Consider the following 121,896-nt stretch of genomic DNA (forward strand, 5'->3'; position numbering starts at 1 on the left):
ATAGAGGAGGGGCAAAAAACTATCATAAATGTGTGAAATTTATGTAAATTAGCCACGGATGGCATTTGTTTTTGTTTTTTCACGTGTACTAATTGGCTGGGATTGTCGTGGATAGTTTGTGTAGGGGTAACTACACTTTAACTCCATTCGCTGTGAAACCCCTCAAGAAGTCAAATGTAATGAGAGCTACCAAAACCTCAAGACAAAGGGGACACATCCCCCAAATCAAGACCCCATCCTGGGAACTGTGACGGGGGTCACAGATGAGCGGGGGCAGGGCGTGTGAGGTAAACACATTCCTGCCGGAGGTTCATCAGCAACCCCCACTCCCCTCGTACGCCTTCTACGACTCCTTTTTTACCCCTTCATCTCACACTGCACCTTCGTCACGACAATACACAAACAGCCCTTCCACCGCCACCTCCTCGTTTTTTTTTATACTTCCAACAGCTTTTCCCATCCCCCACATACACCCTGGGGGGAAAGGGGGCCAACCTCCTGCCAGCAAGCTGCCTTATTGTTCAAAGCCAGTCACGTTTATGACAAGGATAAAACACATAGGGTATATAATCTCTTTACACCTAGCACTGCCCAGAACGCTTTGTCTGAACGTGATACCTTAAAGTCTCCTTAGTGTGGACACACCTTCGGAAGAGATTAAACGTCAAATTTCACAAGAGTCAGGAACGGAAAAAAACAAGAAATGGTCATTTTTAGATACGTATATATATATATTTTATTACAGTGCTTCCATTGGGAATCGAACCCATCATTTGGAACACGCTCTACCAATTGAGCTACAATAAGGATTCTAGTAGAGATGTTCCGATACCCTTTTTCTCTTCCCGATACCGATTCCGATACCTGGGCTCAGGGTATCGGCCGATACCGAGTACTGATCCGATACCTGGGTGTATATCTGTATATACAGCTGTATATACTACTAGCCCTGTGTAAATTGCTAGAATTTTTTTATGGTGTGCTTCAGACAGATCCCTCAATAAAACATGAACAAATACATGGTGAACTACTGTATTTATTACAGTATTTTTATTATCTAACATGAATTTGACAGTATTATTTATTTTCTTATGCAAAAAAGAACTTCAAATGCAGCCAAAAATCTAACACCGCAAACTAAAAAAGGTATTTAAGTTTTACAATATAACTGTATAAAAAAACTGCAACAAAAAAGATCTATTAATCAGATAATCTCTTTACAACAAAACAAGTAAAAAACAAGCAACCATCTAGGCATAATTATTATTATTATAGAGACGTATTATTATTACTGTAGGCTACAACAGTAGCTTTATATATTGTCAATTTACTCATGTAAACCAAACATTTATTTTAATGGGCTGCCATGAAGATCTTTGAGTGTCTGTGTTTATGATATGACAGTATTCTCAAATGAAACGGTAAATTCTCATGAAGTGACGGTTTATGCGTTCGTGTCCTCATGACACACAGCAGAGACTACAAAACAGCGAGCTCTCGCGCATCTGTGCCAGTCACCCACAGAGATGTAGATTTTGCGGGAGTAATATTTAAATAGTATTTTGCAGTTTAATATTCACAGACACTAGTATATATTCGGCTACTGTCTGGAGCCCTGCGCTTTGACTTACACGGAAGCGACTGAACGCAGCTGCCGGTACTGAATATACTCGAGAGTCTGTAACTACCGGTACTACAGAGACATACTGCTAACCACTGATCTATAATATAGTAGCGGCTTCACTGTCTTTTGGCAGTTTAGAATGTGATGAGTGATCCAGTCATATATAGATAAGGGCTGCTAACGCGTTTTCATTTCTTCTTCGCTGCTCTAAACAGGGGTTGCTTGTGGCAACACAGCACAACTTCCTGTGTTTTCAATGCATTTTGAGCAGCGAAGAAGAACCGTGCAGCGGTTAGGCAAAGCTTGCGGTCATAACTAGGTCTTTTTTAAGAAAATGGTATCGGATCGGTATATGGGTTCATGTACTCGCCGATGCCGATGCCAGAATTTGTTGTGGTATCGGAGATATTTCCGATACTAGTATCGGAATCGGAACAACTCTAGATTCTAGTCCTGATGTAATGGATCAAAAATGGATCTGCTTTCAGGAAACAGCCAATGAAGTCGTAAATGTTGTGTGCCAAAGAAAAAAAATGCATGGATGATGACAACAGCTCGCTTTGATTTTGCACCTCTTATGGTAATGATACCTAACGTGATCTGAATTAGCATCTCTGCCGGGTAGAAGACATGTCCCTCATTATAAGTGTCCAAAAACCACTCAAAACAGCATCACTTCAAATCAATCTCTCTCCAGACAGCAGTCCCTTAATCTTGCCATGACCAGGAGCCCAAGGACCCCCCGGAGGTCAGGGTTCAACACCTGAGATGCGGACGCTCAGACATACATTTGCCAACACACGTGATTTCATCACACCTCCAGCCGAAACATAATCAGAGGCTGTCTGGGAGCAGATATGCTAATACGGCAGATCATCTATGAACATAAAAGCAATGTGACAGACACATCCGCCTCCTCCATGCAGAGCCAGTCAACCTTGTGTTTTAAAATAGACTCGATTCAGCACGCAAGTCCGCTCCAAGAAAATGCACCAGGATTTGAAGTGATAAAAAAAGAATGCTGGCTGGTGATTCAGAGCTTAATGTAGAAAGGTGAAAGATGCACACGCTTCTGAGGTAATTCTCCTTGGACAGCAGCGCCCCCTCTGCATCAGATTTAGCGTGGGCTGTGTATTTATAGAGCTGAGAAACAGCAGACCGAGCCTCCCACTGAGCTGATGGATGAATCACTCTCTCAACCTGCAGAGATAAGAGCCAGAGAGAGCGATAGAGCACATCTGTAGCCACGACACACACTCATCTCGCTTATGATCTCATCCCTCGCTAGTTTCCTCCTACACCTAACCCCCAGCACATAATTATGATCCATAATGATCCACAATACCTGGAATGGGAAGCATGCACAGTATGACATGTTTAAAATAAACAGATTTAAGATTTCTCCTGACGCAAAGAAAAATTGACATTTAACATTATTAAAACTGTTGTTTTTTATAGATATGGAACTATTTTGGACTTGTACCATCGCAATACTTTTGAATGGTTTTAATGGACATGGCATTATACATTACAAAAGTTTGTACTATGGTGGCACAGTGATAGTATCAGATGGGAATATTATAGTACTTTTAAATATATGATGGTACTGAAATTTGTGTACAATGGCTTATTTATGGTACTTCCAAGTATACCATGGTGGCTTCAGCAGCCACTCTTTGGTGTAAAAACTTCTGGAGATACAAAGGAACACTGTTTAGAGTACTGGGAATAGAAATTATATAACTGATATTCCTTAATGTTTTCCTGTGTTATGCAAAAATCAAGCAAGGTTCTATTGAAATCTGTTAATAATTAGATGTAGTGTATGTCTAATAGGAAGATCCATAGACTTACTTTGGCTATAAACCTACATTTGAGTTGCACAAGGCAAATATGTCAGGAGGGGAGGGGTGGCGTGACCTGGTTTAAGAGGAAAGAATGTATTCCTTGTGAAAATAGTTTCCCGTAAAGCTCCTCTCTTCGGTGAAGCCGTATTCCACGACCTTATAGGGACTGAAGATGGGACGCAAATGAAGGAGTAGCTTAGTGCATAACTCTATCTAGTGGACATTTTAGGTACCTGCAAGACACAAGACAAAAATATGCACAGTAAATGATTGAACACAGATTATATGAAAGATACACTGTTTTAAAAGCTTTTTCTTTTTTCTTCTAACAAAATATGTGTGTGTGTGTATATATATATCTATATATCTATATATATATATATATATATATATATAGATATATATACACACACACACACACACACACACATATTTATTTATATATATATATATATATATATATATATATATATATATATATATATATATATATATATATATATATATATATATATATATATATATATATAAATTACTCCTATCAACTTGTGACTGACTAATTGTATTGACTAATTGTTAAAGGCTTTAATGGTTATAATCCCATATACAATTTTATTTTTTTGGCTAGTGGACATTGTTTTGAATAACAATAAATATATATATATATATACATATAAAACATTAGGTCTTTATTGTCAAGAACAGCATACAATGCCTTTTGTACACAACTGAGATAAATACACCACTGCTAAAATATTAGGGGTAGCCTACATTAAGCAATATTAGGAATATAAGCCCTATTTTATTAAATAAATGAATAAATGTAATACAACTACATATAAAGCAGATGAAGTCTGATCTGTAGAAAATAAAATATATAATATAAAATTACTGTAACTTTCTTAATCTTTCCCTTACAATTATCTTTTTTCCCTGTTTATTTTTGTAACTTTTTTTTCTGAGCTACCACTGAACATGCTAATGAGTGTAATATGTCATACACTGTCTAACCATTAGAGGGCGATGCTGTATTGAGGAAATTTGCGCATACACGCTCTGACGATTCATGATACTGCCAAAACCAAATCCCGCCATTAGAAGTCCATCCATCCATCCATCATCTTCCGCTTATCCGGGGCCGGGTCGCGGGGGCAACAGTCTAAGCAGAGACGCCCAGACTTCCCTCTCCCTAGCCACTTCTTCCAGCTCTTCCGGGGGGACCCCGAGGCGTTCCCAGGCCAGCCGGGAGACATAGTCCCTCCAGCGTGTCCTAGGTCTTCCCCGGGGCCTCCTCCCGGTGAGACGTGCCTGGAACACCTCCCTGGGAAGGCGTCCAGGAGGCATCCGAAATAGATGCCCGAGCCACCTCATTAGAAGTCGTAATCACTATTACAAATGCTCCCCTCTTTTTCTCTAATCCCTCAGATTCTTCTAATCTCTTCTAAATTTGGTCTATTTTTTAATGACTATGAACAGGTTCTTTCTAGTGAATAAAAACATATAGGTTGACCAGTGGTAGTCCGATTCCTGAACGAATAACTTTTATGAGTCGGTTCATTACAGTGAATCAAAACATACAGCGCGACTAGTCTAAAATCCTGAACGAATGACTCTAATGAGTCGGTTCTTTACAGTGAATCAAAGCCAAATAGACCAACCAGTAGTACAATAGACTGTACCCAACAAATGACTCATTTGAGACTGTTCTTTTTAACCGAATCAAAAACACACAGAGAAACCAGTTCGATTCCTAAATGAACTCGACTTTTATGAGTCGGACTTTCTTTTTAACGAATCAAAAGCACTTTAGAGAGCTTGGTGAATTTATCAGAATCACTTAGCCTACCGAACACCAAGTTTTTATTTTGCCATAGTATAGCCTAGCGATTTTGACGCAGTGGCATTTTAGAAAAACAACTAAATACAACAAATATCGTGGTTTTAGGTACTTGAGATATAATAAAAGCTACTCGTTCACGACTATTAGCGCATTCTGACTAACTCTGTAACCTTTCTTTACTCAAAAATTGTTTGCAAACTGTTATGAGATGGAAACCACTGTTAGTTTTGACTTCTTCTGGTCAGCGAGGCTTGCAGGAAGCTGGTCGTGACATCAGAAACAAGAGTTCGTCCTCGAGCTCTGAGAATCGTGACAAGGTCATCCGATCACGATCTCAACAACAACCTTTTTCCTGTTCATGGGGAAGAGAGGTGGCTTTCCGAACATTTAGTCGTTTAAAAGTTTGAAGAACTCATGGAGAACTTACCTTGAGTGTGAAGGGTCGATTTGAGTCCACCATGAGAAGGAGAGAGTTAGTCTGCATCTTGAATGGTTAAATGTCATGTCCTTGGCCTGGGTGTTTATTATTACCACCTGGAAATAATGCGAGTAGATTTAGAGCAGATTTATATTGGATGGAGCAAACAGGCTTGTCATGGGAGGAAGCTGTCTTGGTGGTAGTGTCTGCCAGACAGCTCTGGTACACCCAGTGGCTCTCGTCCCTGTCTGACGGATGAACCCGGGGTCGCTGGCTCACTGATACCGTCTTATCACACTCCGCAAGGTGCTCCTTCGAGCTTTACACCAAATTCTGGCGAGTCTCGCGGGGGCATCCATCCCAAATCACTCCAGATCCGTGGCAATGAACTAACAAAGGCCCGAGATCAAAGGCTGTCAGATGATGGAGCTGATTTCCCACACATTATTATTCTGCGTCTATTTCATTCATTCATTCATGACGATATATCATCAGCTGTCTGCATTCTCCTCTATACCTGACACCCCTTTCCAGTGTTGACAATTAAGTTTATCTGTGCTAATGTTGACAACGATGAAGACGAACTAATGGGCTTTATATCTCCATCATCATCGAAACATCTTCAGTACACGCAAACATTTGCACATAACTCCAGAGAAAAACATTTGAGTGACTAAATTATGATGCAATTCTACCATAGTTACTTTTGAAATGGCTTCTGAATATAAGTGCAACATTAGGCTACAAATATAGTAGATAGGCTGAGTGACGTTTTTATAGTCTATTATTATATTAACTGTAACTATAATTTATTAGTTATATATTAAATAAATTATATCGAATATCAAGGATGCACCTGATATTTTAGCTCATTCATAACTATTGTTTTGTTAAAGCCAGTATTATACATTAAATGTTTTAATTGTATGTAAAAAAAAACCACTCAATTATATCACTATTATATATATATATATATATATATATATATATATATATATATATATATATATATATATATATATATATATATATATACATTTTACATACATAGTCCTACATTTTAAAAAGTATTCGATTTTTTTACATACATGTGCACTAATGTATCAAAACATTATAAACAAATTATACAATTATATATATATATACAATTATATATAATTCGCAATACTCCGCTTTTGCAGTTTGTGTATCCTGTCGAAGATGTTTTTCTGAGTGAGGGTTATGTACATAATTTCCAGCTGAACGCCCGAAAACGCTAAAATGTGTAAAACAAACAGCCGCTAATGCTACTTTTCAACCCTACATCCCCAGCTGATATCACTGAAAATGTGTTACTTCTGGCCGCATAATTAATTTCTGATTGAGCCCCGAAGCAGTTCAACAATATTACGCGTTCGTTTTTTCCCCCTCAATCTGCTGAGTTATTTATTTTTTTATGCATATCCAGTCACAATATAAGTCTATATTTTTCTCTTCGCATTTGCCCTCGATAAAAAGCAAAATAATAATGAATCATTTCATAAATAATGGGTTTAGGGGCTTATCGACCGCGCGGTGGCCGTCACTGCGCTCTTATCTCGCCTGGCCACATTGCGCCCGTGTTCCGCTCCCCATACAGAGAGGCGCGCGCTGGACGTGATGTGGAATTATATAGACCTCACTTCCAGTTCCACACAGCACTTCAGTGCATCTAAAACCTCAGACATGGATGACCCACCACAAAATGGCTCCATGCACACACTAACATCCACCGCCCGACGACGGTAAGAGGCAAATATTGGTGTTTCTGCGCTCCTTTGATACTAATGCAGCTCATAATTAGGCTTTCTATCGAAGCCAGATGATTAATATGAGGTCAGGTATGATTTATATATTTTATTTTTGTTGTTTACGGTGTTGGAGCAAATAGGCCCTGGAGCCTGCACAAGGCAGATGTCGATTTGGCATTTATTTTATTAATAACGCGCGTTTTAGACATAATCGTTTAATCCAAAATTACGTAATTCGATTCCTTTCGACTCAGTTTTCCATATAAAATACAATTTCGTTATTTTCTCCATTTTCTCCAGAACTCCATTAATAAATGGACGAGACACAGCGATATTTCATTCCTAAACTAAAATTCACTTTTAGCCTATTTTATTTATATCCTAATCAACATGGATTATTTATTTTTCAAGCTTGTTGACATTCACGAGACGAATTATTAGTCTATCTGAGACCGTGCAAATATCCTGTTTATTATCTGAGCAAATATAAGCACTTGCATATATTAGAAATACATTATTAAATAGTGTATAGTACATTATTAAATGTTAAAGTGTGTCTAAATTGGGTATGATGTAGCCTATTAATAATGATCATGTAGCATATTTACACACAAAAGTAAACATTATTAAAAGTAGATGACACTGGTTTCTCTGTGAAGGTAAATATAACAATTACTAATCGGCCTATTATCGTGCTTCAATCTTAGAATTATTTTTTTTTTTTTTTTGCGACGACGAAATTACATTATAAACAATCAGTCAACTACGAAAAAGTTAAAAGCTCTTTTAGTAGGCCTATCTATTATATTGAAAACGAGACAAAAATGCGCAAAATTGACGCAAATCCTTCATAAAAAAAAGAAAAGACATAAACAAACAACGCGTATAAATAAATTGAGACACCATATTGAGAGTAACATCACCTACAAAATAGGCTAATGTAAATTTATATTGAAATATACGAAATTATATTAGATTACAGTGACGAATCATGTTAAAATAATAATAATAATACTAATAAAGCTGGTCATTTAAATGTAAGAATGTGATTTAATATGCAAAATGTGTTGAATATGTCCTGTAATAATTATGCAGATCATATTCTGTTGAAATGTAGAACAATGTTAGCCGAAGATAAGCTCTTTCCCGACCAAGACACCGGTATGACACGCTTATCTCCAGATACCATGAGCAGAATGATGATATGACAGACCAAGGTCATCTCGAGACGAGAGAGACAGAGAAAAAAACACTAAACACACACACACCGTAAAACAGATCTGACCAAAAACTTGAAATGCATCATGTGTCTCATTTGAGTTTGTAGGCTACATTTAAGCAACTTGCTTGCTTGATCCGGCCTTTGCCTGTCTCCAGCAGCTGAGTGAGACACACATGACACGTGCTGTCACAGAGCTGCATTACTGTACACTGTCAGTGTTTCCAGTCAAGCGCGCGCTCAGGACAGAAAGGATGCGCGTAATATTCCACTTAATCATAGGTGTGTTCTTTCACAGGTGACCCCCTATGAGAAGCTAAACCGCCGCTGGATTGGTTGGGAATTACAATTTCCCTTGGATAAGACTACTATATATCAAAGCTTTTGGGAAAACCCGCTTGTTTGCATTTTGACTGAAGGATGATGGAAAAACTGAAATCCGAGCAATTTCCGCTCAGCCCGAGCACGGAGGGCTGCGGATCTCCCCCGCGCGACACCGCGCCCGAGAAGGGAGATGCATGCGGGAAACAGGAAGGCACGAGGACGGAGACGGGAGAGCATCACCTCCCCGAGGAGCGCTGCATCCTTAATGGAGTCGCCAAGGAAACGGCTCACCACGCCACCGAGCTAAAAAAGGAAGTGAGAGTGATCGAGCTGTCCAGGAGAGGAGGGAGCGCGGATATAAAAGGCAGAGAGCTCAAGGCAGACATCAGCCATAAGGTGCAGACCACCGAGCTGTGCAGACCACCGATCCCACTGCCGCTGCCCCCCAGAGACCCGCTGAGCGACACTCGAATGGTGCAGTTGAGTCCGCCCGCTTTCCCTCTCCCGGCGCGAGCGATGCTCTACAGCAACATGACCCCACCGCTCACCACTATTAACAGGTAACGAACACTTTCACACAGCATGCACAATAAATACGGACATTTAAATATCTGTTGCTAAACCAGATGCATTTACGAAATACATATAGCCTAGTGAATTTGCATGATAACATTAGTAACAATCTTAAAATCTTAAATTTCTCGTTTTTTTATTTTCTTACACTATAGCCTGAGATAACCTGTAAATATTCTTTATTTTACTTTACCTGAAATAAACGGTAGACTACACTATAATATTATGGAAGCCTACAGTTAGTTGCAATTTAGCCTATTAAATTTATATTAAATGATCCTGAAACTTCATAGTTATATAAACAATGCAGAAAAAGATAAAAGGGTCTTTTTTATTCTTTTTTTTATTATTATTTATTTTATCAGTTTTCATCTTCTACTTATCTAATAAAAGAATGAGTAAAATGGAGTTTTAGTTAATGCACTAAAATGTATAGATATTTCTATTTTTCGTTCTTACTTCTATTCTATTGACTATATTAAATGTAAACACTTAATTTTCTCCATCAGCAATGTCATGTTAAAGATAAATCTAATGCATTAAAATTTATTTCAATACACTTTTTTTAAGTGTTTAATTTCTCATTTTCAAAGACATTTGATCTTAGACTATGTAATATAATGCATTCAAATGTATTTTTTCTATGCATTTCCTTCAAGCATTTTCCATTGCAATCTAACACTTTAGCATTTAAGTGGTTTCTCATTTTAAAGACATTTTTATCTTGGAATAAGTCAAAGATAAATAAAATGCATTAAAATGTATTTTTAATATGCACGTTTTTCTAAGGCTATTCTATTCTATTTATGTGTTTAAGTGCTTTCTTATTTTTAAAGGTATTTTATGTGAGAATCAAATAAAAATATAATGGATTAAAATGTATTTTTATTATGCAGATTTTTTCTTAGCTTATTCTTTTGATTCATTTATTATTTTAGTGCTTTCTTATTTTTAAATGCATTTTATGTTGCAATATGTCAAAGATAAAAATAATACATTAAAATGTATTTTTATATACACTTTTTATTTTCTGAGCTATTTCTATTCTGTTCTGTTTTGTTCAATGACATTTGAAGCATCTTTCATCTTTCCAGTTGCTTAAATCTCATGTTTCATGTTTGTCCTCAGTGGTTTTGCTGGAGAAGCGGATCAGTATGGGATGTATCCCAGCAGTCGAGTGAAACGCAGACCTGCACCTTATGAGGTTGAAATCAGCGATGGTAGGAGCATTTTAGATCTTTCTATGTATGGTAAGCCACTCTTTGGCTGTGCTTTTCTCTTTCATTTCATGATTTCCAATGCATCATCTCAGTCTTCTTCTCTCCGTCTAAAACAACAAATACCATGCGCCAAACAAGCTTGCTTTAGTATGAGAAAACATTTTGTAATAAAGAATAGAGCATACAAAATTAATACATGATGTCTTTATCTGGTACAATTACTTTGTGTCACTTAAAATCTTTTTTAAAATGAATCCTTCATTTTTTTTAACTAACTTCTAATTTTGAAATTTTTATTGCACTTTAATCTAACATATTTTTGTGATAGAAAGAATGTCACAATTGCATTTGAAAATGAAATAAATATTATTTATCTAAAGTGACAATTTCCATAATGTCAGTATCTTTGCATCCCTAAAAATCATACAATAACGTTGTGAAACAAATACGATTTAAGACACAAATCAGGCCTTTAAGAGAGAGATGCACTGGAGAGATAGAGAATAGTTTCCTATAAAAATGCAAATATGAGTCAGTGTTTGGCTGCGTGTAAATGCTGGATTCTAATGAGCCGAAAATGGCAAATGGCAACACAATATGTTCTTATATGATATAGAAGAGCATGAAAGGTAACACTACCCTAACCGCCATTTCAAAAACGCTTTAAATTATTCCTTAACTCAAGAGGTTGGGAATCCATTTAACTAAGTGTAATTATATGAAGTCAGTGGTGCATCAGGCAAAGTGAAGCATTGATAGGCCCGTTCCAACAGAGCTGTCGAGGATGAGAAATGGCCCTGAATAATTGAATGTAAAATGCCATAGATAATAGAAAGGTTAATTAATTCTTGGCTAAATAGGGGGAGATAAAAAGCTAATCTATCAGTGAGAAGTGAGTGAACACCTTAGGTGTGTTCACAAGGAAACCACTGTTAAAGCACTCAACCGCGTCGCTGATTTGTTTCGAACAAGAACTCACCCTCTTAAGTAAAAAATAATAATAATGCAGATTGTGACACCACAAACCACTGGGGAAGAGTATAACCTGACTATAGGCGACTTCCTTTGCTTTGCAGGTTCTCAGCCCAAAATCGTGCGACGGATTTTCACCAACAGCCGCGAACGTTGGCGGCAGCAGAACGTGAACGGTGCCTTCGCCGAGCTGCGAAAGCTCATCCCCACCCATCCTCCTGACAAGAAGCTCAGCAAAAACGAGATCCTCCGCCTGGCTATGAAGTACATCAACTTCCTGGCCAAGCTCCTTAACGACCAGGACGATATGGTGGGCGGCGAAGCCCCCGCCCGTGCCACCCGAGATGCCACCCTGGCTCGGGATGACCTCCTTCAGGAGATGCTGAGCCCCAACTCCAGCTGTGGGAGCCTGCTGGACGGGGACGCTAGTCCGGAGAGCTTTACCGAAGATCAGGACTCATCGGTGGAGTCCAGGTCTTCGGCAAGGGGACTGCACCATTCCAGCCTCCCGCTAGACGGAAACGCTCAGCGATGACTGATTTGGCATTGGCGGACTGATTTCTAGAGCCCTGGGTTTGACAGGGCGCAGTGCTTCATGGACCACAAACTAGCGTATGTTCATGTTGTGTGCAAGCATATTCCTACGTTTGACTTTCTGTTAAGCTCTTCTCTTCGCACTTCGACGCTAAGTTGCCCTCTGTGGTGAGACGCTGATACGGGGGAAAACGTCAGGCCGTTTTTTAGTCCAAAATCAGTTGCCTAGGCAGGAATTGTCGATCGCCACCTGGAAACAAAAAGAACACAGATTGAATGGTACCCACATCTCATCAGGTACACCACTAGGAAGGAAGGTATTGGAAACAGCTGGACTTTTACAACAAAACAAAAAAAGAGCATTTGAAGCAAGAAAGGGAATAGTTCACTGCCAAAAAAGACAATTTTGGCATCATTTACTCAACCTCATATCATTCCAAACGTGAGTTCTTATTTTCGACGGATCCCAGAAAAAGAAAATTTGAAGACCTTACAATGAAAGTCAATGGGGTCCAACGTCTTTTCGGTTTTTGGTCCCAACTGACTTCCATTGTTCTTCAAAATATCTTTACAAAATAGAAACTCCTACATGTTTGGAGGGTGAGTAAATGATCGTCATTATTACAAAAACATGATAATGGACGCCCCGGCTTTGGCTTTGTGCAACAAACACTGGGAAATTGAATTGGTTATGACCTTTATTTAAATCTTACCAATGTCAGTGGCAATAGCAACAAAGTGCTATTTGGAAAAAAACACCATTTTATAAATGGTTTTTCGGTATTATTTTCAAACCCACACACATACATGAAAAAAGGTGGAGGAGGTACAAGAGCGTGTACATAGAGCGGGATAATGTTGTGTGACCCTTGTTCCTTTAGACTGTTCTTTTGCATTGTGATCATGGTACACCATTTATTCACATCCCACATCATTCATTCGTTCATTTCTTTGGCTCAAACACCCCTCCAACCCGACCATCTCGCAATCATGCATTCATGGAGTAATGTTCTGTCACTTTATTTGACTTGTATGAACTTGATCTGCTTTTTAGCAGAGGATTGAGTAACCAGTCTTGGTACCTTTAAGTCTTTTATTGGGTATTAAACGAGCAAACAAACAAACAAAAAAATTATTATTTTAATGTGATATTTAGTAGAAAGGCCTTTGTTGTAAGGTGAAAATCTATCTATGAACATATGCAATGTTATATCACACAAAGTTTCTATAAAAACCCACAAAAATAAAAAAACAAACCTGAAAATGTGTGCTATTCTTCTGAAAAAAAAAAGCTGAATATAGTGTGAGTGTCCAAACATGTTTGCTGGACATTATGTCCATATTGTCAAACGTCTGAATTATAATATTTTCTGTTGCCATGACAACTGTAAAGGTGGAGAATGAAAAATATCCAGTGGAGCGTTTTACGAAGTGTCAAAATAAATAAAAAAAAAACAGCAGGGGGATTAAACTGAAATAAATAAAGGGACTGAGAAATATGAAAATACTGTCAAATCACTCACGCGAGTCGTGGAAAATACAATGTATTTCCATGTAAGGAACAAAATTTTAAATCCCTGACATGAAAAATGAATACAGTGGGATGTGATAACAAGAAATACCTTTAACACGATTTAGATTCAGCCATCTAAAACATATACTGCAGGCGCTCAATACTATAAAAACACGGATATGCCCTGTTCAGAAAAAGCCTGTTATTTTAAGATTCTGAGGGTGTGAGGACAGTCAGGGTCATAACAGGGCGTACATGGGTGTCTGAACCCTGGGAATATGACTCTGAAGGGCTGATAAGAATCAAAGCCAATGAAAAAGTCATTGGTCGGTCTACTGGTCCCAAGGGGCCCTACAGGGACTGTGAAAACTGATCCAAGGGCAGTTCCCAGACCAATCACTGATCCACACCCACACTCATGAACAACCTTCCCAAACGCTCTCCATTCTATCAGCTGGAGGACATGAGAGACATTTCAAACTAAAGAGATAAAGCTACATGTCAAATGTCTGTACAGTATCTGCTCTTACATGTCAAGAGGAGAGTGAAATCACAAATACACAGTTTGTATGAGGATGGATATTTGGCTCTAAGAGAGAGAAATATGAATGGTACTACATACAACTTTTACAATATTTTACATTGATAAATGAGATAAACAAACTGGTTATCATTTACTCATGTTGTTCCAAACCCAAATGTTTTTTGTTTTTTTTTCACCTGGTTTGATGTCAGTGATGATTGAGCATTAGATCAAAGAAAGTTTGAGGCAACTGACATCAAAGCTGGTGCAAGCCATCTTGACGCATCATACTGTTTGAATTTATGCAAACAAGATTTAAAAGCTCTGATGAATTTTGAGCATATTCGAATGTTGTGGTTTTAAAAGACATGGAATATGTTTACAGTATGGATACTTATGGAAACTGAGCTCCAAAAATGACAAGTAAATCACCTTAAAAAACAAACTTAGATTTATTTATTTGCAGTGATATTTAATGATAAATAAATAAATAATATAATTTAGATTATTATATAATTTTGATATTATGTAATATAGAAATCACCATAAATGCTATTTTTAAAATTTGTCTATTGTGCTTTTTGACCAAAAAACTGCATAATATTTAACACACAGACACACACACACACACACACACACACACACACACACATATATATATATATATTATATATATATATATATATATATATATATATATATATATATATATATATATATATAAATAAAAATGTATAAATATAAAATATAATAACATATTATATTTTAAATATAAAATTTGGAAAAAAAATATTTCCATAAATAAAGTGTATTTATTTATGGTGCTTTGAGAAAAATGTGGACCAAAAAGCATTAAATAAAAAATAAATCACCATAAATAAATAATAAATAAAACAGTAAATGATAATGATTTTTGTCATTTTTGGAGCTCAAGGTTTATATAAATACTGTCTGGAAAAGCGCAACCAATACAATCTGGAAAATAACTGCTTGTTTGGAGGTTTGGAACAACATAACAGTGAGTAAAATTTAATAAAATTGTCATTTTATTAAGTCTTAAGCTACATTACAGTTGTGAATTTAAATGCATTGTTATATATAACTATTAACACAAACATGTCTCATTTATCTTATCAAGTAAACTTCACTCCATTCCATTAAAGATTAGTCAGATCTTCGATGGTATCCGCTTCCCATGAATACTATGTGAGAAACAGGCCCATGTTTATCCCACCAGAGACTCAACATGCATCAAAACACTCTAATTCTATTAAGCCTCTTCATTCATCTCAAATGCCAAACGCTCTTGCTCATGAAATGGTGGGCTGGTGGTACAACAGAGGGAGTCAATCAGGGATTTTTGAAGGCGTCATTTCCCTTTTTAATTACCTGCAGCATAGTCGCTTTCCGCCTTTTTCCCACAAGTGACCCCAAACTGGAGGATACAGAGCTTCAACCTGTATGGATCTCAAAGGAGCCCAATCATAACGAAAAGACATGCTCACCGACTGATAAAAACCACCATTATCCTGAGATAACTATTCAATTAAGACGCCCCTCCTTCTGGGACAAGGACGTCCCAGTGAACCTCCCAAAGGTCTGTTTCTCAGAGGCAGGACAGGCCAGTGGAAAGAGTCTCCTCTGCAGTCTCTCATGGCCACACCATCAGCAAGAGTGGCTCCCTTGGGGAGCAGGTCGGTATTTTACGCGAGGTGTTAATGAGTGGGAAGAGCGCTTTTCTAGTTATAAAGAGGTGCTAATTTTCTCTGGGCTGTGAGACACTGTCTGAGTCTCTTGAGTCCAGAGGGGCGGATCGTGGTCTTTGTCCAACTCCGCCTCTTTTTCACTGTTTTGGTCTGTTAATCATTTGTTCTGTCACTCTTCAAGAGCGCTCTCTCATGTGCACTCATCTCTTGTGGTTTAATAAGAGGACAAATACGGACAGCAATGCCCTTAAGTTCAAACAAACTTGTCATTCATCAACTTTAAGTTGTTGTAGGTTAGTTAAGCGTGCTGTTAATAGAGTGGTTTACCCAAAAATGTACATTTGCTGAAAATGTACCAACCGTCAAGCCATCCAATCTGTTCTTAGCATTACATCACTTGGTCAGCAGTGGATCCTCAGTGAATGGGTGCCGTCAGAACGAGAGTCCAAGCAGCTGATAAAACCATTACAACAATCCACACCACTCCAGTCTATCAATTAATGTCTTGTGAATTGAAATGCTGCACGTTTGTAAAAACCAAATCCACAAATAAGACATTTTAACTCTAGTGAAGAAGCAGTTTCATCTGAACCTGGTGAGAAAGATACATAGATCAAGCGCCGTTTACAAGCAAAAACTTGTCTAAACAAATACGTTGGTGGATTTTGATGTGAGAGGACAACAGGGGATGGACTTTTTCACTAGAGGAAGCATTTTTATGGACTATAGACTGTTATTTTGGCCATAAGCAACAGTTGTGTTTATGGAAATGTATTAATGCATTGATGGAGTTATACCTTAAACACGCAACTTTTTACTTCACTATTAATGGATGGACTGGATTGGTGTGGATTACATGTGGATTATTGTGATGTTTTTATCAGCTGTTTGGACTGATTCTGACGGCACCCATTCACTGAGGATCCACTGGTGACCAAGTGACGCAAAGCTAAATATTTCCAAATCTGTTCCACTGAAGTATCTACATCTTGGATGTGCCGAGGGTGAGTCAATGTTCACCAAATGTTAATTTTTGCGTGAACTAGCCTATCCCTTGAAAGAGTCGCTTTACTAACCTACAACAGTTTCAAGTTGATGAATGATGGGTTTGTTTGAACTTGAACTCAAACACTAATCGGGGTCAATTATAGACCGTTCGCTTGTTTTGCTCTAGCTAAACTGTAACTTCCACAGCAGCAAGTGTTACTGGTGGGTTTAATGTGTCAAACAGCCCTTCAGTGATCTATTCCTAAATTTAAACCATGCAATACTAACCAGACAAATTCCTCATCGAGGAAATCTTCTTAAATCTGTATGGAGATAGGACCTCCTCCACTAGATTAACAACTCCACCGTCGTTTTAATAGCAAAATAGCATTATGAAAGCAATGAATATTTATAGCTGATATTTATCACTGGGATAACAGCTGAATCAGATCACATCTCTGTTATGTCCTTTGCGATAGCTGAATATCATGGGGCGGGTAAATGATTGACTCCAGTTGTACAGACCACTGGGTGTTGTCTTTTTCTTCCATGGAAATCCAGATACCTGTTTCCTGGTAAGAGGCAGGATACAGGTTTTATTTGAGCAGTTTATAGTGCACATTTAAAACAAATTATCGCGCACCTGGAGAGGAATAAAAATGGGGAAATCATTCACCGTGCTTCACTGGCTTGTCCTCACTCTGGGGCTAGTTGCGGGGCAAGCAGGTAAAGCCTTCACAGATGTTTTGTTTTTGGAGGGAAATCTAGAAATGTGGAAAATAGCACCGCTAAGCATATCATAGTGAGATCAAGCGTTCGAATGCAACAGTTTTAGGTATTTTAACTACCGTTTTTGTATTTATGGCACGAGAAATTCCAGAGAAAGCTGAGCAAGCTCTGCCAAACTGGCTGACGGGAATCATCGCCGTCGCGGTTTTCCTCTTTCTCGTCTTCATCGCCTTCCTTGTAAACAAAGCCTGGTGTAAAACTCCAAGGTAACTGTATGCTTCAATTTCAACACCACACTAAAACCAGTAGCAATTTTAACACGGAAAAGACTAAATTCAACTAAAAATGTAAATGTTAACACTTGGAATTCTCACCATCTTTTGTCGTTCCAAACCAGTATGACTTCACTTCTTTCACAAAATGGTTTAGAACTTAGCCTGAAGTCCAAAATATCTTTTGTGTGTGTCTCTAAAGAAAGTCAGTCATGAATGTGAGTAGGCCTATAGCTAATATAGCCTCCCAGAATTTACATTTTTCTGTGTTAGTGAAATGCTGGTAGGCTAATGCACATTAATTAATTTTCTCATCAGTAATAGCTACATGTCTAAATGAAGGTTAAGTCTCACAAGTCATGTTTATCTGTCTTTATAGTTCATGTAATACACTTATTTTAATTAGCAGCTAGTTTCTGAAATTTGGTCTGTAAAAAAAACATGAATCCGTCTTTGTTGACTAAAGCGAAGCAGAAGCAGTGCCCACTGAATACGCCATGACTAATGGATCAACCCATGAAACCAGTCTTGATGCAGTCAGGTAATAATACCTCAATAATACAGCTGTTACAAAGCTTAAAGTGGTGCAAGGCTGTAAAAATATACACCATCATTACTGACACTGCATGAGAAACAGTGACATGGCCTGAAATTATGTTCAGGTAAAATAAAACGCCTCATCTGATGCTTTGTGCTAAAATGATGTTCTTGAAATGAATCCTAGAATAAAAGGTTCAAATTTAAATGGCAATGATTAAAATGAATGGGAAAGAGTGACTATTCTCTTTAAAAGTTATGTATTCATCTCTGGAATTGTGACAATTGTTTTTCAGGAGCAGTGAAGACCCTAAAGCATATGAGAACGTGATCGTTCACCAAACAGATGAAAAAGTGACCAAGATGTAATCTCAAGGAAACGTCCATAATCAGCCCAGTCAGCACGCCATGTTAACCTTACTTATTGTTGGAAATAAGTTATCATTTTAATAGCTGACACAGCTCATCTTGTACCAAAGGTCAGCAGGGTTATTTTTTGCAGGTTTGTGTAATTAACATTAACTGTAGTTAATTCTGAAGAATATTTATTGAGCATGTTACTGCAGTATCATGCATTCAGTATCTCACTGATCTTTGTTTTGCAAACCTCTTTAAATAATACTTAATAATAATATTCATAAAATAAAATCCTCTACCATTCAAAAGTCTTTGATCGTAGGATTTGTAATGGTTTGGGGTCTTTTATGCTCACAACGGGTGCATTTATCTGATCAAATATAATGAAAGCCCTAATATTGTGAAATAATTATTAGAACTTAAAATAGCTCTATTTTAATATATATTTTAAATGTATTTTTTCTTCCCGTGATTCAAAGCTAAATATTAGCAGCCATTACTCGCTGTCTATTTTTTGTGGAACTATTTCTGATGAATAAAGTTAAAAAGAACAGCATTTATTTTAAATAGGACTCTTGTGACAAACGTTAGATTAAATGTAATGCATCCTTGCTGAACAAAATTATTTTCTTTAAAAATATCTTCGTGTCACTAATTATTTAAATGGACGTGCATGTAAAAAGTGCAGAAATAAGTGTTGTGAATGTTTCTTGTGCATTAAAATAAAGCTTAAAATACAAGTCAAAAGACACTTAAAATGAAAATAACTTTATTTTTTGTCACTTTCGATAAATTCTACTTGTCCAAAATAAAGTCAAAGACCATAATGAGCACTTGTTTGTTTTGCAAATGTTAAGAAATCAGCTTTATTTCAGGCTTAGATCTGTATCTTGTGTATGAATTTAACTAAATGGTTTCTTTTGACTTTAAAAACAATACACCGACAGAAAAATGGCTGATCAAAAGGTGTTACTACTCGAGTCATCTGAGGGCGAGTTGAAGTTTTAACATGATTCAAGCCATTTTCTGTGGTTCACAGCCCAAATGTAAAGATCTAGCTGATGGTAGCAGATTGGAGCGTTGCATTTTATTATTCTTTTAAGGAGAAAGGGGAAGACAGGCATAGGAGATACAGGACATCTTTTTAAAGGGACATAGTGCTGGACAGCTCACAACACACCGTCCACGTGGCACAAAAATTCAAGAGGCATCATATGAGGATGTGCTTGGTGGAAGAGACGGACTGGACAAGGTTTCCACGCGCTGTCTACAGCCTGGAGAGCCCTGATAGTCTCTGAAGAGCCTGCTACACTTCCTCTAGGAGAGAGGCTGACACAGGATATCCTCATATTGTGACACACAGACACACACAGTCTCAAACAAGATGTGTCAGACCTTTTCTAAAAGACAAAAGCGATGCAAAAACATCCTAAAAAAGGAAATAAATTACATATTCACAATGAAATGATAGACGTGTGCAAATTAATTACAAATGGAATTACACAAATGTAAAAAAAAAAAAAACTATGTTATGCATTTCTGTGAATTCCAATACACCATAGAAACATAATAGAGTGGAATAGTTCTCCCCAAAATTAAAATTGTCATCATTTATGTAATTCCAAACCTATATGACTTATTTTGGAATCTAAAAGGAGATATTTAGCTAAGAACAGAATTTTAAGGTTGCTCTTTTGCATACAAAGAAAGTGAATAAAACTCCTGAAGGAAAATAATCGCTCTGTGTAAAGAATTTTACGAATTTTGGAGAAAGATTTTAAGTGAGAACGACTTAAAATAATAGCTTTGTATGAAAATTTGCCTGAAATGTTTATTTCAGCGAAGAGTTTAAGTGATAATCATTCCTCATGCAAAACTACAATTCTTATATTGTTATAATGTCATTTCTAAATTTCTAAAATATCTGTCTCATTTTTATTTTCTGGAAAAGAGTAGTGTGAATATTCAGCAAAACATCCACTACTATGTTCCACATAAAATCTGTCATGACAAATGACTAACATTAATACCTTTGTGTGAAGAATTGTCTGAAATTTTACTCACAGGGAAGACTGCAAGTGAAAATCGACTTCAATTTCAATTCATCCGTCACATCAAACTTGTCATATGAACAATTTGGTCATATTTTATGGTTATTTTTGGCATTTCTGAATAAAAAAAAAAACTCCAGTCCCCATCCACTTTCATTGTATGGAAGAGAGCAGCGTGAACATTTCACAAAATATCTAATTTTAAGCTCCACAGAAAAAAAAGAGTAATACAGGTTCGGAGCAACATCAGAGATGTTTTTTTTTTTTCATCTTTTGATGAACTATTTCTTGAAATATTCACAAAGCTACCCTGCAATGTAAAGAACCTGATTGAAATGATGCTATATCTAATACTAACTAAAACCATCCCATCACGATCTGATCTGCCCAAGGCACATCTGTCATCCCTTATTAACGCTCATCCATAAATTCATCTACTACAAACAATTCCTCAGATTTTTTGTAAATAGGGTTTGTCAGTAGGTCATGAACATATTGTTTTAAATCAAAAGATCAAGACACCAACATTAGAAGTTATTGTATGTGGACTGAAAAGATCATTACAAACAAATTGCGTGTGTTAGTGTGTGTTGTACTTAAATTTTTCCTCCTGGTCTTGAGTTACCAGCACTCATTTCATCTAAATAAGCTTCTCTAATATTGCCCCATAATTCACCTGCTCACCGGTGGAGAGGCTACACGTCTGTGTCTAAGACAAAGACGATACAGTAATTTCCCTTTATAAGTATTTATCGGATTGATTTGGAGACCAGGTGGACATACAGTAACAGGGCGGAGTTTAAACGATCGAGTGCAAACCATCTCCATATCAGGAAGTAAGGCGGCCAAATAATGGACGTGTGAATGCAGTGTGTGTGTTTTGCAGTGGATGTAGACTTTAGTGTGTTTGTTAGGAGAGGACGGACAGCGTGACGCTTCCCCGCTGCTTCTTCAGTATGGCCACGGCCTGCTCGTGTGTGACGCCCTCCAGACTCTCTCCATTGACCGACAGCAGCTGGTCACCACGTTTCAGACGCCCGTCCACCGCCGCTGCCCCCTGTAGGTAAGGAGAGGACAACATTATTTATTAATTCACAGAATTAAAAGTGACCGATAGACTATAATGCAGATCACTAAATCTAACAAATTTGAGAAAAATCCTTAAATAGTATTTCAATGATATAGATAATATTAAATATTCAGAATTATTACATATAAATGTGGTTATATATTTCAATGATATATTCATTTATATTTTCAAATATTTTCTTTGAACAATATTTATTGGAATTCTTGGATTGCCAGTGGGGCTGGAAGAGTCATCAGAAGAAACCTATCACATAAATACAAATCATGTGTTGTTTCTTGCTGAATATGAAGTGCTTGACCAGAGTCTTATTGCTGGTTGTGTTCCTGTGAAACAGAGCTCTATGCTGCCACCTGGGGGCCAGGGCACGAACAGAGCCGTACAGTCTGCGCGCAGCAACATGCTAGAAATATACATTACTGTTTTACACATCCACCTTTTCATATTATACAGGTGTTATATTCAGGGTTCTGAACATGTAAGCAAATAATAAATAAGTGGCTGAAATGTTTTGATTTTAACAGCCTGTTATAAAAAAAGTTACATTAATTTAAGAGTAACTACATATCAGTGTTATGCTTGTGCTATTTACTGTTATTTTATGTAATATTTTAAAACAGCCTTCATATATGTGTGTTGTGTTTGTCCAGATATCAGATATGTATCTGATTTAAAACCACATTTGGAAGTGGCTCAGTTTATAGGCCGTAAAACCCCAATCTTGTGTGGATTTTTTTTGTTTACACGTGCGCAACAAATTCCGATCGGTGTCAAATATGAGCAAAAATCGGATTTTGTTGTGCCAGTGTAAATGCAGCCAAAGTGTGATTAGTTTAATTGAATCTGCAAATGTGATCCTACAGGAATTACCTTGCTGAACACGGTTTTGACGTAGATAGGAAGATCTCCATGTGGACTCCCAAAGCCACCCACGATGCTGAAGCCCAGCCCGTCTGAGCCCTTCTCCAGAGTGATGGTCTTTGGCTTGGGCGTCCTGTCAATATCACACACACACACACACACACACAGAACAAAATCACATATGATCTCCTGAGAATACTGTAGCGGAATGTTTAAGGTCAAACAGGACACTCAAACAGTTTTGTTGCCACAGTGATGTCACTCACTCTGGTTCCACCGGCCGGACCTCTGGATTGGTGCTTGGGGCGGAGCTACTGGACAGACTCTCCACCTGATTGGCTATAGCACTGATGTTGGTGTCAGCAACCACCTGTCAATCACAGACGGACACCGTCAAACATTAAACTTGAAAGATTAAGTCTTGAAAGAGTGTTATTTTCCTATTTAGATGTATGTTGTAAAAAAAAGAACTGTATGCCTGTAGATAACAGTAAACTGCTGTGTTTTGTGTGTGTGTGTGTTTGGCACTGAAATGCATCCTAACAATCCTTTAATGTTCTTCTTGGTGACCAATCGCTCAGCCGCTGTTCATCAAACCTCACCAGAATCAAAAATGCCTTTGTCTGTCATGTTTCATTTAAACTTTCCTCTTCCACTAAACTCTGGGCTGGCTATGAGGGCAGTGGCATATTAATTTGCATATTTAATTAACAGCAAGGCAATTAAAAGTGAATTACACAATAAACAAAAGCTAATTAATGAATGAGTCAACAACAACAGTGAAACACTTCCAAGTCATAACACTCACTATCTTTACCTACACCTACTGAAAGACGGAAAGAAAGAGACTGATAAAAGAGAAAAAAAGAGCAAAAAAAAAAGAAAGTGAGAATAGAATATAAATAGAGGAACACTGATAAAAAGAAAAAGTAATATATAAATAAATAAATAAATAGAAATAAAGACTGATAAAAAGAAGATTTAAAAAAGAATGAGAAAAAAGAAAGTAGTTAAGAAAAACAGACCAATAAAAATGTAAAAAGAAGAGTAACTGTTTTTAGTAATTAAAAACAAAACAAAAAATAACAATAGTTAGCTAAACTTAAAAAAATAAAAGCACATCATCACAGGCAGAATGAAAAAACAATATCAAATTATCTGATTTCTGTGACATGAGTAAGAGCATATGGCATTACATATGTACAATTAAACACATAGCAGCCAGAAAGTGAGAGAGAGACAGAGAAAGAAAGTAAGCTCTCTCTCAAACGAGTGAAGAGGGATTGAATAAGGGAAAGAGAGAGAGAGAGAGAGAGAGAGAGAGAGAGAGCTAAACAATAATTGCTCTCTGAGCTGCTGTAATCAGGGCTTTGCAGGCTGGGCTCCCCTGTTTAAAAGCCCTGTGCATTCCTCCTGGAACAGCGCAGATAACGGCACATTTGCATAAAGGACTGGGATTATCTGGCAACCCGTGTGCAACTGCCGCACAGCTGCACACAGCTGATAACAGCCCAGTGACACAGCACCAACCACTCACACACACACACCACCATGAGTCCAAACAAACACGCGCTCACACATATACACAGCACACTGTCCTTCGATACACCGTCTCCGCTAACACACACTGATAACCGTACAAAACATATACACACATGCCGGCTCTGCATAGCAATAACAGCACACAATACAAGCGTGTATACACACATCATTGAAACCGCAGCTACATGCAAAAACACCACTTACAAAAATGTACCATAGTATACTTAATATGGTAACCTTCGTTTCTGATATCTACCAATAAATGCTAACATATAAAAACTCCACATTCAAACTTAGGGTGCAATATCAAACTAGCAGTGGGTTACGTGAAATTTCTTGCGATTAAGAAGAAACCCACCAAACGATTCCTAAAAAAAAAAAAAAACTTTCGGAGTAACCATGGGGGGTTTCGTGCACCACACCGAAACCCCCCTGGTGATCTGGTGTGGTCCTGTTAACAAGCACACTGTCTTCAAATCGCATTACCTGTGAGTTTCCTCAATAGCTAGCCAGCGAGTGAGAACGCTGTAGCTAATTTGTATTGTAGGTTGCATTCTTCGCAGCCTTGCTACTTCGTTAAACTAGTTCATCCAAAACTGTTTAGCAGAAGAAGAAGAAGCAAAGTACTCTACGCCAGCACGTAAACGCAGACACGTCTAGCTTATAAAGCTAGGTTTCACATTACTATGTTGCGAAGAATTTAAAACATAACACAAGGGGGCACTGTAGCTACAGTAAGCTTTCTCTATGAGGACAATTGCTGTCACGTCAAAACAATAATTTGAAGAAAATCTTGCCGAGCAAGTAAATTAAAATAAGTTACACAATAATATTGCAAGAATGCACTTTATGTACAAACAACGGACCATGCTTTTGTCAGAACAGCCATGTTTTTATTTGTGTACTTGCGAAAGTATGTTTTGGCCCAAAGATTCTTAAGGCACGTTTAACATCAAGAACGACAACTATAAAGATAACTTTAATGGTAACTTAAATAATTACAACAATATTGTTTCTTTGAACCGCTATTGATATAGTTTATCTTAGAAATATTTATCATTACAGTAACCGTCCTTGGTGTTAAAAGGCCTTTATCCAGAAATTGGTTGCTACATCATGAACTATGCTGCTGCAAATAGTAAACATCCGAAAACAGGTGAATTTAATGAACAAAGAGCGTTATTGAGTTAAACGTGTACCTGGAGGACGATGGTGCCATAAGAATTCTTCAGCATATTTACGACATCCCCATGAGTCAAGCCATCCAGAGACTGAGAGTTGATGCTCACAATCCTGTCACCTACCTAAGAGAGGTACATTAAAAGAAAAATTGCTTGAAATTCATTCAAACTGATACAAACCCAATCCCCAGCAATGCCCTTCACACCCAAACCACTGTATGATGCTTAATCAATAACTCTCTGCTTGATTTACACAGGCCAGAAGAGGAAAATTAGCAAAAGGAAGGAACTGTAAAGCCAAGGATGCTGTACTTTGAGGCGATGTGTCCTGGCAGCCACACCGTTGGCCTGGATCATGGCGATGAAAATGGGGATGTCGCCCAGCGGACTGCCCTTACCACCCGCTATACTCACACCCAAAGCATCGGTGGGACCCTAAAAGAGTGAGACAAGGGTGCAATAAAACTGTAACTACTCAGCATGATCGTCAAACCACTGAGGTGTTTCGGAGGCAAATGGTCTTACCCGTATGATCTCCACTGTGCGAACGCCTGGCTCTGTCCCTGAAGGGATAAAAAGTCAGTCACCAGCATTTCGTTTGACGAACTAAGCTTTTATGGGTTTGGAACGACATGAGGGTAAGTGATCAATAACAACATTTTTATTTTGGGGTGGAGTTTCCCTTCAAGGACAGCTAACAAGGTTGCTGATGGTCAACATGGCAAATTCGCGTTTCGCCAATTCTGCTTTGGGAAATATTTCACCCTGAACACGGAATTCCCAATAGTGTGAATTCCTAATGAAACGTCTAGATTTCGGGCGAGAAAATTTGACGAACAACAGCAAATGTGACCGCAACTTTATTCAAACTTAAATAAACAATTTGCATTCAAAACAACAATCATAAGCACACTGTTTGCGCTTTCTAAACATTGCCGCTAGCTGTCGACAGATAAGAAATGTGTTGTTTTAAGTCTGTTTTATGGCCGTTTCCTGCTACATAAGTGCTGATCTGGTGCGAGAAGTACCTGTGCTTATGCTGTTGGGCTCGGTGATGTTTTGGCTGTTATTGTTGAGGGTTTGAGAAGGGGGCGGGGCCACAGCAGGGGCCGTGGGGGTTGGGGTGCTGCTGTTGCCGCTCAAGTGGCTCATCTAAAGTAGAAAGAGTTAGCTGAAGGTGCTATCCTACACATATATACAACATACCCATGCCATCACACATGCATACGTCTCAGTTAGTGACAAATGAGTACATACGGACAAGTAAACACACACACTCCCTTTGTTTTCTCTTGCAATATGGATGAGTAGCACACACAGATGCCCACAGCAGTACGCCGCTGGTTTGCCCGTCCCCTAACATGCACTATTGATTGGGTTAGAGCTCAGCATGCTGGACTTCGAGTTTTAAAGACGTGGCAGGGAAGCCCAATGAGGTGCGGGGCACAGGCTACACACCTGACTTCCCTGGGAGGTGCGTCTGGAAGAGATCCAGGAGGCAGCCTTCAGTCGGCCCAGCTCCAACAGCACCTTGCCCCTGGCGCACTGCAGGATCACAGCACACGTTGACGCACACACAGGTTTGGCACTGTGGACTGTGTCTTCTTACTCACTTCCTCTCAAATACACTTTCACATACTTTCGAGAAGCTTTACACTCATGCAAAGACCTGATGCTATAACACATCCTCGCTCTCGTCCAGAGAGCCAACCCCATTGAGCTGAACTCCACAGGGAGGGTACAGCCAAACAATACGGGCTCAATGCAACCTCATTCAATTCATTTCCCACAATTCCACCAACTGGCACAACACTGAAGCCTCTTTTCGCGCTGTTCAGAACATTATCATTAAGACCTTTTTCACATGACCCCCAAAAAGCTGCAGAGAGCGCCATGAATTGACAATTTTCAATTCATTTGCACTATATAATGTGTATTGTAATATGTATAATATATAATAGTATATTACATTTATATGCATATATAAACACATATATACATATGATATCACAGGGGACTGATATTTTTGGCCACGACTGTATAACGTATAAATATATGAGCTTTTTGTAATAACATCTGTAACACAATGTTATTACTCAATTCAATAAGTTATTAATTTAAGGAGAAAAATAATCATGGAGGTAATGCTGTAACAGCAAGTGTCTGGAAAAGCTAATGTGAAACATGTCAAAGGGCCTTGTCAAAGTGTTGGATGCTACTTGAATTTTAACGTCTTAAAACTTACAGAAGGGTTGGGCTGGATATTGTTTATTATCAATTTTGTGCACACTTATGATAATTGCTGATATGCAGATATCTATGCTTAGCAAACATTCAATAAACTGATCTGATGGCATTGTTTAAATGATAAATTACAACCTTCATGCTGACATATTTCTATCAATAATAGCCCTTTTTTAATTTGCATAATATTTAATATATATTGGTCAGGGTAGACCATGAAATTCAGTGTTTTTGTCACTTGAAATAAAATATGCGGTCCTACGTAACACCTCTATTCGCTATTTTTCATAGGAATAAACTTTGTGGAATATTTCTGATAAAATCTTTTTGAATTCATGACTGTGATTGTAGACAAAACAACACATTTAAACAAGAAATACGAAATTTTATGTTTATAAATACCAAAGCCACTAAATACTCAATCAAACAGCGACACCTAGTGGCAGCATCCCGCAACTGTCACTGCAAATCAATCCGCTCTTGTATCCCAGTTTTGGGACGTGTTGTAAACTGGGCTTGAGTTTTAGGATTCAGGTGGAGCTCACCTTGAGAATGGCGGCGACGGTCTCCTGTGAGGCCTGTCTCATGTCCTCTCCATCCACAGACAGGATCTGGTCGCCCTGCATCAGTCTGCCATCCAGATCTGCCGCTCCGCCCTTCACCACATCGGAGATAAACACACCTTTACCATTCCTGAAGAGAGAGGAAATGTAGGAAACACACGTCATTTTTGTGTACAACCAAAACAACTATTTTATTGTGTAGTTCATTTTTATGTATTTTTTTATTCTTCAATAATGCATGTTTTTTTTTTTAAATGATTATTATATTGTGAATTTTATTTTATGGTTTTATTTAAAAATTATGATAGTATTGAGCAGAATTTATTATTATTTAATTTCAAAATTAGTATAATATTATTTTAGTTTTTATTGTTTTTTGTGTGTTTTTTTAATGATTGCTATTGTATTGTACATTTGATCTTTTTTTAAATGAGTGTTTGGTGCATTTCGTTCTATCATTTTATTTCAAAATGATTATTGTACTGTGCATTTTATTGATAAGTCCCTTTGGATATCTAACTGTACTGTGCACTTTTAAAACTTAAGTTGCTTTGAATAAAAGTGTCTGCTAAATACATTTAAATGTAAGAATAAATACATTATTTAAAAATATTATACTGTGAATTTTATAGTATTTTAAAACAATTATAGTTTTATGCATTGTTTTATTTATTTAAAAAATACTATATTGCACATTTAATTATTATTGTACTGTGCAGTTCATTAAATTTTTTCTAAATTACTATACTGCATTTTATTAATATTTACTGTAATGTGCATTTTATTAAGATACTATTTTAAAATGATCTTGTATTGTGCTTTTTAAAAAATATTCTTTAAATGCTTATTATTGTATTGTGCATATTTTAAAAATATTATTGTATTTTTTAAAAAAATTTTTTGCTCTCTTCTCCTCCTAAGAAAGACAAATTTTCACTGACCTCTTCCCAACAATGCTCAGACCCAGCCCGCGTCCGGTTCTCTTCTGAAGTTCAATGCGGAACATGTCGAGGTTCTCCTCGTCCCTGTATTGCGCCTCATCACGCAAAACTGTCAACCGTACTTTGGCCGGTGTTTGCCGTAGAGCAGCTATTGCGTCTTCGTGAGCCACACTGCGCAGATCCACACCATTCACCTGCAGGGGGCGCCAGAGGACCCAGTTACCAGACACATTAACAGACAAAACCATTATGCTAAATTAAACCTATACAGAATTACTATTAAAAAAATAACCACAAATAGAATAATATGATAATAATAATTATAAATGACACAAAATACTAAAAAAGAAAATCTAAAAATAAAACGAATTCATAATATGAATACAGCTAATGCTCACGCTACTCTATGTCCAGAAGATGGAGCTATCATCTAAATCAAAAACAGAGAAGCACTGCTTAGATCTAATGATTGTAAACGCTCAGAGTCAGAATTTCTCTATTCCTATTATTTACAATAATTGTGAGCCTCAAACCAACATCAAATTTCCATTTTGCTTAAGGCATCCCGCTCTATAACCTTGCAACACACACTCTCTCTCTCTCTCTCTCACACACACACAAATCAAACAAACCTCAAGAATCTGATCTCCGGCCCAGAGTCGACCGTCCCGCGCCGCCGCCCCCTCCTCGTACACTTCATGAATCACTATAGCATCCTGAAAAGATGAGAAATGGGTGTGAACAGGAGGAACATGGCAAAAAATAAATGAACTACAAATTGCGATCACATCTTTCTTAAAGCATAGCTCACCTAAAAATGTTCATTTTGTCACCATTTACTCACCATAGGTCGTTTCAAATTCATGTGAAACAGAAAAGAAGACAATGAAACTTGAAATAAAAGATTCAAAGCTTTATAAATGAGACAAAAGTAACACAAAAGTGACTCTTTAGCCAGATTTTAAAAGTCCTACCAAAGAAAAAAAAAGTTAAAAGTTATAGTAAATTAAGTAGAATTATTTACATACTATAATAGTACTTTTGAATTATTAATAATAATTGAAAAATATTTAATATTTTAGTCAATTTTGTCAGTGCTTGTCATTGTTTTTTATACATTTCTGTTTTCTAATTTTAACAATATTTATTTTTAAATTTTATTTTTAGTCATTTTAACACTTCAGTAATTTTTTGTGCTTTATTACTTTGACTTATATTTTATACAGTTTCAAAGGCAACATTCTCTAAAAAGTTTTTTATGTAGTATTTATATTTTATTTTATGTCAGCTCTATTTTAATTACTGAAAACTTTTTAAAAGGTTCAATTTTAGTTAATATCAACATTGCTCATTATGCACTAAAAATCTTGCCATTTTCTATTTTTTGAATCAATCATTCTTTTGAGTCAGATCTTTTTAATAAATCTCCCAGTTCACAAAAACTGAATGATGTGTTTATGAAATGAACTGATCAGGTTCTCGATTCGGTTAAGAGCTCACTGGAGTATAAGATTATCACTGAATAATAACTTTGATGATAAAAATGGTCAGTCTGTTTCTCGCAAAAAGCTGATGTATAGCAAGATTAATATAGTGCATGTGTCATACAGATCACTTTTTTGATACTTTATTTGCATACTTTATTGAAGCCTGAAAGCTTTAGCCACTATTTTTTGTAACAGAATGGAAAAGAACAATCAAATATCTATTTTTGTGTTCAACAGAAGAAAGTAAGTTGTAGTGATTTGGAGCAACATGAGGGTGTGCAATATCTGCTCCCTGTCACCTTTAAGATCCTTTTATATAAAAACACACAGACACTTTTTTCTTCTGAAAACCTGTGGAGCCCAAGGGTTGGTTTTGTTGACTCATGGAAGCCTTTAACAGCTAAACTAGCCCATAGAGCCGTGGTGTTGCAGAATTATGATGGCAAGGTGGCAGTACACTGATAAAAACCTGAGGCGATGTTTGTCTCTGCAGCCCAGCAGAGAAAGTCAGGGCAGACAAAAAGCTCCCGCTGTGACCTGCCTGTTCTGATTCAGCCCTGCGGCCCACTGGAAAGAATGAACCCTGTCCTTTTATCTAGCTTTTTTTGAACATAAGAAAGCATCCTGGGTGTGTACGCTACCAAATCTCGTGAAAAATAATCAATCAACAACAATAAATGTGTTATTGACCAAAACTCAAATTAAAACGATCTTTTGATGCATGCGTTTCAATCAAAGGTGCTGTACGTGATTTCAGCCTGTTTGCTAACAAACTGAAAACAGAGGTCATTTATTTATTAATGATTTGTTTTCAGTGGTTAAGTCTTGGCAAACAAATCTAAAAGACAAAACTAAACACAAAAACAGAAGAAAAAAGAAAACGAAAAAACTAAAACTAAACAAAAACAAAAGAAAAAACAAAAAGAAAAAACTAAAACTAAACACAAAAACAAAAGAAAAAAAAACAAAAACAAAAAAACAAAAACAAAAAACTAAAACTAAACAGAAAAAACTGCAAATACACAGGACAAAACGAACAGACAAAAAACAAATAAAGCAGAAAAATAGCAAAAAACGGAAAACAAATGAAAAGACAAAAAAAAAGCAAAAAATAATGAATAAAATAGAGAAAATACAACTCCCCCCAAAATATAGCAATATTAAAACAAATACAAAAGATAAAACCCAAAACAGAAAAAACAAAACAAAAAGACAAATAAATAAAAAAACAATACAGAAAAATAATATGAAAAACAAACAACAAAAAAATATAACAAAAAAGCGCGTATACACACACACACACACACACACATTTACATCTTGTATCATACCAGCTGGGTATCTTTGCCACCAACTATACTGAGACCCAGTCCAGACCGGCCTTTAGAAATCTCAATAACCGTCTCTTGTCCTGGAACTATGGGACATGTAGCAGGGTCTGAAACACACACAGAGAGAGATAAAGTCCTTCATGTTCGGTGTTTTTATAAACTAAAACTGTCAGTGTTCAAAGAGGCAGAGGCAAATCCACACGCCAGGCCTGTGTTGTTTTCATTTCAGTCTCGTTTAAACATGCATTTAGGTGAAACAGATTGTAGAGCAAAAAAAAACCAAACAAAACAAACCTACAGATTGCAGCGAGAAAAAAAAGTCCATAAACACGACGATTAGAGTAACAATGTAAAGTGCTTTCAACACAATTCACGGCACTGAGTGTGTTGCACCTTTGCTGCAGTACTCGAAGTCAGGGCTGGTGCCGGACTCTGGCACGGATGATCCGGGGGACGTGACCTCCACAGAACCTGCTGAGGGTGTGGTGGAATTCCTCTGGATTTTGGGAAGACTGGTGATCTGGGGATAATCCAGGAGAAGGACGAGTCCGCAGGAACACAGACAGACACAGAGGTGAGACTGTTTACTAATGACTGCCATGTTTTGTCTAGGCAGAGCATCCGTGTTTTGGCAGCTATTTAGATCTCATCCAAATATCTCATCCAATTTGCATGCAACTCAAGTCAAGAGGAACTCAAAAATGAATGCATTAATGATGACTAAGGAAGTTAAATGTGTTGCAAACTGAGTTTTGTTTTACACTTTAATGAACAAACACACCTGCTCCACAAGAGGCTTGGGTGACTGTTCACTTGGAGACTCCAATATTTTCTCTGAAGGTTTCAGCTTCTGAGATGATTAATAGACTTTAATTAGTTCTGTCGCTCAGAATATGAGGCTACACAACCAAAAATTAATGACGTAATCATAAAACTGACTAATATTCAGGACACTTTTTGATTCATGAGTAAAGAGGCAAATATGGAAATACATTACTAGCGATAGAATAAATCACTTGTGCACCTCACCTTTAAGGTTGACTCTGCATCTCTGAAGGTCTTGTGCACCTGATCTGTCTGCGTGGAGCTCACAATCGGCACCAAGCTGGGTTGATCCTGTATGAGGAGTCAGACAAACAGGTAAAATAAAGCACAAGGCCTAGATACTCCCAGCTGAGCCTCAACTAGGTCAAAACTGCATTCGCTGCCTCCATCTAGGACAGAGTTAAGCTAGAGGCAGCCGATGACAATGCGCTGCTGTTTAGAGTCAAGCGCCCCCGAGGCGTTTTCAACTGTTTGTTTACCGAAACAAATCCACATTTAGGGCAGAAACAGCTGGTCTGAGCTCAGGCTGACAAAGAGGGGATGAAAGCGAGGGGAGATGGGACGGACTCGTAAAACGTTGAGTCAAGAGTCATTATTGTTTTCATCACAATGGCATTGGTTGCTGCATTCTTGCATCATATCTGTCGAAAAGTCAGGCTTACAAGCATGGCAGACTAAAATAAATCTTACTAAATAAATGCTTTGGACTCTACATGAAATTTACATATAATTATAAGTATTTGTATAATTAGTTCTATACAAAATGTAAGTTAAAAAAATCAACCAAAGTTAATACAAATTAGCAATTCATGGCGGCTGACCCGTCATACAAGCTAAAGGGTGTTGATTTGGCGAGGACTCACCTTGATTAGTGGCGGCTCGGGTGAGCTTCTGCTCAGAGGGAGGCTCTGGGGCGGCTGTGGCTTCTCTGCCGGAGCCAGAGCCAGAGCCGGAGCCGGAGCCGGAGCCGGAGCCGGAGCCGGAGCCGGAGCCGGAGCTGCTGCCGTATTCTGAAGCATCAGAAACAACAGTTCAACTCTTCCAATTCTACATTTCAGCAGTGCATGAAGAGGCGTAATCTCTAATCTCTACTAACAAGCAATTTACGCAATCAATTATTTCAATGATTAAGTAAACAAATAAATAAATGAAGGATAAATACATGATATATTATCATATAAATATTACTATAATATAATAATTATTACATTTAATATAATTTATTTTAAAATATAACATTTAGGGCCCTATTTTAACGATCTAAACGCAAAGTGTAAAGCGCACGGTTCAGATGCACTCAGGGCATGTCCAAATCCACTTTTGCTATTTTAGCAACGGGAAAACGGTTTGCACACTGGGGCGCATGTTCTAAACGTGTTGACCCTATTCTATTAATGAGTAATGGGTGTTTTTTGGGCGAAACATGCAATAAACCAATCAGAGTCTCATATTCCAATCCCTTTAAGAGCCAGTTGCGCTCGTGCCATGACGACTGCCGTGCACAAACAAAAATAAAACACAAAATAAAACCCAGGCCTGGTCCTCTCTTGTCCTTCACTGTCGTTGCTCCGTTTTTGTATCCTTCTGATCTCCTCCGCGGGACTCGAGACCGGGCTCTCGGCCGTGCCCCACTCAGTACATACATATATAATTAATAAACAAAGAAAAAACCTTGCGCAAGACTTTAGACCAGGTTTGAGTTGGTCTATGGCGCAGTCTATTTTCAGTTCCTTAAAATAGCAATGCGCCAGCAATGCGCCTCAACACACCTCTTTTTTAGACCAGCACGCCCATGGGCGCAAAAATGAACGCAAATGCATTTGCTAATTAAACGACTTGGCACTGGTCGAGAAAATGTGAACGGCGCCGGACTGAAACTAGCCAACACACTTGCGCTGCGCCTTGCGTCACATTGTGCTGGGTGTATTATAGGGCCCTTAATGTTTTTAAATAACAATTTATACATTTGTTAATTGAATTAAAATAGATTTTTAAATATTTTTACACTATTGTGTCCTAAAAGTGAAAATTCTGCACGTATTTAATGTGTGTGTTATGTGGAGCATGATTTTGGTGGTCACTTGAGTTTTTAGGACAAAACAGGCAATTTATTCAATAAAAAAATAAATAAATAATTGCAGATTAATCTAATATATGCAATAATATAATTACTCAACAATTTAACATTAATATATTAAATATATTATCTCTGTTTTTCAATATTCAGTTAAATTAAATTTTTTATTTTCTTTTTTAATTATTAACCCCCCCCCCCCCCCCCCCCAAAAAAATGCATAATATATGTAACATTCATGTTAAGTAAAGTATGTATTGGACCCAATCAGTTTTCATGGTGTTCATAATTGTACTCGTTGGCTGGTAGTTAGGACAAAAACACTGAAACCAACACAAAATCAAATGTGGCTATTCATAATGTACCCTACCTCACTGGAGTAGAATGAGGAAGCCTGGGAAGGAAAAGGAGCGACAGCCATTTGATTGATAGCATCTTCATTCCTATCAACAGACAAAAAGATCTAATGTTAAGGTCTGTTTACAGGAAATTCGATGCAATAGCACAAATGTATAAAGCATGTCAATTTTCCACAAAACAAACAAAAACATTCACACAGAATCATGATGGTGTTTTTTTTTTCACCAGCAAAACATCTTAAAGGTACAGTTCACCCAAAAAATAAAATTCAGTCATCTATTAATCAACCTCTCTTCGTTCAAACCTCTTTCTGTTGGCCACAAAAAAGGTATTTTAAAGAATGAGGGTAAGTTGACGACAGCCGTTGATTTCCACAGTAGGTTTTAATACTTTATAAATCAATGGCAATGTTCGCACAAGGCTTAACTGAGAAAAATGAATCGCATCCTTTCAACGACGCCAAAATTGGTGCCACTCTCTCTCTACTTCTCATGTTCCCACACGGCTCTTGGCAGTTTTCTCCGCTCAGATCGATAAGGAATGATGGGCCAGATAAATTGAGATGTTGCGCCATGAATCCTCAGAGCCTCTTTTTCAAGATCTTAGGGTTTACCAGTAATATCGCTCCTTACAGGTTATGTGTTTTTTATTTTTCAAGGTAAGGTCGACGCAGAAACGGTCAATCCACAGCTTGTTTCCAAATAACCCCTTCTGAATGAAGATCAAAAACACCAAATCAGAACTAACTAGTATTGATTTTGTCCAGCTATGAAATCCCCTCGCTAGACAACTTGGAAACTGGCCACTATTTTGCCATTCGTGGCACAGGTGTTACGTTTATAAACTCTGTTTCCTTATTTGGGCTTCCTGTTCTTGTTTTGTTAATTGATTGATTCCCACCTGTCTCCAGTTCCCTCATTACCTCCTGTGTGCTCAAATACCCGTTCTGTTCAGTTCTTCCTCTTCCGTGATTGTATTTGTATAATGCTGTATTTGTTAATGCTGTTATTTGAATGTTAACCTGATGTAGTATTGTGAAGTTATGACGTTAATGTGTTGTGTATATCGTCTGTAATCTCCTTCGTTATCCAGTAAACTCCTCATTTTGATCACCATCCTCCTCAAGCTCTTTATCCTTACGTTAGCACACATCTTAGTTGTAACAACAGGTGGACACGGTTCTGTTCCCATTCAGTAGCATGTTAATGTGTTTTGATAGACGTAATCTGAGCTGCCTGTCATATTTCTTGGACTTTTGATAATTATCTGCAGACAGCAAGGAGATACTGGTGTCTTTACACAGCCGTTATCAGTGAAACCAGACAAAACAACCAGTCAAATAAAGATCAAGCTAACAAATAGACTAATAAAACACAAGATATGAACAGAAACAGATAAATCTATGATTACACGTACAATGACAGAGTAAGTGTTCGTTTATGACTAACTTATTGGCTGTGCTGTTTTATAACCATGTATTGCACTGCAACAATCCTCTAATTCTTTCAAAAAATGTTTTATAGGTGACAACAGTTCCAGTTTATTACACACATATCACACACTATATCTTGATGGAAGGAAATGTTAACTCCAAAACAGTTTTTCCCCCACTATCATTAATATTTCTTTGTTATATGACCAGAAAAAAAACTATTTTTTGCATCACTAACCCAAGAAGGTATAATGGGGTCGAAATGACCCATATTCATTTCCTATGGAATTCTGAGTAAACAGTATTTTTGAATACTTTTTTGTCTGATATGCAGAGATAGTACACTGCTACTCATGTGATACTGCTCATGAAAACTGAAAGATTCAAATTAATTTATATATATATATATATATATATATATATATATATATATATATATATATATATATATATATATATAAAATTACATATTTGTTAACAACCAGTATACAGACATAACTGCATTTACATTTGGACCCAGAGAAATGGTTTTCTCTTAAAGCATGTTCACTTCAGATGGAAATGTTTAACGAAAGTGCTAGCACTGACTCAGATTGCTTATAATCCTACACAGACTGCCACTGCCTCCTTAAAAAGCCTGCTTTATGATCCTAATTAGCCACGGTGCCTTGGGTTTTCAGCTTGATCAAGGAGTTTGGACTGGAGAAAAAAAATGCAATTCATTTGTATCTGGGCAAGTGAGATTGCTTGGCTTGCGTAATCGCAAAGAGGAAAGAACGGCAGTTTCTGCGAACATGCTGATTCAAGCTGAAGACAGTGACAATAATTCACAACATTTCGAGCTTGTTATAAATATTAGAGCTGTAAATGAATCAATAATTAATAACGATATTATTTTTGAATTTGGTGCAATTAATCACACATTTCAAAACTCTGGAGGAATACACTAACACATTATAATAAATGTATGATCTCATTATTTTTAATAAGCTAAAGAATTCTTGATAAAGCTGAAATGAGAGTCATTTCTTAGTAATGAGCAGATGACAGCAGGCTGAGGGTTGTCTCTGAGGGTCTCTTACCTGACCAGGACAAGTTTGACCTTTGAAGTGGCGCTTTTTATTATGGCCGATGCATTCTGGTGGCTCCTGCCGTACAGCACCTGGTTGTTTATCTGATGGAAGCACAGAAAATTCTGTCAGCACAAGACAAAAAACAAGACTTGTCAAAGAAAACTGTCAAGTGATAAACACTGTAGTATTAGAACATTTTATGATCAATTTAAATGGCCAAAAAAAAGGTTACAACTTAGAAACTTGGCAAAAATGACAACAAAAAAACTAATTAAATGTGTGGAAATTTAAAAGGTGAAACTGAGAAAGTTGGGGGAAAATGGTAACAAAAATACAAACAAAGAAAGTGAAAATTTTAGAAGGTAAAATTTAAAAACTTGGATGAATTGGCAACAAACAAAAAAAAAACAAAATATAAAAAAAAGATAAAAAAGATTTTTTTGTCAAATAAACAAAAAATAAAAAATAAACCGTGTGATTTCAAAAGGCGAAACTGAGAAACAAAAACAAAAAACAAAACTTACAGTAGTAAAATGAGAAACTTGGGGGAAATGGCAACAAAACAAAAAAAGAAAAACAAGGGAATACGAAAGGTAAAATGGCAAAACAACAACAACAAAAACTAAACTAAACCAAACCTCAAAACAAAAAAGATAAAATCAATAAACGTGGTGGATATGGACATAAAAACAAATAAATAAAATAAATAAAAAAAAAAAAAAAAAAAAAAAAAGATAATTTAAAAAGGTAAAACTGAGAAACTTGAGAAACCTAAAATGTTAATTTTCCCACATATATTCATATAAATTTCATCCAAAATCATAAGTTTGGAAAACTCTGTGTGTCTGATCTGACAAATAACATGGACAACAACATTTGAACACAGAGAACCACATCCAAAACCTGTGATAATTTCATGGCACTTTTTTTTGGTTAGAGATTGCTCTGCTGAACCTTTTACGAATAGCCAGATCTGAGTTTGCGAACAGGTATTTGAGACAGTTTGACTTTAGTCTCCAATCACCTGAGACAGAATCATTAAGCAGGAGCACTAGTGGATGGTGACTAATGCTGCAGTGTGTTCACGCCTAATGGAGATGGATATTAGACAGAGGTCAGTGAGCACGGCTTCACTGGCCCCAAACTCCACACAGAAATACGGCATTCGTACGTGTCGACCAAATTACTAAATCGATAGGCAATTCTGAGGAGGAAATGAACGTGGAAACCAATGTGCCACTTAGAAGGGAAAAGATCAGGGAATTTATTGTGGGATGAGGCAATATGGAGGACCAGCTGAGTTTTTTTTTTTTTTATAAGTATTTTTATTTTTTTTCATTAAGCATGAATTACCCATAAACATAATATATATACACACTGTGTTATTTCCAGAAATATTAGACTATATTATTAATTACCTGTACAAAATTGTATTTAAATGAATTTGTCATAAATAAACATTAATAGTAATATAATTAATAATAAAAATAATTACTAATTATATTTAAATTATCTTTTTTATTCTATGGTTCAAATACATCCACCAAAATGTTTAAAAATTATATAATCAACTGATTAAATATTAATTTGTGGATTAGCTTTTTTAATATATATATATATATATATATATATATATATATATATATATATATATATACACATATATATATACACATATATATATACACATATACATATATACATATATATATATTTTTTTTTTATATTATATTTTTTAAATATTCACATTTTGTCACAAAGTTCTATATTTATACGGAAATTCAGTTAAAATTAAAAATCCAAACTCAACTTCCTGTGGGGCTTGGCCAATTCAATTCAAAGTCATTAATAAAAACATTAAAATAGTCCATGTATAAAAACATGAACGTGACCTGGCGTTATCAGTGTTTCACCTCGCAATGAATTATGTCTTATGGTGAGCCTGTGGGGTTGAAAGAGTTAGAGAAACACTTGGAGAGATAAAGCGAGTAGAAGAGGAAGGCAGGGAAAGCGATAAAACACAGACAGAGATAGTGAAACTGAGGGCAGGTGGCTTCATTTGAAATTCATCCGGCCATCTGAGGCAAAACCCTACTCTCTCGTTTGCACATTTATAGCTCAGGAACAGATACAAACAGATAAAGACAGAGATGGAGGAACCCGCTGATCCACATCCTAAACAGACAGCCTGACCACCACGTCCCTCGAGACTCAAAGAGATGTTGCCTGTATGAGACTGACCCAGACGACCCTTGAGCACCATGCTTCATTCAGCATTAGACTAGAATGAGAATGAATTTGATGGAAACAACCATTTCTTCCTTTGGATTACAAGGGGCTCAAGAGGAAAAGGCTATTACCTAGAGAAAGACAAAATTAAAGCGAGAGAACTAAATCCTAAATCCTGAGAACTGACCCACAATTCCTCACTGGGAGCTATGTAAGAGTCACTTTGTAAAAAAGGCCAGGAACACTGTTTTAATACATATTTTGTACTATTATTAATAATTTATATTAATTGAGCAATATAAGTCACTGACTAATATTAATTATATATGATATTAAATATATATAATTAAATAAATAATGAGCAGCCTATATTTTATATATACACAAGTAACTTCTTTCCAGTGTAAAAACATATAGATAGATATATGATAGACTGATCAAATAAATGACAATTAAAAGTAAGAATATGTAAGTCACATCATTAATAAAAAATAATATCATAAAACCGTAATTAATAATTATTATACTTTAAAATATAACATTAATAATTACATTAATATTATTATTGGCTACTGATTAATTAACCAATGCGTATCAATTATAATTTCGCTAATAAACAAATAATTTAATGTGATTTTTTTATTTTTTATTTAAATAAATACTGTTCTAAAAGTTGAAGATGTTCACCTTCTCCAAGCCCCACCTCAACAAATCGACCCCCACCACTCAATCACTTGACAGTGTGTTTGCGCGTTTCACCTCCAACAGTTCGTCGCCCACTTTGATGCGCCCGTCTCGGCTGGCCGGTCCTCCGACGGTGATCCCCACCACGAAGATGCTCATGCAGGAGCGATCCCTGTTCCCGGCCAGACTGAGGCCCAAGCCATTCCGATCTTTCTCCAGTTCCACGATCAACAGCTCTCCTGGCAGATCCGCATACCTCTGCCTGATCACCTCTAAACACAAACCAGAAGAAAGGACATGTCTGACAGGGAATATGACTGGAAACAAAAGCAATTACTTTCCTAGAGGACAAAGATAAAGGTATTGTTTGCACGAATGTCTATACGTCAGTAAACCGTATTGACACACAATCTGAAAAGCCCCAAGGCTCAGTGAGCAAAGCTTCTCTAATTTTGAGAACGTCCTTGGTATGTCATTCGGGAACTAAGCCTAGCATGGCTTGAAATTACACATTAAGTGACCCTATCTAGCTCTTTCTAACTTAAGACCAATCCAAATCTAACTTAATGCATGCAGTGGCCGCCAAATGTGGCGCCCAACGTAGGGTCATTTTGAATGCCATAAAATAACTCGCCATGTCTATGGCCAGGTACACAATGCAACTAAATTCACGAAAAGGTCAATTTACCTTTTAGAACTTAATTCAATTCTGTACATACATATAGTGTTCCTGTAGCTCAACTGGTAGAGCATTGCGTTAGCAAGCAAGCAAGCACAAGGTTGTGAGTTCGATTCCCCGGGAACACATGGTAGGTGAAAAATGATAGCTTGAAAGCATCTGCTATATGCATAATTTTAATTTTAATTTAATTTTCATACACAGTTCAGTAATTTAAGCAAGTGACAACTGCATTCTACAAACGAATTGACTCTCTAAAAACGCAGGTAGTGACAACCGAATGTAAATGAATTCTACACTGTGTGTATGGAACCGAACTGAAAAACGAGATGTTTAGTTGTCTTTTCTGTATGTGTGGTGAAATGAATCAAAGGGGTGTGTTTTCGACTCATAACTGTTGCAAGATCATAATAGAAAGAAAAAAAAATCTAATAAATCAAGCCCATAATAAACTAAAATCCAACTGTGCTATCTTGGAAATAAACCACATACTAAAACAGAGTGACCTACTTCATTAACTACATAAACTGGATCAGTTTATGAGCCGAGCCCAATTATCAATCCCAAAGATGCTTAATAAGTGTTGGTTATAATGAGTGGACATGGCAACCCTTCAAAAGTGCGCTCTGAGAAAGCAGCCTTCCAAACATAAACAAAACATGACATTTTTGTCGAAGGTGCTTTAGGAAAAATAGCTGAACATAACGAGTCTTTGGTCATTGTAATATTAAATTGAGTATACCAAACATGCAAGATACCATGGTGTGAATCATCATAGTTTCGAGAGTGAGTTCTGCTCCATTCACATACAAAATGATTCCCTCCCGTATTTAAATGCGGTTAACACTCCTGAAACTTTACCACGTGACCTATATTACTTAGAAATAACTAACAAGTCAAAAATGTCCACAAGCTTTACATAGACAGGAATTTCTAGAGCCCTTTTGATTGCCGAGGTTTGAGTAGACTAATTAAATTTTTTCTCTGACAAGAATGAAAAACCGATGCATTTGGGGTGTTAGAGATTTTCCAGGTTGAGTGGAGAAAGGAATTGAATCTTTTACAGCTCACGGCTCATGTGATATTACATCGAGACTAACAGAGCTCACGTAATCGATTCATGGCCACCCGCCGATAAACGGCTGAGAGAAAGACAGAGCAGAGCCTGCAGCCTTTAATCGCCATAAACGTTTTAAACCGTGGCATATTAATCTCAACAAATCAGCCCTTAGTTGACCTAACAAGCTCAAATCAAAACTAGGCATGGTTCATCCTGAGGCGCTTCCTGCAAAGGGGACAAAAGTGAAAGTCTCGCATCTCTCAGAAGTCTGTATTATATGGCTGTGATTGAAATGGGGGCTGAGCCGGGACTGACTGGACTCTCAAGCATCGGGAACATTTGATAATCTTAATCAGATGGTCGGTGAAGATGTTATATACTTTTAACAACTTTTTCCTACCCTTTTAAATGTTTTCCAAACTTCAATAATCCCATGTGACACTTACCGTGGCTCTTTAAAGTGCAAGTTTCAGTAGTCATTTTGATTAAAACCACAGCTGTCGCATGTCTGTGACCTTTTGAATCATGAAAGCTCATCCCCGTTTGTAGGGGTGTAACGGTTCACAAAATTCACGGTTCGGTTCGATACGATACACTGATGTCACGGTTCGGTTCGGTTCGGTTCGATACGTTTTAGATACAGCAAAATGTAAAAACATCTCAACTTTTCAGAATGCCGCAAGCGCACCGCGGGTCATGTGACAAGAACCAACCAATCAGCTTCATCCTTTCCCGTAACAACGTTGAGAGCTCAGCCAAGATGAAGGAACAGCTGATCATAGTTGTATATGGATTGCAATTTTGAAATAAATTTAGTAGCAGAGCTACTGCAAGCGATTTTTAGAGCTGCAAATCCATTTATCCTTCGCTGAAATTTCCGCGTCTCATGGAGAGAGCACGTCATTGTTGCTTAGCAAAGACAGACGCCTCATGAGCGCTTCTGCCCGAGCGCTTTGGAAAGGAGGAGAAAGACGTGCTTAGCGTTTTCCACGCGTTTTTAGGAGCGATATGTGAACGGCCCCTAAGGCGCTCGCTCACTCAGCACGCGCTGAAGGCTTGTTGCAAAATGTCTAATGCATTTAACAGACCAGAAATATAAGATCCTAAAATAACCAACAGGTCTGGTGTGGGTGCACTTTGGATTCCCTGTAAGCTATAATACCGGTGTCTAAATGCTGCAGGGATAGTTTGCTGCGTGCATGTTTCTCCTTTTTTTCGTCTTTTCCCAGATAGTACTGACGCATATATCCCAGATATTCCCGCTGGTGTTTTTTTTTTTTTTTTTTTTTTTTTGTAATCCCGCTGGTGTACCCTGTCATGTTGCAGATGCGACATACCGTTGTTTTTTTATCCACCACTCTCTTGCCATCACCATTATAGCTTAAAGGGAATCCAAAGTGCACCCAAACACCAGACCTGTTGGTTATTGGAGGATCTTCTCATTTCTAGTCTGTTAAACGCATTGACTATTTTGCAACGAGCCTTCAGCGCGTACTGAGTGAGCGAGCGCCTGCTGAGTAGCCTAACATAAACATATAAGATGGTGTTTTTTTCTTCTTCGGGAGTGTCAGGGGCGTTGCCTGTTACGTTGTTTGGGTTATTGGGCTACCTTGTTGAACGCATATCATTATATTTCTATCTCTCTCTCTTTTTTTTTTTTTTTTCAAATATAATTAATTACTCCAACGAACCGTTCGGTATACATAATGCGTACCGCGTACCGAACCGAAAGCGTCGTACCGAACGGTTCAATACGAATACGCGTATCGTTACACCCCTACCCGTTTGCTTTTTCCTGCGTAGTAGCTCATTGGGGGCTCATTGAGAGAGCGCTACTACCATGCGAGAGGCCGAATTAAAAGCTTTAGGACTGTAGGAGTAGCATTAAACTTTGGCAGATGGATGAAGTGAGAGTGTTGTACCTCCTGTCAGAACAAAGAGAACAGGCAGGACAGCATATTGTAGCAACTTGGACTAAGGAATATGATTGGACAAACATTTTATGGTTGTCCAATATATATCGTCCGCTATGGAAACCTGTTTCCGCCACTAAATAAAAATAATAATAATAATTGCGACTTTTTCTCATAATTCAGACTTTTTTTTTTCAGAATTGTGATTATAAACTCGCAATTCAGAGTTCATACTGTATCTCGCATTCCTGACTTTATAACTTGCAATTCTGAGAAAAAAAGTCAGAATTGTGAAATATGCACTCACAACTGGGAGAAAAAATAAAGTCAGAATTGCAGGCCAAAACTCGCAAATCAGTGAAAAAAAAGACTGTTCATATCTCGAAATTCTGACTTTATATCTCACAACTGCGAGTTTATAACTCTCAGTTTTGACTTTATTTGCAATTGCATGTTATAAAGTCAGAATTGTGAGATAAAAAGTCGCAATTACCTCGTTTTAGTTTTTATTCAGTGGCGGAAACGGGCTTCCATAGTCTACAGATAAAACAAATACATAGAAATACATTTACATCACTTAACTTAGCGACTTTCAACAAACATATAATTTATTTTTTAACCAATTCACCTACACTGCCTTTAAGAATAAATTCACACTAGAATTTTCCTTTTGGTGCATTACTAATAATATAATCTTTTACTTTTGTGATGAACACATATTCAAGGGTTCAAATTGAACTTGAGACATTTAATATTTAATGACTTATTTCCTACATCTCACACCAGGAGTTTTTGGAGGTCAGTGGTTCAATTACCACTCGATCATCACCAATAGTTTACATTTCTGTTCTGAGTATGAAAGATTTTAGGTTCAAATCCACTGTGATACATGCACATGCACATAGAAATCCTAATTATGGTTTATACTACAGCACTTTTAAAACTGACTGAGCTTAGCATCTATGCTGACATACAGTCAGAGGTTCGACTATCATCTGAAACCTTGATAGCATGATAATTAAGAGGCTTCATTATGCATTCAGATAAACCTGCCATTTTATTGATCCAGTATGTTGCTCCATAACACTCAGATTAAAGTGAAAGCAAACCTAACATATTGCCTAACATTTGAATGACCTTGAGGCCGTTGCACCATCTACTGAAGGAGAAACAAGGGAAATGTCTCCTTGAGGGCTGTGAAGGTCATCTCCAAGATTTTATTCAGATTGAGAGGTGTTTGAGGACAATCTTGATTAGATTATGAATCACGTAGCAGCTCACGCATGCAGCACTGGCTAGTTATTATCAGCAAGCAGAATCGACTGGCAGAGACCAAAGGGTTGAGGTTTCCCTGATTTTACGATCTAGTTTCTGCTGGTGGATGTTGTAAACTTCTTAACTTGTATATAAATTACACACACACAGATACAAACACATTATAGACCGATCCAGGAAATGAGTAGGTATGAACTCTGACTGACCAGGTGCTCAAACTGGCATCTGGTGACCCATCAGGGCATCATTCAGAGAAAACGAGGGAAAAATAGAGAGCGCTTTGCTAATGCTGGCCATTCATCATTGTCCAGACCCTCATCACGGGTCGCCCTCCATCTTCACAGAGGGGGAATACGTGGCAGAGAGATACTGGCGGAAGCTCAAGGACTTTGCATGCCAGACGGTTTGCATAAACTACAGTAATGAGAAGGGAACGTGGCCTTATTCAACCACAAATGCAGCACAGAAACTCAATAGCACAGTGTCTCCCTATAGTCTTATTTGTTCAAGAAATACTCTTCTGTATGGCATGGACCCCAAAAGGTTATTAAAATGTGATTTTACTGTGGTTCCAGTACTGTGTGTGCTCATTCTCTACATCAGCAGTTGCCTACCTTAATTTATTCATCAACATTTTTCATTTAGCAGATACTTTTATCCAAAGGGACTTAAAACAAAGAGGCAATACAAAGCTTTTTCCATTTTGTTCATGGAAATTACAGGCTAGACAAAACATGTGAAAGTGAGGCATACACTAGTGCACTGAATTACGGAATAATAAAGTGAATAATAAGTGTATTAACAATTATGACAACACAAAAAGGTTTATGATCAAGAAATGTTAACTTTCTAAAAAACAAAATCAACAACAACAACAATTTTTTTTTTAAAATAAAATCAATGATTTTTTAATGCTAGAATTTAGGCATCACGAAATTTCATTTTAAGATTTGCTAAAGATTACATTTAAATTTAATTAAAATTAAATTAAATTTATGCATTTAGCAGACGCTTTTATCCAAAGCGACTTACAGTGCATTCAGGCTATCAATTTTTACCTATCATTAAACAGTAGTACTAAATCATACACAAAAAAAGAGGAAATATGCATTAGCAATTAAATAATAAAAAATATGACTTAAAAAAATGAAAATATATTTTTTTAAGTCTGTAAAACCACCTGCAACCAATATGATTCGTAATGTTTGAACATTTCTCATTATAAATTTCCTTATTTGTCATGTATCTTCAGACAATGTTTTGATAAATATGCAACTCGCGCACCAAAATTATCATTACAAAGATATAATCAAATAATAATATAAAATAACATCAACCTGCAGACTGAAAAGTTTAGGAACCACTGCTTGCATGTAGTCATGTAGTTTTCTCCCAGTAACATAACTGCAATCTTGTAAAGCGGTGTAATACAAACTGCTTATTTAGAATCCAAGGTTTCATAAGGAGTCTTATTCTAAATGAAGAACATCTCTGTCTGCAGTGGTGTGATTCCAGAACAGCAGTCTTTTATCAAAGCCTCAGGAGATCACATCACTCCTTACCACCTTCTTTCACGGCTGATGCCTTCAAATCGATCTGCTGGCTCAAATCAAGGCTATATATTGCATTGCTGCATCTGTACAGATCATAACAGTTGTTAACTCTCATCTCTCTCTCAAAGGGCTGCTGAGGAGCTACAAAGCTCTGAGCATCGTTTACTCACTTACAAACTGTGTGGGTGGAAGAAACCCTTCAAGGACATTCACAGATATGTATTTTGACTGGTAAGTGCCAACCTCCAAGCTCGCCTCGACTGGCACGTTATTGTTAGGATAGCTAAAGACGTGTGAAGCGAATCCAGAGGCAGGCCAGCTGTTGCTGTTTTAATTAGAAAGCACTGAGGAGCTGTACTGTGGGAAGAGGAAAACATGAATGAGGGGCTGGGATATATTTGATTTCCATCTTCAACCAAACAGTAGGGAAGGAAGATGTAGCCTAACGCAGGAATTTCAAAACTTTGACACCAGCTTTTTGACCCCCTTCCTAAAATATAAATATTTTAGAAAACCTAAATAAAACCACCAAAAATATGGTGAGAAATATAGAAAGATAAAATGGTATTTCGAAAATTAAATACTAGATACTATATATTTATGTTATAATTGATACTATTTAAATGTTATATTATATATAATTTAAAGTGATTATATAATTGAAAAATATATATATTTTTTCATATTTTAACTGCTATGAATTCAGTTTATTTTAAACTTCTATTTATATTTATTTTTTATACATTATAATATTATACAGTATATAATTTTATATTGTAAGAATTATTCGTATATAAAAAAATAAAAACTAACTAAATACATATTGTAAATATTTTCACATATTTTACAATTTATAGAACAAATCTGAATAGAGTATAAATAAAATAATTATATATATATATATATATATATATATATATATATATATAGAGAGAGAGAGAGAGAAAGAGAGAGAGAGAGAGAGAGAGAGAGAGAGAGAGACAACTCTAAATAAATAAATAAATAAATAAATAAATAAATAAAACATACATGCATGCATACAAATTCAGTTCCTCATTCAGAAACCTTGAGATCAATTTTCATGCTCAAGGACACATTGGTCTCCGAAGAGGTTCGATCCTGCAATCTACAATCAGCTGAGATCTTAAACACTGCACCATACCACTACTACCACAACAACAAAGAGATGTCATTACAAAAACAAACAAAATATCTATTACATGAAGAACAATGCAATATCACACACACTACTGGACTGTCTGATGATAGTCTCTGACAGGTCCCCTTGCTCAGAGCGCTCAATCCCCTTCTGTGTCTCTTTCCATTGTACAAACATACACCTATTTATAGTCTTATTTTTAGATGCACTAAAACTGCCTTCAAAAAAGTGGCTCTGTAATTTCCCCTGCCAAACACGCTGAGGAACAACATCTGCGCACACTAGCCATGGGCAGTACGAGTCATTTTATGTTACAGTAATGGCAGATACATTGTTTACATAGGGCTTGTGCTTGAAAGCTTATGATCTTGTAGGAAGTCAATTATATATTTTTTTACTAATGTAGTAACATAAAACAATAATATAATTAAATACTAAAAGTAATTTTTTTTAAATAAAGCATTTAAAGAAAATGTAAAACATACTAAAATACTACAATAAATAAAAATATTCAATATTTTAAAACTTAACTTTACGCTGCAACACAAAAAGGTAAAAATTTACATCCATTTTAATTGTATCATAAACAATAAATTTGACACCCTCTTTCTTTTCTCTCAATGCCATTGCCGGTGCACAAGTGTGTAAATTATAGCCTGTGCTTTAAACGCTCAAACAACCTCTTACCAACAATAACTCTAAACAACATCGTTAGAAGTTAAACTTGCTTGTTGCATATTTCGCACAAATACATCTAGGTCTATGGGAAGGGTTTAACCTCAAGGGATTTTCATTCGGCTTTATCTAGGCTGTGTTGAATGGACAGAAATCAGTGACAAGGCCACACGGAGGTAATTAGCGTAACACAATTGGAGGGCGTTGCCTTTGAAGTCTAATACTACAAACATCTTAGGCAGAAAAATAATTATAATCTGCATTTATTATTCAAACCGAGAGCCAAATGGGTCTGGTAAACAGGTGAGATCGGTCTTTGATGTTGATAAGGCAGCGGTGTGTGCAGGGAGGGTTATAATCAAGAGGGACGTGCAGGTGCAGCTTGGGATAATTCAATATTTGCCCACAGATTGAATTCTGCTGGGGGGAGGTGGGATAATCTGATGGGCCACGCCTGAGTGGAGGGACATGACGCAGATGTGTGTGAGGTGCGCACAAGCTTACAAACACGCCTATAAAACATTTAACATGTTGTTTTGTCAGCATAAGAAAAACTGTGATTGGTTGTGTAAATTTGTAAATTTTCTCTATAATAAAATACGTTTTAATGCCGAAACAACTAAGTAAACTGTGCGTAAGTTGATTCACCTGCAAATTCAAACACTGTGGCTCTGTTTACCAAAACATTATGTTTATTTGAGAATTCTGACCTGCCTTGCGTAGCAAACCGGGCTGAGCCAATAGTGTGATTTTGGGGCGCAGTCTGTCAGACCAATGAACAGACAGAGACTTGTTTGAAAACAGTCATTATGGTTGAAATTCCAGTTGATGAGGCTTGTGAAATTTGTGTTATTTACATAGAGTAAGAAAGCTTGCGATTGGTCAAAAAGCGAACATTTATTTTATGATTAAACAACTGACATGCAGAAATCACTCTAAGTAAACCATGTACCGTATTTTCCGGACTATAAGTCACACTTTGTTTTCATAGTTTGGCTGGTCCTGCGACTTATAGTCAGGTGTGACTTATCAAAATTAATTTGACATGAACCAAGAGAAATGAACTAAGAGACATGAACCAAGAGAAAACATTACCGTCTACAGCCGCGAGAGGGCGCTCTATGCTGCTCAGTGCTGCTGTAGTCTACACTGAAGACATAGAGCGCCCTCTCGTGGCTGTAGATGGTAATGTTTTCTCTTGGTTCTTGGTTCTAAATAAATGCGACTTATGTATAGTCCAGTGTGATTTATATATGTTTTTTTTCCTCATCATGACGTATTTTTGGACTGATGCTACTTATACTCAGGTGCAACTTATAGTCCGAAAAATACGGTATAGGTTGATACACTTGAAAGTGACTGCTTGTCAAAATATTGATCTTTTTGTTTTGAAAATTCTGACCAGCCTGGCATAGCAACAGCACCTCAACCAATGGTGTGAGTTTGGGGCATGGCTATCTGTCTTTAAGACCAATAAGAGATAGAAACCTGTTTGAAAACTACACACTGTACCTGTAAGTAATTGATATAGAGTAAGAAAGCATTTAAATAGTTAAAATGTGTAAATGTTCTGTATGTTAAAATAATTAATATGCAGAGACTGATTACCACGTAAACACTGATCTGTTTGTTTGAGAATTCCAACCAGCCTGGCATAGCAAAAGCCTCAACATATCCGTCTATCAGACCAGTAAGAGACTGAAACCTGTTTGAAAACAGTCATTATGTTTGGAATTGCATTTGGTTAGTCTAGCGTTACAATTAACTGAAATAGGTGTGAGAAATCCTGTGACTAGTTAAACTACCTGATGGTAGAGCAAGGAAATATTGGTTCATCTAAAACATGTTGCTGAAACAATACAAGCAAAAACAAAGGAAAGAAGAACTGTGCAAAGCAGATGAAAAAAGCAAAAGCGAAAGTATAGTTCCCCAGGTGGCTGGCTGTGGTTATAGTCTATTCTGTCTATACAGAAATTCTTGATGTGTGTGAAATCTCTGCATTTTGCCTGCAGCACCAAACACTCTTATACAGCACTTCCATAAACGGAGCATTTTTGTCTTGCAGTGCTCACATCGTGAGTGTGTGCCCTAGCACTGCAGTGTCTGTCTTTCTTTCTGCAGCCTCATTTGTTCACGTACACATTGTACTGGTCACTGTCTATCTGTAACTTGGTGAGATGCACCATTACTGCAGTGCATTCATACCAGCAGTCTAATCAGTGCACACACACTCCTAACCACTCACCCCTACTAAACAATCAACCAGCCAGCACTTTACCCAAGTGAAGGCAAAAATAAAAACATCTCAAATTCCCACGGTGTCATGTTCGTAGTCCATGTCTACTAGTTTTGAGCTCATCTAGGTGCTAATGCACTTCTAGAAGTGGACTAAAGTTACTTTTAGCAGTTACACATTTCAAATCTACAGAGAAAACGGACCAAAATAACTGATGACATCCTGCACTACACAGATTTTTGTCCAATCATATGCTCTCTAGAACAAAATGACACATTTAGTCAAACATTATTTCACTCTATCATCATTAGGCAGCTAAGGCCCTCTGTGCTGTGCCGGATGTGATAAATACTCCAGAATCAAGTAACGACTGGGTTTCAAGGGGGGCTGAGGGGTCTCAAAAGGGAACAGCAAATGACCTTTTTGTGCGAAACCTGTCTGCAACATGGAAGAATTGCGCGGTTTCAAAACCTAGTGAGCTGCCTATTGAGGCAGCATCTCAAAGGCAAGAGGGCCTTTTTCAAAACATAACATTGTTTTAAACAACAACTAAAGACAGAACTGCATTTATCAGGTGACCTTACCATTGTGGTGGACAAAACCGATCATAAATACTTACATTTATTGATAGGTATTGATTGTTAATTATTATTTGATCACTATTTCATCACTTAGCACTGCATGTTTATGCTTCGAGTATCACCCCATGATATAGCAACATGCTGACATCAAATCAATTGAGAGTCTCCCATGTGGAGTTGCTGCCTATGTAGAGCATTTCAAATCAGGCAGTTATGAGGTTCTATGATAGTCAATATGCTGCTGCTTACATAAGTAAACACCAAGGCAGCTCTCTAGGTTTAGGAACAGAGATGTGGGGAGAGACAGTGTGTGTGGCTACTATAAGATCGCAAAGGGATGCAGCGCTCAGACACAACTGATCTTTAAAATGTCACACACTGCAGGATTATATTATATGGTCTGAATGATCAACCATATAAACCTAAGGATACATGCCTACTCTTAATGTGCATTGTGGGTTTGATTTACATCCAGCCCTTGCACATGTACACACATTTGTTTTTCCTATTATGGAAATATTGGGGATATTTCTTTTACTCACCCTACTTCAAATGTGCACACAGACCTTTCTGCGCTTACACATTTTCATTAACATTTAGTACTGTATGTTAATTAAGCCTTTAGCTTGCGTTGTCCTTATGGTGACCATTGGCTGGTCCTCACATTGTATGTGCTTTCAGGTTTTACAATCCGTTTGCATGTTGCTTTAATGAGCTCATTCCTGCAATTTAAAGTCTTTTATGTGATACACATACAAACTGTGCAATGAACGTTTACAACTGACTGACACTCTAATATCACAAGACAAGCACTTCAACAATGATTACAAAGGGAGAGAGCAAGAGCAAGAGAGGGGTCAATATCTCAATCATTGCACACTCATATTTCAAAATGACACTTTCATGAGTATGCAGTGAGACACAATAGCCAACAGCGTAACAGTGTATGAATTATAGTACTCTGAGGTACAGAAAGAAAAGGTTGAGCGAAAATGAGCAGGAAAGAGAGAGAGACCTTTGCTCAGGGTGTTAACTTTGAAAAAATGCTATGTATACATTTCTGAAATGCATGTTTTACACAGTGCTTCCCTATGCAACAGAGAGAGAGAGACAATGTACAATGCTTTGGCAATATGTACCTTTGTATGTCATGCCAATAAAGCAATATGAATTGAATTGAATTGAAAATTGAGAGAGAGAGAGAGAGAGAGACAGGCAGAGGTGGAGAGATGCAGGCAGAAGGAAAGAAAAAGAGGCAGACAGAGAAAGATAAATAGAGAGAGAGAGAGAGACGTGCAGAGGGAAGAACAAGACTTAGAAAAAGAAGAGCAGGTAGGGGAAGAGGGAGGCACAAAAGAAGATACAGAAAAATGGAAAGACAGGCAAACAGATCCACAGTAAGACAGAGAGACAAACAGGTGGAGCAACAGACAGGTTCAGACAGAAGCAGGAAGAGAAAGAGACAGGAAAACAGACAGGCAGAAAGAAAGAGAGAGACAAGCAGAGAAAGTCACCTTATCTGAATATTTTTGCTTTGTAAAAGTGCAGAGGTACTGTTCACAAAACCCAACACACAGCACAAAGTGTATGTGCGGCAAAACCTGCTAGAGTCCGAACCATCCCGTTTGTGCACTGTTCCCTTCTGACTTCAACCCTGCTGTGCTTTAGGAAGCATGAAAACACATACACACACAGGTGCATGCACAACACAAAGGTTAAACACTGCCACACACACTGTCCCTTCTGTCGTGCAACAGCGAATGACGAATCGGACACTGACCTGGCACCATGATCCATCCTTTAGAATACCTCCACAACAGAGTTGAGGGTATCCATATGTCCTTGTGTCTGTCAGCGGCGTGCCGCCGTTAGCCAGGCTGACCAGAGGTGAGAAGTCATGGTGTTGTGTGAACCGGCATGGGTGCTCGTTCTGAACACACTGAGCGGTGAGGAGAGCAGCGCTGCACTGTGTGTGTGTGCACGCTCAGTCTCACACACACACACACACACACTTACACGCTTCAGTGTGTCTAACCCTCCCTTTCCCGTGTAATTTTCTCCCTAAAACCTCTGTATATACAAATCAAGGGAAGCTAAACCTGATTTAGTTTAAATAATTAATCTAAATTGTCTGTCCCCCGTCTTGATTTGTCTAACCTTTCCTAACATTGTGCATAAATTATGCAAAATGCCCGTGTAGTCATTAGGAGATGAGAGAAATGTTATGCAAATGCTCCTGTGCGAGGAAAGTGGTGACTAATTGTAAATTCCTGTACGACAACATTTACTCGCATGTACAATTGATAAGGGAGGGAGTCAGGGGTCGATCCTCAGCCCTCTTGCATTTTCTGCACATAATAGCATATTGATCAAATTATCACTTGCCAATCCTTGCCGTTTTCCTAATGCTCCTGCCATCACACACACACTAGCACTCCAGTTAATGCCGCTGCTAGAGAGTTATTATTCTTTCCCACATGTGAACAGCCGGAGGCTTGAGTCAGCGGAGGACAATTTGTCGCAAAATAAGACTTGCCAATTGCCAATTCAACTTCAGAGTGGAAAGTAGCTTCGCTCTCTTCTAGCGTGCCTAATATGCGTCACTCTCAGGGGCAAATCGAACTGGCAGACGACGACAAAACCGTTTGTCTGCATCCCAGTGACAAATTTCAAATAGCAAAAACACTTCCATACATTAAAGGTTTGTCAGTGTTTTCTTTACTGCATCAAGCTGCTTACTCATTTTAGGAAAGTTCTTTCTCAGTGAGACTTGATTTGAACCGCTTTTAGTGCTTGTTCCTCTTGGCACTAAATTAGCTGGGCATTCAAGAGGAATAACCAATCACAATGAAATGGCTTGGTTTTCAAGTCCATTACACCTTCACTGAAGCGCAGTTTAAAATACTGAGAGCCCTGCAAGTATATGAGCTATTTACTTCCTACATCAGGCAGGTTTAAGTCAATAAATAAAGCTTGTTGGCCTTTGATGTTCTAAGAAACTCTATATTGTAGCTAGCCTCCAGTGTGAAACTGCTATGATACATTTCAAACAAACTGAATATCTTACCAAAACTAAAAGGACAAATGTGACGAAGGACAAGTAGGACGAATTGCTCAATCCAGGAGGATTGCAAAACCCTCCAATCGGTTTGCACCAGAAGACGACATGTACGCCAGTGGCAATCAGTTTCATAAATAATTTAGAGCAAACCTGCAGCTGCAACAACATGTATTGGCATATTGTTCACCATTACAAATTGCTCACACACCACAGGTTTCTTTTTCTTTGATGAATGGCTACATAGAGGCCACGGTTCAACCTCATTGGGACCATTACAACGTTTTCAATACCACTGACCTGAAGATCACATTAGTCAAAGAGTCAAGACGTCCCTGCTGACGCCAAACGGTGACCATGGAAAGAGATCCAGGCTCTGTCTTCCATGACGCAAACAATGAAAGCAGAGCGAGATGGGAGGGGTAAACAAGTGAATTACGCGGACACATCAGGTTTGAGCGGTAGAGGATGGGGAGTCGAAAGTGAGAGAGTGGGTGTTTAACTGAATGAGTGTGGTTAATTCATTATCACAGAGACCGAGACAGCTCACTCAAGTCTGCCTGAAGCTCCTGAATACACAGCAGGCAAGATCAGACTATAACACACACACACAAATGGATAGCTGGTCTCAAAACAATTCTGTCATCACCCTTGTGTTGTTTCAAACCAGAATGACTTTCCTTTTCTCCTCTGAACGCAAAATGAATGTTTTTTGTCGATACATTGAGAGATAATGAAGTTCAAATCACCACTGTACCCCACTGGCTTTCACTGTATGGAAGAAAAATTAAATTTTTGATTGAACTATCCCTTTAAAAGATTCATTTGATCAAAGCTATAAAGTATGACTGATTACCCAAGGCGATTGATGCCGTCTACGTCTCACTATCGGTGGGGATGCTGGAAGACAAATCGAGAAACAGAACGATGCTTGAGAAAAAGTTTTCCTCCTGTCTTTGATTACTTTTCTTTCAGGCAGATGGGGAATTTCATAGTGCAACAAGGAAGAACTGTGAAGTTCTGGCCCTTAATTGGTGTTTTAAGGAATACAGAAGCTTTGTTCTTTAAACAAGGACACTGGGGGGAGAAAAAAAAATCACCTGGAGCTGTTTTATGTTGTATACACAATTTATGCCAGCAAACAGAACACAGCGGTAGTCTTGAGTGTGCACGCGTTTTCAGGCACCCAAACAAAACCATTACAGATAAAGAGAGTACTGATTGCACACTGTCCTGATACACACAATTGACTATCAATGGCAATGACAATTTATTTATATAGCACAATTAATTTCAACTTCTGTTGACCAATGTGCTTTCCATTAAGTCATTAAAAACAGAAAACCACACAAACAAACAATACAAATTATAAATCATACAAATATCCCATCAGCCATATGCTTCAGAAAATAAAAATGTCTTTAGTCTGGACTTATCAACAGAAGGAGCTTGTCTAATGTAGAGTGGTAAGGCGTTCCAAAGCCTGGGGGCAGCAGTACAGAAAGCACGATCATCCCTGCACTTCAGCCTTGATTTAGGAATAACCAATAGATCCTGGTTGGAAGACCGAAGGGGTCTATTGGGTTGATAATCAGTCAGTAACTCACATAGAAATGTAGGGGCCAAATCATTTCAAGGTTTATAAACAAGGAGCCAATTTTTTTAAATCTACTGTAAAATGAACAGGCAACCAGTGTAGTGAGCGTAAAATAGGAGTAATATGCTCCCTCGTTTTAACCCCACTCAAGAGTCGAGCCGCAGCATTTTGAACAGTCTGTAGATGGGATAAAGATGTCTGGCTAATCACAAAATAAAGTGAGTTACAATAATCCAGCCTAGATAAAATAAAGGCGTGAATAACTTGTACAAAATTTTTAAAATAAAGAAAAGGCTTTTTCTTTAGAAAGCAAACACAGCTGAAAAAGCAAGTCTTGACAACTGAATTAATTTGACGGTCAAACTTTAGGCCATCGTCAAAAATGAAACCAAGCTAAAAACAATAATTTCAGTTTCCTTTTAATTAAAAATGTTAAACTTTTATGAAATCCAAGTCTTCCCATCCACCAAACAAGCCATAAGAGATTCACAACCCACAGAATTTCATTTAACAGGCAGATAAACCTGAGTGTAACCCGCATAACAGTGAAACAGTCCATGTTTTCTAAAAATTTGAACCAAGAGGGAGCATATATAGAGAAAAAAGCAAAGGAGCCAAAATAGAACCCTGAGGAACCTCACAGGGTAAAAAAGCATTACTTGAGTAACGTTCACCCATCTTGAATGAAAAACTATTTGCAAAATCTTAACACCTCTTAAACCAACACAATGTTCTAATCGATCAATGAGAACAGCATGGTCAAATGTAGGAATGGCTTTGCAAATTGAATTATCAGCTAAATTACTTTGTAACTGGGAAATCACACTTTTTTCCAAAATCTTGGAGATAAAAGGCAGATTAGAAATGGACCTAAAATTTGTTAACACTGATGAGTCTGTTTTTTGAGCAATGGGTAAACTACTGCATGTTTTAAACAGTAGTTACTATTTTCGACTATAGTGCATTTTTGAGCCAATAATTATATAGTAAATACGATGCCAAGGCAACAATAATTGGTTGATGGCATCAAAAGAACGTGCACAGTCCCAAACCCTTCACTAGAGACAAGTGGAAGTCATGATAACCATTCTAACCTTTAAAACCTCATCCAAATGGTTGATCTGGCGAGTCACTGTGCACTAAAACGAAGCCACGCAAAACTTGTGTGATAGTTGCCAAAATCAAATCTCCCATTGAGAGAAAGTGAAAGTTACGTAAATACAATAATGCAAAAGTGACTACTTATTTAACAAATTTAATACAAGTCAATGCAAAAATCATACCAGTGCAGATAAGACCAACCATAGTGTCTTAGTTGACAGGTAGAGAGAGAGAAGCGATTGCTTGGGTAGAAGACCCAAATCTTTGCTCAGGTAAGTGTGTGTTGGGAATGAGACGAGGGCTGAGGAAACTGGGACAGCGCCAGAGACTGCTTCAATAAACAGTGTTGGGGATTCACTCCAAAACACTGGAATAACTGACCTTGACCCGCTTGCTTGAAGGAAACTGTCCTAAATACACAACTACACAGACAGCGCTGGCTGCAAAAACCACAGAACTAGAGGAAGAAACTATATTTGGTTTCTCCAGGCTGGAAAAACAAAACAATAATATAATATACGCAACCAAAAAATGAGAACTTCAATAAGACAGACGTTAAGTACAGGAAATCATATCAAGAGAGAACTGGATTTGAACTCTAGATTCCACAAAAAAAAACACAACAGCTCAATGTATCAGCAGTATCTGCACTAGACAAAGAATCAAGTAACTGGGAGACTTCCAGGGCTATCAGGGCTAGTATTAACATTGCTGGCAGCACACTGAAGGTTGTGCATAAGTGTGTGTGTCTGCGATATTATTGGCTGACTGGAGCAACCTCATAACTGTAGCATTACCCAATGGTAATTACGACTCCATCTCTGGTCCCAGATCAGAATGTCCCACTCCAGATAAACGAGGGCTGGCTCTGAACCAGTGCTGATGGATCGAGGAGCATTTTCTTCTGCTCCGAGAGCAACGGGAAAGGCACTGTATCACAAAAGGCGTTCTTGACATCTCTTTCTGTGCCACTGCTTCTAAGGAGGCACTTGATCTACAAGACAAAGCCTGCACGGCCACAATAATCTTGTTTCACTTCCGGCAGAATCATTGGCTCCCAGTTCCATCAAGCTCTTCAACAACAGCATTTGTTGTCGATTACCACAGAAAACCATTTTGACTCAAAACTAGATTACTTTAATGCATTTTATTCAGTTTAAACCTAAAAGCGATACTTAATAAATACAATTATGAAATTACATAACACATAAAATATTATTTGAGATTAAAAGTTGTCTAAATCTTAATTTTTTTGTTACTGTTAAGTCTAATTTTAAAAATAATAATTTAAGCATTTCAATGACTATTATACGTTGTTGTAAACGTTTTATTGATATAATAATTTCATAATTATAAATTTAAATTTTTAAGTGCTTTTTTGATTTTTAGTTTTTGATTACCACAGAACACACACACACACACACACACACACACACACACACACACACACACACACACACACACAGAAATACATATATATGACTACCATTCTTGGTAGACATTATGAATTCTATTAAGGGAGTGAATGTTTTGACTGCCTGATGGTGGATACCAAAGACTTTCTTAAAATGAAACCGTTTTCTTTTGTATTTCTAAACGGAGCAGTATTGTATAAATGATGGATGGGCTATGCTGATTGACGGGGCCTTTGTATGTGAGAGTCCCCTGTGTAAACTCAATTTCGCCTCTCGTGTGGGACACTTTAGAGCATCCTGCCAGTCCTCTTTCTTACTTCCCCTATCTCAATCCTGTGACATAGCATCCCACTAAAACAAAAATCATACTGGGAAGAGGCCTGTTGCGCAGATGTCACCTAGAAGGGAACGGGAGAGTGGTGTGGTTGGCATACTCAAGTAGGTCTTTGGAAAGGGAAACGGCAAACGCTTGTTATTGACCAGAACGGGATGCTGGCTGGATTCAAACCAGCCTCTTCACATGAGAACAACAGCTGAATGTGTCTGGAACACAAGAAGGTAGACTTTGAAAGGAAAAAATGTCTACAGTGATCAATCGTGAAGAACTTTTAAACACCGGCACAAGTTGAGGTGAGGTAAAATGGTTTATTCAAATCAGTGCTTTGCAAACAAAAGCAAATAGGAGTTCTTTATAATGTGAAAATTACTTCAATTATTACATTTTATTCCATTGTTTTTAAATATAAGAACAAAATTTTATTATAAAAAATGAATAAATAGATATGTTTCCCAATTGCACAGAGGTTATGACAATCCAAATCTATATCAATATTTCCCCTGATTCCCAAAATGGTTAGTTGGACATACTGTATGCAGATATTCAATAAATGCAACAAAAAATAAATATATAAATAAGGCTACTTCAAAATGAAGAAGTTAAATGGAGAACAGAGAAAACAAAAGGAAGTTTGTCCAAGTAATTCATGGAAACATATAAAAATATTAGTGATTATTTTTTGCTATTTTTTATTTTGTATTAAGGATAGATTTCCCTGTTGAACCGACCAGCACTGGTGTTCTTTTAGCTTTACTAAATTTAATATAAAACATATATAAAATGGTTAACAAAAATAAATACATTTTAATTTAATTTATTTAGGTCCATCCTGAGCTCCTTAACTATCTTAACCAGCAGAAACACACTGGTCCAAGCTGATCTTCTCAGCAGGGCATGAACAAGTGTATGGAAAATAGTCATCTATAAAGAACAACTGCAACGCTCTGAACAAAAACAGACCACCCAGAGCCAAATGCAAAAGACAAGACGCCACCGAAAACCCAAGAAGCCACAGCAGGAAACGCTCTTTGGAAAATGAGTAACGCACTATAACCCTGGTACAACCAACCTTGATCACCAAGCAAAAAGACGTACAACCACTTTGAGACCGCACTACATCCCACAACCTCTCGCCCATGAAAGACACATCAACTCTCACCAGCCCCCACAGAACAAAAGCAATGAGGAAATGATAGAAAAGAGGAATCCATGACACTTTTTATTCCTCAGCTCTCGTGATGAGAATACAGATTACTATTGGGGACTCCCTGGCCATACAACAGTCAGCTTCTCTATCCTGCAAAAGAAAAACACACATATTATTTTCACCTTCTTCGATGTCTAACTGCTTATGATAGCTGCATTGAGGTTAGCAGATCCTAATAGTGTACAATCAGTTTCACACGGGTGTATTTTCTACACACTAGTATTGAACTATTATGGATTTTTTCACTGTCCACTGCGACTATCTACTGAGCTAGGTGGCAGAATGCAGCTATAATGCCAATACACACACACACCTAAATATAATTTATTGACGATTAAATGAAGTCAAACAAATTTGAAACTAAAATCACAAAAGGTCAATCATATTTCATTTTATCAGGTTATCAGATCATTCAAACGGTCAGAAAAGTCATAAAATAATGAAAACTCTCTGCATGGGGTCTCTCGTCCCTCTGGCATGGGTTCAATCGCGATCTAATTATGATATTGTGTTGCATTGTGTTCATATCATGAAACAGCTGACAAAAAAAAAACCTTCACACAGTCACTGCTAGACAATCTAATGCTGTCCTGGTCTATTCTGCCTTAAGTATATGTAGAAAAGCTGTCAAGTACTCAGCAGCTGTCTATTACATAACAATATTCAGTGCATTAAACTAAATCCTCCACTACTGAACACATGAAGAGCCACTCACATTCTGGCACCAAGAAACCCAGAGAAGGCAAGAAGAAAGAGACGACAAAGAGCTGGGAAAAGAAATAGCCACTGATATTTCAGAACGAGAAGACAAAGCTAAACACTTCAGCTGTAACGCAAGGTTTCCTTGATCACTCAGCGCTCGCTCCATATATGAAGAGATAACACTGGAGAGCAGCACTGCAGAGAATACTTCTCATTAGCTCTGCTCCATTATGGCTCTTAATTAAGGCCGGGCTGAAGAAGACAGGGGCGGCTCGCCAATTTACCAGAATGATGAATCACGTTCCTTCGCTAAAACCAGAAGAGAGATCATGAAGCTGAAAAGGATTCGCTGTTAAGACACAAGAAGAAATTACCTGAAATCATCTGGAAAATGTATAGTAGGATATGAATGAAATATATACAAAAAAGGAATATTCAATCTTTTTCGTTAAAGAGAATTGGACTTCAAAACATTTACAATACATTCAAAATGACTACTAGATATTACTATTATTATTATTAATTAAATTATCATAATTTTGTGCGCCAACTTTCAAGGGTTTTTGAGCATGTTAAGGGCCCTAAAAGCAACCAAAACTTTGAAGAAAAATAATAACGAAAAAAAGAATAATCCTAAGGAAAAAAATAGGGCTCTTCACCCTCTTGGGCCCTAATAAACTATAAATGCTTATTAAGCATCTCAAGGATCGAGATTGGGACCGATCAAGCATTTTTAAAACTGATCGGTATCAGCTCTCCCAAACCCAGTTTAGACTACAGGATTTTAGGACAGTCACTGTGTCTGATTTCTAAAATGCGCTGTGGACAAGAAACATGTCAGACTACACGTTGGTACCCGACCATTCATCTTCAGAGAACTGAGGTAAAATAGTGTTTAACTTTTTTTTCACTGGAGGAAATGTCATAAAAGTATTATTGTCATAGCTGCACAAACATTCCTCCATTGTAAAATTCCACCTAGCAGGACCAGTCCATTGTATCACTCTATTAATCTAAATATGAATGAAATACATACTTGGCAAAACTGCTCAGCGATACGCAGACTTCAGGGGATGACTTATTTCTCCTGGACGTGAAAACTAGAGCAACCAATGAAATATTCAGGGCCAGTCTGAGCAACTCCATGAAATCTGAGGAGGCCATCCTGAAACCCTTCTTTCAGACCGTTATTACATACGCATTACAATAGATTCTTTTCAAAAGAACCAAAAATAGAAAGTCATTGTTACATCTAGGGTAGTGCAGACAGATGATAGTCAGAGATATAGACGACAGGAATGCAGATGTCTTTGTCGACAGTCAAGATGATATTAGGCTCATTCTCCTATTAATGTATTTAATTATCATTATTAATCAGTGGCCTATTATAATTCACCTATTATCATCAAATTGGTACACTATTTCACTTCAGCACCACACTTCACACACACACACACACACACACACACACACACACACACACACACACAACTGAGGATTAGAGTTTGTATAATTAACTTTAAAAAAAAATAAAAACCTTTTAAATATTGAATAATTAACATGTTAGTTTATAAGTATGATTGAAAGTAGATTATTTATATTAGTGGTGCTTCCACGCGCTCCCTCTTGCATGCAGTTTAAAACACCAAATTATTCTGAAATAGCCTATGACAGGTACAGAGAGTCTCTCTCTAGCACCCCCCACCCATGCACGATATCATGTATCTGCAATCTCACAGGCTGGCGATACAACGATGTGAAAAATTACCATATCACCCAACACTAGTTACCATCACAAAATACAGCATGGCTATTCTTCAAAATAAAAGGCACAGGAGTAAGTAAAAAAATAAATACATAAATATATGCATAAATATATAATGAATGATAATTCCAATTTTATAGGTGCCAAATTTTTCATTACCCTTTATTTTATTTTAACTGCTGTTATATATAAACTAAATATTATGAATTATAAACAAAAATATTATGAATTAAAAAGTACATTTTATAATAATTATTTGCAGCAAAATATCTTATACAGCATTATTTTATTGAAAAAAAATTCTGTTATACATTAAGAAATATATTAGAAATATAATATATTAATTCTATTATATCATGAAATTATTTGCAACGTCATCAAAAAAATATATATATTCATACACACACACAATGATTTTTTGACATGCTGAATAATTTTAAAAAATGTAAACATTAATCGAAAATGTATCAATTACTTGCATTAAAACATGAAAACAAAATTATTATTATTTTTTAGTCAAATTATGACAGGAAGTGATGCCATGACCCATGAGTAAGGGAGGTATAAAGGAGAGGTTTCATCTGAACAGGAAGTGAAATGATTGAGCCATAGGTGTGCAGAGGGAGGACGGCAGATCTGACAGTGATGCTTGTATAGTTAGCTGCTGTTTGGCAGCTCTCCATTTGAATCCAGTGCATTAAACCACTGACGTGCCGTCCCTGGACACACTTAGCACAGACTTCACACAGCATACTGGAACATACGGAAACAAGAGCGCATGCGTGAGAACATACACGCAGCGGGAAGAGTGACAGCCTGCCAAACTCCTGCAATCACTGGAGTTATTAACATGCAGCAGTAACTACAGCAGGCGGGCAGAGGAAGTGACTGCAGAGGTGTGGTGGCCAATAATTCAGGCACACATCAAGCACACTAGAGGAGAAACACTGGATAGAACAAAGATTGCGAAGAAGAACATGAGATGTGATTAAAAGCAACAGGGTGAAGACTTTTGGTCTCGTTTGCCTATTTCTTCTCAAAAAACACTTTGTTTCTTATGCAGGTGACAGCACACGTTAACTTAAAACTAGATGTTTTTTGACCAAAAAAATAAACTTATACTTTAAATTTAGTGTAGATAGATAGATGGATGTCACTGTTTTGTCTTGCTATCAACAAACATGCAACTTTTGCTTCAATAAACTCCTAATTTGCTGCTTATTAATAGTTCGTAAGGTAGTCGTTTAGATTTTGTAGTAGTTTAGGTATTATTTAGGTAGCATTAAGAATGTATAATATGGTCATAATATGTGCTTTATAAGTACTACTGTGTATATATATATATATATATATCTCTATATATATATATATATATATATATATATATATATATATATATATATATATATATATATATATATATATATATCTATATCTATCTATCTATCTATCTATCTATCTATCTATCTATATATATATATATATATATATATGCGGTTTACATTTTTTTTTGCAAATAATTATTCTAAACTTTTTTTGTATTGCAAAACGAGAGATGTGTGTGCTCCCACACAGCTGAGGTCTTCAGCATTTTTGTCTTCTCTTCCAGATGAACTGAATCATGACGTTCACTCATGGGCGATTCATAAGCCCCTTTTCCACGATCGGGTCGAATGGTTCTCTTTGTTTAACCGTTCCATTCCGTGGCGATCCAGGCCAGTCAGCACGGATACAGTTTTATTTTCCACTGTGGCGCTTATAACGGAGCTCTTTGGAATGCAATACAAATGCATCGGTCGTTGCCTTTGTTGTGTAATATGAACGCCAATATGGACGAAAGATCAGATTTAACTGTAACCGTACCTGACAGTCCTTATAACCAATAGTAAAAATATTCAATATTCAAGCGTGAATGAATACCAACCCACCAAACGAGCATTTCGAATAATTAGATATTCTGGTCCAGCCCTAACTCCTACAAATGTTATAAAAATAAAAAGGATGAGAGAGAGTAAAATATTTTTTGAATTTCACTGGCAATAAATTATGTCTGTTGTATTTTCCCTTGAACACCGATGCTGAACCTTTTAGCCAATCACTTTTAAAAGCGATATGATCTCCCAAGATACCTGATGTAACACCGTCTGCCAAGTTGGAAAGATGCCCTTTAGGCATTCCTGTTTTTCAGGCTGGTGAACTATGTGGACGTGATCTCACTGAGCCAGACTTTTGACAATCAGCATACAGTCTGGTCCACACTGGAGCTTGATTTAGCCAAAAAGTATCTTTTTGTGATATGAAATACCATCCAAACAACTAACACCATTATCATCATCAAATGACCTACTACTATTAAAAACCTCAGAAAAACTGGAATATGCATTAAGTATCCACAGATGTGAGTTGACAAGGAAGATAGCATATTTCTAGTCTGCCTGACCGAGTGTGATAAAGTCCAGATGATCCCAGACCACAAAACAAAACCATTCCTCCTAGGAAAGTGATAAAACCAATGCTGCCAAAAACAGATCTGAACAGAAAAATGGGCCTTTTGGCTCCATTGTGGCATTTTTCCATTGTCCATCTTGCGAGTCTTTTATAATTCATCAAGCTGACTGATGCTCTGAACCGAGATAAATAGCTGCTTCAAGGTCTCTGTTTGAACCTCAAACAATAGACTGCCTTCTCCCCTGCCTTCACCGCAGACACGAACAGATGGCAGCATTCACTCATTCCAAAACGCCTATAAATCTGATGTGGAAGCAGTGCTATGTCCAGCATACAATATGCAAGAATATTGAGGATTTTTAGGAGAGCAAATATGAGTTATGCAATAACCGTTTGGTAATAGTGTGCAATTTAAAATACAAAATGAATGCACATCAGCAAATCCTGACATAAGAGATCGTCTTATCACACGTCCTACAATGCAAGGCAAACACCCGTAATCCTATTGCGTCAAGTTTTAGGCAAAGTTTTTAGATTGTGTTTATTCAACATTCAATAAATCCCACACAATATTACTCTTATCTTAATCCACGAGCAGACGTTTTCTTATGACGAGGGATTATGTAAACTGCTGACTAAGTTGTCCTGAACGTGCTGGAGTGAAAAAAGAAAAACCCCTCTAACTAAAGCAGTTCTGAATGTTGAGGCCTACAGCAAAGCTGACATATTGAGTTCCATCAATCCATTCAACAAATTCTGTGATTGGTTTGACAGAAGCAAGATGAGGTAACCTGAAGTAATTTATCACTGACAGATGGGAAGGTAGCAACGGGACAACCATATGTGCTCATCAAAACCACTTCACCAGAAGACGAGCTTCACAGGAAGAACTGTTCAGGCCGCAGATAGGAAGCAGTTATTGAGCTCATCCAAAGTGACTAGGCACATGACAGCCATTTTTCATCTACACTATGCATTGTACATTGTTCTCCAAATGTCAAGAGAGTGTGTGAAACAATGAGCTAAAATTAGCAAGTAGCGGCTTCAGAAGTAGTACTTTATCAAATATTATATTTAGCCTTGCTAGCTAAACGGTAACGTGCTTTATATAAGTGGTGAACAGAACTTCTCTAATTCAAGAGCTTAAGTTCCAAGTTCATATTTTAGGGCCTTGAGATGTTTTGAAAGCCTTTTATATTTAAAATAGCTTTAACAAAACAACTGAACTTAATAGACAGTAAGTTTGCACTAACTGGAGAAGCTAAAAGCTAACAGCTACATAGTCACAGTGTAAGCATGCAGCTTTATACATTCTCCATAACATTATTTTTTTGTCTAAAATGTGCAGAATGTGGGGAATAATGAGCTGAAGTAGCATTTATCTGAACTTTACATTAAGCCTTGCTAGCTAAACGTTAGCATGTTTTATATAAGTGGTGGACAGAACAAAACCATGTGTCTAAATCAAGACCTTAAGTTCCAAGTTTATATTTTAGAGCCTCAAGATATAGACTTTTACATTGAAAATCACTTTATAAGAACAATATGTGAATACTAAAGTTACAAGTGCACAAAACAAAGAAGCTAAATGCTAACAGAAGCCTAAGCAACACATTTAAAGTGTTTACAGTGCATGCAGCTTTGTACCCATTCCTCATTACACAATGTTGTCCAAATGATATGAAATGTGGGAAATGATTAGCTGAGACTAGCAAGTAGCAGCTTGAGAAGTAGTACTAAAGTAACTTTAGATTTAGCCCTGCTTGCTAAATGGTTACATAAAAGAGGTTGACAACAACAAAACTGTCTAATTTAAGGGCTGAAGTTCCATGTCCATATTTTAGAGCCTCAAGGTGCTGACTTTTACATTTAAAATCGCTCCATAAGAAGAATTTGCATGCAATGAAGATATAGTACGTGGCACGAAAATAAGCTAACATAAGCTAAATGCTACACAGTCAAGAGTGTAAGCCTGCAGCTTGGTATTTATCACTTTTGTTTTTGCAAAAATATATATTTGGTCACAAAAGTGTAACATACCAGTTGTTTTTCATGCTAATCTGTCATTTTTAACACTGACATTTTCACACGAGGCGAAAGCCAAATGAAATGCTATAAATAGTCGTAAATGGTGAAAAATGCTTTTTACACATTAAGGTCAGCAACCTTTACCAACATGAATTCAAAATGATACTGATACTGAAAGGTCATGTATTTTCCCATGTAAGGCTCAAACTCAACACAATTAAGTTTCCAAAATGGATCTTTAACCACTACACCACATTACCTCAACTTTAACTGGACGTAACCACTTCATTGGTCCTATCCTACTCACCATCTCCTAAAAACAGCACACCTCAACGCAGATTCAATTTCACACAGCAAGATTTTACAAGAAGTGCTCGCCGGATAGCGTCCGGAAACAAAGCCAGTCAAAGGACCGGTGGCGGACAAGAATGAGAAAGACTTCGCACTGCCTGCACAGCATACTAAAGACCATCAAAGTGGAAAGAGATTAGAGCATCGTTGTAACGCTGAGAAAGTCTGCCAGCCCAGATGAATTGAATGAAATCTGATACTGGGATGCTTTAATGAGGACACATTATAGTACAGCTACAGATATGGTTTAAAACAATATATCTCGGCATGCAACTTCCTAAGACACTGGCTATGTTCAGAATAAAATAACAGTGTAATGCTTACTGCATACTGAGCAATATGTGCAAAGATAAATGGTTCAAACAGTATATAGTAATCACATTACCTTTCCAAACTGCATGTTTAATTCAGCAAGTGTGGCTCAGTTATTATAATGGTAATTAATACATGTCCCTTTCAATGCATTGGATTCTAGGACATATTACCCACACGTTACATAATGTTTTGCAAATAACTGCATGTCTGTATAATGGGAAGGAATGTCAACTGATTAAAAAAAATAGGTCCCACTTTATATTAGGTGGCCTTAACTACTATGTACTTACATGAAAAAAATAAGTACAATGTACTTAGTGTTCATGTTGTATTGTAAAACACTTTTGCTGCTATTGAGGTGGGATAGGGGTAAGGTTAGGAAGAGGGTTGGAGGTATGGGTAAGTTTAAGGGGTTGGTTAAGGTGTAAAGTATGGGTCAACAGTGTAATTATTTTAATATAAGTACAATGTAAAAACATGTATGTACACAATAAGTACATTGTACTAAATTATTAATTAAAATGTAAGTACATAGTAGTTAAGGCCACTTAATATAAAGTGGGTCCAAAAAATATATATGTGTAGAGAGATAATTGAAAATAAATTCAAAATGTATTAATATTATTATTTAAATAAAATTTATACTAAACCTAACATAAAATGTACTTTTGAACACGATGAAGATGGCCAAATTTGTCTTATTTTGTTGAAATATAATTTATTTCCATTTAGTTCTGCCCTTCGTAAGCAACAGAAGATACTTGTATGTTTCTCGGTACACAAATTAAGTACAATTTACCTTGATCTTCAAATTCCAAAAGTTTTCACCCCCCAGCTCTTAATGCATCTTGTTTCCTTCTGGAGCATCAGTGAATGTTTGAATCTTTTTAAATAGTTGTGTTTGAGTGCCTCAAATGTCCTCAGTGTGATAAGATGCATCTCAAAATCATAAAGTCACTGCTGGAAAGGGTTCAAATATGCAAAGATGCTGGAAAACTGAAGAATCTTCAGGACCTTTAAGATTTTTCTGAAGAACGCTGCTCAGTTTAACTGTTCAGAACAAACAAGGGACTCATGCACAACCATCGCAAAACAGAAAGACAGTCGAGGATCATCAGGTGACAGAACACAGTATTAAGAATCCCAAACTTTTGAGTGGGTTATTTTAATAATTTCAGCAATGTTTTTGTCTTGTGGACTAAATGTTAATATCTTTTATGTACAATATCTTACTCAGGACAGTACTAAATAAAAAATAACATGCATTTAGTATGATCTCTCTTATTTTTTGAAAATTACTCATATTTTCACAGATTCTGCAAGGGGTGCCCAAACTTTCGAGCCCCACTGTATACTACATTACATATTAAATTGACAGCCCTAATGCATAATGTATTCCATGCATACAAAATATCGACATGTACTTTTTCTAATTAATCTGTCAGTTGATTACATTTTTTTAGTACCTATCTTTTATATAGATTTTTTAAAATTTAATATTATGTTATTATTTATTATTAATAATTTAATTCAATTAAACATCTACGTATTCAACCAGAATTTGTAAACAAACAAACAGGCAGCCCTAATAATGAAAACGTATTAGGTTATACAGGTATTCCCTGCATACAGAAAATCTGCAGTGTATCCATTCTATTTGCTACAAAATAATAGTCTAGAATGGTGGTATGTGATTCTGAACATAGCCAGTGATGTAAGTAAAGGACATATGTGACCCTGGACCACAAAACCAGTCATAACAGTCTTTTGAAAAGCTAAATAAATGAGCTTTCTATTGATGTATGGTTTGTTAGGATTGGACAATATTTGGCCGAGATATAACTATTCGAAAATCTGGAAATCTGAGAATACAAAAAAATCTAAATATTGAGAAAACCAAGTTGTCCAAAATAAAGTACTTAGCAATGCATAATACTATACAAAAAGTAAGTTTTTGTACATTTACGGTAGGGAGTTTACAAAATATCTTCATGGAACATGATCTTTACTTAATATCCTACTGATTTTTGGCATAAAAGAAAAATTTATAATTTTGACCTATACAATGTATTGTTGGCTATTGCTACAAATATACCCCAGCGACTTAAGACTGGTTTTGTGCTCCAGGGTCACAAATAGTTTAGTTTGGCATGATCACCAGACTCGCACCTTTAGCTTGCTCCTCATCTTCATCCTCACTTTCTTCCTCCTGCTGCTCCTCCTCCTGCACTTGGCTGGGGGGTCTGTAGGGTGGGGGGAGGCGCATGGGTGGAGGGCCGCTGGTCTGTCCTGCTTTCTGCTTAAAGAGTAAAGAAAAGAGACTGTGAGGGCGTATAATGCAGCCCACTGTGGAAAGACACTATAAAGAATGCAGAGAAATAAACAGCGAGAGATGACTATGAATGAATGCTGCTGGGAAAACTCTAGACAGAGAAAGATGCAATGATTTTAAAGGGATAGTTCAACCCAATAGGCTATTACGAGAAGTGGTGTCGTAAAACCGCTATGCCGGACAAAAGCCTCAGGAGATGGACATGGGAATAATTTGCTGGAAAGCCACCATTGCAGCTGTTACCAAAATCTCAATACAAGGCACTTTAACTCACACAGCTCTACAGATACATGACAAGTATTTACCGTTTGGGCTTTTATTGGACCCGCAAGTGTTCATTGGTCAGTGGTCCATTGTTGTGAAAAATTTTTTTCACTATGGGATTTCTAGAGTTGTTCTAAGTTTTTAGAAACTCTATGTGATTTCCAGTGATGAAAAGAGTACTGAAAAAATATACTCAAATAAAAGTACCATTACACTCTGAAACGTAGTGTGAGTAGACTAAAAAGTACTCGTCCAAAAAACTAGTTGAGTAAAATATAGCTTATTTAAAAGTACTCATGAGTGGTGAGTACTGAGCTGTGGATTATACCCCCTTTTAATAAACACTCTAGGCTGCAATTTAAACATTTAAAAAACATTGTACATACTGTAATTCACATTATCTTTTGTTGTTTATTAGAAAGAATAAAGAATATCTATCATCCAGTGGTATTAATTTTGACTGCCAACTATTTAAAATACATCAAAACAACAAAATCGATTTAAGTCCTGAAAAGATGAAAGTTATTCTCAGTACAATCGTCACCATTTAAATCAAAGTTTGAAAAAAAATAATAATAAAATTAAAATCAGGTATAAGGCCACAGAGCCAGAGCATGCTATTGATGCTCATAAAATATTGTTTAGATAAATGCAAACAATATAAAACCATTATTCTCTCCAAATGGTGCCAGTTTTACTGTTTTGTGATAAAGAAATGAGAATCATAAACATGATAATTTATGTTATAATTTTAACATAAATGCATATTGTTCTAGAAGCAGGACAACATTTACTTAACTTGTTATGCTGATTCTACAATTTATAAGGAACATTCTTAATTATGAAAAAGCTGCTCTATTAGCAGCATCTACATCTGAATGGAACAACAAGCATTGAACTTAAATATTTTTTGCATGAGTGCACTTGCTAAATGAAGGTGGATTGTATAAAATTAATAAAAAACATTGTTTATTAATGAGCTGACTTATTACATCACGCGCTGACACAAATGCAGTATATTAACACCACGGTTCATCAATAAGATGCATACTGAATCTGGTACATTATTTCCACATTTTAGAGTGTTCCCAACAAACTTTTTCACAGCGCGCAACGTGCTCAAACTCATCAGGAGTCAACAAGCTGCCAACTTCTCCAAATGACTGCTGCAGGATGGTGTGTCTCTCTCTCTATACTGAAGTAAATGGGAATTAATTTACCAAGTAATAAATGAGGCACTTGCGGGATTATTAACATTGTACGCAATACCTGCGACCTCACACCAAATTTTGGGCTCTGTAGATAGGCTAGTCTATACAGATCATTTAGTAAGCAAAAATCCAAAAATAACATATTAGAGGAATATGCCGATAATGGAATTGATGCTTGAAGAATGCGCTTTCAGCAGCCATGAGTAACAGTAGCATACACAATTTGATTTGACGAGAGTCACGAGACGTGAGTCACGTTGATGGATGAAAATCAAATCAAAACAAGCATGTCACGACCACAAACGGAAGGAAAATAGCAGAGTAAAAGTAAAGACCCATCATTTAAAATTAAATGCATTAAAATGTACTAAAGTAAAAGTACAACATTTTTAAACTACTCAAAGTACTATTTCTGATAAAAACAACTTATAGTAACGTGAGTATTTGTAATTCGTTACTTTACACCCCGGTGATTTCTAGTGTTTGTAGTTTTTAGAACTTCAATGTGGGATTTCTAGAGTGTTTGTAGGTTGTTTTTTTTTTTTTTACATCAATGTGGGATTTCTAGAGTGTTCAGAGTAGTTATTAAGGACATTTATGTGATTTCTAGATTGTTGAGAGTAGTTTTTAGAACTTCACTGTGTGATTTCTAGATTGTAGTTTTTAGAACTTCACTGTGTGATTTCTAGATTGTAGTTTTTAGAACTTCACTGTGTGATTTCTAGATTGTTTGTAGTTTTTAGAACATCACTGTGTGGGATTTGTAGAGTGTTTGGAGTAGTTTTTAAGAACATCAATGTGATTTCTAGAATGTTCAGAGTAGTTTTTAGAAAATTAATGTGTGATTTTTAGAGTGTTTGTAGTTTTTAGAACATCTTATGTGTGAAGTCTAGAGCAGCGGTTCTCAATTCCACATTTTGTATGTCTCTCTTTGTAAACACACCTGATTCAGATAATCAGCTCATTAGAAGTGAGCTCTGACATGAGGCGTTTCTCAATGTCAAGGATACTTCCTTGGTTGGACTGATCCTTCCAAGTCACTTCCTTCAGAGGCTAGGTGAGACTCCTCTTTAGCATACGGAGAACACGTAAATGGAACAGGCTAGCAAGTGCACGTAATTGGATGGCACGAGGAATGGAATTGAGAACTGCTGAGTGTTTGTAGTAGTTAACACATAAATGTGTGATTTCTAGAGTGTCCCGAGTAGTTTTTAGAACATTAATATGCCATTTCTAGAGTTTTTGCAAACCCCCACATAATTTCTAGAGGTTTTTGAGTACTTTAACATGCTACATAATTTATAGGGTGCTCTAAGTATTTTTTTTGCACGTTACTATGCTTTCTGTAGGGTGTTCTGATTTATTTTTACCATGTTGCTATGCGATTTCTAGGAAGTTCTGAGTAGATTAAAAATACATTGAACATACAGGCTAAATAACACACTTGACCAGCGAGAACCGTGTCTAATCAAACAATCTGTCAACAGAGCAGCAGCTATAGTAGCTAATGTTAGCTAGCTGCCTCTATTGGGTCTATTAGCATTAATCAGCTGTTAGCAGCGCTTACAGAATGATGCTGTAATGTTTCACTGCTCCTGAGAGCTGCACTTACTGCTGATTAATAACTAAGTGATGGAAGAATCAGAAGTAGGAAGAACAGATGTGAATAAAGGAATTAGCAGTCAAGGCTAATTTTCCTATGTTTGCAAACAATTTTGTACATAATATGTAGGGGGTATATAACTCACTATAAAAGTAAATTGTTCCATTTAGTCTGTTTCGGTTTCCTTTTTAAAGCTAAATTTCCATTTTCTTTCTGAATGTACTACCCGAAATAGAAAGCAGAGTGAGTTTGTCTTCAGATACGAGCTGAAATGTTAATTAAATTTGTGGGGTGTAATTAGAGAGCCCCATATTCTGATTGTGGTGAATAATCACGTAGCCTCGGGAGCCGAATGCAACTAATGGATGAAGGAGCAATTAGGCAAATTACTGTCATTTCAAATTAATTGCTAGATAAAACCGCTTTAATCAAAATACAGCGACACCGGAGGTATCTAGAAGATTCAAAACCTGGATTCTTCTGCAGGTCTCTTGGGAAGAGACACCATTTCTCAGAAACATGGGCTTGCTGGTGCACATTTGTCCTCTTTCTTTCATTTTCTCTCTTGATTCTGGCACGCAGCGAGGGTTGAACCAGATTGTGATAGGTCGTGCTTTGATGTGAGTGGAAATCAGCCTCAGACACTTACACTAGTGGACACACAGACATCTGTGACAGCTGGGACCTAATAACAGATCATTATGGACTCTGCAGTTCCAGTGAGAATCATATTGCAGTGAATGCAGCTGTCTTGAGCTCTAACAAAGACAGCCAATATTATGTCTTCAGAAATCTTATATTTAATTTAATTTTAATCTTTTTTATTTTACTATATTAATTAAAACGACAGTTTTAGCAAGATTGCATACATTTTTTTAAAAATCTTGTTTTGTATTAATGACAGTCTGATACCACACAGAAAATCTAGCATTCAAAATCCATTTTAGTTTTTAAATGTACAATTTGCCATGAACATTTTGTAATAAAGAATTTTTTTTTAAAGGGGCAAAAACTATTACAAATACAATAATTAAATTCAAATGAAAATAAAATAATAAAAAAAGAATCTTGCTTATTATTATCTCTCAGTTTATGCACCGATATAAAATGTAGCATTCAAAATCCAAATTAAACCTGGAAATAACGTTTTTTAAATTCTAATAATTTTTTTTTTTTTTTTTTTTTTTTTTTTTTGATAATTAAGGTTTAACTTTGGATAAGGATTCTCAATATCAAAAGATTCAAATAAAAAAAATCTAAAAATGTTGAACTATTATTAACAAGTATTTTAATATAATGGTGCAATAAAATAAAGAGATTGAGTTAATTTTTATTTCACCACTTTTAAATAACACACACTAAATAACTAACAGCTCTATTTACAACATCTGTCAGTATATGCATATTCTCACAGGACCTGGGTTGAGAGGGCCAGAGCTGAAGGTGAAAGAGCCAGAACTCATGCGTGAGCTTGTGCAGAGCTCAGGCTTGTAACTCACCTGGGCTTCTTTCCTCTTAGCCTTGTGCTGTCTAATGCTGGAGGCCATCACTGAAACAGGCTGAGAACACACACACATAGATGCAGACAGTCAACCTCACGGATAACAAACCGGGACACATCAGCTCTAGAGATGTGCATTCCCTGACTGGGACTGAGAGCGAACCAAATCAATTATCTCAGACAGAGAAACACATCAATCTTTGACATGCCGTTATTGTCGCTATTACTATTGAAAGCATCTAATCAGGAGGGATTAGTGAATGGCATGAGAGCAGCACAAGATCCTCTGGCTGTATATATGATGAGGTCGAATTACCCAACCTACAGCACATCCGAGCTAAAGCCCGAAAAATCATTACGTTATATTAAACAACAGCTCTGCTCGCTGGTGCACAAGATGCAACCGCAGCCTTAAGGTCGACACAGACAGGTTCAGAAGAGCTTCTGCCCTCAAATCACACAGTTCCTTAATAACGATGCTGCTGGAGGCTTGCATGCTGCTCCCGACCACAATATTGTGAGGCCACAATCATCCAGTAGGTCTCTAGAGATGCATATTTCCTCCTCACATTTCAGTCACACTTCCTATATTCAACTGTGTTTTGTTATGTAAAGATTACTTAGAATAAGAAATAAAAAAAACATACTGGCCTGGGACATAATTGGTTGAATGATTTTGTTAATACATAATAAATATTTTTTTGTGTATTGAACTAATTTGTGTAATTAACTTTCCATTTTCATATGCATTTAATATAATTACTATTAATTCTTAATTAATGCATATGGTTATTTATTAACATTACATGTATTATTTGTACATTTATGCAATTTTATTACAATATTTAAATGTTTCTATTAAGGCTTACAGATATATTATTGCAAGACCTTAAGACATTTTTGTTTGCATATATACCATGAGTCAAGGTGGGTAAAAAAATAAATAAATAAATAAATAAATAAAATAAAAACATTTTTTATAATATTATATATATATATATTTTAATGGCGATCAGTTGAAGGCCTATTTTATTTTTAATCAGAAATGTGGTTCTGACGTCTTTTTCCCCAGTCACTTGAAACGGTCCATTTTGAATCGTTGTTACCAAAGGCTAGAAATGTGAAGAAAACAATAAACAATGTGGCACTCTATTCTGTCATAAATGGGATACCATTCATTCCTGAACTTTCTACCGTCCATTACAGTGACATTACTGATTGATATCCAGCATAAATATACATTAAAATATTTCAGTAATTTGAGTAATCACTATTACTAAATACTTGTGATTTTTATCATTTATAGAATTTTTTAAAAATTGTATTACAGTATCTGAATATTAGTGCCCCCACCCCATGGGCAGACTCAATGATAGTGGTTTACCCATTTCTGCACATACCACCTTACATGGTATACTAATAATGCCCTATTCCCCTAAACGTGTAATTGCTGATGTATGCTCATGACAGAATTGACATATGCACTTCCACTTACGATTTACTTTAGCTATTTAATTTTATTTATTTTTCATTACAATTTATTCACTTTAAGAATAAATTACTGCTCATATACAGCATTCACGTTGAACAAGAGTGAATGATTTATCCAGGTTTTTTTTTTTTCCTCTCATATTTTTGTAATGTCTGGGAAGCCAGAATGTGCATGCATCAACAGAAACTGTTTTTTTTTTCCAGCGAACCGTGCCATCCCTATTACCTCAATAATCAATCAATTACAGGCCTAAAACAATCATGCCCAGGCAGACGGATATTAGTACATCTCGTCACACCAGCACCCGCGTCTAAATCAGTTGTATGGTCTGGTTTTCAGTCTAAAACAGTTGCGTTAAGTATAAATGTCTCGTCTGTTTCGGGATGTGCGCGCGCAGTCAGCGGAGGCATTGCACCTCTCAACTCGCACCGGAGGCTTGCACCTTTTTTTCTCAGATTTTGAAAAATCTTCGCGATCGACTTAAAATGTTTCCAAGATCGACTTGTCGACCGTTGGTCGTTCATCTAGATTATAGATGAGCGACCAACTTTTTTTGAGCAAGCATTGATTATGCGTGACAGTCTCAATTTGTGGGACGCATGAATTGGGCTTCAAACGCTGTGCGCGCACGCGCTACGCGGGACGGGTGGTCACCCTAGTCAAACAGCAGAAATAAAAGAAAGAGACAGCTTCATGAAAATACAACACGGGATGATTTCCAACTTGAATCTCCTACACGAGCAGCATGGCTAAATGTGTTAGCGAACAACTACAGCATTTATTTGTGTTTTGTTAAGCTTTTTTCCCTTATGCAAAGACAAGGACACACATAAAAAATTAAATAAAAGAATGCCTGAGAGTTAAAAGATGAAAGAACCATATTTACTACAACATAGAGGCTCCTTTTGCACAGTAACACCAATAAATTGCCGTAAAATTACCGGAAGTAAACTGATGTTCCATCTTTGCAGTAAAGCACCATTCACACATCAGTATCAAAATACCAAAATGTGTCAAACGTTCACATTTATTTAGCTGCTTTTGGCCCATCGTATTAGATGACTTTATACATTTCTTTGACTTCCGTAAACAACGCGGAGTAAATGCACCATCCGCGTTAGAACGAACTTAGAGGTATTTTTTAAAAGGTCATATTCACACATGATCTCTTACAGACTATAAGTGTGAAAGGGGCTATAGAAAAATACTAGGGGCTACAAGCAATCAAAAGGCAACTAGATCTTTAATGGCAGAGCGGCGTCAGGAAGTGGCCCAAGAGTGCACCGTCATTTACCAGCCCTGAGTGGATTTAATATTGTTGAACTGGAAATGAATTGGCCCCGTTTTCATAAATGAGAGCACTCAAGCATGAACAAGGGAGGGGTTCATATCTGAGGTGCACAGAGGCAGGAGGAGGGGACGGCGTTTTAAAAGGAGTTTGAAATGGCAGGTTTACCCGTGGAGTGGAGGACAGGCTCTGCACGACGAAGACCACGGGACTGGACGCCGCTTTGATAGCCTGTACTGCCTCCTCATGGCTGGCATTCTGCAAGTCCACTCCACAAACCTATTTAATACAAAGGACGGAGGAAAAAAAAGAAAGAGAGGACAGAAGGAGGAGAAAGAGATAAGAGGGGATTTAAAAGGGACTTGCAGGATTTTCTTGTTTATTTTGCAAAAAAAAAACTATGCGCACATCATAAAAAGATAATTTACACATTGTTATAGGTGTAACGTATAGTAGCAAGAGTAGTGGGAAATCAAGTAAAGCCATTTTTAGTGCCAGAAAACCTTTCTAGGCAGATTCGGGGATAAATAAAAGCAACAAAACACAGAATATGACCCCTTTAAAATGGTAAGGAAGCAGAAAAGACCAGAATAATGTAATGTCAACAGATGAAGTGGCTATATTAAGAGCAAATGCGCCTGAAGGTGTCTGTGTGTTGCTCTCAGACCTGTAAGATCTTGTCTCCTGTTTTAAGGGCACCCGTGCGTCCAGCTGGGCTGTCTGGCAGCACCTGTTTGATGAAAATGCCCTTCAGTTCCTCTCCGTTCTTCAGCCTCTTTATAACGGTGCGGCCGCCCACTATACTGATACCCAGAGACTCCTGCGGCTCTGGCCACACCTCCACTCTAGGAAAAAAAGACATTTTATTAAAATAAATAGATACAATAATAAAAAAAAAATAATTGTTATTTATTATTTATTGTAACTTTAAAATATTACAGGATATATATATACACATACACACACACACCTAGATAGACATAGTATAATATAATATGATATAATTTAATATATTATAATTATTAAAAAGTGCATCCAGAAATGTCGGTTTCGGCACAGAATTTTCATTTTGGTGCATCCTTATATAATATAATATCATATAATAATATAAAAAAAAGAAGAGCAGAGGCTTATTTGATTTATTATCATGGATACAAAAACATCAAATCAGCACATCACTTCCTGTCCTTATCACAATAAACTGAGCTACATTAGCAGACATTGAAAAAAAAAAAAAAAAAATTATATATATATATATATATATATATATATATATATATATATACACTGATAGTGAGAGAGTGGGAGTGAGAGTGTGTGAGTGAGAGAGTGAGTGAGTGAAAGAGAAAGTGAGTGAGTGAGAGAGTAAGTGAGAGTGAGTGTGAGTGAGAGAGTGAGTGAGTGAAAGAGTGAGTGAGGGAGTGAGTGAGTGAGAGAGTGAGTAAAAATCTCCATGGAAATCTCCTGATTGACAGAAACTCTTCAGTGTTTTTACCTGCGTGGGGGACCCCAGTGACTGAACGCAGGTGTCTCCTCACCTTCTCCCTCCTCTCTTTCAGGCAGATCACTGCAGACAATACATTTACTTTACAGTCATAATAAAAAGCATCATTCTTAAACTTACCATCAAATTATAAAACATCAATGATTCTTAATGATGCAGAGTTTGCTACCTGTGGCCTTCTCTCATTGAACCGGCAGGCCCCTGTTTTCTTCTCTTCCTGCTGCAAGAGGAAGTGCGCTGTGCAGTTCTGCAGAGAGAAAGAGCGCACAAATCCCTCAAAGATGTATTACAGTCCCAGACTCAGTCTTAGTCACATATGCTAGATTGAAGCAGGTTTATGCAGAATAAACAGCGATTCTGACTTAATCACACTCACATTAACCATCTCAGATCTGCGTTCACAAAAGCAAGTGAAATTATTTCTTAAATATTTCACTTGATTAAACAGCATGAACAAATAAATTCCATTGTAATATCAGGGAAGAATAAAGTATGATTAATAATTTATAAAGAGGAGCGGAGCAAAGCCATCCAACAGCTTATAAACTTACTTGATTTAAAATTTCTGATACAAAAACATTAAATCAATCAGCATTACTTCCTGTCCCTATTAAAATCATTAAATAAACAGAGCTAGAACATACAACTAGAAGTGCTTTGAGCTTAACAAATTGCAGAGAAAGTGCTCTAGAAAACAAATAATAATACAACATTATAATATAATTATTATATTATAGAAAATACATTATTATATTGCTATTTTATAAAGAGTTTATTATTATTATTTATTGTTAGATTTATGTTATTTAATTATATTTATTTAGAACATTTATAGTTTATTCATAATTTAATAATAGTGCAAATATTTTCCCTTTCTGAAGATCAATATTGTGCAGTGAAAAAATTATTAATGTGTTAATTATTTCCAAAAACATGTATGTGCATAAACCAAAAAGCAGTCTCTCTCACACACATCTCATCTCTAATTTATGATTACCTGCTTAATTTGAATCTTATTTTTACATCTTTAAAATTCTAGTTTATTAACGGCCCTTGTTAATATTTAAGCACCACATCTGTCCAGCAGGTGGAGTTATCATTCCATTAGAAAACATAATCACAGTAATTAAAATTCCACACAGGGCACCTGATGAAAACAAGGACCAAAAATTCATAATCGCATAATAAGTCATAATCGCGTTGTGATTTTAAAATGTTGTCCCCTAAACCAAACTAAACCAATGACAACATGGCAATTTGTTGATAAACAGAAGTAAGCTGAGTGACGGATAGAGACGTGTGTGTGTGTGTGTGTGTGTGTGTGTGTTTATTACAGATGGAGACTCACTCTGTGTCTGTGTCGGTCAAGGTAAGCTCTGAGTCTGCCTCGCTGTCTGCTGCCTCGATCCATGTGGCAGACTGACCTGAGAACAGATGTATAATAAATGTCAAACTGCAATGAACTACAGTATATTAAGACTGAAATAAGCCTTGTTTCGAAGACAAATACTCACTAAGGGGAATTTGCGGGAGCTGCAGCTGAATCTTCTCAAAGCTTGTGCAAAGCTCATCATCCACCTCTGGAAACTAAACAACACAAGAATTCAACACACCCCAAAATAAAAAGAAATTATACCTTGAATATTCTTAAAATAAAATTCTCACTGTGACAACTTAAAATTCTCATTAATTTAACGCATTCGTTTTTGTGTGTGGTATCATTTGTTGTAATGGATTTCATTTCAATGGAATAAAAAATATTTAAATGTAAAACCTGTTCTTGTGCATCTGGTTGATTGTTGAACTTGTAGGGGCTGGATGGTGTTGGCTCTTCCCAGGAGCGAGTCTTAACACTCAAGTATGAAGGCAGACTGTCGCCCTTGACCTTGGAGCTCCCTTGGTCCTTCATGGTGTCCATCTCCTGCTCTTCATCATCCTCATCTACAGCCATCTCTCGCTCCAGGACGGGCAGGACGCCAATGGTGGTGAGGGGAGAGGTGTAGCGGGGCTCAGCGTCCAGGATAAGCTCTGGCTCCTCATCCAGGTCGTCAGATAAGACCGAGCCATTTCCAAAGTCCTATCCACAACAAAAATGATGTTAAATTTCTAGTCTGTTACTCACTCAAAGAAAAAGTCAGAAGAGTTAGTAAAGTAGTATAAATCCACCACTTTAATATGGAAAAGAGCAGCTTGAACATTCTGCTAAACATCTATTTCAGTGTTCCACAGATAAAAAGTCAGAATTTGACCAATAAAACCGAATTTGGATTTCTAGGACAAATATTTATTATATTGTTAATAGTATATATACCAATTTTTGGGGAATTTGACCCTGCAACCTTCTGACGACCAATCCAAAATTTTGAACCACAGAGCTATATTAACCAAAATACAAGCTAAAACGTCCATATTTATATGAACAATGCTAAAAAAAAATGCAATTTTTAGTCAAAGCAAGGCCTAAGAGCTGTGCTAAACTCGAACCTGTTAAATGTTCATATTTATATAATTCATGCTCAAAAATGGTATCTTTAGTTTTTTTTCATAGAAAGCTAGTCCAAGAGTTAAACTAAACTCAGTCTAAGACTATGTATTACTTTGAGGAGATAATTTTTGGTTGAAAAATCCCTTTAATAGCACTATGATAGTAATCTCTTGAGGGATTTGAACCCACAAACCTCTCTGGATAAAAAAACTAAATCTTGAACCACATGGCTACATCTAACAAATACAAGCAAAAATTCTTTCATAAGCACTCAGAAAAGTGCTGTATTCAATTCAGTCCAAACCTGCCCAACTTTGTTTCATTTTTTTGAGTCGACCCCACCCCCGAAACTCCTGATAGTGAAACCCTATGCTACTTTATACCCCTTTTTAACATTCCTCCCCCCTAAATTATCCGCTAACAGAAACGTCTGATGTTGGAGTGGGCGTGGAGGGTAGAGACATCTCACCTCTCATCTGTCTGCTGCATACAAAGCAGCTCTTTCTATCCCTGCAACAGGGTGCCGGAGCTTGTCCTCCTCTCCCTCTTCCACACACATACAGATCATAAGAGCTGAAAGCGCACTTTTCCCCTACGATGCTCCAACAAGCCGACTCAGCGCCTTTCTCACTCACCCTTGCAGCGAGCAGAACCAATTTGTCATGAAAAATGTGTCGAGTCTAAAATCCTAATGGCGCAATTAGTCTCGTTTTGAGTAGATTTACGGCAGCACTTGACTCGGCCGCCTCAATTACATCTTTGCTAAAATTCAAGGATAATATGGTACATTTCAAAGGCCCATAGAGGGGTCATGCATCAGCTCTAAAAAGATTTCTCTCATGAGGCTCGCTCATTTGTTCCTCTTTTTCCTCACTCATCTTCTTTTGCTCGAGCTCTTTTTCTTTCTCGCTTGGGATCTCTTTGTTAATAACGACTGTAGTTGGGGTTTCTTTGCTACATATTGATGTACATAAGTGTGTTTTCAGATGATGGACCAGGGGTCTTCAACTTTTTCCTCATGACAACAAAACATTTAGCCTAACTTAAGCTTACTAACTTCTGCTTTTGTTACAGTTAATGTTTTATTTTTACATTATATTTTAAATAATTTTTAAATCAAAACAGAGTTTTAAAGTTTATATGTATAAAAAACTGTGGGATGTTTTATAAGGTATACTGTATATGTGAATATAAGATTATAGTATTTATGTAATGTGTGTATATATATATATATATATATATATATATATATATATATATATATATATATATATATACACTATGGTTCAAAAGGTTTGGATCTGTAAAATGTGTAATTTTTTTAAAGGAGTTTCTTATGTTCACCAAGGCTGCATTTATTTGCTTGAAAATACTGTAAAAACAGTAATATTGAGAAATATCACTATTTTAAAGAAGCATTTTTTATTATTATTAATTTATTCTAAAATTATTCCAGTGATGCAAAGCCTAATTTTTTGCATCATTGCTCCTGTCTTCAAAGTCACATGATCCTTCAGAAATCATTCTAATATGCTGATTTTCTGCTCAAGAAACATTTCTTATTATCAATGCTGAAAGCAGTTACAGTGTAAAATTTCGTGGAAACCATGATATTTTTTTTTAATTAATAGAAATCTCAAAATAACAGCATTTATTTAAAAGTCTTTTGCAAATGTCATTTTTTGTTCAATTTTATGCTAAAAATAAGTATTAACTGCTTTCAAAAAAGTGAACTAAAAGAGTATTCTGAATACCTCTTGCATAGATGGAGTGACGGAATGCTTTGCTGTTGTTTGCTCATCAGCGCCCTCTACAGCCCAAGAGGACTGCTGCCCACTACCTTTGACCTCTGCCTGTGTAGTTCAGACACAAAACAATGCAAAATAAACTCAGTGACTAAACGGACATATCATATATAACACTGTGCCAATAGCAGGATGAACCAAACATTTAACTACCAAAAGCCAAACATGCTTTTATAATGCTTACCTAACAGTGTAACAGTAACCTAATTCACATTTATGGTAAACATCTGATTTACATAGCACAAAAATTGAAAGAAAAATTGTGAGATAAAGTTTAAAATAAGATATAGTCATATTGTGAGATATAAAATCACTCTTTTAAACACTATAAAGCTCCACAAGCCAAAGTAATACTTTGAAGAAATACCCACCAATCTTAAATATTTACTCAAATAAACACTTCCAGCTCTGAATGTTAACAGAATGAGGCCATAATTACATAGTGGCTCTTACCACCAGTGGTTTCCTGATTCCAAGGTAGACTCTCCCAGGCGGAGCAGATTTGAGGACCTCTACCGCCTGGGCCAGAGAGCATGTTTCCAGATGAGTGTCATTGACGAAAACCAGCTGGTCACCCGGGAGGAGCCCCCCGTGATTGTCCGCCACCCCTCCAGGCACCAGAGAGCGGATGACAATCACAGAGCGTGCAACATCCAGAGGGTCCTGCAGAGGGCAATGCAGACCAACGCAAACACACAAACAGAAAAACAGAGGGGAAAAAGAAACATGAGAACAAAGTGAGGAGCGATGGTGACCCTGATTTAACCTATACATCACAGTCACATCAAAAAGCAGATCAAGAAGACTGCCTTTTGAAGTTTCACTTATGTTTAAATTGTAATACAAACATTTAATTAAAACAGCACCTGTGTAAGCAGAGCATAAAAATTTGCAAACAAGCAAATGGGTCATTCCTGTTATGCGGCACCTTTTGAATGCTACTTAGAGAAAACCTCACACATATGTACTTCACAACAGGATTGATTTGGCTAGCTTTGCATTGAAATCCACTTCCAAAAGAGTGGAAGGCCAAATGAGGCCAACTCCAACATCCCAAGCGCTATGGTATCAATCACATCTCTGGGGAGCTCTGCCATAAAACCGCAATTCAACCGATTTGATGTCTCCAACAATATATTTCATGACCCATATGGGCGGCTTTTATGTGGCGAATGACAATATAAAAGTGATTAACAAGTAGTTATTTCAGAGTAAAAACTGAAGCGGGAGCACAGTCATTAGTAATCTCATCTATCTGCCCATGAACATTTACAATCCAACCATGTCAAAAGACCTGACAAATGGACGATCCTTGCATTTTTTGAGATTTCTGACATGAATCTCTTCTACTGTAATGTTAAAAATGAAAAGTGTGTTGTTTTTTTAATCATTTCAGTATCTGGAGTTGTTTTTTGGACAAGACCACAAAAGACATGTCAAGGTTCAGACCACAATGACCACTCAAAAAAAGGAGATAATATATTATTGACAAGCATTTTTGACAGCAGAGGCCCCTGAGTGAAACTGCAGACCGGGAAACTTCACCCAGATCAACCATTAAAAGTGGGTTAGCAAACCCGGTAATTACTGCCCCCTGATTACCCAGTGAGCCACTGCTGCACGGGAAGCAGACGAGAAGAGAAATGCAATTTCAGAGCGAGATGAACTGAGGCCTGTAGAAGGGGAAGAAAGAGGAGAAAAAAAAGACAGGAAAAAGTTGGAGAGAGGATTTGAAGTTCCACTCCAGCTGGCGCTTTAGGAGGACACAGGCTGCATTGTCCGGCTGCCGGGTTCCAGCCAAGCGTGCTTTGCTTTCCAAGCCCTGCTCTCATCCCACATGGCCAGTGATGTCAGTAGAGCAGCTATGAAAAAAAGGCAAGGGGAACAGGCAAGCACAAGGGGCCCCTAATACGACAATGTGTCACCTGCTAGGGAATAAAGATACCGATCAGTAAGGATGTTCACACAAGAGATGGAAAGAAAGTGAGCTAGGTTGCTCCATTTCTTATTCATGTTTTTATCTGATTGCACATATGATTAAGATGGCATATTGTACATGGCTCATTGGGGGAGCAGCGGTCTCCCATGTTACAGGTGTGAATAACTTTTTTAGATCCAAAGAAAATGACAATCCCAGAAGTCCCTAGCGGGTGGTGAAGATTACAGATTCCACACAACCACCGACAGCATAAAATAGTCAAAACTGGATTAAATTAGTTTGGGTCAATGCAAACGAACATGCCACAATATTTTACCGCGGACTACATACTCTTAAGGTGATGATACACAGGGCAAATTTTAGAGCAATGTTGTTTGCCAATGATTCAGTCAACGGGCAACCAGGTGAGACATGGGGCTTACGACCGATCTAAAGTATCTAGATAGAAATGTTTTGCCCATTCTCAATGGGAAACTGCTCAAGCAGAAACTGTTGGCTAGCTAACAGATGGGTATGAGCATTGGCGGCCGGATTGGATATCCCATATTTCTTGCTGGGCTAAGGTTGGCTACTGTCTCCTCCGAGTGCCAAGCATTCCCTTGGCTGGCCCTGCTTGTCAAACGGGTTGAAATTCTTCAGCGTGGTGTCAGGCCGACAGTAAATCGGCTGTTTCACAGGAATCAATAGCAGGCCAAGTCATCTGTTTTGCTCCTGCGCTCTGCATCACCTTCAATCTTGCTGAACAGAATACCAGGAACTCCAGGACATCTGCCTTTTGCTTTCTTTTCTGTTTCAATCCATCTTTTGGTTGTTCTCACTGTAGTTGCTTTGAGATGAGAACTTCCATGGCACGGCCAAGCATGTTGTACAATTAGATAAATTCCTTGAAACTACACTTTAAAAATAACTATTATTTATTGGCATCTATGGTTCCATGAAGAACATTAAACCTCCATTGAATCTTTTCATTGCACAAAAATTATTGATAGTGGAAAAAGGTCCTTAAATTTACTAAAAGTTCACATTAAGAAAAGTAATGGTTCTTAAGAACTGTTCACTGACTAACCATTAAGCCACATCTGTCCAAATGTCTAGTTTAGAAAAATATCATGGCATTCAGAAGTAAAATAAATGGATGGCAGAATGTTACCCACTTTGTTTACTTTGACAGTTATTCACCACTTTCTTGCTACAAGCTGGATCCTAATATTGCAAGACACCATTGCGAAATGACAACACAATGTTAGAACAATTGTTCACGGCTGAAAAGCGCAATGCATTTCATTCTTTAACATATTCAAATTAAGGGTGGTGTCCTATAGTCGAATTGGTAACTTATTTCCCTGCTACAGTAATAAAATAGCCCTTGGTCAGTTTCTGCAGCTTCAGGCCACAGAATAAATAAACAACAATAAATAAATAATAACACGCTGGGATGATTTATGACTCTCCTTTAAAACATTCACTGGATGAGACTAAATGCTGTATTGATGTGCAGGTTAGGCGCTTTGAACCATCGAAATGATTCAAAAATGCATTCTCTCAGATCTCTTCTCTTTGGACAGCATGAATTATTGGAGCCATACATCCACTAGCGAAGTTTCAAACTAATTTGTTTTGCCCACCAAAGGTTTACAGCCCACCTGCAAAAGGCCTTTCATGTAAATGTATATGATTCCGTGGAAAACGGCATTTGTAAAAGCAAGAACCTTCGGAGAACGTTGCGGTTCGAATTCTTCCTGTTCTTTAAGCTTATTATTTTTGTGAAGGGAGTCATTTCACTTTTTGAGTCTGGTGTAGGGCCGACATCCTACCCAAACAGAAAGTTACGCTAAGCCATGTTCCCTTTGGGCAGCTTACATCTATCCTACACCCTTCGCGGGAGATCTGCTCAGTCATATTTCAGTTGCACCGTGACTTCATGTGCACACTTCAAATGTTAGCGAAAACTCGTAGTAATGACTTTTAAATGGCCATGAGAGTACAATCCTACTTAAAACAAAACCACCACAACCCGACCCTTCAGATCAGTTGTTTGGCTTCAAGAAGACCTTCATTAATCTCCATTACCAGGATTGCTAGTACTACCAAGCGGTCCTTCTCATATTGCTATGTAGCTCTTCTTACTTCGAGATCTCCTACTTGTAATAGCAAAAACCTGAGGCGTGACTCCAAATGATTTCACCGTCGCCACGTCACTCAGTCACACGGTCAGGGGTGTCATTAGGGAAGAAAAACTCCCTGGTTTCCAGCTGTCAGTGTGAGCATGGGCTCTCATCAATCTAGCTGCAGTTACAAGGTCTGCTTGCATTAGAGGTAATACTAGTGGTTGAGATGAGAAGAAGAGAAGGAGGGTGGTAAGAAGGAGGGAGAGATTGAAGGTTCTGGAAGGCTTCGAGCGTGTCTGCAGGTCTCGAGGTTGCCTCCTCTGCCTTATCAGCTCAGGCCTCTTACTGGAGAGAGTGGCAAAATCAATTTCCCCCTTGCAGACTGGAGAGGCCCTAGCCCATCCGCCGCGGGAAACAAAAGAAGTCAAGAAGAAAGGTTGAGAGATTCCTCCTCCATTAGAAGAGCATGGAAGACCGTACCCATCATTGCATAGTTTGAGTTGCTCACTTTCGTCTTTCTGGCAATTCCTTACAGCTCATACATTTATGGACATTTTAACACTTCTTTCACTTCAAACGCCTACACCCCCTCCTCTGAATCAATTCCCACCCATCATGCATCAGGCCCTCGGGTTGAAAAGCGTTAGTTTCGGTGTAGATAAGCCAACAGACAGGGCTAGGTGGAGGGGGCTCAGCTGGAGCCGAGCAAAGATGGTGAGTTCGACCGAGAGGAAGCCACACAGGTCAATATGGTTTCCAATAAACCCCAGGGTGCACCAGCAACTGCTCCAGAAGATCTGCAAAGTAAGCTTTAGTGCTTCAGCCTCTTCACGACAATGATCTATGATCCAAGTTGCAAGGCTGGGAGTTTCTTGTCTGCTCGCCTTGGTGGGGATGAGATGATCTCAAATTCAGTGTTGATGCAGTATTGATGCAATTCGTTCGTACTTGTTCATGTTGCAAAAACAAACTATAATCTCATAATAACAAGAGAAAAAGAAGGACTTTGAGTCAGCAAAACATTTTTTATCATCGCATTGAGCCTATAGACTCTCTCCCGAGTTTCCTCATCCCTGCTCTATCTTCATTTCTTCATTTATTAGAGGAAGAATTTAAAGGATCACTGCTCAGGTTACTGCCATTAAGCAGCAAATGTAATTCAGTCCATGTCGCCGTGGCCCACCATCACTTAAAGCTGCCTCTGACGAGGAAAGAAGCATATCTTACCATTAAAATATGATCTCTGTTCAGTTTCGCCACGATGCAGTGGCCATTTATTATAGTCCTGATGAAGTTGCGAAAGCATAGGCATGCTTTTCTCCTGCCAATACTGTTTCCCTGCATGAAATCAATTGGAAGCCATTGCTGGATAATATAAAACACGAGGCGTCCCACAGGACCAGAGAAGTGCAGGTCTGCGGGAGAGGTTCTGCATTCTAAGTGGCCTCATTACATGATCACTTCTGATTCAGGATCAACGTGCAGTTATGTACTAACCCTGATTAGAGGGCTAATGAAGGAAGGAGGAAAGCAGCTTTTCGTTCTAAGTGAGTAGAGCAAAGGGTTTGATGGCTGGCGCAAGTCCAGATAAACAGCGGCGGCCCTAGTCAGAAAGGTTTCACTGCTTTCTTTTGTTCAGTGTCCAATGACTTGTGACATCAACGCACGTTTCCTGTGATCACTCCTGTGATTAATAGAGTCTGGTCTCCTTTTCCTCCACTTAAAGGATAGTTCATAAAAAATCGTGAAGTTACTTTTTCAAATAGCTAACTAAATGGTGAATGAGAGTTTCTCTGTTTGTGATCTCATTTTGTGTGCCAAATATATTTATTTGTATAAATTAATTGTATTTGTAATTGAAAATGACATAATATGATTTTCAAAAACTGACATTGTTACCTTTATTTGTTAGAATATGTATAACTCAGAATTTTAACCAATTTCTTTTTAACCAAAGTTCATTGATTTATCAGTGAAATAATCGATGATCAATCGTTCTAATAATCGTTAGATTAATCGATTATCAAAATAATTGCAATAATTGCAATAGCCCTATTCTGTTCTAAATTGCAGATGAATAAAAATTCCGTTATTACTTAAACCTAAACTTAACATACACGTTCACAATAATGGAATATTTTTAGAATGTAAAAGACCATGAAGCCGTCATCATAATACTTGTATAGTTAATTGTGACTGGACCTCTTGTCGTTTTATCTGTTTGCATACTGAACTTTGATTGGTTTTGTTTTTACTACATATTTTTTATTCATTTTTAGCTGGTTTTATGGTGCAAGGTGACTGTGTCAATTCTTCCATGGAGATGACAAAACTCAAAACTTCTTGTAAACACTTCCTGAAATGTAAATTGAACTTAAGTTTTTTCTCAGACTTACCCCCCCCTCCAAAAAACAAACAAACAAACAAACAAACAAAAAAAACAGAAATTAGTTAATTCCCCACCTGATAGTCTAGTATGCTGAAGCCAAGACCTCGCTCTCCTTTCTCTAGTTCTAGCACCTGCACATTTGGAGACCACAGAGCTAGTTCACTTTCATCTTCTTCATCATCATCATCCTTCTCCTCATCCATCTGCTCTCTCTCAGGGTCACCTGGCTCTAGGGGCTCTTCTTTATCGTGAACTCTTTGCTCCACTGCTGATGCCTGACAGGCAGGAAAAGAAAAGCACAAATCATGACCAGTTAGTAGTGGTTCTCAATTGGTGGGTTGTGACCCCAAAATGGGTTGCAGGTCTGTTCTGTTGGGGTCACTTAATCAATCAATTGCTCAAGTTTATGCATTGTTACAATTTTTTCATATAGTATATATAGCTGAGCTATAATCCAGGTATAAAGTTTAATTAGAGGAGGGGTCTCCAAACTTGGTCCTGGAGGGCCAGTCGTCCTGCAGAGTTCAGGTAAACAAACTTTGCTGGACACCGGCCCTCCAAAACGGAGTTTGGAGAGCCCTGCATTAGAAGGTATGGACAAACCTGAAACTCTTCCCTCATGCTGTCACGTAGATTTGTATCTTTGGCAAACATGGAGAGGTTATTCTCAATCTGTAAAATTATTACAAAATGAGCAGGTATACATTATTTTGCAGTTTTATTTCGAATGTATTGGCCAATGCAGAGTAACTTGCCAAAGGCAATTTTGACTTGCATTTGGCAGATGTTGCGAGTTAATTTTGGATTCTCTGTGTGGATGTATTTGTTACCTGCTCCTGTAGGCTGACTGAGGGGCTGGATGAGTGCCACTCTTCAGATTCAGGGTGGTATTCGCTGCCTTCTTCCGCGAAGCGTCTGCAGCAAACCAAAGTAAAGGGAGGAGGAACCTCTCTGAGGAACGCAAGAGCCTCTCGTCTGGACTTCCCATACAACTGCACGCCATTCACCTGCAAATACAACACACATTTTATTTGGATAAACTTTACTCTCAAGCGTACTGAAAATATTTGTCAAGGATGTTACAGATCATATTAACATCCTATGGGGAGCTTATTAGGTTGGTGACTATATTACACTCCGTCTTTGTGGCACTCACTGGCCATCTTTGATTGCTATTTCATGAAGTGGGAAAGCCTGAAGCTGCTATGTCAAATCGGGCGGCACTGTGCCATCTGCCCAAACCGGGGGAAGCCATAGTCTCCACACATCCTTTCCCTTACACACACACACACACACACAAACATACCATCGCTGTCCCACAGAACATCTTAAGCATCTAGCAAGGCCAAGAGGAGTACATTAAGATATTTAAGTTACACTGCAATATGGGATTTTCATAAATGATTCTTCAGAGACTCAACATATACATTGTCCATAGGACGTAGCCTTGAGGTACACCACATCTCTCTATAAGCCACTTCTCCTGCAGCCCTGCAAACCTCCCCCGGTTTAGCCATCCAGGCTCCTGCCAACAGCAACAGGTTGAAGGCACAGCGGCCCTCAGCCACCTGACCAGGTGGGAGGGGGAATTTTAGAGGGAAGGGGCCGGAAGCAAGGCCAGTGGGGAGGTTAAGGCAGGGGACAGTCATGCAGATGGCCTCGGTCAGACTCTGGAGCCCTCCTGCCAGAACATCCATGAGCCAGCAGCAGCAACAGCAGCCGCAAGCCTTCCTGGAGGCTTGGTGCTGGCAGGACGCAAAGGTCAGTGTTATTAAAGCATCCGAGAAGAGGCTCACCAAAGCAAGCCAAGAGCAAAGATGTAGGCTGGCCAAACCATGGGAGCCCATGTAACCATAATGCCAAAGAGTGAGGGAGCAAGAAAGACACACGTCGGCAGTGTAGATGCTATTTAAAGCACTATTTAATGACTTTACCTCCAGAAGTTCATCCTCTAGTCGAAGCAGTCCATGTTTTGCTACTGGACCCTCAGGAGCCACTGTGGAAATGTAGTGGTGTCCATCAAAAGAGTCTAGTTCCACGCCCAAGCGCATTGTGTGTATTGGGAGAAGCTGTAGAAACATAATTTTTATGGTTTGACTCACTCAGTGTGATCACTACTGAGTATGGCTGGGTGAGATTTAATTATATATCTTGATATTTAAGTGTTTGCTCTAGAAGGGTTTCTTGCAAGTGCTAAAACACAGTAAAATCTAAATTCTACATGGTTTTTCACTAAACGAACCCAAGGATAAAATATTTTTTCTTTATATGCACCAATATTACAGTGTATGTGTATATATATATATATATATATATATATATATATATATATATATATATATATATATATATATATATATATAAACATTTGAATAGATCAAAGCTTTTTGGGAACTTCAATATACCTTTTTGTGTGATAATTCAAACAATTTGTTCAGGGTTTTGAATTGATTCATTGTAAAAAAAAAAAAGCGGATTCACAGAAATTAATTAACTTGTGAGGAGCTAAAAACCATCTTGATATCTTAATGCTGTCATACTTGCAAGTCGTGAGACAAAGAAGAATTACACGTGTCCAACTCGCTACCATCTGTACTATATATAATGAATATTTGATAGATTGCCATGCCCTACTAGAGAGATGAATGAACGGTTGAATGAACCATGAATCGTACGGTTTCCACGTTACCTTGGAGTACTTCTGCAGCTCAATATCATCATCTATGACAGGGTCAAGCTGTACAACCTGTAAAAATAAAAATGTCAACACACTTCCTTTTTGGTAAATAAAACCAAATAACAGTGTGTCAGCACATGAACTCAAATCCAACAGGAGTCAACTGACACAATTTATAGCCAAATTAAGCTGGTCGATCGAACATCTCTTATCACAGCATGCGTAAGTGCAGGCGGTTTTTGCTGATGTGCAGTTTGCTTCATGTTTAATTGAAAGCCGCACTTAGCATCTGTTAACATTACTTCCCCTACATTTTGCTTACCATAACATCGTAATGTGGACCAAGAGCCTGTTCCCATTTAACACGAAGCTCCATCTCCGTCAGCGGGGCTGGCTCTTGCACTACAACACACACACAATAATGAGAGCAGTGTTTAAAGTCAATTACCGCCATTTGGGTGCCCACTGTCCGTGACAGAGTGAGTGGAAACGTATGACATTAATGTCAGGTGCCGCATACTAGCATGGGATTGATGTCAATCTGACGGATGAATATAATCAGAGGGCTGAGAGTGCGCTGGGGGCAAAAGTTGAGAGAGGAGTCAGTAGTGATAGTGCAGAAAAAGACAACGGGACGCCTGGGAACAGTATCGGCTGGAAGCCCAAAGGACAATGGAGGCAAATAAATGGGTGGAACTGCTTTTATGGGCACTTGTGACCCCTAACTATGATATGGGGTGGGAATAGCAGGGGGTTTCAGAGAAATATGCTCTGGGTAAGAAAATAATAAAGTTTTTCTGTAACCCAAGCAGTAAATTTAACAGACATTAGCAAGGAATGATGTACAATTTGGTCTCCTATTACTACAAACAATAGAGACACATTAAATATGTTGATAAAAATAAGCTTACATGATAGTACTTCTTAACAAAACATCAAATTTCAGAATACTACCTTAAAATGTAATGTAGTCATATAATATCTTACAAAATGAATGAAAAACAAGCTTCTTTTACAGACCACTTATACAAAAAGCTGACTTTTTCAAGAGTTTCAGGTCCTGTTGTGGACTGGTATGCTAAAGCACGTTACGGTAAAAAGTAAAGTCAGTGAGTGAGTGAGAGTGAGGGATGCAGACCTGATTAAATTAGCATTTCTAACGCCTCACTCACAACACCATTCATCACAAATGTTTGACTATATTAATACAGCAATGCATCGCTTCTACACATGGGACGTCAAACCCCAGCCAACATCTGCAGCCCAGGTGCGGCGCAATGGAAAATATGGAGAACAGGGGAAATGTTGATCACGGCAATGGCTTGTTATGTTTATGTATCAGGAAAAACTCTGCTGACACCGAGAACAAATGTCCACCCCCCATCCAAACGTCACTCAACATTTAAAAGAGGGCGTCACATGGGAGAAGTTACAACAGACCCACAAAAGTTGAGTAAATGAGGTTTTACATAGTACTTCCTGTGGTTTTTAACTGCTTTAGGCATTTCTGGAACAACTGTGGACTATAATTATACCAGCGTGGACCGATTGTCACCGTTTCTTTGTGACTGAGCGCTCTCGCTGTCAACTTTTGCAATGATTTTAATAGGTCGAAACCGCCGGTGTGACAGAACTTGGAAAAAGTGCAGAAAACCCGGCAGCAACTAGTCCTTGTTGTCCACATTTTTGTACCATTAGGGCTGAAACACATCTGTTTTCAGAGACTTTCAACATTACATGACACAAAAGAAGCCATATAATGGCACTTCCAGAGTAGTTATCTTTAAAATCGACGGGTGAAATTTAGCGAAGCCTCTCAGTTTACTTTTATCAAATGTCACGTCAATGTACCAAAATAATTTTTGCGCATTATCCATAAAGAAAATATTTAAACATCTACACACTCACATGGCAATATCATTTCTTAAGACCACAGGGGGAAAAAGGCGGGAGGTGAAAGTATGATTAAAGCAGTGTGTGTTTTGACTCGAGGGCAGCTATCATTTTACACGTGCTATGATTCCAGCTTTGGGAAATGAGTCCCTGACAACCAATCACTGTTATCCCGGGCATGTATTGGCTCAGTGCAACAGAACGCTTTATTTAGGAGTTTGGCAGGTACCGGGTCTTGTCCGGATTAATTAGGGCAGAATGTTACCAGAGCTCTGGGCTGCTTCGGCTTCCGCTTACAGGTCGCCTATCTCCATATTTATTTCTGCCGGCTAACATGACTGGAACAATGCATGCTAGGCTCGGTGTAGAAGCTGGCCTGAATCTGACCTCCATGCAGAAGGGAGCGCCCAAGGAACGGATTCATCAGTTTTAAGCCCAAAGTATACTTCGGCTTTATGCGTATGATAGGGTATGTGCATACAGTGTGCATGTAATGCAGCCAACAGTGTGGTATGTCAAATCTTTGCCTGTATGCTCAGCTTCTGTGATTTTGTTTTGTCCAAAAGTAAGCAATGCTGCCCTGGCTAGTTTTTTCAAATAAAAACAAGAATAAAAAAAAATATTAACAACGGGCTCTGAAAATTACACTTAATTCTAAGGGAAAACTAGTTTTCATTCCCCATCAACAGATTTTAAAAATGCCAGATATCGGCCGATATATCGGTCTTGGCCTTGGTCAACCACTAATATCGACCACATTGTTGAACACCTGTATGTGAGCGAACAGAAGTGTTTGTGTGTTGTATGAACTCACTTTTCCCCTGCAGCTGTTGTTTGATCCCACTCAGAGCAGGGTCCATAGACTCAACCACAGAGCCCCTCTGAACATCCGCCCGTGCCTTGATCTCAGACGATCTCTTCAGAGACACGCGCGACGACTCTCTCTGGACTATATCAACACACCAGTATATAAATATACACACTTAATTCTGAATCAACAAATATTCGTAATCATTTATGAAGAGATAAATATATATAAAGTCCAAGTAAGTATGACGATTTTGTTTTTAAGATCAGAAAACAGTGTGAATGACGCATCAAAACCTAATTCTATCAAGTAGGCCTCAAACTTGTATTTTTACAGCAATAAAGGCTCCAACAAAATAGACTTGAAATTTAAACACTGACACGTCAACAGCATGTCTGTCTTGACCACCACAGGCAGATCTTTCCTATATTCAGTGCATGAAATGAGCTCCCATTTAACCATTATACATACATTTATAAATACCTGTGGTTTTCTTATACACACACACACACACACATATATATATAAAGGGTGGAACGGTTAACCTTTTTCAGCATTCAGTTTGTTTCACGGTTTTAGAGACACTGTTTCGGTACAGTTCGGTATGTGCTAAGTTTATGGAAAAACTATACTTAATAATAAAAATTATAATTTATCGCTGATCGATTAATATAAAGATTATGCATGCTATAGGATACTTACCAAGGTGGGCATTTTGACATATTTTTTGAGTGAATTTGTCCATTTAAAATCAATATCTTAATATTTGCATGCGTTCTGAGGCGCGTGTTTGCGCGCTTCGGATGAGCGCACGCACAGATCTCCTCACTGCGCACACAAGCTTGCGTCCTTTGCATGTATAAATTGGCATGTTATTTATTTTCTTAAAAATTAATTTATTGTTGTTATTATTATTTTATTTGATAAAATCTTAACCAATTTTATTTTTAAATGTTTTTTTAATTGAATGACAGCTCTGTAGGTACAGATCTGATCCGAATACAATCCATGTCACTTTACCTTTATCTAGTGATTTTTCTACGCCTGTCCTCATGGGCGAGTTGATCTTCCTAATGAGGGTAAGGTGTACGATATCTCCTGTCCGCTTCATTACTTCCAGCACTTCCTGGTTGGTGAATCCCTGGAGGTTCACGCCATCCAACTGTTCACACAGACACAAAGACAATCAAGAAGTCACTTCAGGCCCGGCTAACCAAGTCGCCTCAGTGGGACTGATTAGCCTAGCGTGAAGCTAGGAGAGTGTGGATGCGGTCAAACTCGTTCTTATTAAACTGTGAGTCAACGTGAGATGAAAGAGACGTCTCGCTTAGCTGGCGTTCTTTTCTGTCAGTGCGCTTGTATGGATACGCGGCTAATTAAGGTAGAGCTCATTAAAAAGTGATTAAGAACCCACAGCTATTATCCTGTCGTGGACATGGATTTTCCCGCTCTGCTCAGCGGCGCTGCCTGGAACCACGTTCTTCACGAAGACCCCCATCGCATCTGACATGCAACAGAGACGAGAGATGCAAGAAAATATTAATTAACCGCATACTGATAAGTTGTTGGATTTCTGGGAAAACAAGGCAAAATATGTTTCTTACCCTTAGTGGTCAAAGCGTTGTGTCCGATTACAGAGATCCCGAGGCTCTGGCCTTCCTTCTTTTTTAACGCAACTTCATGGATTTCGAAGCCCTCCAAATTTGGCTGTAACATTACAGATCATACAGGTTTAATACAAAAAAACATGTTTTGGCCCCGTTATTAGACCAATACAATCAATATCAATAGAAATAGAAATATATATAGAAATTACTATGAGGCATTCGGATTTACTTTAGGCGTACATTATGAAAAAGTCTGATTAGATTCCCATTTCTATAGAACAGTTATACAATTACTTTAAAATATATATTTTTTTTCTTTTGTTTTTGTCAACCTAAAAAATGAAATAGTCAGAAATACATTCATATTATATTTTTGCATTACAGTTAAGAGAATTTGGGGGTGAAAATTAATATAATCCAAAAAGAAATTATAAAGTAAAATAAAATAAAGCAAATTACTCCTCCAATTTCTCATTGCAGAAATACATCTGAAATATTTTATTTAAATATTATTTCAGTGATTATTTTATTTGAATATTTAAATTATTTTATTTTAATTACATATTTAACATTTTTATTACCACAATTTTTTTTTATTTAATTTGAGCAAAAATTACATGTGATAAAAAAAAATACTACTCTGCTATATAAACAATTATAATTTAAATGCAAAATATCATAAAATCATAATAAAAATTTTATTACAAATTTTTTCATTTTAAATTTCAAATGTAAAATTTCTTAAATATAAAATGTAAAAATAGAATTGTATATTACTTCATGGCTTTATGTAAAGGTGGTGTATTCTATACCGTTTTGCTGCCCCTGCGGGATGGCACAGGAGGTGGAGGTGGCAGAGAAGTGACGGGAGCCATGGCGGGGGCAGGTGGAGGTGGAGGAGGAGGCTGGGTCGCCACCAGAGGGTCTCGTGCAATCAACATCCTTACATGTGTCCCGCAGGCCTGCAGCACCTGCACCACCTGGTCACTGGCCAGACCCCGAGTGGACGTGTCACCGATCCGCAGGATGTGGTCACCTGTTCTCAGCCTCCCGTCCTGGAGGTGAATGAAAGAAAAGAGGAAGAAGTTGACAATATTGAACATGATGTGAATCTATCCAATCCATTCATCTATATAAGATGAATGGATTGGATAAATAAATAAAATAAATAAATAAATCAAACGCACCCCCCCCATTCAAATTATTGTTAAAAAAAAAAAAAAAAAAAAAAAATTGGCAAAGGGTCCAGATGTTTTTTTTTCTGTAATTCCCATTATTCACAATGATTGTTGCAAAACTAAACTAAATAATAATTTTATATATAGTTGAAAATGTAAAATGAAATATTTACATTTAAATTGTAAAAGTATTTTTTTGTTAAATTCTACATGTATCTGAATATTTGTATACATGCTTTTATTTTATATGCAATTCGTTATATTGCTAAACATACACACACTAAATGTTTATATTTGAATTTGATGTTTATTTCTCAAATATACGTGTGTATATATGTGTGTGTATATATATTTATATATATATATATATATATATATATATATATATATATATATATGTATGCACTGTTTATATTTACTTTAGATTTATTTAAATGTATTTTTTTATATTGTTAAAAATAATACTTGTTTATATCTGAATACTACCATCTATATATGACACACGTTTATGATATAAAACTTTGAGTAGTACATTATTACTTAAAAGGAGTAAATATTGGTAGTACAAAAATATTTATATTGCTAAAAATGACAATTATTCATATAAATTAATAATATATATATATATATATATATATATATATATACACACTGCAAGCATATGTATATAAATATTAGAATTGTATTTTTTTTAATTAATGTGATGCATGTTAATAAAAATAATACAATTCAAAAATTCAATGAATACATTTACATATATTATTCATTTATTTTAATATATATATATATATATATATATATATAATAATAATTTATTTTAATTGTTTTTCTTTTTTGCATATGACCCCTGTATGTTAATATGACAAAAATTGTGTTAATATGACAAAACAAAAGCCCCGATACAAACACATTATACCTGTTAACAATTGCAAGCAAATCATTATTACCGGCCCCCAAAGTATAATTAACCTCCCAACGCATGCCTAAACCAAATCTCACATTTACAACCTAATTTGTTCCCATCATCCACAGGTGCAGGAGCCAAAAGTCTAACATCCACAATAACTGTGTCACTCTTCCGTGGCCTTTCCTCACAGCCCTTTCCAGTCAGCTAGAGCTGTGAGATGCATTCTTCTTTCTAGGACTCTGGCAGACTGGCCAAACGAATGGCGAGAGGAAGGGGAGGACTAAAGACTGATTACACAAAGCGCAGAAAGGAGAACAGCCGTCTTTGTGCAGCGCGAGACATGAAAGCCGTTTGATACATCAACTTGCGTAGGGAAAATTTCGGCAGCTTGTTCCTGCCACTGTGCAGGGGACAGCGGGAGTGCATTGAAGCCCGCCGCAGCCATTAAAGGTTGAAATAGGAAACGCCATGGATAACAAAGCCCTGATTTTGACAGCTTTTTTGGAGCATAAGATCCACTGATGTGTGAAATGCAAGCAATGTGCCTTTTGAACAAGAAGGGGTTTGTTGCCTGAGCTCTGTACACTGGGAGGGAGAAGAGGAGGGGTGTGTGTGTGTGTGTGTGTGTGTGAGAGAGGGGTCTAAACCAGGACAGGTTGTTTTCCAGTCTCTGTCCCTCCTGGCTAAGCACTGAAGAGAGTAAAGCTGACATCAGTAGGTGTGTATTGAACTATCCGCTTTTCAAGTTCCCACGTCAAATACTTTGCAGTAGAGCTGAAGATACGGACAGAAGTCATCATCTTAATAAGATTCCTGCAAACACACAAATACTGTACACCGTCCCACATGATGTCTACTTCACGAGTCACTTTTGTACCTCTTCATCTTATAACTCTTCCCCTATTGTTGTCATTTAGTTAAACATCTAAATCTCAACTTCATATTTTTTATATTGGAAAAAAAACTAAATAATATAACACACTTGTATTAGTTTAACAACAAAAAGTAATAAATTATATATGAATATATGCACGAAATTCTACATTTACAGTGCCCCTAAAGGGACAAGATGATGGAAAAAAAAAATTATAATAAAAATGAACTAGGAGGCGAAAACAACAGTTTTTTTTTTTAAGAGAATGCAACCGTTTTGCAAAAGAACGCAAAGTTTCTCAAGGGAATGCAATAGGGTGGCTATAGAAGATATACTGGGGGAATAGTTTTGTGAGGGAATGCAAAGTTTCCCTGGGGAACGCAACATTTTTGCGAGAGAACACAAAGTTTCTTAGAGGAACTCAATAGTTTTTCAATCTAACGAAAAGTTTCTTGGAGCAACGCAACAGTTTTGCAAGCTAACGCAAAGTTAATCAGGGGAACACAACAATTTTGCAAGTGAACACTTAGGCCAGATTTTACTAATTCCCTGTGGAACACCACATTTTTGCAAAGTAACGCAAAGTTATGTCAGGCAACCCAATTGTTTTTTGCTAACAATTAAGAATGATTCATTCATGCATCGGACATTGTGATTCTAGTGAAGAACATTCTAAATTGCATTGGGTGTAACACTGCTGAATCACATATAAACTCAACTTAATAGTTCAGAAATTACCTGTAATTTTTAGCAAAATGCATTGAGGAAACGTGTAGAAGATGCAAGCACAAACCTTATCGGCCACGCTGTCTGGCAACACGGTCCTGACAACCATTCCTGTTGCCTTGCCTCCAACAATCCCAAATCCCAGGCCGGAGCCATCATTCACCAGCTCGATCTCCTCCACGTGTCCCCACTGATCCTGCAAACGACACACAGAAGACCGTTTTCAAGCCCTTGTCTTATACATTCGGAGGTCAGTGGGCATTGGTCATAATTTTTCTTTAGCCACAAAACGTAAAAAACAATCCATTCAATCACCTTTGATTGTCCAAATAGGGAGCAACTGACAATCCTAGACTTGTGACTCCTTCCTGTTTCAGAGTCGTAATAGGGCACAGAATGCTAATGAACGTGCTAACGATGTGATCCCGCAGCGGCCGATCAATGTCAGGGTCATGAAAGCCCACGAGAGTATTTGTGATCTCACGTCAGCTGCACTCCTAATCACCCAAGTCTCCTTGGGCTCATATAAATGGATTGCAATCATTACATTTCTGTTCTCTTATTGCCAGGCCGTTATCTGCCGGGTGACTACCTCTAATATCTAATGAAACCCCTCCTCTGCTGTTCGTCCCGTCGCTCTTTTTCGAAACAAAGCTTTACACTAGCACTCGTCCAGTAGTGAGGAGAAAAGAACCATTTTGGAGATAAGAAGTCTCATTATGATTCCCCAAAGTCCTTTTTTGAGATTTACTTAACTCGTGTCGGAATTCACCTCGGTCATGATTCATCAGTGTAAAGATCAGATCAGAGAAGAAAAAAAAAAAACTGTCATTCTTCAAAATCAGTCAATATTATGCAATTTGTATGATGTTGCATAATGGATACATATGGATGTGGCTAGCACTGGGTTTTGTGCTTTTTTGCAGCTAAACATCTAAACATTTGAGTTGAGGAAGCAGAACAAAAACAAAACTAAAATGCAAAATAAAAAACACAAACCAAAAACCTAAAAATAAACTGATAAACAAACAAAAACAAAATGCAAAAAACTAAAAAACGAAACAAATAAAAATGTCAAAACAGAAGACACAAAAGACAGAACAAAAATAAAATGCAAAAACAAAAACACACAAAACCAAAAATACATTTATAAAACAAAAAAATATTTTTAAATACTAAAAATAAAATAAATAAACAAAAGAAAACTAAAAATAAAACAATAAAAAAAGGCAACATTAAAAAAAATCTAAACAAAAAAAAAAACATACAAAACCATTAATTATAGTTCTTCAAAAAGTATAATTCAATATATATTTTTTTATTATTTCGTTTCATTTTTTAAGTTTGCTATTCCTTTGATCATTCTTGGCAATCCTATAGTAAATCTGTTTAAACACAGCAAACACTGATGACCCAAACCCAACATATACAGCTATATTTCTTTCCACACACAGCCGCATTTCCTTCAGGCTGCAGCTTACATAAACATCGATACATTAGCGATGGTAAATGAGAAAGCCATTGTGGGAGGCAGGAAACATCTCCCTTGGGAAAAGGCTTGGATGTTATTCCTCCAGTAGTGGGAATTCTAAAGAAGTGCAACAAGTCTAGCCTGCATGAAACTTTCCAATAGGGTATAATTAGGATCCAAGATATTTTCAAGGGCTTCAGAGGTCTGGGTCTACAGAGAGATAGAAGGGCAGGGGAAGTGAGGAAAAATATACCTCAGCTACATTTGCTCTCGCTCTCCTCCATTTAAGGAATGGAGCAGTGATCCCTTGGGGTCCTAACAATCTTAAATAGATAAATATTTTCTCAGCTTGAACGATAAGAGAATAGATTGAAATGGCGGAGGTCTGTTTGAATATGGGGTTAGTGAGAGGACATAACACATGCTTGCAGAGTGACGTATTCATTGCCAAGCTTTTAAGCCGACATATGATGATTGACATTAGTGATTCCCAACTCTCAGACTGACAGGTATTTAAAGGAAACAATGCGTTTAGAGTTTTATTTAAAAAGGCCTTAAAATTGACATAATCTACAAGGGTGAATCTAAGGAAAACATATCCAGGTAAAAAAAAAAAAATCATATTAAAATCACAATAATTCATATTTCTAAATATACATCAACAAAAAGAAATAGTTTTTTTTAGTTTTTAAACAAAAACTAATAATTTTCTAAAAAAAGAAATAAAAATTATATTTTGAATGAGCATAATATAAACGTGGGACTTCTACAAATAAGCATAAAATAGGGCTGACAATTCAAAATAGTAAATTAGCAAAAGTGCATGCAAATTAATCGTTAAATCGCACTAATACACAATTATAAATATCCTAAATAAATAAAAATAAATGCAATTTATTAATTTGTTTTAACAAAACAAAACATACTAAAATATCACCAAAAAAAAAACTATGTCTTTTTATTTTTAATTAACATGAATTAAATGTGCAACAACAAATACTACAAGTGTGTATAAATTATGGCTGACGATCAACAATCTGACAATCATGTGTTAGCAAAGCCTTCTGCAGCCTCCACTGCCTTCTGCGTTTGCAGTGTTGAGTCATGATTGCGATAAAATCTATTTTATTTTATAGAGAGCAACAAACAGACACTTAATATGGCTTATAAACAAGTTCAGCGGCACGGACTACTTTGTTGACATCTGGTGACAGAGAGTTTGGCTAGGCTACAAGCAATCAAACGAAAACCAGACTTTTGCTCCATTAAACAACTCTGAAACGGAACAGCACATGAATTAAACCAAAGTCTGGCTCTGATATGCAGGACATGGCCCCCGAATTAAGGATTTTAAACATTTCAAATCGAAAAAATAAGCATCCACTGAGCTGAAATACACAATCTAGTTTGCAATGTAAAGACCAAATGAAAACTACTGTCATTTTTCCAGCTGTGTGCAGTCGCCATTAATTTGAGAGCGGTTAAATTTGGGTACTTAATTAAAGTAGACGAGAGGGGAGCGTTGTGTTTATTGTTGAAGGCTTGGGTTAATGCAGTTCATCTACTGGCTGTTGGTCTTTCCAGCCTCATTTTCTTCCTCTTCCGAGTTTATTTCTTTCGGTGGTACAAAGGTCTTTCGGATGAACCTGAGAAAGTTTGCGCATTTCGTTCTCCTTCTTTTAGACACGGTTATAACAGGATGTTCTAAGGGCTTTATTTTCCTGAGGATCACATTATAAAAACAGGAACACGACGAATAAATATGCTCCTAGTTTAGGTTGAATTACTGTTTATAGATCGGGCAGGTTAAATCGAGACCCTTAAGCAATTTGTTTTAATTTCTGTCACTGGATTTGATAGTATGTATATGTTTGCGTAACTGGTTGAAACTGAAACGTCACCAATATAAAAATTAAGCTCAGTTTGCTAGGCCTTAGGAAATGCTGGCCTTATTCAATAGGTGAGATTAAACGTGAAAACCAAAGCCAAAAACGCCATCTGCACTTCATTAATGCGTTTAAAAATGTTAATGAAATCTTACCAAAAGAAAGTCAATTTGTTACTGCTAATACTAATAGCCCGTTCCTAAATAAAAGAAAGAAGCACGTTTCCACCACTGTATAAAAAACTAAAAATAAAAAAAGCAACTGCTAGTGCTACTTACTATATAGCAATTCACTCAGAGCTGCACGAAAAAAAGACAGAACTGCAAGATTTAAAATTAAATTAAACATGCTAGCAACATGCTAATCATGCTAGAAACATGCTAGCAAAATGCTAATCATGCTAGAAACATGCTAGCAACATGCTAGTCGCATGCTAATCATGCTAGAAACATGCTAGCAACATGCTAGTTGCATGCTAGTCATGCTAGAAACATGCTATTCATGCTAACAACATGCTAGCGACATGCTAGTAACTTGCTAATCATGCTAGCGACATGGCTAGTCACTTGTTAATTATGCTAAATCTTACTTTTTTTTGTTTGTTTCCACAATGGCATAAAGAATAAAAAAAGTAAAAGCAGAATTGAAAGATAAAAATTCAGAACTGGGAGATAAAATCGTTGTGGCGGAAAACAGCTTAAAGTATATAGCTATTAACTTAAAGGGCCAGTTTACCTAATATTGCTATTTACACTTCCTCTCGTAATTTCAAACCAAAATGTGGTTATTTTTTTCTGAGAAAGAGAACATGCTTTTTTTCCCTCATCAATAATGGTTTGAAGTGATCACAGGCTGCAATTTGGATGTCTTATCAAATATCCTGAATGTTTGATGCAATGATGTTTAGTCATGAGAGAATTGATGGGTAGGGACTTGGCTACACGTCTATAAAGTGATAAAGAGTGAGTGAGTGAGTATTTGACGTTACTGTGCCATAAAGACGCCACTTTTGATTTTGATTTGTAAACTATCAAGTTACAGTTTCAAGTATCTTCCCCAACTGCTGGAGAACTATGATGGATACAGATTCCAAGTTAAACACTGTGGACAACACAATGCGGTGACATTTCAAACAGCCGTACCGTCTGAATGGGTCCAGATGTAGAGAGTTGGGGTTTGGCCGCTGTGTCTCTGGCCACCACCAGCTCCACTCGGTCTTTCTGTTGCTGAAGAAGAGCAATGGCCTGCTGCTGCGTCACGCTCTGATCCAGAGGAATCCCATTAATCGCCAGAATCTGATCATTCTCCTGCAATCTTCCATCCCTGGAGATAAGACACATCATTATTACTATCTATGCGATTCATTTAGTTTTAAATAAACAAATTCATAAATTGGTACAATTTATATCTGTATACAAATATGTCCAGTATGTCCTAAACAAAGAAAATGACCTAAAACAACATGCAGATATTTGTCGAATGTGACGTGTACAGTGGTCTCGTCTCACCTGTCTGCGACGCTCCCTTGTTGCACCTGTCTGACGAACACACCATGACTGCCCACCCCCTCTGGTCTCAGGCCCACCACACTGAAACCCAAACCTCCAGATAACGGCTTCTGCAGGCTGATGAGCTCCGTCTTCCTTCCCTGCGTTAAACAATCCAAAGAGAAAGTTGATATTAATAGTATAAACAACGCAAGCTGAACCAAAACATAGTAGAAATGATGTTCAACATTTTATCAACAGTTTATCTAAAGAAAAATGACATCCCACCACTGCGGCCGCGTGTATCCATCTCTGAAGCTGCTCAGAAGATGCGTTAGTCGCAGCTGTACCGTTAGACACCACGGATCCCAGGCTGCTGGACGGACGACTCGCACTGACGATCAGCTGGCCCTTCCTGGAGAAACTGAACTCAGTGCATGTGTCCGGCGGCAAGCTGTTTAACTACAAAGTGGAGAGGAAGAAGTTAATTCTAAAGCGGTTCAAAAAATAATTTAAAGAAATGTAATAACAACAATAATAGTCATTATTATTACTGCAACTATACGTTTGAATGATTATTAATAATAATAATTTAATGGATGTGTTGTTAGGCCAAATATTTAAATGTTTCATATTCATTATTTAGACAAACATAAATTGCACCTAGTATTTATAAGTTTGAAATATAATAATAATAATAATAAAAATAACAAAAACAACAATAATGGCCATTTATAAATCTGTTTGAAATCTATTTTAATAATAATAATAATAATAATAATAATAATAATAATAATTATTATTATTATTATTATTATTAATTAAATGCTGGATACTTAAATGTTTCAAATGTGTTATTTAGATAAATATAAATTGTTTACATATGTTATTTATAATTTTTTTTGAAATTTGTTATAAATAATAATTACTATTAAAATAATATAATTAATAATAAATATTATTATACCAAAAACAGCAACAATGATAACAGCAACAAAAATATGTTTGAAATGCATCTTAATAATAATAATAATAATTATTATTATTATTGAGTTGGACTAAATATTTAAATGTTTCAAATTATTTATATAGACAAATATAAATTTGTTTCACAACAAGCTATGAAGTGGAGAGACCCTGACAGTTATAAAGAAATAAATTAATACACACATAGACAGATGCATAAATAAAATCTTTGATGCAAGCATTATCATTCAAATAGCTTATCCAAATAATTCCTCTACCAAATACTGTATAAAAGCCTTATTGCTGAAATACGTGGTTGTTTAAGTTATGTTTATGCATGCAAATATAAATTGTGCCCATTTATGAATTTGTAAATGAAAACCTGGCTGTTTTAAGTATACAAATAAATAAATAAGAGTTTATTTCAACCACGATCTCATAAAGCTGGTAGAAATAGTTTGAGATAAATCATTTACTGTTCATCTAAAGGATAAAACAGCCCACAGATGGACAACTATGTCCTACAGGCAGAGGAAAGGAAGGGAAAAAAATCAATAAATTCCTCTGCAGTATTTGCTAGTCCCCAACAGGTAATGTATTAATGACCTTTAGACTCTAGCTGTGGGAACTTATCAGTCTAGTGCTTATTTAGTCTGGGCTGACAGAGCAGGTTCCAGCCTATTTCACTGATACATCTCCGACAAGGCAGTTACTCAAACTGAGACAGTAGATATTAAGGCTTGATATAAACCCTGGCTGTTGCCCGCCTCGATATACTTGATAGGTTTTTCACCTGACGCATTCATAGGCACACGTCTGACCTTCCCAGCACTTAGAATATGAAGGCAAGCGTCTGTTATTGCCATTATCTTAAATTGGTGTGCGAATTGTTTATTGTAAAGAGGTTTCTGGTGTCAATAAAAACACGGACTGAATACAAAGAGGGACTTTCAGCATCTCGAGTATCTGGATAAGAAATACATGCTCACTGCAGCACACTATGTCGGGAGGCAAAACAAACAAGTTATTGGAGTCTAAATAAATGTTGTGATTTCTATCCTGATTTGGCATTGTGAATACACATTAACATACTGCGCTTTTATCTGACCTTGGACATTCTTTACTATTTTAATGCACTGAAACATAAATAGTGCATTTAACCGTCAACATCAATAACATGTGCCAAATTTCTAACACTATATAATGTTCATTAGTTAATAATAATAATAAAAAAACTATACTTTTCGTCTTCATAAAATGTCAAAATCTAGTTAGAAACACAACAATACATTAAAATCATATTTGAATATACCAGAACCACTCGTCTGTTAAGTGTGTGTGTGTGTGTATATATATATATATATATATATATATATATATATATATATATATATATATATATATAAAATGCTATTGTACAGGGTTACTGATGTATTCATATTTTTACTTGTATAGACGTTCCTGAAATTAATTTTTTCATTTATTTTATACATCAGTATTTAAAAAACATTGAACAATTGTATGACAAGACATGAACCAAATCAACCCAATCAATAATTAGTAAAAAAATAAAAAAATTATATTAAAATGTAAAAAAATAAAAAAGTAAAAAATATATATATTTTATGACAAACTTCTCATCCCATGAACCATTGCACATGATCCTGAAAAAAAAAAAACTGCCACTTCCAAACTTGCCACTAAAATATTAAGCAGCACGACTGTTTTTAACACAAAACAAACATATTATAAATACATGTTAATTTAATTTCAAAGCTGATGGTAATTCTGTCTTTAAAGGTTTATGTGTTACCACTGAATGTACTGTACTATCCTTCTCATTTCGAGGAAGTCTCACCTGGTCTTTAAGCTGTTTGACGGAGTGCTGCAGGGTGAGGATGTGGCCGAACAGAGGGCTCTGCAGGGCTTCCTTCAGCGCGCCGAGCCTGTCGCTGTGGGTCCACTCTTCTCTCTGCACGAGCTTGGACTGAAGTCTTTCCAAAGCCTGGAGCACCTGCTGCCGCTCGGAAGCAGACACTGAGAACACACACAATCAAGATATCAACCATGCTAAGGCGGATTAAAGCATTATATACTTGCTTGGATGAAGAAAAAAAAAAAATCACAAAAATGAGTGATACCTGTCGGTACGTTCTCATACATTGTCGTTATCTTGGAAATTCAGTGCAGATTGATCTGTGAAAGTGGATGGAAATACATTTCAAAATGTATCAGTCAATAATGTTTTTTTTTTTTTTTTTATCATTAGCTGCTCACTTCCCTCCTTGGAAATCATTGCTCGCTCACATTATCTCTCAAGGGCGCTAAATGAGATAGATAGTATATAACACATAAACCTTTAAAGACAGACTTACTGTCTTAAACATCCAACTCTATTTATTACCACTGTTCTTATGCTGCTGCTTGTTATAATGTAGATATAATCCCTAAATTGCATCCCTATTTATATTCTGTATATACTCTGCTCAATACTGTATATAGCAACTCCACTGTAAATCATAGCTTCACTTACTCTGCACTTATATGTATATAATATAAAACACTATATTCTTGCACTTCTGGTTAGATGCTAACTGCATTTCATTAGCTCTGTACTTGTACTCTGCATTATGACAATAAAGTTGAATCTAATCTAAATAGTATGTCAGGGTGAAATACCATATGTGAAACACTGTATCTACAGTATTGGTGCAATAATATATGTGCAATGATATATCTATTCACTAAATGCCCACAGTTACTTATTCCATTCAAACTGTACTTTTTTATGAACTTACTGTGCATATCAATGTGAAGGCCAACGTGCAATACTATAAAAAGTCACTTTAATCAGATTGCTAAATGTGAATAACAAGGCTCAGTCATTGTTGTATTTACTTACTTATAGTCTTATTTATTGTCTGTGGTCATGTGTTTGTTTCTCTAACGCCAGTCAGGAGCAGTGCTCCTAATTTCGTTGTATGCCGAAAAATACAATGTCAATAAAGGCGTTCAATTCAATTCTATAATGGCATTTACTAATGCTAATTTTAACGAGGCTACTAAGTTGCCTTTTAAAATACTTTTATGGAAAATATATACATTACAACTTTTATTTTTAAGTGTAATTTCTGTTAAAAAAGTTATGAAAAAAATGTAAGAAATACTACTACTACTAATAATTTAATGGTTGACATAGACCAAATAGTTTGAAGTTTCAAATTTGTGATGTAGAGAAATATATAAAAACAATGCAACTGTAATAGTTGCTGTTATTATAATTATTATCAGCAATGAAAACAATTTAATGAGCTGTACCAAACATTTTCATATTTATTCTACGCACACACAAATTAAATATACAGTAACTCATAATTAAACTTTTTAAGGTTATATTAATTTCCATGATGACTTTGACTTTTTTTTTTCCACTTTCTATAAAAATGGAAACCATGCAAAGGTTATAATTCACAAATCATCAATCTTTCTCCAAAAGATGGTAGGAAATCTTAGTTTTACTTAATGTATGCTGGCATGATGCCTTTCTTTTCATGTGATCAAACAGAAATTAATGCATCTTATTAATGTAAGACTCAAGTATTGATTTCTATAACATGTAAAGATATATTTTAAAAGAGGAATGATAGTTTCTGTTCACATGAACCGCCAACTAAACAAAAGTGAGAGTATCTACCTTACTTACCTACAATATTCGCCCATGCACTTGGTTTTGAGGTTGAATCAAACCTCTGTCGATTTGGAATCCCTCACAAAACACAATCCAGCATTCCAAATAGTGTTTAGGGCTGAGATTGAGTCCTGTTTTGTCTGTTCGCGTGTGTTTACACCTGAGCGAGTCTCACCTGGAACCAGGAAGTGCGTGAGCATTCAAGTTTCCGTGAACTTTATTTAAGTTTAAACACAAGTTAACAAAGAAACCACCATGTAACTGAAGGATAATGAGATGTTTATATTACTATTCTTCAATTAAAGCATTACTTATGTAATGTCATATAATATAAAGTACATAAACGCTATCAAACAGGTGCATACGCATAAAACTCCCGAGTCACCGCTCTGGAATCAGTGCAATAACAACGAGACGTTAATGAATAATTTTATAAATCGAAACGTACTTTGTTTTCAAATATCTATAATAAACCATAACTTAGAAAAGAATGAAAATACACAAACGTGCTCCTGCTTTGCAATACAATCCCCATTATGTGACACACAGGCTAGCGCAGTTAGCAGCTTACAAAGTTGATTATCAGCATCAAACACCGCGAATAAGTTGAACCGATATTTGGTTTTAAATGCAAACTTGCTCTAACGAAACAACCTGGCTTTGTTAAGTATATACATTAAGTTAAAGGCGTTAAATAAGAGAATTTCGAGAGACTTACACGCTATGTGTGCGGAGAATCTAGTGCACTGTTTCTTTAAGAGCTCCGTCAGTCACGTGACAGTTCAACATGGCGTTACACTGGAGGAGTTTGTTGCGATTTCGCTCAAAAACACGGCTGCTGATCATCTTCACCTTCTGCCTGACTGTCATTCACAGCCTGGGGAATGATGTGGACAACTGCGATAAACTGCAGCTGGGACAATATCCTTTCAAAACAGCGTAAATATATAGCGATCGTTTAAACAGTAGTCGGCTAGCTAGTACTGTCGCTGTTAATGGTGCTTGCTTTTAATATAAATGTACTTATTTAACTTACAAAACATTGTTTGACATAATGACGGCACAGATATTAGGTGTTGTGTCTTAGATTTGTGATTCAATCTTATATTGAGTAATACAGAATCATTATGCCTTACATTGCATGAGCTTAGAGTACCTTTTTGAACATTGCAGATGTTTTTGTTTAAAAAAAAAATACACACACTGGTTAAATTTCTATATCTATAAGTGTTAAACGGACGAATAATAAACGCCACTGATTGCTCATGAGTCATTCCCCCATAACTATTGGAAATCAGCTTCACTTAATGTTGCTTCATTAATTAAATGCCACTTAATTTCTCCTTAACAGAGCTCATGTATGTGTGTAAAGAACCCAAAATAGATGATGCAACTCAAGAACCAGAAAACTGCAAGGACCGGTTGGCTTGGGGTGGGTCAGCTGTGTATATTTTAACTATTTAAAATGCTGTTATGTCGTGTGTAAATATACATTTAGTAAACAATTAAATTATGTTATAACAATATAAAATAGAATATAATTTATAATAAAAAAAAATTATAATCATATAATATAGATAATCTTATGGTCACATTAAATGGTATACGTTTGTTATAATTTTTTATCATGTTACATTTTTATACTAACTTTAATAATATAATCATGTAATAAATAATACATATATCATTTTAATACTTTTATGTATTGTAAAAAGCTTTTAAATGTTTAGAAAAATGTTTTATGTAAATTATGTACACTATAAAATGTAATTGTTCTACACTATATATAGGTGTAATGTGTACATTTGTCATGTAAATAATATAGAATGTATAATTAATAAGTGTATTGTAGTACTTAACGTATACATATATAATAATATTTGTAATATTATGATCAGTATAGTGTGTACATATACATTTGATAAATAATATTACAATTACAATATGATTATTTTAAATAATATATAATTTATATAATGTATAATTAATATTAAATATTGCATTAATAGTTTTTTTTACAATATTATTATACATTTATATTAAACATTACATTTTATAGATAATTATTTTAAACTTTTTTAATAACTATACATAATCATGTAATATACTTTATTTATTGTAACATTTATTTATATATATATATATATATATATATATATATATAATACACTACAATGTTGTAATAATTGTGTGTACTAATGTAATTATGTAATATATTTTATCTATTGTAGCTATATATATATATATATATATATATATATTAGGGGTGTAACGGTTCACAAAATTCACGGTTCGGTTCGATACGATACACTGATGTCACGGTTCGGTTCGGTTCGGTTCGATACGTTTTAGATACAGCAAAATGTAAAAACATCTCAACTTTTCAGAATGCTGCAAGCGCACCGCGGGTCATGTGACAAGAACTAACCAATCAGCTTCATCCTTTCCCGTAACAACGTTGAAAACTCAGCCAAGATGAAGGAACAGCTGTTCACAGTTGTATATGGATTGCAATTTTGAAATAAATTTAGTAGCAGAGCTACTGCAAGCGATTTTTAGAGCTTGCAAATCCATTTATCATTCGCTGAAATTTCCGCGTCTCATGGAGAGAGCACGTCATTGTTGCTTAGCAAAGACAGACGCCTCATGAGCGCTTCTGCCCGAGCGCTTTGGAAAGGAGGAGAAAGACGCGCTTAGCGTTTTCCACGCGTTTTTAGGCGCGATATGTGAATGGCCCCTAAGGCGCTCGCTCACTCAGCACGCGCTGAAGGCTCGTTGCAAAATGTCTAATGCATTTAACAGACCAGAAATATAAGATCCTAAAATAACCAACAGGTCTGGTGTGGGTGCACTTTGGATTCCCTGTAAGCTATAATACCGGTGTCTAAATGCTGCAGGGATAGTTTGTTGCGTGCTTGTTTCTCATTTTTTTCGTCTTTTCCCAGATACTGACACAATAAGGTGATGTCAGCGTAAATGAGTTGACATGTTTCAAGTATTCCCGCTGGTGTTTTTTTTTTTTTTTTTTTTTTTTTGTATTCCCGCTGGTGTACCCTGTCATGTTGCAGATGCGACATACCGTTGTTTTTTTATCCACCACTCTCTTGCCATCACCATTATAGCTTAAAGGGAATCCAAAGTGCACCCAAACACCAGACCTGTTGGTTACTGGAGGATCTTCTTTTTTCTGGTATGTTAAACGCATTGGCTATTTTGCAACGAGCCTTCAGCGCGTACTGAGTGAGCGAGCGCCTGCTGAGTAGCCTAACATAAACATATAAGATGGTGTTTTTTTCTTCTTCGGGAGTGTCAGGGGCGTTGCCTGTTACGTCGTTTGGGTTATTGGGCTACCTTGTTGAACGCATATCATTTATATTTCTCTTTTTTTTTTTTTTTTTTTTTTTTTTTTTTTTTTTTAATATAATGAATTAGTCCAACGAACCGTTCGGTATACATAATGCGTACCGCGTACCGAACCGAAAGCGTCGTACCGAACGGTTCAATACGAATACGCGTATCGTTACACCCCTAATATATATATATATATATATATATATATATACACACACACACACACACACACACACACATACACATACATACAATATTTAAATCATTATAATTATTCACTGTAATCATATATTATGCACTACACTGTTCTAATAGACTATGGAAACTTAGGATTAATCCTCTTTCATTACAGTGGAATGTCTACCAGCTCCAAACATCAGCTGTCGGCTGTCAAATGGAACACAGTTTAAATTCAGCGGTGAAGAGGTCGGGTTCAACAAAAGCATCCCGTGTCGAAATGTGTAAGTCAAACTTACTCTGGCTTTGAGTATGGATTATTCCTATTGTATGTAAATATGTAAATATAGTCTGTGAATATCTTTGAATAATATGGATGTGTTTTGTTTTTCATTAGGAGTGGTTACTCATACAAAGTAGCTCTTGCGTTGTCACTCTTCTTGGGATGGATTGGGGCAGATCGGTTTTACTTGGGATATCCAGCCTTGGGTAAGAACGTACTATTTGACATTTATTGTTGGTCTTTTTGGTCCTTTCTTTATAGACACTGTGAGATTCAAGACAGTAAAATAAAATATGTCAATTTTGCAAACCAGATTCAAACTTGGCTAAATGTATAGGCCGCTAGGCCATGGAACCAACGCTGCATTTTTTTCTTTTTGGCTGTGTGCCGTAGCCCCAAATCACCTTTTTCTGGCACCCATTTACCCATCAATAATGAAAATATCTCTGAAACACCAGAGACCTTTAGAACAGACACAATCAGTCCTGGATATTCTGCTGTTGACATCATCTCTTGTATCCTTTCCAAGGACACACCTTTTCACCAGATGTTCTCAGAATAAGAATCATACAGATGGATTTTCTTGCACTGATCTTGATAATTTTCTTGCACTTCTTGATTTTAAGAGGCAGATGCACATTTCAGCACTGACATGGAAATTTGGTCTGATATGATAATTATATATATATATATATATATATATATATATATATATATATATATATATATATATATATATACTGATAAATATTATGATTAAGATATGACAATAACCAAAATAATTGTATATTAATGATCGACCAATATGTGTTTTTTCCTAATGCCCAAACCTCGTAAAGCAATCTAGAGAGCAGGGTGTCTCTTATTATCTCGAAAAGTTTTTTTTTGTTTCTTATTCTGCAAAAGTAACTTAAAGAATAAGTGTTCTTTTTTTTAAGATATATTCATAGTTTTTATTGTTTTCAGTTTTCATTTTGCTTAATTTTTTGTTTTTTTTTAATGCTTTTATCATTTAGTTTTTATTATTTTTATTATTCTAATAAAGCGCTTTGAAGAAAAGTTCACATGTGAGGCCAACAATATCAGTCCTTACAGAACTGTAGATCACGTTTCTGCTTTTCAGAACATGTGAGAAACCCACCGATGACCCTTTTCTGAGCACCTTGCTCTTTTTTTGGCACCAGCTGTTTTAACAAAACGAATCAGCATGCAACAACTAATTAACTAAAACAGTTCTCCTTTACCATCAGAGCTCATGGTGTTCGTCTATCCCATAGTGCAATTATTGTCATCGCTTGCAGATGAGTTCAAGTCGTACATCTAAATCCCAAGGCGGAATGCAGCGGGAAGCTCCGTCTCCACGTTTTAAGGACTTCCTGATCAATTAAGCACCTGCTTTAGCACAAAAGGGCCTGGGCATTTGAAGGTCCCCCTTGTTCCCGGTTTCTTTGTCCAGGAGCACCGGAGTTTGTGAAAGGCAGGCTCACACTGCGCAGGAGTCGGGTGTATAGACGTGTTCATTGAGAGAGTAATGGCCCAGCAGCTCTGAGGTCAGTCCAGACCAGGTGTGACTCAAAGGAAGGCCTGGACTTGTTGAGAAGACATTCTGCAGGTGGCTTTTTTGATATCCGTCCTGGAATCAACATGCCTAAATCCCTCAAAGACCAATTATAAGTAATATTAGGGATGATTAGCAGCAATTATGTTTGAATCGCAGGATGGAAGTGGGTTTTTAATGGACTGCAGATCTGTGTTTTTCAAATGAGCACTCCGTGGACATCCAAGTAGGCCTACATACATTTAAACCTAAAATGTTTATTTTGTGGCAGTTATGCGTGGATATTATAAACTTGGCTCATGAATGCTAATTAAATGACATACCATTCTACCTTATTTGCCGGAGGACATTAAAGTTAGTCTTCGTAATGCACAAAATCCTAGATGGAAACAAGCCGATTAAACAACCGTGCACAGTGGTTTGAAAACTTCACCAGAAGTAGTCTGCACTACTGCAAGCATGAAAAAAATAAAACGCTTCCTCAGGTGCACAGAAAAATAGCTTTGCCCTCAAAATAGTTTTTCTGTGGTCATAACGGAGAAGCCAGAGAGAAAGTGTTTTTGGACACAGACTGGTTATGACGGGAGGCTGGTTAACGTGTGGCTCACTTTTTGTTTGCTTCCAGGCCTGTTGAAATTCTGCACTGTGGGGTTCTGTGGAATTGGAAGCTTAGTGGACTTCATGTTGATATCCATGCAGGTAAGGCTTTTGACCCATTTATTGATGTATGCATTTCCTTCTGCCTTTTTTCCCTCAAAGGTTGATCCATTGTATTTTTTTTGATTTTGGTCAGGATTGAGATTTTTTATGTTGCCAAAATGTTTTCTTTCTGATTATTCGTAATCGTGTCGCTTCAAATTGTACCTTGCTTTCACTGAGGGCAGAAAAAAAAAATGATCATTTTGGATTTTTTTTTTTTTTTTTTTTTTGTCATGAATGTCATTTCAAAAAAAGAAGTTATTTATATCATATAAATAGATAAAAATTTATTATGCTGTAATTATCAATAATATTAATTTACATTTATATCATTTATTTAAATTTTGCGGTGAAATATGACATTTCTTCACAAATCCTGCAAGGGCATGAGCTATCTTCATTGTGCCATTTGATAAAGACCTTTCATAAATCTACTGTAAGTCACTTTGGTTAAAAGTGTCTTCTAAATGATTATGAGATTACATTTAGCATATTAGGGGAGTCAGCAGGGGAGGCACTTTACCCACAATCCCCTAAATGAGCTGCAGACACACAGACTCAGCACTGACTTGTACTTGAATGCTTGTGTTTGTATTCAGTGGCACCTGTGTCTCTCTTCCATTGCCTCCAGCACTGTGAAAGGAGCTAATGAGAGCGTGGTTTGTTTTCGCCTCCTCCTCGTCCTGTCCCGAGTCGCACGCTCCCACAGGACACCCCTAACCCCTATTAAAGGCCCCCTACACCTGACAAGAGAAAAAAGCGGCTCCATTTGTCATCTTGTTAGGCCTAACCTCACCCACTCCACTCTCATTAGGCCTCACGGGCCTGAATGAAACTATACATGAGAGACGTTTGCTCACTTCCACACTCCACTGATGACAGATGTTTATGGAAAGCTCTTATGTGTTTGAAGGATGGCTCCAGGAATAATTATTACATGTACTTTAGAATTTGGCGGACTTCGGCATCATATGTTGGAAATGTTTGCGTCTCCCGCTGCTAGCGAAAATAAACAATTTTTTTTTTTTTTTTTGGAGATTTGCTCAGATGTGTCTGGGCTACTCTACACTGGGGGAACAATGACCTGATGTCATCAGACGTGTTTCAGCATGTTGGAAAAGATCAGGACAGGACAGTGTGTTACGATACCAAATGTGCCGTTCGTCTCAAGAATGACATGTTTATCAGGAATATGCATCATTTTTAAAGCTCTAAAAGTTCTGGCCTTTCAGTCTCTTTCAAATTTACTAATTCAATAAACCGTGTGCGGCTCAAATCCTCCATACCTTGTTTGATTATTAGTAGTCGCCTGCAGCACACTACCTCAAAACAATACCTGTCCATTCATTGACAATTTCACGCTCCTGCCAGTTTATCATCACTCCCTCAGTCGTTTTGCGTTCCTCCTCGGAAATACCTGCTTTTTCCTAGACGCAGTGGATAAATAAAGCAGGCCTTTATTTTTTTAAATGGCCGGGCGGCTTTGATTAGCAGAGCCACTGCAGGGTTTATTGTTCTCTTAATGTCTTATTGAAGGCCCTGGGAGAGCAATGCTTTTAAGAAGTGCCTCTGGCAGCCAAAGCTGTCACGCGCTAACATTCTCAATTAGCTGTCGACTGTCGGGCCTATTCGTTTTTTAAATTGCGACACTTTTGATAAAGAGTATACCCTTCCCTCAACACCCCATTTGCGCACATCGCTCCTCTCTAAAACCTCATATTTTATACACTAAACTACCTCCGCTAAGAGCCACGTCGTCCGGGAAATGCATCTTTGACAACTAATGAATAAACACCTGGGACATGTTACTGTTATTTATATTAACAGTCTTCCACGTTTTGCCTTTTGGAAGAAATGACGCAAGATTAATGGTGCTGCGAAACTAGGTTTGAAAGTGGAGGCATCCAGCGAATTTGATGGATTGAATGTTAACGTTATGAGCGAACATGAAACTCTAGTTGACTGCCACGCAGATCTAGACAACTCTCGGACCGATACCATTGCAAAAGGAAATAGCTTGTATTGGGCCGCTGCCAGACAAGCGCTAATCTCGATATGGTAGAACACAGTGTCTGTGTTTGGTGGGCGTATTTCTCCCTCTACCAGATGTGTGTTCTCATTATCATCCCGTCCCAAAGCGGGAGTGGAGCAGAGCCGGCGGGGAAAGGTGTTGGGCACGTATGCCTGCAGGAAGCCGCTTCACCATCTTCGTGCATCAGTCCAAGCATGTTGTTTAGGTAGTAGCTGATCCCAGAACTGGCATGGGCCCCAGTTTGAGCTGTAGGCTCGTAGCTAAAGCTCCGATCAGGGGACTGTCCTTCGGGACACTCCTCCTCACCAGGACTCCGAAAGCAACCTCAATTACAGCACTGCCTGGGGTTAAACTTAAATTGCTTCCAATTCGGCATTACTGTCTTCTAATTCAATTGTACGAGCATGAGCCATCTGAGGAGGATGATAGACCCTACCAACCCACCTGGTATTCATCATTGTGTAATGTGGAATCATGTAATTGTCTGGTGAAAGATTACATTGTTATGTAGGTCTCCCTACGCTGCTCTGACATTTGAGACTCATTCCGTTTGCTCTGGTGTAGATCGTGGGTCCATCAGATGGGTCGGATTACATTGTGGACTACTACGGGGCACGCCTCACCCGTCTTACGATAACAAACGAGACCTACAGAAGAAAGCAGCTCTCTCCGTGAAGACACCAGGTGAGAACTTTACTATACAGTACAACTTTACTATTCAAGGTTGGATGGGATAGTGGTGAACCCTGTCACACAAAACCAGCAGAGAGAACAGGACAATGGGCGTTTGGGTAAGCGGCATAAGTTCTTCAAAGACTTCTTAATAATGTGAGTCAAGGTCAGTGGTGTTCTCGAGTGACCTCCTGGGGTATCAAAGCAAACTGGCAGACCAAGGACACCTTCAGCTGTGCTCTAAGCCCCTGTCCACCGCCCCTCACTCTCCCATTCCCCAGAAGGGGCTCCCTGCTCTGGGGAGAGAGAATGATTAAATATCAGACGTGCCGAGAGGATGTTGGGAAAGCACAACGGGGTCGTGAGATTGCACTTATTATGGCTGGCACCAGGGCTGCATCTGTTGAATTTCGTCCTGGTACTCCACACACATGCTCTTGCAGACATCCCCCATATCCAAAAGAAAATAGTGGCCGCATTGTAGACGATTCCTGTGTCTGTGCCCTATCAGTTTCTGTTTCCTGCCAGTTTGGCGCTCTGGTCAACATTCGCTGCCGCAGTGGTAATGGCGGCGACAGGGTGTTATGTGGAATGGGACCCACGTGGAGACCATTACTTGCTCTCCTGTGTTTACATTGTTCTAGTGTAAGCCTCCAAAGAGACAAGGTCTCTGTCCCTGATTCTCTCGTCTCCTTGTCTCTTTGCCCCTCTTTTCTTGTATATCTCACTTGCTTTCACCCAAAGCTCACTAGCAGAGTTTCATGCAAGTCTAGTCTGAAAGCAAATGCATTTTCAGTAGAGAACTGTCACTGAAACTTAAGTCCAAGACTAGATTTATCTAGGTTCGACTTAAAAATATTAGGACTCCATCTCTGACGATCATCCTTGCTATTTCCTTATAACCCAATCCAGATTAGTTGATCTTACATTATATCTAGTGCTATATCAAGACAATCATCCCTTATTTAGAAGAACTCAATGTAGATCTAGATAAAGTTTGCCAGATATAGACAAAACACCCAGATTTAGACAAAGCAACCTACGTGTCAAATGGTCCAGTTGTATCTTAAGAGTTCAATGGCTTGTCACTGGGGCAGTACCCTTAAAGTACCTTAGCTACCTTAAAAGATAAATATTAGTAACTTAGAGTAATAATATATAGAATAAATTTACTCCTATGAATCTTTCAGGGTAAATAAGGTTTAGATATGTCCCTTTGAGGGTTCTGCCCCAACAACAAGATATTGTACCCCTAGAATTACAATGTATTTATATATTTTTTCTGGTATATATACAGGGCATGAAAACCTCTGATAAATGTCCTAGAGCCGACTTAATCCTCCTCCTGTTTTTCTATGTTTCATCCTTATAAATAGGTTTCCCCCTGTTTACATCAGCTCTGGAATGAAGCCAGAAATACAAATGTTGTTTGTTCTCATATAGGAAAAATGACACTGAACCATTTTCGGCATTGGAAACATTCCATTGCCACATGTGTCTTCTCCAGTTTTGGGAAGAGACTGATTTATCTTCTGCTTGTGTGATCCTGGACCTGCTCCCAAACAGAACTAACTCTTTCCATTCTGCCGTTTCAGGTGGATCCCAATGAGATGACCCACCAAATATACAGGACCGTGTTATGTAAATCCCATCCTTTCTTTGGATATGTATTTGCCGTTTCCAAACACGAAGACAAATGGACATGCCAAACTATGCTCTGGGAAAGACTAGTCCATATCTGGAGTCTGCAAACATGGCTCATGCATGTGCTGAGTTAGCGCTGGTCCCTTTGTCCAAGTTCTGCTCGTATCCTGGTGTAGCTGTTTTTTCCACCGTCCTCTATCACTCTCTCTCTCCATCAATCTGTCTCTTCCTTTGAGTCATGCTGCTGGAATGTCATCCATCTTTTGTTTCTTTTCATTCCTGTCCTCACTAGCTTCTTATGCCTGGGCCTCGTATGATGTTTTGATGTTATTTAAACACTGTAAATAAAGTTTTACCATCATATTCTGTGCTGACATGTTTTCTACTTTGCATAGTTAGTTGAAAAGCGCAACTCATTGGTTTTCATATTGGTACTGGACAATATTAGTGAATGTTGATTTTTGTCAATTTTTCTGATTCCGATGCTATATTTGTATATTTTTTGTGTGTGCGTGTGTCATCATATTTGTATTGGCCATAACATATGAATAATATCTGGTATCGGTCAAAATAATCTCTAATTGTTAGATATCATATAATATTGGGTTGTTAGTTACACCTTTTAGGTGTCTTGTAAAAGTGGTCCATCGTTATCCCCTATCATCTTCAAGCGGTCTGTGTCGGACCAATGTCAAGTGCTCCTTCAATTTCATTTGAGTGCGTCTGCTTGTCTGCCCTGTGTCAGTCCGTCACATCGCCATTAATACTGACTCCTGTAGAGGCTCTTCATCACACTGAAGTGATGGCGAAGCAGGTTCGACTATGCCAATGTGCATACGAGCACACTTCCTTATGAACTGCAGTGTCCTTGCTACACCACGTACGACTCTGCTTGGATCTGTAAAAACAGATTTAGCACGTTCCCCAGCGTCTGTGATGATGGCTGACCAGTGCTGCTTTGTTACTCTGCCCAAGCTCTCCTGAGCCTGCTTTAGGCATCACCATAA

At 37.2% G+C, this 121,896-nt stretch overlaps 4 protein-coding genes across 13 annotated transcripts; 3 read left to right on the forward strand and 1 right to left on the reverse strand.

The window, feature by feature from the left end:
• The first annotated feature begins 7,333 nt into the window (after positions 1-7,333).
• LOC127943385 (T-cell acute lymphocytic leukemia protein 1 homolog) lies at positions 7,334-13,604 on the forward strand. Its single transcript, XM_052539836.1, has 4 exons — positions 7,334-7,492; positions 9,016-9,601; positions 10,743-10,834; positions 11,911-13,604. Exons 2-4 carry the CDS (start codon positions 9,138-9,140, stop codon positions 12,339-12,341), a joined length of 987 nt encoding a protein of 328 aa, XP_052395796.1. The 5' UTR covers positions 7,334-7,492; positions 9,016-9,137; the 3' UTR covers positions 12,342-13,604.
• A 2,916-nt stretch (positions 13,605-16,520) lies between these two features.
• LOC127942586 (PDZK1-interacting protein 1) lies at positions 16,521-19,794 on the forward strand. The gene is made up of 4 exons (XM_052538406.1): positions 16,521-17,795; positions 17,941-18,064; positions 18,537-18,611; positions 18,904-19,794. The coding sequence occupies exons 1-4, from the start codon at positions 17,729-17,731 to the stop codon at positions 18,974-18,976; spliced, it is 339 nt and encodes a 112-aa protein (XP_052394366.1). The 5' UTR covers positions 16,521-17,728; the 3' UTR covers positions 18,977-19,794.
• LOC127942583 (inaD-like protein) lies at positions 19,717-111,293 on the reverse strand. Of its 9 annotated transcripts, none has more exons than XM_052538402.1 (49): positions 111,192-111,287; positions 110,489-110,648; positions 108,927-108,981; positions 108,644-108,822; positions 106,108-106,281; positions 105,841-105,980; positions 105,475-105,655; positions 101,043-101,171; positions 98,103-98,345; positions 97,288-97,390; positions 97,098-97,186; positions 96,704-96,845; positions 95,690-95,824; positions 93,305-93,384; positions 92,995-93,051; positions 92,240-92,374; positions 91,136-91,312; positions 90,909-90,977; positions 90,380-90,580; positions 84,323-84,532; positions 83,819-83,917; positions 81,465-81,656; positions 81,094-81,166; positions 80,928-81,003; positions 79,749-79,826; positions 79,571-79,642; positions 78,743-78,920; positions 78,244-78,354; positions 75,294-75,353; positions 70,554-70,683; positions 41,005-41,201; positions 38,026-38,117; positions 35,522-35,594; positions 33,941-34,087; positions 33,282-33,368; positions 33,034-33,102; positions 32,646-32,772; positions 32,253-32,359; positions 30,067-30,150; positions 29,435-29,628; positions 28,476-28,623; positions 27,145-27,231; positions 26,715-26,838; positions 26,212-26,249; positions 25,999-26,121; positions 25,705-25,809; positions 23,230-23,333; positions 22,973-23,096; positions 19,717-22,072 (listed from the first exon to the last, which is right to left on the reverse strand). In XM_052538402.1, exons 3-49 carry the CDS (start codon positions 108,946-108,948, stop codon positions 21,926-21,928), a joined length of 5,712 nt encoding a protein of 1,903 aa, XP_052394362.1. In that variant the 5' UTR covers positions 108,949-108,981; positions 110,489-110,648; positions 111,192-111,287; the 3' UTR covers positions 19,717-21,925. The 9 variants fall into 9 exon arrangements, with proteins under 9 accessions (XP_052394362.1, XP_052394357.1, XP_052394355.1 ...); XM_052538397.1 differs by having other exon boundaries at positions 70,554-70,680; positions 81,354-81,656; XM_052538395.1 differs by having other exon boundaries at positions 81,354-81,656.
• On the forward strand, positions 111,237-121,250 carry LOC127942585 (TM2 domain-containing protein 1). Of its 2 annotated transcripts, none has more exons than XM_052538404.1 (7): positions 111,237-111,394; positions 111,832-111,905; positions 114,177-114,285; positions 114,399-114,490; positions 116,468-116,541; positions 119,138-119,257; positions 120,841-121,250. In XM_052538404.1, exons 1-6 carry the CDS (start codon positions 111,261-111,263, stop codon positions 119,246-119,248), a joined length of 594 nt encoding a protein of 197 aa, XP_052394364.1. In that variant the 5' UTR covers positions 111,237-111,260; the 3' UTR covers positions 119,249-119,257; positions 120,841-121,250. The 2 variants fall into 2 exon arrangements, with proteins under 2 accessions (XP_052394364.1, XP_052394365.1); XM_052538405.1 differs by having other exon boundaries at positions 111,245-111,412; positions 111,825-111,905.
• Positions 121,251-121,896: the final 646 nt, after the last annotated feature.

The sequence above is a fragment of the Carassius gibelio genome, chromosome A22 (genome assembly GCF_023724105.1).
Source record: "Carassius gibelio isolate Cgi1373 ecotype wild population from Czech Republic chromosome A22, carGib1.2-hapl.c, whole genome shotgun sequence".
Taxonomy (NCBI): Eukaryota; Metazoa; Chordata; class Actinopteri; order Cypriniformes; family Cyprinidae; genus Carassius; species Carassius gibelio.

What these genes read in the sequence shown, in the direction of transcription:
- LOC127942585 (XM_052538404.1), top strand. Translation starts at nt 111,261, where the DNA reads ATGGCGTTACACTGGAGGAGTTTGTTGCGATTTCGCTCAAAAACACGG. An exon ending in AGCATCCCGTGTCGAAATGT is followed by an intron (nt 114,286 to 114,398) that starts GTAAGTCAAACT and finishes GTTTTTCATTAG; the next exon opens with GAGTGGTTACTCATACAAAG. An exon ending in CTTGGGATATCCAGCCTTGG is followed by an intron (nt 114,491 to 116,467) that starts GTAAGAACGTAC and finishes GTTTGCTTCCAG; the next exon opens with GCCTGTTGAAATTCTGCACT.
- LOC127943385 (XM_052539836.1), top strand. Translation starts at nt 9,138, where the DNA reads ATGATGGAAAAACTGAAATCCGAGCAATTTCCGCTCAGCCCGAGCACG. An exon ending in CCGCTCACCACTATTAACAG is followed by an intron (nt 9,602 to 10,742) that starts GTAACGAACACT and finishes GTTTGTCCTCAG; the next exon opens with TGGTTTTGCTGGAGAAGCGG. An exon ending in TGAGGTTGAAATCAGCGATG is followed by an intron (nt 10,835 to 11,910) that starts GTAGGAGCATTT and finishes TTTGCTTTGCAG; the next exon opens with GTTCTCAGCCCAAAATCGTG.
- LOC127942583 (XM_052538395.1), bottom strand. Translation starts at nt 108,948, where the DNA reads ATGTATGAGAACGTACCGACAG. An exon ending in GCATGAGGGAAGAGTTTCAG is followed by an intron (nt 90,581 to 90,908) that starts GTTTGTCCATAC and finishes CCTGCCTGTCAG; the next exon opens with GCATCAGCAGTGGAGCAAAG. An exon ending in GTCCGGCCGGTGGAACCAGA is followed by an intron (nt 23,097 to 23,229) that starts GTGAGTGACATC and finishes TGATATTGACAG; the next exon opens with GACGCCCAAGCCAAAGACCA.
- LOC127942586 (XM_052538406.1), top strand. Translation starts at nt 17,729, where the DNA reads ATGGGGAAATCATTCACCGTGCTTCACTGGCTTGTCCTCACTCTGGGG. An exon ending in GCTAGTTGCGGGGCAAGCAG is followed by an intron (nt 17,796 to 17,940) that starts GTAAAGCCTTCA and finishes TTATGGCACGAG; the next exon opens with AAATTCCAGAGAAAGCTGAG. An exon ending in GCCTGGTGTAAAACTCCAAG is followed by an intron (nt 18,065 to 18,536) that starts GTAACTGTATGC and finishes TGTTGACTAAAG; the next exon opens with CGAAGCAGAAGCAGTGCCCA.